Here is a 102,531-nt window from a genome sequence, read left to right as displayed (position 1 = left end):
CCATCACCTCCATCATCATCGCCTCCATCATCACCTTCATAGCAAAGTCTACAGACTCCACACCACCAACGTCTTTGTATCATCATCACCTCCACCACCATCACCTCCATCATCATCGCCTCCATCATCACCTTCATAGCAAAGTCCACAGACTCCACACCACCAACGTCTTTGTATCATCATCACCTCCACCACCATCACCTCCATCATCATCGCCTCCATCATCACCTTCATAGCAAAGTCTACAGACTCCACACCACCAACGTCTTTGTATCATCATCACCTCCACCACCATCACCTCCATCATCATCGCCTCCATCATCACCTTCATAGCAAAGTCCACAGACTCCACACCACCAACTTCCTTGTATCATCATCACCTCCACCACCATCACCTCCATCATCATCGCCTCCATCATCACCTTCATAGCAAAGTCCACAGACTCCACACCACCAACGTCCTTGTATCATCATCACCTCCACCATCATCACCTCCATCATCATCGCCTCCATCATCACCTTCATAGCAAAGTCCACAGACTCCACACCACCAACGTCCGTGTATCATCATCACCTCCACCATCATCACCTCCATCATCATCGCCTCCATCATAACCTTCTCACCCTTCATAGCAAAGTCTACAGACTCCACACCACCAACGTCCTTGTATCATCATCACCTCCACCATCATCACCTCCATCATCATCGCCTCCATCACCACCTTCATAGCAAAGTCTACAGACTCCACACCACCAACGTCCGTGTATCATCATCACCTCCACCACCATCGCCTCCATCATCACCTCCATCACCACCAACTTCCTTATATGGAGTGATCCGTACCATGGCCGTCACCTCCATCACCACCATCACCACCACCATCACCTCCGTCATCACCACCAACGTCCTTATATGGAGCAATCCGTACCATGGCCGTCACCTCCACCATCACCTCCATCATCATCACCACCTCCATCATCACCTCCACCATCATCGCCTCCATCATCACCTCCATCATCATCGCCTCCATCATCACCTCCATCACCACCTTCATAGCAAAGTCTACAGACTGCACACCACCAACGTCCTTGTATCATCATCACCTCCACCACCTCCATCATCATCGCCTCCATCATCACCTTCATAGCAATGTCTACACCACCAACTTCCTTATATGGAGTGATCCGTACCATGGCCGTCACCTCCGTCACCACCTCCACCATCACCACCAACGTCCTTATATCATCATCACCTCCACCACCATCACCTCCATCATCATCGCCTCCATCATCACCTCCATCACCACCTTCATAGCAAAGTCCACAGACTCCACACCACCAACGTCCTTGTATCATCATCACCTCCACCACCATCACCTCCATCATCATCGACATCGCCTCCATCATCACCTCCATCACCACCAACTTCCTTATATGGAGTGATCCGTACCATGGCCGTCACCTCCATCATCATCATCACCTCCACCATCATCTCCTCCATCATCACCTCCATCATCATCGCCTCCATCATCACCTCCATCACCACCTTCATAGCAAAGTCTACAGACTGCACACCACCAACGTCCTTGTATCATCATCACCTCCATCATCATCGCCTCCATCATCACCTTCATAGCAATGTCTACACCACCAACTTCCTTATATGGAGTGATCCGTGTCGTCGTCATCATCTCCACCATCACCTCCATCACCACCATCACCACCTCCACCATCACCTCCATCATCATCATCATCACCTCCATCATCATCATCATCATCACCATCACCACCTCCACCATCACCATCACCTCCCTCATCATCATCATCTCCACCATCACCATCACCACCTCCACCATCACCATCATCATCATCATCATCATCATCATCATCATCTCCACCATCACTACCAACTTCCTTATATGGAGTGATCCGTACCATGGCCGTCACCTCCACCACCATCACCTCCATCATCACCTCCATCACCACCTTCATAGCAATGTCTACACCACCAACTTCCTTATATGGAGTGATCCGTACCATGGCCGTCACCTCCACCACCATCACCTCCATCATCACCTCCATCACCACCTTCATAGCAATGTCTACACCACCAACTTCCTTATATGGAGTGATCCGTACCATGGCTATCACCTCCATCACCACCATCACCTCCATCATCATCATCTCCATCATCACCTCCATCATCATCATCACCTCCACCATCACCATCATCATCATCATCACCTCCACCATCAACTTCCTTATATGGAGTGATCCGTACCATGGCCGTCACCTCTATCATCACCACCACCATCATCACCTCCATCACCACCTCCATCATCAGAACCATCACCACCTCCATCACCATCACCTCCATCATCATCACCTCCATCATCATCACCTCCATCATCATCACCTCCATCACCATCATCATCACCATCATCATCACCTCCACCATCATCACCATCACCATCAACTTCCTTATATGGAGTGATCCGTACCATGGCCGTCACCTCTATCATCACCACCACCATCATCACCTCCATCACCACCACCATCATCACCTCCATCACCACCTCCATCATCATAACCATCACCACCTCCATCATCATCACCTCCATCACCATCATCATCACTGCTATCATCACCAACACCTCCATCATCATCACCATCACTACCAACACCTTTATCATCATCACCTCCATCACATCCAACACCTCCAAAGACCATCACCTCCATCATCACCAGGGCAGCCATACACAGCTTTCCCAATCCGGGCCGCCATAGATAGCAAAGGTCAGGAGGACACATCCCAATCCCAGCCATAAATCCCAGGAGGATGCATCCGGCCATAGATCTCAGGGGTCAGGAGGATGCATCCGGACATAGATCTCAGGGGTCAGGAGGATGCATCCGGCCATAGATCTCAGGGGTCGGGAGGATGAATCCGGACATAGATCTCAGGGGTCGGGAGGATGAATCCGGACATAGATCTCAGGGGTCGGGAGGATGAATCCGGACATAGATCTCAGGGGTCAGGAGGATGCATCCGGCCATAGATCTCAGGGGTCGGGAGGATGAATCCGGACATAGATCTCAGGGGTCGGGAGGATGAATCCGGACATAGATCTCAGGGGTCGGGAGGATGAATCCGGACATAGATCTCAGGGGTCGGGAGGATGCATCCGGCCATAGATCTCAGGGGTCAGGAGGATGCATCCGGCCATAGATCTCAGGGGTCAGGAGGATGAATCCGGACATAGATCTCAGGGGTCAGGAGGATGCATCCGGCCATAGATCTCAGGGGTCGGGAGGATGCATCCGGCCATAGATCTCAGGGGTCAGGAGGATGCATCCGGACATAGATCTCAGGGGTCAGGAGGATGCATCCGGCTATAGATCTCAGGGGTCGGGAGGATGCATCCGGCTATAGATCTCAGGGGTCAGGAGGATGCATCCGGCTATAGATCTCAGGGGTCGGGAGGATGCATCCGGCTATAGATCTCAGGGGTCAGGAGGATGCATCCGGCTATAGATCTCAGGGGTCGGGAGGATGCATCCGGCTATAGATCTCAGGGGTCAGGAGGATGCATCCGGCTATAGATCTCAGGGGTCAGGAGGATGCATCCGGCCATAGATCTCAGTGGTCAGGAGGATGCATCCGGCTATAGATCTCAGGGGTCAGGAGGATACATCCGGCCATAGATCTCAGGGGTCAGGAGGATACATCCGGCCATAGATCTCAGGGGCCAGGAGGATGAATCCGGCTATAGATCTCAGGGGTCAGGAGGATGCATCCGGCCATAGATCTCAGGGGTCAGGAGGATGCATCCGGCCATAGATCTCAGGGGTCAGGAGGATACATCCGGCCATAGATCTCAGGGGTCAGGAGGATGCATCCGGCCATAGATCTCAGGGGTCAGGAGGATGCATCCGGCCATAGATCTCAGGAGGATGCATCCGGCCATAGATCTCAGGGGTCAGGAGGATGCATCCGGCCATAGATCTCAGGGGTCAGGAGGATGCATCCGGCCATAGATCTCAGGAGGATGCATCCGGACATAGATCTCAGGGGTCAGGAGGATGCATCCGGCCATAGAACTCAGGGGGCAGGGGGATGCATCCGGCCATATATCTCAGGGGTCAGGAGGATGCATCCGGACATAGATCTCAGGGGTCAGGAGGATGCATCCGGCTATAGAACTCAGGGGTCAGGAGGATGCATCCGGCCATAGATCTCAGGGGTCAGGAGGATGCATCCGGCTATAGAACTCAGGGGTCAGGAGGATGCATCCGGCCATAGATCTCAGGGGTCAGGAGGATGCATCCGGCCATAGATCTCAGGGGTCAGGAGGATACATCCGGCCATAGATCTCAGGGGTCAGGAGGATGCATCCGGCCATAGATCTCAGGAGTCAGGAGGATGTATCCGGCCATAGATCTCAGGAGTCAGGAGGATGCATCCGGCCATAGATCTCAGGGGCCAGGAGGATGCATCCGGCCATAGATCTCAGGGGCCAGAAGGATGCATCCGGCCATAGATCCCAGGGGTCAGGAGGATGCATCCGGCCATAGATCCCAGGGGTCAGGAGGATGCATCCGGCCATAGATCTCAGGGGTCAGGAGGATGCATCCGGCCATAGATCTCAGGGGTCAGGAGGATGCATCCGGCCATAGATCTCAGGGGTCAGGAGGATACATCCGGCCATAGATCTCAGGGGGCAGGGGGATGCATCCGGCCATAGATCTCAGGGGTCAGGAGGATGCATCCGGCCATAGATCTCAGGGGTCAGGAGGATGTATCCGGCCATAGATCTCAGGGGTCAGGAGGATGCATCCGGCCATAGATCTCAGGGGTCAGGAGGATGCATCCGGCCATAGATCTCAGGGGTCAGGAGGATGTATCCGGCCATAGATCTCAGGGGTCAGGAGGATGCATCCGGCCATAGATCTCAGGGGTCGGGAGGATGCATCCGGCCATAGATCTCAGGGGTCAGGAGGATGCATCCGGCCATAGATCTCAGGGGTCGGGAGGATGCATCCGGCCATAGATCTCAGGGGTCAGGAGGATGCATCCGGCTATAGAACTCAGGGGGCAGGGGGATGCATCCGGCCATAGATCTCAGGGGTCAGGAGGATGCATCCGGCCATAGATCTCAGGGGTCGGGAGGATGCATCCGGCCATAGATCTCAGGGGTCAGGAGGATGCATCCGGCCATAGATCTCAGGGGTCAGGAGGATGAATCCGGACATAGATCTCAGGGGTCAGGAGGATGCATCCGGCTATAGATCTCAGGGGTCAGGAGGATGCATCCGGCCATAGATCTCAGGGGTCAGGAGGATGCATCCGGCCATAGATCTCAGGGGTCAGGAGGATGCATCCGGCCATAGATCTCAGGGGTCAGGAGGATGTATCCGGCCATAGATCTCAGGGGCCAGGAGGATGCATCCGGCCATAGATCTCAGGGGCCAGAAGGATGCATCCGGCCATAGATCCCAGGGGTCAGGAGGATGCATCCGGCCATAGATCCCAGGGGTCAGGAGGATGCATCCGGCCATAGATCTCAGGGGTCAGGAGGATGCATCCGGCCATAGATCTCAGGGGTCAGGAGGATGCATCCGGCCATAGATCTCAGGGGTCAGGAGGATGAATCCGGACATAGATCTCAGGGGTCGGGAGGATGCATCCGGCCATAGATCTCAGGGGTCAGGAGGATGAATCCGGCTATAGATCTCAGGGGTCAGGAGGATGCATCCGGCCATAGATCTCAGGGGTCAGGAGGATGCATCCGGCCATAGATCTCAGGGGTCAGGAGGATGCATCCGGCCATAGATCTCAGGGGTCAGGAGGATACATCCGGCCATAGATCTCAGGGGTCAGGAGGATGCATCCGGCCATAGATCTCAGGGGTCAGGAGGATGCATCCGGCCATAGATCTCAGGGGCCAGAAGGATGCATCCGGCCATAGATCTCAGTGGTCAGGAGGATGCATCCGGCCATAGATCTCAGGGGTCAGGAGGATGAATCCGGACATAGATCTCAGGGGTCGGGAGGATGCATCCGGCCATAGATCTCAGGGGTCGGGAGGATGTATCCGGCCATAGATCTCAGGGGTCAGGAGGATGCATCCGGCCATAGATCTCAGGGGCCAGAAGGATGCATCCGGCCATAGATCTCAGTGGTCAGGAGGATGCATCCGGCCATAGATCTCAGGGGTCAGGAGGATGAATCCGGACATAGATCTCAGGGGTCAGGAGGATGCATCCGGCTATAGATCTCAGGGGTCAGGAGGATGCATCCGGCCATAGATCTCAGGGGTCAGGAGGATACATCCGGCCATAGATTGCGATTGGCACACAATAAATATTAAAGGGCCACAGGCTGAACAGTTCTCGATTTTCAGCTAATCCTGAACACAGATCCCGGGTGATGGGAACTCTCAGTGTCCGGGGAATGCTGAGACTTGTAGTCTATAAAAAGTTTGCAGGGATGTGGATCAGTATTAGGCTGGCCATAGTAGTGGTCTGCCATTTATGGGGAGAAGGTGGGGGGAGGGGGGTTGGTGTAAGTGATAGCGGGGGTCCTGTGGGAAGGTAGCCAGGTAAGTGATAGCGGGGTCCCGTGGGAAGGTGCTCAGGTAAGTGATAGCGGGGGTCCCGTGGGAAGGTAGTCAGGTAAGTGATAGCGGGGTCCCGTGGGAAGGTGCTCAGATAAGTGATAGCGGGGTCCCGTGGGAAGGTAGTCAGGTAAGTGATAGCGGGGTCCCGTGGGATGGTAGTTCAGGTAAGTGATAGCGGGGTCCCGTGGGAAGGTAGTTCAGGTAAGTGATAGCGGGGTCCCGTGGGAAGGTAGTCAGGTAAGTGATAGCGGGGTCCCCTGGGAAGGTAGTCAGGTAAGTGATAGCGGGGTCCCATGGGAAGGTAGTCAGGTAAGTGATAGCGGGGTCCAGTGGGAAGGTAGTCAGGTAAGCGGTAGCGGGGTCCCGTGGGAAGGTAGTTCAGGTAAGCGATAGCGGAGTCCCGTGGGAAGGTAGTCAGGTAAGTGATAGCGGGGTCCCGTGGGAAGGTAGTCAGGTAAGGGATAGCGGAGTCCCGTGGGAAGGTAGTTCAGGTAGGTGATAGCGGGGTCCCGTGGGAAGGTAGTCAGGTAAGTGGTAGCGGGGGTCCCGTGGGAAGGTAGTCAGGTAAGTGATAGCGGGGTCCCGTGGGAAGGTAGTCAGGTAAGTGATAGCGGGGGTCCCGTGGGAAGGTAGTCAGGTAAGTGATAGTGGGGTCCCCTGGGAAGGTAGTCAGGTAAGTGATAGTGGGGTCCCGTGGGAAGGTAGTCAGGTAAGTGATAGCCAGGGTCCCGTGGGAAGGTAGTCAGGTAAGTGATAGCGGGGTCCCGTGGGAAGGTGCTCAGGTAAGTGATAGCGGGGTCCCGTGGGAAGGTAGTCAGGTAAGTGATAGCGGGGGTCCCGTGGGAAGGTAGTCAGGTAAGTGATAGCGGGGTCCCGTGGGAAGGTAGTCAGGTAAGTGATAGCCGGGTCCCGTGGGAAGGTAGTTCAGGTAGGTGATAGTGGGGTCCCGTGGGAAGGTAGTTCAGGTAAGGGATAGCGGAGTCCCGTGGGAAGGTAGTCAGGTAAGTGATAGCGGGGTCCCGTGGGAAGGTAGTCAGGTAAGTGATAGCGGGATCCCGTGGGAAGGTAGTCAGGTAAGTGATAGCGGGGTCCCGTGGGAAGGTAGTCAGGTAAGTAATAGCGGGGTCCCGTGGGAAGGTAGTCAGGTAAGTAATAGCGGGGTCCCGTGGGAAGGTAGTCAGGTAAGTAATAGCGGGGTCCCGTGGGAAGGTAGTCAGGTAAGTGATAGCGGGGGTCCCGTGGGAAGGTAGTCAGGTAAGTGATAGCGGGGTCCCGTGGGAAGGTAGTCAGGTAAGTGATAGCGGGGTCTCGTGGGAAGGTAGTCAGGTAAGTGATAGCGGGGTCTCGTGGGAAGGTAGTCAGGTAAGTGGTCGCAGCGTACTCACCAGCCGGTCAGATCCCGAAGAAAGTGCGGCGAAGGAATTTGGCAATGACTTTTCCCCGTCTTATCTCCTCTGGAATCTGCAGAGTAGTGAAAAGGCCGCAGAGTATTAACCAGACTCCCAACCGGGAACAAAGGGCGCTCTGGAGCCACTAATCCCTCGGGGTCAAAGTGTGCCCATGCCTGGGGGCCGCCTCTCAGCAATTAAAGTGAAACTCCGGGGCATAAACAAAAATGAGCACTATGTACACACCTGGGGGGGGGGGGGCGCTGCTATCTATGTACACACCTGGGGGGGGCGCTGCTATCTATGTACACACCTGGGGGGGGCGCTGCTATCTATGTACACACCTGGGGGGGGGCGCTGCTATCTATGTACACACCTGGGGGGGGCGCTGCTATCTATGTACACCTGGGAGACACTATACACACACCTGGGGGGGGGCTATGTACACACCTGATGGGGGGCGCTATGTACACACCTGGGGGAGGGGGGCGCTATGTACACACCTGGGGGGCGCTATGTACACACCTGGGAGGAGGTGCTATGTACACACCTGGGAGGAGGGGCGCTTTGTACACACCTGGGGGAGGGGGTGCTATGTACACACCTGATGGGGGGTGCTACGTACACACCTGATGGGGGGTGCTACGTACACACCTGATGGGGGGTGCTACGTACACACCTGATGGGGGGTGCTACGTACACACCTGATGGGGCGCTATGTACACACCTGGGGGGGCGCTATGTACACACCTGGGGGGGCGCTATGTACACACCTGGGGGGGGCGCTATGTACACACCTGGGGGGGGCGCTATGTACACACCTGGGGGAGGGGAGGTCACTATGTACACACCCGGGGAGGGGGGCGCTATGTACACACCTGGGGGGCGCCATGTACACACCTGGGGGGCGCCATGTACACACCTGGGGGGCGCCATGTACACACCTGGGGGGCGCCATGTACACACCTGGGGGGCGCCATGTACACACCTGGGGGGCGCCATGTACACACCTGGGGGGGGGGGCGCTATGTACACACCTGGGGGGGGCGCTATGTACACACCAGGGAGGGGGTGCTATGTACACACCTGATGGGGGGTGCTATGTACACACCTGGGGGAGGGGCGCTATGTACACACCTGGGGGAGGGGCGCTATGTACACACCTGGGGGAGGGCTATGTACACACCTGGGGGAGGGGGGCGCTATGTACACACCTGGTAGAGGGGCGCTATGTACACACCTGGTGGAGGGGCGCTTTGTACACACCTGGGGGAGGGGCGCTTTGTACACACCTGGGGGAGGGGCGCTTTGTACACACCTGGGGGAGGGGCGCTATGTACACACCTGGGGGGGCTATGTAACCACCTGGGGAGGGGGTCGCTATGTACACACCTGGGGGGCGGTATGTACACACCTGGGGAAGGGGGGCGCTATGTACACACCTGGGGGGCGCTATGTACACACCTGGGGAGGGGGGCGCTATGTACACACCTGGGGGCGCTATGTACAAACCTGGGGGGGCGCTATGTACACACCTGGGGGAGGGGGTGCTATGTACACACCTGATGGGGGGGGCTATGTACACACCTGGGGACGGGGCGCTTTGTACACACCTGGGGGAGGGGCGCTATGTACACACCTGATGGGGGGTGCTATGTACACAACTGGGGGGGCTATGTAACCACCTGGGGAAGGGGGGCGCTATGTACACACCTGGGGAAGGAGGGGGGCGCTATGTACACACCTGGGGGGGCTCTATGTACACACCTGGGGGGCGCTATGTACACACCTGGGGGGTGCGCTATGTACACACCTGGGGGGTGCGCTATGTACACACCTGGGGGGTGCGCTATGTACATGTCCTTGGGAAGGAGGGGGGCGCTATGTACACACCTGGGGGAGGGGGCGCTATGTACACATCTGGGGGAGGGGGGCGCTATGTACACACCTGAGGGAGGGGGGCGCTATGTACACACCTGAGGGAGGGGGGCGCTATGTACACACCTGAGGGAGGGGGGCGCTATGTACACACCTGAGGGAGGGGGGCGCTATGTACACACCTGAGGGAGGGGGGCGCTATGTACACACCTGGGGGAGGGGGCGCTATGTACACACCTGGGGGAGGGGCGCTATGTACACACCTGGGGGGCACTATGTACACACCTGGGGTAGGGGGGCGCTATGCACACACCTGGGGGAGGGGGCTCTATGTACACACCTGGGGGGCACTATGTGCACACCTGGGGGAGGGGCGCGCTATGTACACACCTGGGGGGCGCTATGTACACACCTGGGGTAGGGGGGCGCTATGCACACACCTGGGGTAGGGGGGCACTATGTACACACCTGGGGGAGGGGGGCGCTATGTACACACCTGGGGGGGTGCTATGTACACACCCGGGGGGGGGCGCTATGTACACACCTGGGGCGCGCTATGTACACACCTGGGGGGGGCGCCAAGTACAAACCTGGGGGCGCTATGTACACACCCAGGGAGGGGGGCGCTATGTACACACGTGGGGCGCTATGTACACACCTGGGGGGGGCGCTATGTACACACCTGGGGGGGCGCTATTTACACAACTAGGGGGGGCGCTATGTAACCACCTGGGGAGGGGGGCGCTATGTACACACCTGGGGAAGGGGGGCACTATGTACACACCTGGGGAAGGGGGGCACTATGTACACACCTGGGGAAGGGGGGCACTATGTACACACCTGGGGGGCGCTATGTACACACCTGGGGGGCGCTATGTACACACCTGGGGAAGGGGGGGCGCTATGAACATACCTGGGGGGGCACTATGTACACACCTGGGGGGGGCACTATATACACACCTGGGGGGGCGCTATGTACACACCTGGGGAAGGGGGGGCGCTATGTACACACCTGGGGGGCACTATGTACACACCTTGGGGGGACACTATGTACACACCCGGGGGGGGCTATGTACACACCTGGGGGGGGCGCTATGTACACACCTGGGGGGGGCGCTATGTACACACCTGGGGGAGGGGGGGGGGCGCTACGTACACACCTGGGGAAGGGGGGGTGCTATGTACACACCTGGGGAAGGGGGGGAGCTATGTACACACCTGGGGGGGCGCTATGTACACACCTGGGGGGGCGCTATGTACACACCTGGGGGGAGGGGGGCGCTATGTACACACCTGGGGGGGGCGCTATGTACACACCTGGGGGGAGGGGGGCGCTATGTACACACCTGGGGAAGGGGGGGGGCGCTATGTACACACCTGGGGAAGGGGGGGGGCGCTATGTACACACCTGGGGAGGGGGGCGCTATGTACACACCTGGGGAGGGGGGCGCTATGTACACACCTGGGGAAGGGGGCGCTATGTACACACCTGGGGAGGGGGGCGCTATGTACACACCTGGGGAAGGAGGGGGCGCTATGTACACACCTGGGGGAGGGGGGGCGCTATGTACACACCTGGGGAGGGGACCTATGTACACACCTGGGGAGGGGGGCGCTATGTACACACCTGGGGAGGGGGCGCTATGTACACACCTGGGGAAGGGGGGGCGCTATGTACACACCTGGGGAGGGGGCGCTATGTACACACCTGGGGAGGGGGCGCTATGTACACACCTGGGGAAGGGGGGGCGCTATGTACACACCTGGGGAGGGGGGCGCTATGTACACACATGGGGAGGGGGGCGCTATGTACACACCTGGGGAAGGGGGGGCGCTATGTACACACCTGGGGGGGGCGCTATGTACACACCTGGGGAAGGGGGGGGCTATGTACACACCTGGGGTAGGGGGGCGCTATGTACACACCTGGGGTAGGGGGGCGCTATGCACACACCTGGGGTAGGGGGGCGCTATGTACACACCTGGGGGAGGGGGGCGCTATGTACACACCTGGGGGGGGGGCTATGTACACACCTGGGGGGGGGGGCGCTATGTACACACCTGGGGCGCGCTATGTACACACCTGGGGGGGGGCGCCAAGTACAAACCTGGGGGCGCTATGTACACACCCAGGGAGGGGGGCGCTATGTACACACGTGGGGCGCTATGTACACACCTGGGGGGGGCGCTATGTACACAACTAGGGGGGGCGCTATGTAACCACCTGGGGAGGGGGGCGCTATGTACACACCTGGGGAGGGGGGCACTATGTACACACCTGGGGAAGGGGGGCACTATGTACACACCTGGGGGGCGCTATGTACACACCTGGGGAAGGGGGGGCGCTATGAACATACCTGGGGGGGCACTATGTACACACCTGGGGGGGGCACTATATACACACCTGGGGGGGCGCTATGTACACACCTGGGGAAGGGGGGGCGCTATGTACACACCTGGGGAAGGGGGGGCGCTATGTACACACCTGGGGGGGACACTATGTAAACACCCGGGGGGGGCGCTATGTACACACCTGGGGGGGGCGCTATGTACACACCTGGGGAAGGGGGGGCGCTATGTACACACCTGGGGAAGGGGGGGCGCTACGTACACACCTGGGGGAGGGGGGGGGGCGCTACGTACACACCTGGGGAAGGGGGGGTGCTATGTACACACCTGGGGAAGGGGGGGTGCTATGTACACACCTGGGGAAGGGGGGGTGCTATGTACACACCTGGGGAAGGGGGGGAGCTATGTACACACCTGGGAAGGCGCTATGTACACACCTGGGGGGGCGCTATGTACACACCTGGGGGGAGGGGGGCGCTATGTACACACCTGGGGGGGGCGCTATGTACACACCTGGGGGGAGGGGGGCGCTATGTACACACCTGGGGAGGGGGGCACTATGTACACACCTGGGGAAGGGGGGGGCTATGTACACACCTGGGGAGGGGGGCGCTATGTACACACCTGGGGAGGGGGGCGCTATGTACACACCTGGGGAGGGGGGCGCTATGTACACACCTGGGGAAGGAGGGGGCGCTATGTACACACCTGGGGGAGGGGGGCGCTATGTACACACCTGGGGAGGGGACCTATGTACACACCTGGGGGAGGGGACCTATGTACACACCTGGGGGAGGGGGGGCGCTATGTACACACCTAGGGAGGGGGGCGCTATGTACACACCTGGGGAGGGGGCGCTATGTACACACCTGGGGAAGGGGGGGCGCTATGTACACACCTGGGGAGGGGGCGCTATGTACACACCTGGGGAAGGGGGGGCGCTATGTACACACCTGGGAGGGGGGCGCTATGTACACACCTGGGGAAGGGGGGGCGCTATGTACACACCTGGGGAGGGGGGGGGGCGCTATGTACACACCTGGGGAGGGGGGCGCTATGTACACACCTGGGGAAGGGGGGGGCTATGTACACACCTGGGGAAGGGGGGGGGCTATGTACACACCTGAGGGGGCGCTATGTACACACCTGGGGAGGGGGGCGCTATGTACACACCTGGGGAGGGGGGCGCTATGTACACACCTGGGGAAGGGGGGGCGCTATGTACACACCTGGGGAGGGGGGCGCTATGTACACACCTGGGGAGGGGGGGGGCGCTATGTACACACCTGGGGAGGGGGGGGGGGCGCTATGTACACACCTGGGGAAGGGGGGGGCTATGTACACACCTGGGGAAGGGGGGGGCTATGTACACACCTGAGGGGGCGCTATGTACACACCTGGGGAGGGGGGCGCTATGTACACACCTGGGGAGGGGGGGGCGCTATGTACACACCTGGGGAGGAGGGGGGGCACTATGTACACACCTGGGGGGAGGGGGGCGCTATGTACACACCTGGGGAAGGGGGGGCGCTATGTACACACCTGGGGAAGGGGGGGCGCTATGTACACACCTGGGGAAGGGGGGGCGCTATGTACACACCTGGGGGAGGGGCGCTATGTACACACCTGGGGAAGGGGGGCGCTATGTACACACCTGGGGAAGGGGGGCGCTATGTACACACCTGGGGAAGGGGGGCGCTATGTACACACCTGGGGGGGGGCGCTATGTACACACCTGGGGGGGGCGCTATGTACACACCTGGGGGAGGGGGGGCGCTATGTACACACCTGGGGGAGGGGCGCTATGTACACACCTGGGGAAGGGGGGGCGCTATGTACACACCTGGGGAAGGGGGGCGATATGTACACACCTGGGGGGGGCGCTATGTACACACCTGGGGGGGGGCGCTATGTACACACCTGGGGGAGGGGGGGCGCTATGTACACACCTGGGGGAGGGGCGCTATGTACACACCTGGGGAAGGGGGGCGCTATGTACACACCTGGGGAAGGGGGGGCGCTATGTACACACCTGGGGAAGGGGGGCGCTATGTACACACCTGGGGGGGGCGCTATGTACACACCTGGGGGGGGCGCTATGTACACACCTGGGGGAGGGGGGGCGCTATGTACACACCTGGGGGAGGGGCGCTATGTACACACCTGGGGAAGGGGGGCGCTATGTACACACCTGGGTTGTACGGTGAGTGCTCAGCACACGATGTGACCACAGTCCGGATTCCACATCCAAACCTACAGCACAGGAGGAGCAATCAGGGTCAGGTGATCAGTCCTATCATCAGTCCTATCATCCCCACATAACACCTGTGTGAGAAACCTCGGCAGGAAGTCGCTGACATCCGGGGGGCAGATACACTAAATTGTCAAAAGTATTGGGACGCCGGCCTTTACACACACATGGGCCCGGATTCAGAAAGAAGTTACGACGACGTATCTCCAGATACGCCGTCGTAACTCCGAATACGGGCCGTCGCAACTCGGCGCCTGATTCATAGAATCAGATACGCCTCACAGTTGCCTAGATACGAGCGGCGTAAGTCTCTTACGCCGTCGTATCTTAGTTGCATATTTACGCTGGCCGCTAGGTAGCGCTTCCGTAGATTTACGCGTCGAATATGGTAATGAGCTAGATACGCCGATTCAGAAACGTACATGCGCCCGGCGCATTTTTTTTTACGCCGTTTACGTAAGGCTTTTTTCGGCGTATAGTTACCCCTGCTCTATGAGGCGTAGCCAATGTTAGGTATGGACGTCGGGCCAGCGTAGAATTTTGCGTCGTTTACGTCGTTTGCGTAAGTCGTACGCGAATAGGGCTGTGCGTAAGTTACGTTCACGTCTAAAGCAATGACTATTTGCGGCGCAATTTTGAGCATGCGCACTGGGATACTTTCACGGACGGCGCATGCGCCGTTCGTTAGTAACGTCAATTACGTGGGGGTCACGACAGTTTAGCATACAACACGCCCCCTACCAGCCTATTTTGAATTACGCGGGCTTACGCCGGCCCATATACGCTACGCCGTCGTAACTTCGGGCGCAAGTTCTTTCTGAATACGGGACTTGCCTCTCAAAGTTACGGCGGCGTAGCGTATCTGAGATACGCTACGCCCGCCTGAAGATAGGCATTTGTATCTGAATCCGGGCCATGAACTTTAATGGCCTCCCAGTCTTATTCCAAGGGGTTCAATATTGAGTTGGCCCCGCCCTTTGCAGCTATAAATTGTATGATATGAAAATAATGCCAGCCGGGGAACTCAGCACAGGGATGGTGGGAACCCCTCATAATGGGGCACAGCAGGTGTACAGACCCAGGAACTCAGCACAGGGATGGTGGGAACCCCTCATAATGGGCACAGCGGGTGTACAGACCCCGGAACTCAGCACAGGGATGGTGGGAACCCCTCATAATGGGCACAGCGGGTGTACAGACCCGGGAACTCAGCACAGGGATGGTGGGAACCCCTCATAATGGGGCACAGCAGGTGTACAGACCCAGGAACTCAGCACAGGGATGGTGGGAACCCCTCATAATGGGCACAGCGGGTGTACAGACCCGGGAACTCAGCACAGGGATGGTGGGAACCCCTCATAATGGGCACAGCGGGTGTACAGACCCGGGAACTCAGCACAGGAATGGGAACCCCTCATAATGGGCACAGCGGGTGTACAGACCCGGGAACTCAGCACAGGGATGGTGGGAACCCCTCATAATGGGGCACAGCGGGTGTACAGACCCGGGAACTCAGCACAGGGATGGTGGGAACCCCTCATAATGGGGCACAGCGGGTGTACAGACCCGGGAACTCAGCACAGGGATGGTGGGAACCCCTCATAATGGGGCACAGCGGGTGTACAGACCCGGGAACTCAGCACAGGGATGGTGGGAACCCCTCATAATGGGCACAGCGGGTGTACAGACCCGGGAACTCAGCACAGGGATGGTGGGAACCCCTCATAATGGGCACAGAGGGCGTACAGACCCGGGAACTCAGCACAGGGATGGTGGGAACCCCTCATAATGGGGCACAGCGGGTGTACAGACCCGGGAACTCAGCACAGGGATGGTGGGAACCCCTCATAATGGGCACAGCGGGTGTACAGACCCGGGAACTCAGCACAGGGATGGTGGGAACCCCTCATAATGGGCACAGCGGGTGTACAGACCCGGGAACTCAGCACAGGGATGGTGGGAACCCCTCATAATGGGCACAGCGGGTGTACAGACCCGGGAACTCAGCACAGGGATGGTGGCAACCCCTCATATTGGGCACAGCGGGTATACAGACCCGGGAACTCAGCACAGGGATGGTGGGAACCCCTCATAATGGGCACAGCGGGTGTACAGACCCGGGAACTCAGCACAGGGATGGTGGCAACCCCTCATATTGGGCACAGCGGGTATACAGACCCGGGAACTCAGCACAGGGATGGTGGGAACCCCTCATAATGGGCAAAGCGGGTGTACAGACCCGGGAACTCAGCACAGGGATGGTGGGAACCCCTCATAATGGGCACAGCGGGTGTACAGACCCGAGTATGGACAGTTTTAGGACTTTATGTCCTATGACAAGCATGCAGCCAGCAAAGTTCCCATCCCGCATATGTGACCATGAAGAGGGGGGTGGGGGTGACACCAATAAAGAGGCGGAGCTGTAGGAAAAGTCTTTATTGATCGGCGATCGGCACTCAGATCAGTTTGGTATAGGTGAGCTCTGCCATGCCGTCCCGGATGTAGCGGAAGTACTCCAGGCTGCTGCGGTGCATCTTGCATTGGTACTTCCCGGAGGCCTTCACATACTGCATGAAATGGGGGGCCCCCGGGAACAGCACGTTGTCCGCCAGGATGAGGGTCCCCTCCTGCAGGAGCCCCACTTCTTCCAGCAGCTGGAGGTCCCGCAGGTAGCAGCGCTTCCCGTGATCCATGAAGACGAAATCCAACTTCTGCACCCCGTGCTTGTCCTTCAGCTGGGGGATGACCTCATCGGAGGGGGCCACCAGGAGCTCCACCTGCAGGCCAGGCAGAAGATGACAGGAGAAATATGGAAAGTCAATCAGTGGAACCCTTCCAGGTATTCACCCCCCCCTCAGAGAAATCACAGGACCCCCACAGACCAGGGCGTTCATCTCCAGGAGGGCGGCTTCATCTTTGTTCAGGCATCAGGGTCACCATCTACTTCCTGGACCACTAATAAAGGGAGCGCCCTCTACCAATGACCACTAATATAAGGGAGCGCCCTCTACCAATGACCACTAATAAAGGGAGCGCCCTCTACCAATGACCACTAATATAAGGGAACTCCCTCTACCAATGACCACCAATATAAGGGAGCGCCCTCTACCAATGACCACTAATATAAGGGAGCGCCCTCTACCAATGACCACTAATATAAGGGAGCGCCCTCTACCAATGACCACTAATATAAGGGAGCGCCCTCTACCAATGACCACTAATATAAGGGAGCGCCCTCTACCAATGACCACCAATATAAGGGAGCGCCCTCTACCAATGACCACTAATATAAGGGAGCGCCCTCTACCAATGACCACTAATATAAGGGAGCGCCCTCTACCAATGACCACTAATATAAGGGAGTTCCCTCTACCAATGACCACTAATATAAGGGAGCGCCCTCTACCAATGACCACTAATATAAGGGAGCGCCCTCTACCAATGACCACTAATATAAGGGAGCGCCCTCTACCAATGACCACTAATATAAGGGAGCGCCCTCTACCAATGACCACCACTAATATAAGGGAGCGCCCTCTACCAATGACCACCAATATAAGGGAGCGCCCTCTACCAATGACCACCAATATAAGGGAGCGTCCTCCACCAATGACCACCAATATAAGGGAGCGCCCTCCACCAATGACCACCAATATAAGGGAGCTCCCTCCACCAATGACCACTAATATAAGGGAGCTCTCTCTACCAATGACCACTAATATAAGGGAGCGACCTCTACCAATGACCACTAATATAAGGGAGCGCCCTCTACCAATGACCACTAATATAAGGGAGCGCCCTCTACCAATGACCACTAATATAAGGGAGCTCGCTCTACCAATGACCACCAATATAAGGGAGCGCCCTCTACCAATGACCACTAATATAAGGGAGCATCCTCTACCAATGACCACCAATAAAAGGGAGCGCCCTCTACCAATGACCACTAATATAAGGGACCACCCTCTACCAATGACCACTAATATAAGAGAGCTCCCTCTACCAATGACCACCAATATAAGGTAGCACCCTCTACCAATGACTACTAATATAAGGGAGCGCCCTCTACCAATGACCACTAATATAAGGGAGCATCCTCTACCAATGGCCACTAATATAAGGCAGCATCCTCTACCAATGACCACCAATATAAGGGAGCTCCCTCTACCAATGACCACTAATATAAGGGAGCGCCCTCTACCAATGACCACTAATATAAGGGAGCGCCCTCTACCAATGACCACTAATATAAGGGAGCTCCCTCTACCAATGACCACTAATATAAGGGAGCTCCCTCTACCAATGACCACTAATATAAGGGAGCGCCCTCTACCAATGACCACTAATATAAGGGAGCTCCCTCTACCAATGACCACTAATATAAGGGAACTCCCTCTACCAATGACCACTAATATAAGGGAGCGCCCTCTACCAATGACCACTAATATAAGGGAGCTTCATCTACCAATGACCACCAATATAAGGGAGCTCCCTCTACCAATGACCACTAGTATAAGGGAGCTCCCTCTACCAATGACCACTAATATAAGGGAGCTCCCTCTACCAATGACCACTAATATAAGGGAGCTCCCTCTACCAATGACCACTAATATAAGGGAGCGCCCTCTACCAATGACCACTAATATAAGGGAGCTCCCTCTACCAATGACCACTAATATAAGGGAACTCCCTCTACCAATGACCACCAATATAAGGGAGCGCCCTCTACCAATGACCACTAATATAAGGGAGCTCCCTCTACCAATGACCACTAATATAAGGGAACTCCCTCTACCAATGACCACCAATATAAGGGAGCGCCCTCTACAATGACCACTAATATAAGGGAGCTCCCTCTACCAATGACCACTAATATAAGGGATCTCCCTCTACCAATGACTACTAATATAAGGGAGCTCCCTCTACCAATGACCACTAATATAAGGGAGCTCCCTCTACCAATGACCACCAATATAAGGGAGTTCCCTCTACCAATGACCACTAATAAAAGGGAGCGCCCTCTACAAATGACCACTAATATAAGGGAGCGCCCTCCACCAATGACCACCAATATAAGGGAGCGCCCCTAAACCAATGACCACCAATATAAGGGAGCGCCCTCTACCAATGACCACTAATATAAGGGAGCTTCCTCTACCAATGACCACTAATATAAGAGAGCTCCCTCTACCAATGACCACTAATATAAGAGAGCGCCCTCTACCAATGACCACTAATATAAGGGAGCGCCCTCTACCAATGACCACCAATATAAGGGAGCTCCCTCCACCAATGACCACCAATATAAGGGAGCGCCCTCTACCAATGACCACCAATATAAGGGAGCTCCCTCCACCAATGACCACCAATATAAGGGAGCGCCCTCTACCAATGACCACCAATATAAGGGAGCTCCCTCCACCAATGACCACCAATAAAGGGAGCGCCCTCTACCAATGACCACTAATATAAGGGAGCTCCCTCTACCAATGACCACCAGTATAAGGGAGCTCCCTCTACCAATGGCCACTAATATAAGGGAGCGCCCTCTACCAATGACCACTAATATAAGGGAGCGCCCTCTACCAATGACCACTAATATAAGGGAGCAACCTCTACCAATGACCACCAATATAAGGGAGCTCCCTCTACCAATGACCACCAATATAAGGGAGCACCCTCTACCAATGACCACTAATATAAGGGAGCTTCATCTACCAATGACCACTAATATAAGGGAGCGCCCTCTACCAATGACCACTAATATAAGGGAGCTCCCTCTACCAATGATCACTAATATAAGGGAGCGCCCTCTACCAATGACCACTAATATAAGGGAGCAACCTCTACCAATGACCACCAATATAAGGGAGCTCCCTCTACCAATGACCACCAATATAAGGGAGCACCCTCTACCAATGACCACCAATATAAGGGAGCTTCATCTACCAATGACCACTAATATAAGGGAGCTCCCTCTACCAATGACCACCAATATAAGGGAGCACCCTCTACCAATGACCACTAATATAAGGGAGCTTCATCTACCAATGACCACTAATATAAGGGAGCGCCCTCTACCAATGACCACTAATATAAGGGAGCTCCCTCTACCAATGATCACTAATATAAGGGAGCGCCCTCTACCAATGACCACTAATATAAGGGAGCAACCTCTACCAATGACCACCAATATAAGGGAGCTCCCTCTACCAATGACCACCAATATAAGGGAGCACCCTCTACCAATGACCACCAATATAAGGGAGCTTCATCTACCAATGACCACTAATATAAGGGAGCTTCATCTACCAATGACCACTAATATAAGGGAGCGCCCTCTACCAATGACCACTAATATAAGGGAGCGCCCTCTACCAATGACCACTAATATAAGGGAGCTCCCTCTACCAATGACCACTAATATAAGGGAGCTCCCTCTACCAATGACCACTAATATAAGGGAGCTCCCTCTACCAATGACCACCAATATAAGGGAGCATCCTCTACCAATGACCACTAATATAAGGGAGCGCCCTCTACCAATGACCACTAATATAAGGGAGCGCCCTCTACCAAAGACCACCAATATAAGGGCGCGACCACTACCAATGACCACCACTAATATAAGGGAGCACCCTCTACCAATGACCACCAATAAAAGGGAGCGCCCTCTACCAATGACCACTAATATAAGGGAGCTCCCTCTACCAATGACCACTAATATAAGGGAGCTCCCTCTACCAATGACCACTAATATAAGGGAGCGCCCTCTACCAATGACCACCACTAATATAAGGGAGCTCCCTCTACCAATGACCACTAATATAAGGGAGCGACCTCTACCAATGACCACCAATAAAAAGGGAGCGCCCTCTACCAATGACCACTAATATAAGGGAGCTCCCTCTACCAATGACCACTAATATAAGGGAGCTCCCTCTACCAATGACCACTAATATAAGGGAGCGCCCTCTACCAATGACCACCACTAATATAAGGGAGCTCCCTCTACCAATGACCACTAATATAAGGGAGCTCCCTCTACTACCGACCACTAATATAAGGGAGCGACCTCTACCAATGACCACTAATATAAGGGAGCGACCTCTACCAATGACCACCAATATAAGGGAGTGCCCTCTACCAATGACCACTAATATAAGGGAGCTCCCTCTACCAATGACCACCACTAATATAAGGGAGCTCCCTCTACCAATGACCACCACTAATATAAGGGAGCTCCCTCTACCAATGACCACTAATATAAGAGAGCTCCCTCTACCAATGACCACCAATATAAGAGAGCGTCCTCTACCAATGACCACTAATATAAGGGAGCTCCCTCTACCAATGACCACCAATATAAGGGAGCGCCCTCTACCAATGACCACTAATATAAGGGAGCTCCCTCTACCAATGACCACTAATATAAAGGAGCGCCCTCTACCAATGACCACTAATAAAGGGAGCTCCCTCTACCAATGACCACCAATATAAGGGAGCGCCCTCTACCAATGACCACTTATATAAGGGAGCTCCCTCTACCAATGACCACTAATATAAGGGAGCTCCCTCTACCAATGACCACTAATATAAGGGAGCGCCCTCTACCAATGACCACTAATATAAGGGAGCTCCCTCTACCAATGACCACTAATATAAGGGAGCTCCCTCTACCAATGACCACTGATATAAGGGAGCTCCCTCTACCAATGACCACTAATATAAGGGAGCGCCCTCTACCAATGACCACCAATATAAGGGAGCGCCCTCTACCAATGACCACTTATATAAGGGAGCTCCCTCTACCAATGACCACTAATATAAGGGAGCTCCCTCTACCAATGACCACTAATATAAGGGAGCGCCCTCTACCAATGACCACCAATATAAGGGAGCTCCCTCTACCAATGACCACTAATATAAGGGAGCTCCCTCTACCAATGACCACTGATATAAGAGAGCTCCCTCTACCAATGACCACTAATATAAGGGAGCGTCCTCTACCAATGACAACTAATATAAGGGAGCGCCCTCTACCAATGACCACGAACATATTTCACTCTGACCACTATAATAAGGGGGGCCTTATCTCACTGACCACTGATAAAGGAAATCCTTCTCCACTCTCTAATAAAAGGGCATTCTTCCTCCTATTGACCACTAAACTAAAGGAGTCCTTCTTCTACTGACCACTGATATAAAGGGGTCCTTCTTCTACTGACCACTGATATAAAGGAGTCTTTCTTCTACTGACCACTGATATAAAGGAGTCCTTCTTCTACTGACCACTGATATAAAAGAGTCCTTCTTCTATTGACCACTGATATAAAGGAGTCCTCCTTCCACTGACCATTGATATAAGAGAGTCCTTCTTCTACTGACCACTGATATAAAGGAGTCCTTCTTCTACTGACCACTGATATAAAGGAGTCCTTCTTCTACTGACCACTGATATAAGAGAGTCCTTCTTCTACTGACCACTGATATAAGAGAGTCCTTCTTCTACTGACCACTGATATAAGAGAGTACTTCTTCTACTGACCACTGATATAAAGGAGTCCTTCTACTGACCACTGATATAAAGGAGTCCTTCTTCTACTGACCACTGATATAAAGGAGTCCTTCTTCTACTGACCACTGATATAAAGGTGTCCTTCTTCTACTGACCACTGATATAAAGGAGTCCTTCTTCTACTGACCACTGATATAAGAGAGTCCTTCTTCTACTGACCACTGATATAAGAGAGTCCTTCTTCTACTGACCACTGATATAAAGGAGTCCTTCTTCTACTAACCACTGATATAAAGGAGTCCTTCTTCTACTGACCACTGATATAAGAGAGTCCTTCTTCTACTGACCACTGATATAAAGGAGTCCTTCTTCTGCTGACCACTGATATAAGAGAGTCCTTCTTCTACTGACCACTGATATAAAGGAGTCCTTCTTCTACTGACCACAGATATAAGAGAGTCCTTCTTCTACTGACCACTGATATAAAGGAGTCCTTCTTCTACTAACCACTGATATAAAGGAGTCCTTCTTCTACTGACCACTGATATAAGAGAGTCCTTCTTCTACTGACCACTGATATAAAGGAGTCCTTCTTCTGCTGACCACTGATATAAGAGAGTCCTTCTTCTACTGACCACTGATATAAAGGAGTCCTTCTTCTACTGACCACTGATATAAAGGAGTCCTTCTTCTACTGACCATTGATATAAGAGAGTCCTTCTTCTACTGACCACTGATATAAAGGAGTCCTTCTTCTACTGACCACTGATATAAAGGAGTCCTTCTTCTACTGATCACAGATATAAGAGAGTCCTTCTTCTACTGACCACTGATATAAAGGAGTCCTTCTTCTACTAACCACTGATATAAAGGAGTCCTTCTTCTACTGACCACTGATATAAGAGAGTCCTTCTTCTACTGACCACTGATATAAAGGAGTCCTTCTTCTGCTGACCACTGATATAAGAGAGTCCTTCTTCTACTGACCACTGATATAAAGGAGTCCTTCTTCTACTGACCACTGATATAAGAGAGTCCTTCTTCTACTGATCACAGATATAAGAGAGTCCTTCTTCTACTGACCACTGATATAAAGGAGTCCTTCTTCTACTAACCACTGATATAAAGGAGTCCTTCTTCTACTGACCACTGATATAAGAGAGTCCTTCTTCTACTGACCACTGATATAAAGGAGTCCTCCTTCTACTGACCACTGATATAAGAGAGTCCTTCTTCTACTGACCACTGATATAAAGGAGTCCTTCTTCTACTAACCACTGATATAAAGGAGTCCTTCTTCTACTGACCACTGATATAAGAGAGTCCTTCTTCTACTGACCACTGATATAAAGGAGTCCTTCTTCTGCTGACCACTGATATAAGAGAGTCCTTCTTCTACTGACCACTGATATAAAGGAGTCCTTCTTCTACTGACCACTGATATAAGAGAGTCCTTCTTCTACTGACCACTGATATAAAGTAGTCCTCCTTCAACTGACCACTGATATAAAGGGGTCCTTCTTCTACTGACCACTGATATAAAGGAGTCCTCCTTTAACTGACCACTGATATAAAGGAGTCCTTCTTCTACTGACCACTGATATAAGAGAGTCCTTCTTCTACTGACCACTGATATAAAGGGGTCCTTCTTCTACTGACCACTGATATAAAGGAGTCCTTCTTCTACTGACCACTGATATAAAGGAGTCCTTCTTCTACTGACCACTGATATAAATGAGTCCTTCTTCTACTGACCACAGATATAAAGGAGTCCTTCTTCTACTGACCACTGATATAAAGGAGTCCTTCTTCTACTGACCACTGATATAAAGGAGTCCTTCTTCTACTGTCCACAGATATAAAGGAGTCCTTCTTCTACTGACCACTGATATAAGAGAGTCCTTCTTCTGCTGACCACTGATATAAGAGAGTCCTTCTTCTACTGACCACTGATATAAAGGAGTCCTTCTTCTACTGACCACTGATATAAAGGAGTCCTCCTTCCACTGACCACTGATATAAATGAGTCCTTCTTCTACTGACCACAGATATAAAGGAGTCCTTCTTCTACTGACCACTGATATAAGAGAGTCCTTCTTCTACTGACCACTGATATAAAGGGGTCCTTTTTCTACTGACCACTGATATAAAGGGGTCCTTCTTCTACTGACCACTGATATAAAGGGGTCCTTCTTCTACTGACCACTGATATAAAGGGGTCCTTCTTCTACTGACCACTGATATAAAGGAGTCCTTCTACTGACCACTGATATAAAGGAGTCCATCTTCTACTCACCACTGATATAAAGGAGCCCTTCTTCTACTGACCACTGATATAAGAGAGTCCTTCTTCTACAGACCAGTGATATAGAGGAGTCCTTCTTCTACTGACCACTGATATAAGAGAGTCCTTCCTCTACTGACCACTGATATAAAGGAGTCCTTCTTCTACTGACCACTGATATAAAGGAGTCCTTCTACTGACCACTGATATAAAGGAGTCCTTCTTCTACTGACCACTGGTATAAAGCGGTCCTTCTTCTACAGACCAGTGATATAAAGGAGTCCTTCTTCTACTGACCACTGACATAAGAGAGTCCTTCTTCTACTGACCACTGATATAAAGGAGTCCTTCTTCCACTGACCACTGATATAAGAGAGTCCTTCTTCTACTGACCACTGATATAAAGGAGTCCTTCTTCTACTGACCACTGATATAAAGGAGTCCTTCTTCTACTGACCACTGATATAAAGGAGTCCTTCTTCTACTGACCACTGATATAAATGAGTCCTTCTTCTACTGACCACAGATATAAAGGAGTCCTTCTTCTACTGACCACTGATATAAAGGAGTCCTTCTTCTACTGACCACTGATATAAAGGAGTCCTTCTTCTACTGACCACAGATATAAAGGAGTCCTTCTTCTACTGACCACTGATATAAGAGAGTCCTTCTTCTGCTGACCACTGATATAAGAGAGTCCTTCTTCTACTGACCACTGATATAAAGGAGTCCTTCTTCTACTGACCACTGATATAAAGGAGTCCTCCTTCCACTGACCACTGATATAAATGAGTCCTTCTTCTACTGACCACAGATATAAAGGAGTCCTTCTTCTACTGACCACTGATATAAGAGAGTCCTTCTTCTACTGACCACTGATATAAAGGGGTCCTTCTTCTACTGACCACTGATATAAAGGGGTCCTTCTTCTACTGACCACTGATATAAAGGGGTCCTTCTTCTACTGACCACTGATATAAAGGGGTCCTTCTTCTACTGACCACTGATATAAAGGAGTCCTTCTACTGACCACTGATATAAAGGAGTCCATCTTCTACTCACCACTGATATAAAGGAGCCCTTCTTCTACTGACCACTGATATAAGAGAGTCCTTCTTCTACAGACCAGTGATATAGAGGAGTCCTTCTTCTACTGACCACTGATATAAGAGAGTCCTTCCTCTACTGACCACTGATATAAAGGAGTCCTTCTTCTACTGACCACTGATATAAAGGAGTCCTTCTACTGACCACTGATATAAAGGAGTCCTTCTTCTACTGACCACTGGTATAAAGGGGTCCTTCTTCTACAGACCAGTGATATAGAGGAGTCCTTCTTCTACTGACCACTGATATAAGAGAGTCCTTCTTCTACTGACCACTGATATAAGAGAGTCCTTCTTCTACTGACCACTGATATAAGAGAGTCCTTCTTCTACTGACCACTGATATAAGAGAGTCCTTCTTCTACTGACCACTGATATGAAGGGGTCCTTCTTCTACTGACCACTGATATAAGAGGGTCCTTCTTCTACTGACCACTGATATAAAGGAGTCATTCTTCTACTGACCACTGATATAAAGGAGCCCTCCTTCTACTGATCACTGATATAAAGGGGTCCTTCTTCTACTGACCACTGATATAAGAGAGTCCTTCTTCTACTGATCATGGATATAAGAGGGTCCTTCTACTGACCACTGATATAAAGGAGTCCTTCTTCTACTGACCACTGATATAAAGGGGTCCTCCTTCTACTGACCACTGATATAAAGGAGTCCTCCTTCTACTGACCACTGATATAAAGGAGTCCTTCTTCTACTGACCACTGATATAAAGGAGTCCTTCTTCTACTGACCACTGATATAAAGGAGTCCTTCTTCTACTGACGACTGATATAAAGGAGTCCCTTTTCTACTGACCACTGATATAAGGAGTCCTTCTTCTACTGACCACTGATATAAGGAGTCCTTCTTCTACTGACCACTGATATAAGAGAGTCCTTCTTCTACTGACCACTGATATAAAGGAGTCCTTCTTCTACTGACCACTGATGTAAGAGAGTCCTTCTTCTACTGACCACTGATATAAAGGAGTCCATCTTCTACTGACCACTGATATAAGAGAGTCCTTCTTCTACTGACCACTGATATAAGAGAGTCCTTCTACTGACCACTGATGTAAGAGAGTCCTTCTTCTACTGACCACTGATATAAAGGAGTCCTTCTTCTACTGACCACTGATATAAGAGAGTCCTTCTTCTGCTGACCACTGATATAAGAGAGTCCTTCTTCTACTGACCACTGATATAAGAGAGTCCTTCTTCTACTGACCACTGATATAAAGAAGTTCTTCTTCCACTGACCACTGATATAAAGGAGTCCTCCTTCCACTGACCACTGATGTAAAGGAGTCCTCCTTCTACTGACCACTGATATAAAGGAGTCCTTCTTCTACTGACCACTGATATAAAGGGGTCCTTCTTCTACTGACCACTGATATAAAGGGGTCCTTCTTCTACTGACCACTGATATAAAGGTGTCCTTCTTCTACTGACCACTGATATAAAGGGGTCCTTCTTCTACTGACCACTGATATAAAGGAGTCCTTCTACTGACCACTGATATAAAGGAGTCCATCTTCTACTGACCACTGATATAAAGGAGTCCTTCTTCTACTGACCACCGATATAAAGGGGTCCTTCTTCTACTGACCACTGATATAAGAGAGTCCTTCTTCTACAGACCAGTGATATAGAGGAGTCCTTCTTCTACTGACCACTGATATAAGAGAGTCCTTCCTCTACTGACCACTGATATAAAGGAGTCCTTCTTCTACTGACCACTGATATAAAGGGGTCCTTCTTCTACAGACCAGTGATATAGAGGAGTCCTTCTTCTACTGACCACTGATATAAGAGAGTCCTTCTTCTACTGACCACTGATATAAGAGAGTCCTTCTTCTACTGACCACTGATATGAAGGGGTCCTTCTTCTACTGACCACTGATATAAAGGAGTCCTTCTACTGATCATGGATATAAGAGGGTCCTTCTTCCACTGACCATTAATATAGGGGTGGCTTCTTCTACTGACCACAGATTGAAGTGTGTTTAGGATCAATTATTAACCGTGGTGCCAGTTAGTGCCACACCCCCATAGAGGTCACGTGGTCTGCTATACCACCAATCGTACCCTCTAGATGGATGTACTTATTGGTGAACAGAGACAGTACCCACCGTGTCATCATCAAAGCCGGCCAATCGGATCACCTTTTCAGCCACGGCGGCCCTCTTGGGGTTATAGTCCACTGTGTAGAGGCGGGCTCCCAGTGGCAAGGCCTGGGCGATGATAATGGTGGCATAGCCGCAGTATGTGCCCAGTTCCAGCACGTTGAGCGGGGCGTTTTCATAGACCAGGCGATCCAGGGTCTTCCCTGGGGGAGGAAAAAGAGATGGGGGGGGTTAATAGTTTTATGGGTGGAGGGGCCATGTAGGCTGCTGCCTAGGGGAGCAACATTTTAATAAGTAAAGAAATGCTCCTCCTTCACATTTCTTTCTTAAACTGGAAACTAGACTTCCAGCCACAAGTTAGTTCTTTACTTTTAGAGTTTGGGAAAGTTTTTTTAACGTTTTCCCCAATTGGTAGATTGCCACTGACTTCCTGTGTGGGCATCAGTAGAGGAAGTAAGGGCAAATCTCACCAGTAGGAAAAAAAAAACTGAGGGCTTGTTCACCTCATTGGGCCGTGACTTACCCCAATATTCAGGGGGTCCTTCTCCACCGACCACTAATAAAGGGGGTCCTTCTCCACCGACCACTAATACAGGGGGTCCTTCTCCACCGACCACTAATACAGGGGGTCCTTCTCCACCGACCACTAATACAGGGGGTCCTTCTCCACCGACCACCAATACAGGGAGTCCTTCTCCACCGACCAATAATACAGGGGGTCCTTCTCCACCGATCACTAATACAGGGGGTCCTTCTCCACCAACTACTAATACAGGGAGTCCTTCTCCACCAACCACTAATACAGGGAGTCCTTCTCCACCGATCACTAATACAGGGGATCCTTCTCCACCAATCACTAATACAGGGGGTCCTTCTCCACGACCACTAATACAGGGAGTCCTTCTCCACCGACCACTAATACAGGGAGTCCTTCTCCACCGATCACTAATACAGGGGGTCCTTCTCCACCAATCACTAATACAGGGGGTCCTTCTCCACCGACCACTAATACAGGGAGTCCTTCTCCACCGACCACTAATACAGGGGGTCCTTCTCCACCGACCACTAATACAGGGAGTCCTTCTCCACCGATCACTAATACAGGGAGTCCTTCTCCACCGACCACTAATACAGGGAGTCCTTCTCCACCGACCACTAATACAGGGAGTCCTTCTCCACCGACCACTAATACAGGGAGTCCTTCTCCACCGACCACTAATACAGGGAGTCCTTCTCCACCGACCACTAATACAGGGAGTCCTTCTCCACCAACCACTAATACAGGTGGTCCTTCTCCACCGACCACTAATACAGGGGGTCCTTCTCCATCGACCACTAATTTAGGGGTCCTTCTCCACCGACCACTAATACAGGGGGTCCTTCTCCACCGACCACTAATACAGCGAGTCCTTCTCCACCGACCACTAATACAGGGAGTCCTTCTCCACTGACCACTAATACAGGGAGTCCTTCTCCATGGACCACTAATACAGGGAGTCCTTCTCCACCGACCACCAATACAGGGAGTCCTTCTCCACCAACCACTAATACAGGGAGTCCTTCTCCACCGACCACTAATACAGGGAGTCCTTCTCCACCAACCACTAATACAGGTGGTCCTTCTCCACCGACCACTAATACAGGGAGTCCTTCTCCATCGACCACTAATTTAGGGGTCCTTCTCCACCGACCACTAATACAGGGGGTCCTTCTCCACCGACCACTAATACAGCGAGTCCTTCTCCACCGACCACTAATACAGGGAGTCCTTCTCCACCGACCACTAATGCAGGGAGTCCTTCTCCACAGACCACTAATGCAGGGAGTCCTTCTCCACCGACCACCAATACAGGGAGTCCTTCTCCACCGACCACCAATAGAGGGGCTCCTTCTCCACCGACCACCAATACAGGGAGTCCTTCTCCACCGACCACTAATAGAGGGGCTCCTTCTCCACCGACCACTAATAGAGGGGCTCCTTCTCCACCGACCACTAATAGAGGGGCTCCTTCTCCACCGACCACTAATAGAGGGGCTCCTTCTCCACCGACCACTAATACAGGGAGTCCTTCTCCACCGACCACTAATACAGGGAGTCCTTCTCCACCGACCACTAATACAGGGAGTCCTTCTCCACCAACCACTAATACAGAGGGTCCTTTTCCACCGACCACTAATACAGGGGGTCCTTCTCCACCGACCACTAATACAGGGAGTCCATCTCCACCGATCACTAATACAGGGGGTCCTTCTCCACTAACCACTAATATACGGGAGTCCTCCACTGACCACTAAGACATGGGGTCCTTCTCCACTAACCACTAATATACGGGAGTCCTCCACTGACCACTAAGACACAGGGTCCTTCTCCACCGACCATCAATACAGGTGGTCCTTTTTCACTGACCACTGATACAGGGGGTCCTTCTCTATGGACCACTAATACAGGGGGTCCTTCTCCACTGACCACCAATGAAAGGGGTCCTTCTCCAATTACCATTAATATAAGAGGATCCCTCTCCACTGACTACCAATATAAGGGTGTCCTTCACTGGCCACAGATTTAGGTGTCCTTCTCTATTGATCACAAATACAATGTATACGCAGGTTCTCACCCCACTGACCACTAAAATAAGGGGATCCTTCTCCACTGACTACTAATATAGGGAGGTTCTCAGCCAAGTGATCACTTCATAAGCCGGGCCTTACAGGGGCGGACTGACCATTGAGTCACTCGGGCACTGCCCGAGGGCCCCATGCCACTAGGGGGCCCCATCAGGGTTGCCAGCCTCAGTAAAACCAGGGGCAGTATGTAAAAATCTGTGTTTTTTTACATCTGTCCCTGATATGACCGAAACTGACATGCTTTTGATGTGAAAATCCAGAAATTTTAGCTGCCCCGCCTCTGCACTGCCTCTTGGCGTGGTGGCCATCTGTAAGCCCGGGGGCCCCATAATCTTCTATTGCCCAGGGGCCCCATGAGTTTTCAGTCCGCCCCTGGGGCCTTATCTCGCTGACCACTAATATAAGGGGTCCTTCTCCCCTGACCACCAATGTAAGCGGGTCCTTATCTCACTGACCACTATTACAAGGAGGTCCTTCTCGACTGACCACTAATATAAGAAGGTCCTCATCCCATTGACCACTAATATAAGGGGGCCTTATCTCACGGAGCACTATATAAGGTGGTCTTTCTTCACTGATCACTAACAAAGGGGGGTCCTGCCAGTGCGCCTGCGCGCCGTTGTCTACGCCGCATGCGCTGCAGACATCGGTGCCTGTCTTTTGCAAATATCTCCTAAACCGTGTAGGTTTAGGAGATATTTCTTGCACCTACAGGTAAGCCTTAATCCAGGCTTACCTGTAGGTCTAAGTGGTCTGTAATGCCGCGTACACACGACCGTTATTCATGTCATGCAAAAATAAACGTATTTTTTCTCGACGTGATTTGTCGTGATTCCTCTCAAGCCTGCCTCGCATACACACGTTCGTGATGCAGGAGCAAAGCGCGGTGACGTCCAACACGTACGACGGCACTATAAAGGGGAAGTTCCATTCGAATGGCGCCACCCATTGGGCTGCTTTTGCTAATTTCCCCCCGTCTCACAACTTGCTTCTGAGCATGCGCGTTTTTTTCCCCCTCGTTAAAGCCTACACACGACGTGAAAAACGACGAGAAAAAATAGAGCAGGTTCAAAATTTTTTCAGAAATATAGACAACCGTTTTTCATGACTGATTTAACCACTTAAGGACCGCCGCACGACGATACACGTCGACAGAATGGCAAGGCTGGGCATACATGTACACAGGGCCGCCATCAAGGGGGTACAGGCAGTACACCTGTAAGGGGCACGGATGTCCCCAGGGGCCCAGATGGCAACCCCCTTTCTTTTAGGGGTCCGGAGGCCCCCAGGGCCCCGGATGGCACCCCCCCTTTTTTTTATTTTTTATTTTTTTTTATATATTTTTAATTTATTTTTTATCAAACCCCCCTTTTTTTATAATATTTTTTTATTTACATTTATATATATATATATATATATATATATATATATATATTTTATTTTATTAAAGGGCCCAGAGGTCCCCATTGCCCTGGATGGCTACCACCCTTTTTTAATATATAGATTTTAAAATAAATATTTTTCTTTATTTTTTCTTTTTTTGGAAAGGCCCCCCCGCTTCTCAATTTCAGGCGACACCACCCCCCCCCCCCCCCCGGTTCTCTGTGCTCCAGGGGGCCCAGGCCTGAAGCTATGTAAGGGGCCCCATAATTCATGATGGCGGCCCTGCATGTACATCCCCTTTAAGAACCCAGCCGTGGGCCGCGAGAGCGCCGGCGCACTCGCGACCCGGTCCGAAGCTCCGTGACCGCGCCCGCGGGACCCGATCGCCACCGGTGTCCCGCGATCGGGTCACAGGAGCTGAAGAACGGGGAGAGGTGAGTGTAAACAAACCTTCCCCGTTCTTCTCTGTGGCAGTGTCACTGATCGTCTGTTCCCTGATATAGGAAATGGCGTTCAGTGACGTCCAAAGTCCAGCCCCGCTCCCCTACAGTAAGAAACACACAATAGGACACACTTAACCCCTTTAGCGCCCCCTAGTGGTTAACCCCATCACTGCCATTTGCATTTTCACAGTAATCAGTGCATTTTTATAGCACTTTTCACTGTGAAGATGACAATGGACCCAAAAATTTGTCAAAAGTGTCCGATGTGTCCGCCGTAATGTCGCAGTCACGAAAAAAATTGCTGATCGCTGCCATTACTAGTAAAAAAAAAAAATATTAATAAAAATGCCATAAAACTATCCCCTATTTTGTTAACTTTTGCGCAAACCAATCGATAAACGCTTATTGAGATTTTTTTTAACCAAAAATAGGTAGAAGAATACGTATCGGCCTAAACTGAGGAAAAAAAAAGTATTTTTCTATTTTTTGAGGGATAGTTATTATAGCAAAAAGTAAAAAATATTGTTGTTTTTTTTTAAATTGTCACTCTATTTTTGTTTTTTAGCGCAAAAAATAAAAACCGCAGAGGTGATCAAATACCACCGAAAGAAATCTCTATTTGTGGGAAAAAAAGGACGCCAATTTTTTTTTTATGAGCCACGTCGCACGACCGCGCATTTGTCAGTTAAAGCCACGCAGTGCCGAATCGCAAAAAGGGGCCAGGTCCTTTACCTGAATAATGGTCCGGGTCTTAAGCGGTTAAAAAATTTAATTTTTCTCGTCATGAAAAACGGTTGCGTGGATGCGGCATTAGGTTTTACAACCACTTTAACAGTGCCGTCGTACGTCTTGTACGTCACCGCGTTCTTGGCGTTCGGAATTTCCGACAACATTTGTGTGACCCCGTGTGTATGCAACACAAGTTTGAGCCAAGATTCCGTCGGGAAAAAAAATCCACGGTTTTGTTGTCGGAATGTCCGATCGTCTGTACGCGGCATTAGAGTTTTACACAAAGCAACAGCTATCCACACACAGGAAATCCCCGTCCTTGGAGGCAGAGGCGGCTCTAGGCTTTGTGAGGCCTTAGGCAAAACTTAGACATGAGGCCCCAATCACGCCCATAATGGAAAAATAATTCAAGTGATAAAAAAAAAAAATAACGCCATTTTTACAGAGACCTCCCTGCCCCCCGTCCCAGTCCACCCCTACCTCCTGGCGGGTTCAGCAGCGCTAAAATTCGTCTGCAGCAGGCAGCGCTGTATACGAAAGACAGTGGGGTAGATTCAGGTAGCAATTACGCCTGCGTATCCATAGATACGCAGCGTAATTGATAAGTAGCGCCGGCATATCTACTTTCTGTATTCAGAAAGCTCAATACGCCGACTGCAGCCTAAGATACAGCTGGCATAAGGCTCTTATGCCGTCGTATCTTAGGCTGCATTCTTACGTTGGCCACTAGGTGGCGTTCCCGTAGTGGTCAGCGTAGAGTATGCAAATTGCATACTCACGCCGATTCACAACCGTACGCGAGCCCGGCGTTCGCATTTTACGTCGTTTGCGTTCGTCGGTTTCTGCGTAAGGCTGCTCATGCTATTAGCAGGAGCAGCCAATGCTAAGTATACCCGTCGTTCCCGCGTCGCGATTTTTGAAAATTACGTCGTTTGCGTAAGTGAATCGTGAATGGCACTGGATGCCATTTACGTTCACGTCGAAGCAAATGACGTCCTTGCGACGTCATTTACCGCAATGCACGTCGGGAAAGTTTCCAGACGGAGCATGCGCACTACGTTCGGCGCGGGAACGCGCCTAATTTAAATGATCTACGCCCCCTACGGGATCATTTAAATTACGTGCGCTTACGCCGGCCAGTTTTACGGAGCGCACGTACAAATTACGGAGCTACTGCTTCGTGAATGAAGCGTATTGTTAAAACGGTACGCTGCGCCTCTGTAAGAGTGCGCAGCCCTACCTGAATCTACCCCAGTATTCTTTAACCAGCCCGACCCACTCAGTCTGCCAGCTTGGACCGGAGACATTCCCTCACATACATCAGGCAAATTAGGTGGCCGCGAGGCCCCTGAAAGCGCAAGGCCTTAGGCCGACCGTCTTCTTTGCCTAATTAGAGAGCCGCCTCTGCTTGGAGGTCTTTTATTGGTGCATAGCAAATGTCTAAGGAAAACGTTTTTTTTTCCTGGAGTTTTGTTTTAAAGCTCCTTTTTTCATCTGTAGATACGGCAAATATTACCGGTATTTAGACTCGTGGCTAGAGTTGAGCGGACACCTGGATGTTCGTGTTCGGGTCCGAATCCGAACTTTAAAAAAAAAAGTTTGGGTTCGGGAACCCGAACTCCGAACCCCATTGTAGTCAATGGGACACGGACTTTTAAAAAAAAAAAAATGCGCGGAGGTCCCCGCAAATTCAATAACCAGACCCTTTAGGTCTGGTATGGATATTAAGGGGAACCCCGCCGTCAATTTAAAAAATAATGACGTGCGGTTCCCCCTAAATATCCATAACCAGACCCGTTATCCGAGCACGTTGACCTGGCCGGCCGCAGAAAAGAGGGGGGGACAGAGTGCGCCCCCCCCCCCCCCTCCTCTCCTGAACTGCACCAGGCCACATGCCCTCAACATCGGGGGCCCGGAGAACGAATCGTCCGGCGCTGGCAGAAAGCATAGAGATGACTGGTGACCAGATGGTCACCAGTCATCTCTATGACCGTCGGAGGACCCGGGCGCGATGTGATGACGTCACGCCCGGGCCCCCGTAAGTAAACAAAGCCGCAATTGGGGCTGCTAAGCAACAATAATCATGAGATCAGTGAATTTTTTTTTTTTCACCGATCTCATGCTTTCCAGCCTGGAGGAGAGATGTGGGGGGAGGGGGAGGTCTTATTGACCCCCCCACATCTCTCCATAAAGAGGACCTGTCACACACTATGCCTATTACAAGGGATGTTTACATTCCTTGTAATAGGAATAAAAGTGATAATAAAAAAATAAAAATAAAAAAAAAAGTGTAAAAAAATAAATAAATATGTAAAAAAAAAAAAAAAATTTTTTTAACGCCCCTGTCCCCAGTAGCTCGCGCGCAGAAGCGAACGCACACGCAAGTCCCGCCGACATATGTAAACGCCGTTTAAACCACATATGTGAGGTATCGCCGCGTGCGTTAGAGTGCCAGCAACAATTCTAGCACTAGATCTCCTCTGTAAATCTAAACTGGTAACCTGTAAACATTTTCAAAGCGTTGCCTATGGAGATTTTTAAGTACCGAAGTTTGGCACCATTCCATGAGTGTGCGCAATTTCAAAGCGTGACATGTTAGGTATCTATTTACTCGGTGTAACATCATCTTTCATATTTTACAAAAAAATTGGGCTAACTTTACTGTTTTGTTATTTTTTTAATTCATGAAACAATTTTTTTCCAAAAAAAAGGCGTTTGAAAAATGATTGCGCAAATACCGCGCAAGATAAAACGTTTCAATGACCGTCGTTTTATTCCCTAGGGTGTCTGCTAAAAAAACATATATAATGTTTGGGGGCTCTACGCAAAAAAATTATGATTTGTACATGTAGGAGAGAAGTGCCAGAATAGGCCCGGTATTGAGGTGTGTATAAAAGCCCGGTATGGAAGTGGTTAATAATAAAAAAAAAAAAAAAACTCCAGCGGCGATAATCCACTCGTTCCCGGCTTCCTGCTCCAACGTTGTCCTGATCCAGCGATGGGAAGATCCATCCATCCGGAGCGCAGCATCGCCGACCACCTCTCACCGCTGGACACAGCCCGGCGAATGACGCGTTGGAGCTGTGACATTTCTTATATAGAGGAGGCAGGGCCACCCGTCACGTGACCCCGCCCCCTCTGACGTACCCTCTGCTACTTCACTGGGGAAGCCCAGGAAGAGGGAAGACGGGACTTACCCAGTGACGTAGCAGAGGGTACGTCAGAGGGTGCGGGGTCACGTGACGGGTGGACCTGCCTCCCCTATATAAGTAATGTCACAGCTTCAGTCGCGTCATTCGATGGGCTGTGTCCAGCGGTGAGAGGTGGTCGGCGATACTGCGCTCCGGATGGATGGATCTTCTCATCGCTGGAGATCACTCGTCGCTGGATCAGGACAATGTTGGAGCAGGAAGCCGGGAACGAGTGGATTATCGCCGCTGGAGTTTTTTTTTTATTAATAAAGGACTTTATTCTACGGTGTGTCTACGGTCTTCCAGATTCTGATAAGCCTCCCGCCCGCATACCCCAACAACCACCAGGCAAGGGTTGTGGGGATGAGACCCTTGTCCCCATCAACATGGGGACATCCTCCCCATGTTGAGGGCATGTGGCCTGGTGCGGTTCAGGAGAGGGGGGGCGCACTCTGTCCCCCCCCCCTCTTTTCTGCGGCCGGCCAGGTCAACTTGCTCGGATAATGGGTCTGGTTATGGATATTTAGGGGGAACCGCACGTCATTTTTTTTTTTTAAATTGACAGCGGGGTTCCCCTTAATATCCATACCAGACCTAAAGGGTCTAGTTATTGAATTTGTGGGGACCTCCGCGCATTTTTTTTTCCCGAACTCCGAACCCGGACCCAAACTTTTTCCAATTATTCGGGTTCGGGTCCAGGTTCGGGAAAAACACAAAGTCTGTACCGAACCCAAACTTTACAGTTCGGGTTCGCTCAACTCTACTTGTGGCATATGAAGGTGGAGGGTGTACATGTTTTGGAGATACTCAGATCAGTGGATAGAATAAAACTTTAGTGTCTCACCTTTCTGAGGTCCAATGTTGCTGAGGTGCTCACAGTGCAGGCAGTACTGGTCGAAGGTGTTGAGCACGTGCTGGGTGTCCCCGGGAATGGCATGAAGCATGACATACTGGAAGGCCCGCTCCTCGCGTGGCATGCCGGTCAGATAGTCTTGAATCCTGCGCACAATCACGGCTCGGTAGAAGAGCAGGAAATAATGGCGGTAGCGGATGATCAGGGTGATGATGAAGGGGATGAAGGCCAAGGCTATTGCTGGAGACACCATGTTCCAACCTTTGAAGGAAGATAGACAGGTGAAGATAGACAGGTGATGAAGGAAGATAGACAGGTGACGAAGGAAGATAGACAGGTGATGAAGGAAGATAGACAGGTGACGAAGGAAGATAGACAGGTGATGAAGGAAGATAGACAGGTGACGAAGGAAGATAGACAGGTGACGAAGGAAGATAGACAGTTGACGAAGGACGATAGACAGGTGACGAAGGAAGATAGACAGGTGACGAAGGAAGATAGACAGGTGACGAAGGACGATAGACAGGTGACGAAGGAAGATAGACAGTTGACGAAGGACGATAGACAGGTGACGAAGGAAGATAGACAGGTGACGAAGGACGATAGACAGGTGACAAAGGAAGATAGACAGGTGACAAAGGAAGATAGACAGGTGACGAAGGAAGATAGACAGGTGACGAAGGAAGATAGACAGGTGACGAAGGACGATAGACAGGTGAAGAAGGAAGATAGACAGGTGACGAAGGACGATAGACAGGTGAAGAAGATAGATAGACAGGTGAAGAAGGACGATAGACAGGTGACGAAGGACAATAGACAGGTGACGAAGGACGATAGACAGGTGACGAAGGACGATAGACAGGTGACGAAGGACGATAGACAGGTGACGAAGGAAGATAGACAGGTGACGAAGGACGATAGACAGGTGACGAAGGACGATAGACAGGTGACGAAGGACGATAGACAGGTGACGAAGGACGATAGACAGGTGACGAAGGACGATAGACAGGTGACGAAGGACGATAGACAGGTGACGAAGGAAGATAGACAGGTGACGAAGGACGATAGACAGGTGACGAAGGAAGATAGACAGGTGAAGAAGGAAGATAGACAGGTGACAAAGGAAAATAGACAGGTGAAGATAGACAGGTGACGAAGGAAGATAGACAGGTGACGAAGGAAGATAGACAGGTGACCAAGGAAGATAGAGAGGTGACGAAGGAAGATAGACAGGTGATGAAGGAAGATAGACAGGTGACGAAGGAAGATAGACAGGTGACGAAGGACGATAGACAGGTGACGAAGGAAGATAGACAGGTGACGAAGGAAGATAGACAGGCGACGAAGGACGATAGACAGGTGACGAAGGACAATAGACAGGTGACGAAGGAAGATAGACAGGTGACGAAGGAAGATAGACAGGTGACGAAGGACGATAGACAGGTGACGAAGGACGATAGACAGGTGAAGAAGGAAGATAGACAGGTGACGAAGGACGATAGACAGGTGACGAAGGACGATAGACAGGTGACGAAGGAGGATAGACAGGTGACGAAGGACAATAGACAGGTGACGAAGGAAGATAGACAGGTGACGAAGGACAATAGACAGGTGACGAAGGAAGATAGACAGGTGAAGAAGGAAGATAGACAGGTGACGAAGGAAGATAGACAGGTGAAGATAGACAGGTGACGAAGGAAGATAGACAGGTGACGAAGGACGATAGACAGGTGACGAAGGAAGATAGACAGGTGACGAAGGAAGATAGACAGGTGACGAAGGAAGATAGACAGGTGACGAAGGACGATAGACAGGTGAAGAAGGAAGATAGACAGGTGACGAAGGACGATAGACAGGTGAAGAAGGAAGATAGACAGGTGACGAAGGAAGATAGACAGGTGACGAAGGACGATAGACAGGTGACGAAGGACGATAGACAGGTGACGAAGGACAATAGACAGGTGACGAAGGAAGATAGACAGGTGACGAAGGACAATAGACAGGTGACGAAGGAAGATAGACAGGTGACGAAGGACGATAGACAGGTGACGAAGGAAGATAGACAGGTGAAGAAGGAAGATAGATAGGTGACGAAGGACGATAGACAGGTGACAAAGGAAGATAGACAGGTGACGAAGGAAGATAGACAGGTGACGAAGGAAGATAGACAGGTGACGAAGGAAGATAGACAGGTGACGAAGGAAGATAGACAGGTGACGAAGGACGATAGACAGGTGAAGAAGGAAGATAGACAGGTGACGAAGGAAGATAGACAGGTGACGAAGGACGATAGACAGGTGACGAAGGACGATAGACAGGTGACGAAGGACAATAGACAGGTGACGAAGGAAGATAGACAGGTGACGAAGGACGATAGACAGGTGACGAAGGACAATAGACAGGTGACGAAGGAAGATAGACAGGTGACGAAGGACGATAGACAGGTGACGAAGGAAGATAGACAGGTGAAGAAGAAAGATAGACAGGTGACAAAGGAAAATAGACAGGTGAAGATAGACAGGTGACGAAGGAAGATAGACAGGTGATGAAGGAAGATAGACAGGTGACCAAGGAAGATAGAGAGGTGAAGAAGGGAGGTAGACAGGTGATGAAGGAAGATAGACAGGTGACGAAGGAAGATAGACACTTGACAAAGGAAGATAGACAGGTGACGAAGGAAGATAGACAGGTGACGAAGGAAGATAGACAGGTGACGAAGGAAGATAGACAGATGACGAAGGACGATAGACAGGTGACGAAGGACAATAGACAGGTGACGAAGGAAGATAGACAGGTGACGAAGGAAGATAGACAGGTGACGAAGGAAGATAGACAGGTGACGAAGGACGATAGACAGGTGACGAAGGACGATAGACAGGTGAAGAAGGAAGATAGACAGGTGACGAAGGACGATAGACAGGTGACGAAGGACGATAGACAGGTGAAGAAGGAAGATAGACAGGTGACGAAGGACGATAGACAGGTGATGAAGGAAGATAGACAGGTGACGAAGGACAATAGACAAGTGACGAAGGAAGATAGACAGGTGAAGAAGGAAGATAGACAGGTGACAAAGGAAAATAGACAGGTGAAGATAGACAGGTGACGAAGGAAGATAGACAGGTGACGAAGGAAGATAGACAGGTGACGAAGGACAATAGAAAGGTGACGAAGGAAGATAGACAGGTGAAGAAGGAAGATAGACAGGTGACAAAGGAAAATAGACAGGTGAAGATAGACAGGTGACGAAGGAAGATAGACAGGTGACGAAGGAAGATAGACAGGTGACCAAGGAAGATAGAGAGGTGAAGAAGGAAGATAGACAGGTGATGAAGGAAGATAGACAGGTGACGAAGGAAGATAGACACTTGACAAAGGAAGATAGACAGTTGACGAAGGAAGATAGACAGGTGACGAAGGACGATAGACAGGTGACGAAGGAAGATAGACAGGTGACGAAGGAAGATAGACAGGTGACGAAGGAAGATAGACAGGTGACGAAGGACGATAGACAGGTGACGAAGGACGATAGACAGGTGAAGAAGGAAGATAGACAGGTGACGAAGGAAGATAGACAGGTGACGAAGGACGATAGACAGGTGACGAAGGACGATAGACAGGTGACGAAGGACAATAGACAGGTGACGAAGGAAGATAGACAGGTGAAGAAGGAAGATAGACAGGTGAAGATAGACAGGTGATGAAGGAAGATAGACAGGTGACGAAGGAAGATAGACAGGTGACCAAGGAAGATAGAGAGGTGAAGAAGGAAGATAGACAGGTGACGAAGGAAGATAGACACTTGACAAAGGAAGATAGACAGGTGACGAAGGAATATAGACAGGTGACGAAGGAAGATAGACAGGTGACGAAGGAATATAGACAGGTGACGAAGGAAGATAGACAGGTGACGAAGGAATATAGACAGGTGACGAAGGAAGATAGACAGGTGACGAAGGAAGATAGACAGGTGACAAAGGAGGATAGACAGGTGACGAAGGAAGATAGACAGGTGACGAAGGAAGACAGACAGGTGACAAAGGAAGATAGACAGGTGACAAAGGAAGATAGACAGGTGATGAAGGAAGATAGACAGGTGACAAAGGAAGATAGACAGGTGACGAAGGAAGATAGACAGGTGACGAAGGAAGTGTCCCATCATTGGTATCAGTGGGAGGAATAGTGCCCCATCGTTGGTGTCAGTGGAAGGAATAGTGTCCCATCATTGGTGTCAGTGGGAGGAATAGTGCCCCATCATTGGTGTCAGTGGGAGGAATAGTGTCCCATCATTGGTGTCAGTGGGAGGAATAGTGTCCCATCATTGGTGTCAGTGGGAGGAATAGTGTCCCATCATTGGTATCAGTGGGAGGAATAGTGTCCCATCATTGGTATCAGTGGGAGTAATAGTGTCCCATCATTGGTGTCAGTGGGAGGAACAATGTCCTATCATTGGTGTCAGTGGGAGGAATAGTGTCCCATCCTTGGTGTCAGTGGGAGGAATAGTGTCCCATCCTTGGTGTCAGTGGGAGGAATAGTGCCCCATCATTGGTATCAGTGGGAGGAATAGTGTCCCATCATTGGTGTCAGTGGGAGGAATAGTGTCCCATCATTGGTGTCAGTGGGAGGAATAGTGTCCCATCATTGGTGTCAGTGGGAGGAATAGTGCCCCATCATTGGTATCAGTGGGAGGAATAGTGTCCCATCATTGGTATCAGTGGGAGGAATAGTGTCCCATCATTGGTGTTAGTGGGAGGAATAGTGTCCCACCATTGGTGTCAGTGGGAGGAATAGTGTCCCATCATTGGTGTCAGTGGGAGGAATAGTGTCCCATCATTGGTGTCAGTGGGAGGAATAGTGTCCCATCATTGGTGTCAGTGGGAGGAATAGTGTCCCATCATTGGTGTCAGTGGGAGGAATAGTGTCCCATCCTTGGTGTCAGTGGGAGGAATAGTGTCCCATCCTTGGTGTCAGTGGGAGGAATAGTGTCCCATCCTTGGTGTCAGTGGGAGGAATAGTGTCCCATCATTGGTATCAGTAGAAGTGGATTCCCCAAGTCAAGGAAAGGGCCACATCCAACCCATAGGCTGTGGTTCGGAGATCATGGCTCTAATACATACAGATATAAGAAGTAATTGATGGTCGGTCATAAGGAGAGAGTTATAGGCGAGTGTTTCGGGGGTTACCTGGTCAGACGCGGCTCCTTCCGTCTCCTGCCCGCCGAATGCCACACTGACTGTCCTGAAACGCGATGTCCTCCTCGCTGTCCTCTTCGTTGTCCTCCTTGCTGTCCTCCTCGCTGTCCTCCTCACTGTCCTCCTCGCTGTCCTCCTCGTTGTCCTCCTCGATGTTCTCCTTGTCCATTATTGATGAGGCCGGCGGGGACCAGTCAGAGGATGTCACCTGAGAAGCGGAGCTCAGGTTACTCCAGATCACAGGTGTTCCCGGGACGCCAGGAGGAGATGGGGGGGCCACACCGGCTGGGGGCCGTTTGAGCAAAAAACACAGAGCAGTCCAACGGCGTCTTCATTCAAAGCCAACTTCATTTCATTTGCACCTCTAACTGCTTATTCCATTGATTGTTTATAAGAGATACAGAATGTAAATAGGGAAAAATTTGAGAAGATTTTAAGTGGACCAATCAGAAACTTTTCTGCACACACCTGTGATGTCACAATATACTTTTTTCAAAAACGTTCCACCTTTTATCATTGAGAAGACATCCTCAATCTCTGGCCAGGGACTTTGCCTCGGCAGGGGTGATGTTAGGTCTGCTTCAGGCAGGAGGAGGCTTTTCCTCAGTCTCCCCTCCCCCAGTGATCAGACTTTACATTGGGGTAGATTCAGGTACTGCTGCGCACTTCTTACGGAGGCGCAGCGTTACGTTTTTACGCTACGCCTCCGTAAATTACTTGCGCTATGCTTGATTCAGGAAGCAGTAGCTCCGTAATTTGCGGAGGCGCTGCGTAAAAATGGCCGGCGTAAGCGCACGTAATTTAAATGATCCCGTAGGGGGCGTGGATCATTTAAATTAGGCGTGTTCCCGCGCCGAACGTAGTGCGCATGCTCCGTCGGGAAACTTTCCCGACGTGCATTGCGGCAAATGACGTCGCAAGGACGTCATTTGCTTTAACGTGAACGTAAATGGCGACGCGGGAACGACAGGTATACTTAGCATTGGCGACCACCTAGCGGCCATCGTAAGAATGCAGCCTACGATACGACGGCATAAGAGCCTTATGCCAGTCATATCCTAGGCTGCAGTCAGCGTAACGAGCTTTCTGAATACAGAAAAGTCGTTACGCCGGCGCAACTAAGCAATTGCGCTGTGTAACTATGGATACGCAGACGCAATTGCTTACTGAATCCACCCCATTGTAATGTTGTAGAAGGCAGGGGGAAGCATTTTGTGTGCCCTTAGGGTGGATCCTCAGCGTGGAGAGGGTTGGGATTTTTCATGACGTAGAGCACAGAGAAAGATGTGATCCAGGACAATTCATAGGGGATAAACTCAGGGACGGGCAGGATACCCCAAAATGTTGACACATTGTAACCCCCATCAATGGCTGCCCACTTGCTGAAGAGGAGGAATGTTGAACCCAGAGGAAGCAGTGAAGAATGAGATGGAGCAGGAGACCCTTTACCTTCTGCCTCCAAGTTTCTATAGCTCGATCCTGGATTGGGGGCTCAGGAGCGAGGGACCCCGGGATGCAAGTCTTCAACTGGGAACACATTGGGATGGGGCATGAGACCTTCTACCCTCTACTTCCAAGTTTCTATAGCTCGATCCTGGATTGGGGGCTCAGGAGTGAGGGACCCCAGGATGTAAGTCTTCAACTGGGAACACCCTGGGATGGGGAATGAGACCCTCTACCCTCTACTTCCAAGCTTCTATAGCTCAATCCTGGATTGGGGGCTCAGGAGTGAGGGACCCCAGGATGTAAGTCTTCAACTGGGAACACCATGGGATGGGGCATGAGACCCTCTACCCTCTACTTCCAAGTTTCTATAGCTCGATCCTGGATTGGGGGCTCAGGAGTGAGGGACCCCGGGATGTAAGCCTTCAACTGGGAACACATTGGGATGGGGCATGAGACCCCCCTACCCTCTACTTCCAAGTTTCTATAGCTCGATCCTGGATTGGGGGCTCAGGAGTGAGGGACCCCGGGATGTAAGTCTTCAACTGAGAACACCTTGGGATGGGGCATGGGACCCTCTATCCTCTACTTCCAAGTTTCTATTGCCTGATCCTGGATTGGCTCAGGAATGAGGGACCCCTGGATATAAGTCTTCAACTGGGAACACCTTGGGATGGGGCATGAGACCCTCTACTCTCTACTTCCAAGTTTCTATTGCCTGATCCTGAATTGGGGGCTCAGGAGTGAGGGACCCCTGAATGTAAGTCTTCAACTGGGAACACCATGGGATGGGGCATGAGAGCCCCTACCCTCTACTTCCAAGTTTCTATTGCCTTATCCTGGATTGGGGGCTCAGGAGTGAGAGACCCCTGGATGTAAGCCTTCAACTGGGAACACCTTGGGATGCGGCATGAGACCCTCTACCTCCAAGTTTCTAATGCCTGATCCTTGATTGGTGGCTCAGGAGTGAGGGACCCCTGGATGCAAGTCTTCAACTGGGAACACATTCGGATGCGGCATGAGACCCTCTACCCTCTACTTTTCAAGTTTCTATTGACTAATCCTGAATTGGGGGCTCCGGATTGAAAGACCCCTGGATCTAAGATATTAACTGAAAACACATTGGGATGTGGAATGAGACCCTCTACCTCCAAGTTTCTACTGCCTTATCCTGAATTGGGGGCTCAAGAGTGAGGGACCCCGGGATGCAAGTCTTCAACTGGGAACACCTTGGGATGGGGCATGAGACCCTCTACCTCCAAGTTTCTACTGCCTTATCCTGAATTGGGGGCTCAAGAGTGAGGGACCCCGGGATGCAAGTCTTCAACTGGGAACACCTTGGGATGGGGCATGAGACCCTCTACCTCCAAGTTTCTACTGCCTTATCCTGAATTGGGGGCTCAGAAGTGAGGGACCCTTGGATGTAAGTCTTCAACTGAGAACACCTTTGCGGCAGCATCCCCCCGTACTCAATTTGCGGCAGCACCCCCCCCGGCCCTCAATTTGCGGCAGCACCCCCCCCGTTCTCAATTCGCGGCAACACTCCCCAGGTTCTCAATTTGCGGCAGCACACCCCCCCCCCCCGGTTATCAATTCAGGGCAACACTCCCCAGTCTCTCAGTTTGCAGCAGCACCCCCCGGGTTCTCAATTTACGGCAGCAACCCCCCCGTTCTTAATGTGCGGCAACACTCCCCCGGTTCTCAATTTATGGCAGCACCCCCCCCCCCCGTTCTCAATTTACGACAGCACCCCCCCATTCTCAATTTGCGGCAGCACCCCCCGGTTCTCGATTTGCGGCAGCACCCCCCCCCCCCCCCGGTTCTCGATTCGCAGCAGCAGGGGTTCTCTGCTCCAGAAGGACCCATGCCTGAAACTGTATGAGGGGCCCCAAAATTGCAAAATTGCGGCCTTGATAATGTGCAAATATGCTGTACAAGGGCTCCCCCACACCCAGGGGTAAAGTCCCACTAGAAGGCAAATGACTCTACAGGTCCCAGCGATGAGGTTAGCGCTGGACGGAAGCGAAGCCTTGCTAATTGTGTCCTGACTGGTTCCCTCAAAGTCACAACACCCCCTCCACAGGCAAGTTCTGGGTCCTATATAGAAGGACAGGGCCATAAGGGTGCCCACACACAGGAGTGAATATCCCAGATCTTCGTGGTTGCCCTACAGTAGCCTGTGGAGCTCTGCAATGATATTGGGGTGGGTGGGGGGGACGCAATAAGTCAGCTGACCAATTTAAATCCCCGGTCTGCTAATCTGCCGCCCTGAGAGGAGATCTGCAGGTAAGTTTCCAGCTACAGAAGGTGCTCCATCTGGAAATTATTTATCTTATCATTTATTGCATTTCATATAAAAACGGCAACAGCTGAGGATTTTTATAGACGGAGCAAAGTTCATGTCATCGCAATAAATGTCTAAGGGACAACCTCACAGAAAGCCGGGAAGGCCATGGGATGGGGCACGTGGACCCGCCACCTTCCTAGTTCCATTACCTTATCCTGGATTGGTGGGTCAGGAGTGAGGGACACCACAGGACCTTCTATACCCAACCTTCTATTGCCATAACCTGATTAGTGGTAGAGGAGTGAGGGACCTCTAGATGAAGATCTGTAATTGGGGGGACACCATGGGATGGTGTACAGGGACCCTCCACCCCCTACCTCTGAATTTGTATTGCCTTTTTCTGCATTTGGCAGGTGTACAGTCCCGGGAACTCAGCACTGGGATGGTGGGAACCCCTCATAATGGGCACAGCGGGTGTACAGACCCAGGAACTCAGCACTGGGTTGGTGGGAACCCCTCATAATGGGGCACAGCGGGTGTACAGACCCGGGAACTCAGCACAAGGATGGTGGGATCCCCTCATAATGGGCACAGCGGGTGTACAGACCCGGGAACTCAGCACAGGGATGGTGGGAACCCCTCATAATGGGCACAGCGGGTGTACAGACCCGGGAACTCAGCACTGGGATGGTGGGAACCCCTCATAATGGGCACAGCGGGTGTACAGACCCGGGAACTCAGCACAGGGATGGTGGGAACCCCTCATAATGGGCACAGCGGGTGTACAGACCCAGGAACTCAGCACAGGGATGGTGGGAACTCCTCATAATGGGCACAGCGGGTGTACAGACCCGGGAACTCAGCACAGGGATGGTGGGAACCCCTCATAATGGGCACAGTGGGTGTACAGTCCCGGGAACTCAGCACTGGGATGGTGGGATCCCTAATATTGAGCATAGCTGTTCAAACCTGGGAACTCTGTGCAAGGATGAGGAGAACCCCTCATAATGGGCACAGCAGAGGTGCGGATCCAGAAACTCCGCACAGGAGTCTCACCAACAGAGTCCCAGAGAGATGGATAAACACACAGCAGCAGCTAAAATGTAATTGCAGGCTTGCGTCTTATTCATTTTTTTACCGTTAACAAATCCGTGTTGTGCGTTTTGGGTCTCCCTTGTACCATCCCCGCGATTCCACCAATCACATAAGATGTCGAGATCAGCCTAATTTATTGCAGCACGGGGCAGAGATTCTCCAACCTACAGGGACCTCTTGCTGTCAGTTTTATAATCATGCAAAAAGGTGACAGGTCCTCTTTATGGCCAACCATGATCAGCAGGTGTTTGAGACACATTGGGAATCTGTTGCAATTGATTATTGGTGAAGGGGTGCCTATGTGGGACTTGGGGTTTAGTAGGAGTGCTCCAAAATGTAGGTGTCTCGTGGATGTTGCTTGTGTATGATAAAGAGAATACCAGGGACTGCAAATGTCTAAAAACTTTATTGAACTGGACAAATGACATCTCCTGCCATGATGCATTTTACAGGCAAGACTAATTACGTATGTAGCGGCCTGCTACTTTCTAGCTGGCGCTGCTTTAAATTTAGAGGGTAGTCAGAGTTAGTTGACTCTATATGACTCTGTATGATTTTTCACAAAATTTGGGCCTCTGTTCCAGCCATGGCTGTACTGTGAGTGACCACTATTGTTGTCTGGGGTGTTGTTCTCACTCCAGGCCGAGGGTGGCAGCAGTCAGGTCAAGGTGTTTTGGGTGTTCCCCTTCTGCAGCCAATCAGTGGGGGTTGGTCGCCTCGCTGTGCATGCTGGGGAGGAGTACTTAAGGGACAGACGTCATTGGTTTGCGGTCGTCGCCGTTCCTGGTCTGTCGTCCCACCACCCCCCGTGTGTGGCCCTCCTGGTACGTTTTCAAGTGTTCCTGGCTCCGGGGACCACGTTGGTCCGGGGTTGTGATCTACTAAGTAGGCCTGGTAGTCAGACTGGGTCTACGTTTACAGAGTGGTCCTGTGCTGTCCGTCCTGAGGGAGGAAGCCACCCGATGAAGAACCTTAGAGAGCTTTGAGCACGAGGCTGGTATCTCAGGAGAGGCCTTGAACTTCATTGAAGGACGCACCATTACTGAGAGGCTGAGTGATGGTCGCCTGTCAGTTCTGAGGTGGTACCCGGTGCTCTAATCCCATCTGGACCCCCGGGTAGAGACAGAGTCTGAAGTTTCAATACGAGTTTGGCGCTCGTGGATGTTTTACTCTACTTCACTACCTAAATGTGAGTTTTTTATTTGTTTTTATTAAATGTATCCATTATATGGAGTCACGCTATGGTCTCTCTTTTTCGCTCTTCTTAATGCTCCCGTGATACATTGAGCCTTGCCATTTGGATGTATGACGATTAGATCACACTCTCACCTGTATAGCTGACACTCTGAGGGGGATACGAGTTCGGCACTTGTGGTCTTATGTCCTTTCATTCATGCGAGTGCATTTTCTCATATCTCTACCCGTTTGAGGTACCCTCGCAGTGTCACGCTATATGCATTGCATATATCTTCTCTTTTCTATGACACGTATTGGTCGCTGAGAGCTGTCTTAGGAGTCAGGAGGAGGTGTTCACCAGTCTCTTCATCCAGCTGCGATCAGTATCTCTGTTAGCTGTTTGGACAAACAGCCGTGAGGTGAGCTGCTAGCACACTCAGAGGTGTCATCACTGAAGATTTCTTTTTTGCACGTTGCATTTTGGGTGGAGGTGTTTCATCCAGACACTGTTCCGTGGAGGAATTACTGGATTTCTAGATCTGACCTTTATTTATGGACAGGACTTTATCACATGTGTGATTTTTGACAGTTTTCCACTTTTTTCCACTTATTTTATACGAGTTTCGGTGTTTGTATATGTAGTAGCAATTTTACTATGTATTTTCACTGTTAAACTTTTACAGGATTATAGGTGTTTGTTCCCTTTTATCTGTATTGTTCATTTTAGTATCATCAGATAACCCTTTTTCTTTCACTGTTTAGTTCACCCACGATCTCTTTACTTCCTATTCCCGTTCACTTCCCCTTCTAATTCCCTCCCCCACAACGCAGCTACCATACTTTACATTATTATCACTTTTTCTGTTAGGATCAGATCCACAGGTGCTGCTGCAGTTCTCTCCCCGCCCCCCCCCCAGTCCATCATACAGTGCCGAAGTTCTCTTTTTTTATAGTGCTACACGTAATTGAAATGAGCCAGAGGACGAGGGCTCCTTGTCTGTTTGTCAGAATCAATAAAGTTGTCAGTACCGGCAGGGCCGGATTTGCTCTCCCTGCCGCCCCAAGGCCAGGTTCCACAATGCACCCCCTCCCCGCTAACCAACCCCCCCCACCCCCAAATCAATAGAGAATGTGCGGCACGGTTAGTTCAAATATGTTTTGTTTGTTTTTTTACTTTTTTATTTATTTGTAGCTTGTCGCTTACTTTTTTAAATTTTTGTATAATTTTCTTATTATTTTTCTTATTCTTTACTTTTTTTATTTTATTAATTTAATTATTATTTCTTATTATTTATTTATTTTTTATTAAAAAAAAATTCACTTAACTTTTTTGCTATATCACAGGAGAAAACAATTTCCTGTGTGATAGCAATTGGACGCCACATGTTCTCTTTATTGACCCTGTCACCTCCAAAACAGGAGTCCTAGCACTGTGCTAGAACTCCTGTCACAGCTGAGATGGGAAGAGCACAGCTCTCCCCCCTCACTGTGTACATCGGCAGCAGGGACAGGAGACAGACTCTGTGGCCGGGGGGAGGACGGAGTCCCGAAGACAGAGCCAGCAGAGAGAGGTATGTGGGGTGGGGGGGGGGAGGACGGACGGGAGCACATATTTTACAAGTGATTTCGGCGACATCGCCGCAATCACTTGTTAACGAGCGAGCGGATTCCCCCATAACTTACCGCCCTTAACTGTATGTTCCGGGCGTCGGGGGACTCCATGCCACTGCCGCCCCTTGGAGCTCTGCCGCCCCAAGGCCTGGCCTCAGTGGCCTTGTGGGAAATCCGGGCCTGAGCACCGGCTTTCTTTACCCTGTACTTGTTTGGCTTGCTTTGCATAGAGTGACCCCTGTCTGACTCCTGGCACCCCGTCATCTCTATGGTGACCCATTTTCTGGGCTTGGGAGACGTGCACTCTACTTTCCGGTCTGTCCTTTGTACATGGTCGCTCCGCCTAGGCGGGCAAATCACTGATTGGAGCAGAAGAGCCAAGTTTGGTCACAATACGATGGGGTGATGTAATGGTGGCCAGACATGCGACCGCACAACTGCTCACTATAACAATTGTTACATTGTATGTTTTATAAATCAAATGCACTCATCATCAATAATCATAAGATTGATTCCGGTGGTAGAACTCGTTGAAAGAACCTCAGAACCCCCAAACATTATGTAGTGCCTGGTTACTTCTAAGTAACATGCCACCCAAAACAAACCAGCAGCTCCTTCGGGAGGAGTGCTACAATTATATATATATATATATATATATATATATATATATATATATATATATATATATATATATATATATATCGCCTGGTTACTTCGAAGTACCGGTGCTAGTTAAATTTAGAGAGGAATCAGAGTGTTAACTGACTCTGATCCAATTGTTGTGTTCAAGTTTGGGTCTCTGTCTCAGCTTGGCTGTGCTGTGGGCTCATTCTGTTGCTTCTGGGGTGCTGTTCCCACCCCAGGACGATAGGTGGCAGCAGTGGAGTTGAGGAACATCCCCTGCCCAGCATTGACACACACCGCTTGTTCACCATTAGACCATCCCCAGCTCAGCATAGACACCCACCCCCTTCTCACCATAGGAACATCCCCTGCACAGCATTGACACCCACCCCCTGCTCACCATTAGACCATCCCCAGCTCAGCATAGACACCCACCCCCTTCTCACCATAGGAACATTCCCAGCTCAGCATAGACACCCACCCCCTTCTCACCATAGGAACATTCCCAGCTCAGCATAGACACCCACCCCCTTCTCACCATAGGAACATTCCCAGCTCAGCATAGACACCCGCCCCCTTCTCACCATAGGAACATCCCCTGCACAGCATTGACACACACCCCCTTCTCACCATTAGACCATCCCCAGCTCAGCATAGACACCCACCCCCTTCTCACCATAGGAACATTCCCAGCTCAGCATAGACACCCGCCCCCTTCTCACCATAGGAACATCCCCTGCACAGCATTGACACACACCCCCTTCTCACCATTAGACCATCCCCAGCTCAGCATAGACACCCACCCCCTTCTCACTAGTGTTGCTCACGAATATTCGTATTGCGAATATTCGGCTCGAATATGGCATATTCGAGTATTCGCGAATATCTCGAATTTCGCGGCCAATATTCGCTATTCCGAATATAAAAAAAAAATTGCGAAATTTCGCTAATGCGAATTTATTGCGAACATTTTGCGAATTTTTTTTTTTTCTCTGATTGGCTCTGATGCAAAAGAAGGGCGGAGAAAGTATTCTCGAATATTCGCAAATACTTTCTCCACCCTTCTTTTGCATCAGAGCCAATCAGAGTTCTCCTACCACAGTTGTCAAAATATTTCACAACATTTTTTTTTTTGATAAAATATTCCGAATATTCGATTTCCGAATATTCGAGAATACTTTCTCTGCCCTTCTTTTGCATCAGAGCCAATCAGAAAAAAAAAAAAAAAATTCGCAAAATGTTCGCAATAAATTCGCATTAGCGAAATTTCACAATTTTTTTTTTTTTTAAAATATCACGAATATTCGATTTTAGCGAATATTTCACGAATATTCGGCTATATATTCGTGATATATCGCGAAATCGAATATGGCGTATTCCGCTCAACACTACTTCTCACCATAGGAACATTGATTCCCAGCTCAGCATAGACACCCACCCCCTTCTCACCATAGGAACATTCCCAGCTCAGCATAGACACCCACCCCCTGCTCACCATAGGACCATCCCCAGCTCAGCATAGACACCCACCCCCTTCTCACCATAGGAACATCCCCTGCACAGCATTGACACACACCCCTTGCTCACCATTAGACCATCTGCAGCTCAGCATAGACACCCACCCCCTTCTCACCATAGGAACATTCCCAGCTCAGCATAGACACCCACCCCCTTCTCACCATAGGAACATTCCCAGCTCAGCATAGACACCCACCCCCTTCTCACCATAGAAACATTCCCAGCTCAACATAGACACCCACCCCCTTCTCACCATAGGAACATTCCCAGCTCAGCATAGACACCCACCCCCTTCTCACCATAGGAACATTCCCAGCTCAGCATAGACACCCACCCCCTTCTCACCATAGGAACATCCCCAGCTCAGCATAGACACCCACCCCTTGTTCACCATTAGACCATCCCCAGCTCAGCATAGACACCCACCCCCTGCTCAACATAGGACCATCCCCAGCTCAGCATAGACACCCGCCCCCTTCTCACCATAGGAACATCCCCTGCACAGCATTGACACACACCCCTTGCTCACCATTAGACCATCTGCAGCTCAGCATAGACACCCACCCCCTTCTCACCATAGGAACATTCCCAGCTCAGCATAGACACCCACCCCCTTCTCACCATAGGAACATTCCCAGCTCAGCATAGACACCCACCCCCTTCTCACCATAGGAACATTCCCAGCTCAACATAGACACCCACCCCCTTCTCACCATAGGAACATTCCCAGCTCAGCATAGACACCCACCCCCTTCTCACCATAGGAACATTCCCAGCTCAGCATAGACACCCACCCCTTGTTCACCATTAGACCATCCCCAGCTCAGCATAGACACCCACCCCCTGCTCAACATAGGACCATCCCCAGCTCAGCATAGACACCCGCCCCCTTCTCACCATAGGAACATCCCCTGCACAGCATTGACACACACCCCTTGCTCACCATTAGACCATCTGCAGCTCAGCATAGACACCCACCCCCTTCTCACCATAGGAACATTCCCAGCTCAGCATAGACACCCACCCCCTTCTCACCATAGGAACATTCCCAGCTCAGCATAGACACCCACCCCCTTCTCACCATAGGAACATTCCCAGCTCAGCATAGACACCCACCCCCTTCTCACCATAGGAACATCCCCAGCTCAGCATAGACACCCACCCCTTGTTCACCATAGGAACATTCCCAGCTCAGCATAGACACCCACCCGCTTCTCACCATAGGAACATCCCCAGCTCAGCATAGACACCCACCCCCTGCTCACCATTAGACCATCCACTGCTCAGCATAGACACCCACCCCCTGCTCACCATTAGACCATCCACTGCTCAGCATAGACACCCACCCCCTTCTCACCATAGGAACATCCCCTGCCCAGCATTGACACCCACCCCTTGTTCACCATTAGACCATCCATTGCTCAGCATAGACACCCACCCGCTTCTCACCATAGGAACATCCCCAGCTCAGCATAGACACCCACCCCCTGCTCACCATTAGACCATCCACTGCTCAGCATAGACACCCACCCCCTGCTCACCATTAGACCATCCACTGCTCAGCATAGACACCCACCCCCTTCTCACCATAGGAACATCCCCTGCCCAGCATTGACACCCACCCCTTGTTCACCATTAGACCATCCATTGCTCAGCATAGACACCCACCCCCTGCTCAACATAGACACACACACCCCTCGCTCACTAGACCTGTGCATGAAAAAAAAATAGTTTTGTTTTGATTTGTTACATTACATTTCGGTTGATTCGTTCAGTTAGTTTTTGGAATGTACCAATTTTTTTCGATTCAAAATGATAAAACGATACATTTTCCAATTGGTCGAAATGAAAATGTTATATTGTTTTTGATTCGAAAGCAGCAAAGTGAACAAAAGGAAAATCTTCATCAAACGATTATAAAGACTCTTTAAGACCCCTTTCACACTGAGCCGCCCATAGCGTCGGCAGTAAAACGCCGCCATTTTTACCGCTGACACTATGGGCGGATTTGCGGCGCATTTCGGCCGCTAGCGGGGTGCCTTTAAGCCCCGCTAGCGGCAGAGAAAGGGTTAAAACCTGCAGTATAGCCGCGCTGTCCCATTGATTTCAATGGGCAGCAGCGGTGGAGGAGCGGTAAACACACCACTCCTTCACAAGTCCAAAGATGTGGCTAGCAGGACTTTTTTTTACCGTTCTGCTAGCGCAATGCTCCGGTGTGAAAGTCCTCGGGCTTTCACACTGGAGACAATGGAGCAGCTGTTTGAGGGTGGATTGCAGGCGCTGTTTGTATTGTAATTTGGGTATTCGGATTTATCCAAATCTCCGAACAACGAAAAATTGGTCAGAATCTTAATTCGGAACTAAACGAACAGCATATGTCTACTGCTCACCATAGGAACTGCCCCTGCTCAGCATAAACATACACCCCCTGCTCACCATAGGAACTGCCCCTGCTCAGCATAAACATACACCCCCTGCTCACCATAGGAACTTCCCCAACTCAGCATAAACATACACCCCCTGCTCACCATAGGAACATTCCTGCTCAGCATTTACACACGCCCCAGTTCACCATAGGAACATCCCCTGCTCAGCATTGACACACACCCCTTCTTAACCATAGTACCACCCCCTGCTCAGCATTGACACACCCCCTGCTCAGCAATGACACACAACCCTATTTAACCATAGGACCACCCCCTGCTCAGCATTGACACATGCACCCTTCTCACCATAGGACCACCCCCTGCTCAGCATTGACACACACCCCTTCTTAACCATAGGACCACCCCCTGTTAAGCATTGACTCCCCCCCTGCTCAACATAGGACCATCCCCCTGCTCAGCATTAACACACACCCTGCTCACCATAGGAACATACCCTGCTCAGCATTGACACACACCCCCTGCTCACCATAGGACCATCCCCTGCTCAGCATTGACACAAACCCCCTGCTCACCATAGGACCACCCCCTGCTCAGCATTAACACACACACCCTGCTCACTATAGGACCATCCCCCTGCTCAGCATAGACACACACCCCTTGCTCACCACAGGAACATTCCCTGCTTAGCATAGACACCCACCCCCTTCTCACCATAGGACCATCCCCTGCTCAGCATAGACACATACCCCCTGCTCACCACGGGAACATTCCCTGCTTAGTATAGACACTCACTCCTTATTTAGCATAGACGACACACCCCCTGATCAGCAAAGACAAACACCCCTGCTAAGCATAGACACACCATTAATGCGTATATAACCACGTTTTCCCCGACCATGCAAGAGGCAGCGTCGTGCCAACGCATCGCCGAAAGTCTCAGCGTCTCTGTAACGTTCTCTATTTCGAGGCGCATTAACACAAACTGCGCTGACATGCGTTACTTAAGGCATTGCCATGCATTTTGATAGGGCACCCCATTCATTGGAATGGTCTCCTGAATGCACCAAAAATAATGAAGAAATTCTGGTCGCCTGTAATAGTTCAATGCTTTCCGAGCTGCAATGCAGTGTAATACAAAGGAATAAAATAATGTAATAATAATTAAAACGTGACGGAATGAAGTACAATATAATAATGTGATGTAATGAAATACAATGTAATCATGACCCAATGTATTATTACAAGCAAGTAGGCATTGCCAGGTAGTTTGCCACAACCAACGTATCAATAACACCTTTATTTGGCAATTGTACAGAGGTCACATGCCGGCTATCGGAGGGGTCCTAAGATAACTGGCGGGCGGTACCACGACACATCTCATACATGTGCAGCTGTTGTCGGCTCATATTACTAAGCACAGAACTCTGCTGAACGCCCTGCTATAGAGCAACAGCAAGGCTCTTTATAAGGGCAAAAAGAACAATAAACCTGCACTTACTACAAATAACGAGCAGCTTGTACAATATACCGGCAGCAAAAGGTTATATATAAAAACGCAAAAGGTGCAGGAGCTTTAGAGGAGCTGCTGCCAATCATTATAGAAGATATTGGCCCGGATTCAGAAAGAATTGCGCTCTATTTGCAGAGGCGCAGGGCAACGATTTTGCCCTGCGCCCCCGCAAATATTTTGCGCTGCCCTCGATTCACGGAGCAGTAGCTCCGTAAATTGCGAGGGCGCGCCGGCAAAATTGCCCGGGGGCGGGAATCATTTAAATTAGGCGCGCTCCCGCGCCGAGCGTAGAGCGCATGCTCCGTCGGGAAACTTTCCCGACGTGCATTGCGGCAAATGACGTCGCAAGGACGTCATTTGCTTCAAAGTGAACGTGAATGGCGTCCAGCGCCATTCACGATTCACTTACGCAAGCGACGTAAAATTCGAACGTCGCGACGCGGGAACGCCGGGTATAGTTTAGCATTGGCTGCCCCTGCTATTAGAAGGGGCAGCCTTACGCTAAACACGCCGTACGGAAACAACGTAACTTGCGTACGCAGGGCCCGCGCAACATTGTGAATCGGCGTAAGTATGCAATTTGCATACTATACGCTGACCACAATGGGAACGCCCCCTAGCGGTCATCGCAAGAATGCAGCCTAAAATCTGCGTGGCATAAGAGCCTTATGCCACGCAGATTTTAGGCTGCAGTCGGCGTAACGAGTTCTCTGAATCAGGAGAACTCGTTACGCCGGCGCAAGTCAGCAATTGCGCTGCGTAACTATGGTTACGCAGGCGCAATTGCTTACTGAATCTGGGCCATTGTGTAGCTGTTGTCTGCTCACCAGGGGTGGACTGACCATTCGGGCACTGCCCGAGGGCCCCATGCCACTAGGGGGCCCCATCAGGGTTGTAAAAAATCTGTATTTTTTTTAAAAAAAATCCCAAGATTATAGCTGCCCCGCCTCTCCAGTACCTTTTTAGTGTGTGTGTATACTGTGTGTGTTTATTGTGTGTCTGTGAGTGTATACTGTGTGGCCCCATAATCTATTGCCTGGGGGCCCCATAATCTCCTATTGCCCGGGAGCCCCCTTATGAGTTGTCAGTCCGCCCCTGCTGCTCACAGTGTGCTGCTGGAAATGCCCTGCTATAGAACAACAGCAAGGCCCTTTATAAGAGCTGCTGTCAATCATTAGAGAAGAACCACCCCCAAGGTCCCGAGTACTAGGAGGGGGGGAAGCCACGACTTTGGCAGCTACAAAGTCTGAAAGGTAACTTTTTTTTTCACCTTAACCACTTCAGCCCCGGACCATTTTGCTGGTCAATGACCGGGCCACTTTTTGCGATTCGGCACTGCGTCGCTTTAACTGACAATTGCGCCGCCGTGCGACGTGGCTCCCAAACAAAATTGGCGTCCTTTTCTTCCCCACAAATAGCGCTTTCTTTCGCTGGTATTTGATCACCTCTGCAGTTTTTATTTTTTGCACTATAAACAAAAATACAGCGAAATAAAAAATAAAAATAAATGAATATGTTTTACTTTTTTCTGTAATAAATATCCCCCAAAAAATATATAAAAAAACTATTTTTTTTCCCTCAGTTTAGGCTGATACGTATTTTTCTACCTATTTTTCGTTAAAAAAAAATCGCAATAAGCGTTTATTGATTGGTTTGCGCACAATTTATAGGCCCAGATTCACAAAGCACTTACGCCGACGTATAACAAGTTACGCTGACGCAAGTGCAAATGTGCGCCGTCGTATCTGTGCGGCAGACCCACAAACAGACACGCCAAACAGACACGCCAGCTCACGCCAGCGTAGGGTGGGCGCACATTTAGCCTGGGCGCACGGTGCCGCTCCCATTGATTAGCCATTCAAATATGCAAATGAGGGAAATACGGCGATTCACGAACGTGCGGGTGCCCGGCGCAGGCTACGCGAGATGTGCGCAAGTTTTGCGTCCGGCGTAAAGTTATTCCCCATAAAGGAGGTGCAACCCGGCAACAGACATGCTCAGGTCTGCACCAGGGAACACAAGCCGACGTATTGTGCGTTGGACGTGCGTCTGGCTGGGCGTACATTATGTTCACGGCGTACGCAGTGATCCGGCATTAGCGTAGGCAGTTTTGCCGGCGTGGTTGTGAGCAGGCGCATGGGGTTTGCGTCCACGTCAAGGCGCATACGCAGTTCGTGATACGTACCTGTCTGGCGCTCGGCCCATCATTTGCATGGGGTCACGCCTCATTTGCATGGGTCACGCCCACTTCAACCTACGTCGGCGTGCGACTTCGAAACCCACGCCACGCTGACGCAGCATTGGGAGCACTGGCTTGCTGAATGCAATGCTTGCCTCTCTGCGCTGCGTTGGCGTAGCGTACAGTGTTTGCCCTACGGCGGCGTAATGTGCGCCTTGCTCTCTGTGAATCTGAGCCATAGCGTCTACAAAATAGGGGACAGTTTTATGGCATTTTTATTAATAATTTATTTTTACTAGTAATGGCGGCGATCAGCGATTTTTATCGTGACTGCGACATTACGGCGGACACATCGGACACTTTTGAAACATTTTTGTGACCGTTGTCATTTTTATGGCGATCAGCGCTATAAAAATGCATTGATTACTGTAAAAATGCCACTGGCAGGGAAGGGGTTAACACTAGGGGGCGAGCAAGTGGTTAATCATGTTCCCTGGGTGTGTTCTAACTGAAGTGGGGGTGGGACTGACTAGGGGAAATGGCAGATCGCTGTTCATACATTGCCCAGTAACTGAGCAGGACCGTGGATCTCTGTGTGTAATGATGGGGTGTAAACACAGAGATCCACGTCCTGTCAGGGAGAGGAGACCGATACTGTGTCCCTTGTACATAGGGAGGGACACAGATCGGTCACCTCCCCCAGTCAGTCCCCTCCCCCCACAGTTAGGATCACTAGCAGGGAACACATTTAACCCCCTTCCTCGCCCCCCTAGTGTCAACCCCTTCCCTGCCAGTCACATTTATACAATAATCAGTGCATTTTTATAGCACTGATCACTGTATAAATGTGAATGGTCCCAAAAATGTGTCGAAAGTGTCCGATGTAATGTCGCAGTCCAAATAAAAATCACAGATCGCCGCCATTACTAATAAAATGAATAAAAAATAATAATTATGTCCCCCATTTTGTTTTGCGCAAACCAGTCACTATACGCTTATTGCGATTATTTTGATTTTTTTTACCAAAATGGGCCCGGATTCACAAAGCACTTACGCCGATGTATCTCGAGATACGCTGCGTAAGTGTAAGTATGCGCCGTCGTATCTGTGCGCCGTGCTCACAGAACTAAGATACGCCTGAAAATAGGCTTCATCCGACCGACGTAACTTCCCTATGCCGGCGTATCGTGGGCGCATATTTACGCTGTCCGCAAGTGGCGCTCCCATTGATTTCCTATTCAAATATGGAAATGAGGGAGATACGTCGATTCACGGACGTACTTGCGCCCGGCGCATAATATACGCGGTTTGCGTAAGTCGAACGTCCGGGCGTAAAGTTATTCCCCATACAGGAGGTGCAACCCATGCAAAGGTATGGACCAGGGAACACAAGCCGTCGTATTTTACGTTGTACGTGAATAGGGCTGGGCGTAGGTTACGTTCACGTCGTAGGCAGTGATTCGACGTATCTTAGGCAGTTGATCCGACGTGATTCTGAGCATGCGCACTGGGATGCGTCCACGGGATGGCGCATGTGCCGTTCGTTTTAAGTACTTCTATGGCGCTTGGCCCATCATTTGCATGGGGTCACGCCTCATTAGCATGGCTCACGCCCACTTCCACCTACGCCGGCTTACGCAGAGGAAACCCAGCGTAGATTTAAGAGAGAGTGGGAGCAAGTGCTTTGTGAATCCAGTGCTTGCCTCTCTGCGCTACGTCGGCGTAGCGTATATTCGATACGCTACGCCGGCATAAATATGCGCCAATGTATGTGAATCCGGGCCATAGAATACGTATCGGCCTAAACAGAGAAAAAAAAATAGCTATTTAAAAAAAAAAAAAAAATTGGATATTTATTATAGCGAAAAGTAAAAAATATTGTGTTTTTTTCAAAATTGTCGCTCTATTTTTGTTTATAGTGAGTAGAATTTAGGGGTCTGATAATGTTGAGATAGATATAGATATATAAATATAGACGTTTACTTTAAGGATTGATAATGCACCCTTGTTTGCTTTTTCACAGCTTCTTAATTTTGGGCTAGATTCAGCAAGCAGATACGGCGCCGTATCTCCGCCGCCGTAATTTCAAATCTGCGCCGTCGTATCTTTACGCCGATTCTCAAAGGCAGATACGTTCAAAAAATAGGCTTCCTCTGCCGACGTAACTTGAATACGGCCGCGTATAATTGTGTGCAATTTTACGCTGGCCGCTAGGGGTGCTTCCGTTGGTTTTGGCGTAGAATATGCAAATAACCTAGATACGCCGATTCACAAACGTACGTACGCCTGGCACAATTTAGTTACGTCGTTTACGTTAGGCTTTTTCGGCGCAAGGTTACTGCTGCTATTAGGAGGCGCAGCCAATGTTAAGTATGGACGTCGTTCCCGCTTTGAATTTTTTTACGTCGTTTGCGTATAGGGCTGGATTTAATTTACTTGGGAGCAATGCACACTGGGATATGTACACGGACGGTGCATGCGCCGTTCGTAAAAAACGTCAGTCACGTCAGGTCATCATACATTAACATAAAACACTCCCCCTCATCCACATTTGAATTACGCACGCTTACGCCGGCCCCATTTATGATACGCCGCCGTAACTTTGTGAATACAGCACTTGCCTCTCTAACTTACGGCGGCGTATCGTAAATATGATACGCTGCGCCGCCATAACTATGCGCGACCCTACCTGAATCTAGCCCCTAGTCCTTGAGTACCAGACACAGGCTGCTGATAAGGCATGTTCGGAATACACTTTCTACTTAACCAGTTTGAACTGGCCAGAGACTCTTGAAAAAGTTTTTTTTTGCCAGTCACGTGATGTAACCACCCATTTAACTGTTCCCTTGCTATAAAGAAGAAATGGACTTTGATTGGACTAAAACTATACGATCACACCTTTATCACGCCTAGAATACACTTGACACATACCCATATCTTATGAATATTCATACGTATAAATTGTATACCCCGTAGTTGTAAGCTCAGAAACACGTTCACTTTTACTCGCTTATATGCCGAGATCTGTGTTGTATTTCTCCATTGCAATGTTTGTATAATAAAAGCACCTACTTATCTGGATCTACCATCTCATCTGATCGTCTTGATTAAGACCCCCAAATCGGATTTAACAATAGCACAAAAGATAAAAAACGCAGGAGGTGATCAAATAGGAAAGGAAACTCTATTTGTGGGGGAAAAAAGGACGTAAGTTTGGGAGCCACGGGGCACGAATTGCAAAAAGGGGCCAGGTCCTTTACTTGCATAATGGTCCGGGTCTTAACCGGTTAATAGCTCCCCAATCGTTCCAGAAATCATTGCAAACACTGGCCTTATATCCTCCTTTTTCTTCCTGGTTTTCACGGAGAGGTGCATGCTGGGCGATTTTTAGACACAGTAATGCCCAAAGACTCCTGGGAAATGAGTGTCATCATTTCCCAGGAGACAATGGGGTCTTAGGACAGGAAGTTGAACCACCTAGGCAGGGATGTATTTAGGTTTTGTGCTGCCCTAGGACTAAACTTGTGCACCCCCTAATTTAAATATGACCCACCCCTTCCTGTCAAGGCCACACCCCTTGCGGTTTAAGACCCACCCTGATATTTTCAAGTGCAGACACTAATTCTGATGGCCTGGGGGGGCAATGGATTTCCTTAATTTGCAGAGATTTCCTCTCACTTCCTGTTTGGCTATGGGACAGGAAGTGAAGGGAAATCTCTGCAATGGGACTGGGATGGTAAATAATTTGAAGCGACGCCCCCCCCCCCCCCCACAGTTGCAGAATGCCAACCGCCCACATACTGGAAGCAGCGCGGCCGATTTATGGGGGTGCTGAACTAATTTGCCTAACAGTGTAGCGCAAGCCGGCGGAGACACTGTCCGTGCTGCCCCCCTGCAAAGTGCTGCCCTAGGCCTGGGCCTTGTTGGCCTAGGCCAGGATACAGCATTGCACCTAGGACCAGGAACTAGGCAGATTACGAAATCTGCCTAGTAACAGCCAGATAAAAGTGAGTAAAAACATTGTTTTTTATTTATTTTTTTATTTTTATTTTTTTTACATTAAAGGCAAGCTGTTAATAGAAAGTTAATTTTTAGGGTGGAACTCCGCTTTAAAGGCCATGGTGGCAATGTTCATAGCATATTACAGTCATCGATTACATACTTTGGCTGTTGATTTTTATAAAAAAATAAAACAAAGATACGGTGCTCTTGGAATCTGATTAAAGAACGAGATATTATTAAAACCTTTTAAAATAGCTAAATACAAAAAAGAGTTGAGACATTTCATCTCCCTTCCTGATGGCTGCCCCACACCTTCACAATCTGCAGGTCTCCGCTCATCTCCTGCAGGAGCAGGGCAGGGAAAGCTCAATTTGCTCGGCTGGCGAGGAGCTGCTATACAAAAGAGCAAATGTTCACATGTACCTGGCAGTTATGGGCACAACCAAAAAAAAAAAAAAGTATTTTCACAGAAAGCATTGTAGTAGTGCTAAAAATGTAACCTTATAAATGGAACGCGGTGAGCTTACGTACAAAAAGTTCTTCGTGTTTTTTTTTTTTTGTTTTTGTTGCCTACACGATGGTGGCAGAATTGGGGCAAAGAGCAGAAATTACGAGGACGTGCGTTCTTTGGTTCTCAGCGCAAGTTTACGTTCCACGCTCAGCGTTTGGCGGATTTATCTTCCGTCTAGCACTGGAGCTTGCGGACAGTCCTAGAAAACCTCTTTGTCTCCTTCTCCGCCTTCTGCCACTTCCGCACCCAGGAGATGACCAGCCTGTCGTCCACTCGGTGGCCCATGACCAGCACGGTGGTTCCGGGTTCCTGGAGGTCTCGGCAGATGCAGCTGTCCCCGTCCGTCAGCCACAGGTGGGTCTTCTTCTTCAGCTCCTCCTCGGTCCACCCTTTGGCCTTGTATACGGTCCTGCTCTTCACTTCCGGGACTACCATGAGGTCTCCGTCCAGAGTGGACGTCGAGTGGATGTTGATCTTTAGGGCTGAGGATGACAAAAAGATAAAAGCAGTGGCGGTCAACTTACAAGGTATACAAGACCTCAACTGTTGCCCCCTGAAAGCTATAAAGGGCCACACACAGGGCTTTTTTTTTGAGGGGGGGGGGGGAACGCAGTTCCGGTGATCTGCCGATATGGTTCCGGCTATCGAGATGGTTCCTGTAAGGACTGCGCAGGCGCAATCCTTGCCGACGAAAATCTCCGAACCTCGGCCGGCATCCAGGGCGACGTGGAATTTGAGGAAAGTGGCCAGTCAGCCTCACGTCCTCGCTCCGCTCGCTCGGCCTCCTGGCTCTTTTTTTTAACATCCTCCGATCCACAGGGGATGTTAAAGAATGAGCCTGGATGCCGGCCGAGGTTCGGAGATTTCCGTCGGCAAGGATTGCGCCTGCGCAGTCCTTACAGGAACCATCTTGATAGGGGAACCTTAACGACAAGTCACCGGCACCCCCTGCACTGAATGTATGTAATAGCAAGGGGTGGTGGAGGGTCTTTGATGCTGACTGCTGGGGGATCTATTGCAACTGGTAAGGATCTATTTTTGCATGGGGGGGGCGTCTTATGTTGCCGAGAGATCAATTGTTGCTGGGAGGGATCTACTGTTGAGGGAGAGGTCTATTGTTGCTGGCTGCTGGGAGATCTGTTGTTGCTGTGGGGGATGTATTATTGGTGGGGTGGGGTGATTTTTTGCTAGGGGGATATATTGTTATCGGGGGGTCTACCGTTGCTGGGGGATCTATGGTTGCTGGGGTGGAGTCTATTGTCGCTGGGGGATCTATTGTTGCTGGGGTGGAGTGTATTGTCACTGGGGGAGATCTATTATTGCTGGGTGGATCTGTTATCGCTGGGGGGGGGGGGGCTAGTGTGCCTGGAATGGGAGTCTATTGTTGCTGGGGGAGCCAATATTGCTAGCTTTAGGGGGTCTATTTTACTGCTATTTTGTTATCATTAACAAATTGCATACAAATTACCACAAAATAATACTTGGTTCGGTATCCTCAATAAGGGGTGGTACTGGGAGGTAGGTAGGGGGCGGAACCAAGGCAAGGAACTTGGAGGTGGGTAGGGGGTGGCGACAAGGGTGGTTTAAAAATGGGGAGGTGGTTCCTGCACCTATTCTTACCTGTAAATCCTTTTCTTGCGGTACACCACGGGACACAGAGCCATATTCATTACATAATGGGTTAAGGGTCACCAGCGGTGATTGGATACTGGCACAGCCAATTAAAGACAGTTCCCTCCATATAACCCCTCCCATCAGGGAAGTACAAAAGACTCTGACCAGGACTTTTAGCGAAGTAGCGAAAGTGCTGAACCTCAGAGCCCAGTCCTCCAAAGAAAGACATTACAGGCGACGCCTCGTGCATGAGGCCCAGATCCCATCCAGTTTTGACCTACTTTAGGCATCTTGGATGGGTCTGAAATCATAGCCCTTTTACCCCCGGAGGGTGTCTTTGGCAGAGCTATCCTTTTATCATCCTATCGTGTCCAACACCTTGAGACACTGGTGAAAAAAACTGAGGTGCTTCCCTGATGGGAGGGGTTATATGTAGGGGAACTGTTTTCAATTGGTTGTGCCAGTGTCCAATCACCGATGGTGACCCTTAACCCATTATGTAATGAATGGCTCTGTGCCCCGTGGTGCACGATAAAGAAAAGCCCAGGCCACGCGTATTTAAAGTGGATCTTCCACTTTAGAAGCAATGTGCACTTATTCAAGGATTTTCCATTCCCTCTTGGGGTATGAAAACTTCACAGTGTATGCCAATGTGTAGCACTCTGGCAACCAAAGGTCTCTTGTGCTAGCCAACACCTCCTCCTCGGCTGCTGTCCGAAGCTTCAATGTAAGAATGTCCCTTACATTGGTGATCAGTGAGAAGAATGTTCCTTACATTGGTGATCAGTGAGAAGAATGTTCCTTACATTGGTGATTAGTGAGAAGAATGTTCCTTACATTGGTGATCAGTGGGAAGAATGTTCCTTACATTGGTGATCAGTGAGAAGAATGTCCCTTACATTGGTGATCAGTGAGAAGAATGTCCCTTACATTGGTGATCAGTGAGAAGAATGTCCCTTACATTGGTGATCAGTGGGAAGAATGTCTCTTACATTGGTGATCAGTGGGAAGAATGTCCCTTACATTGGTGATCAGTGAGAAGAATGTCCCTTACATTGGTGATCAGTGGGAAGAATGTTCCTTACATTGGTGATCAGTGGGAAGAATGTTCCTTACATTGGTGATCAGTGAGAAGAATGTCCCTTACATTGGTGATCAGTGAGAAGAATGTCCCTTACATTGGTGATCAGTGAGAAGAATGTCCCTTACATTGGTGATCAGTGGGAAGAATGTCCCTTACATTGGTGATCAGTGGGAAGAATGTCCCTTACATTGGTGATCAGTGGGAAGAATGTCCCTTACATTGGTGATCAGTGGGAAGAATGTCCCTTACATTGGTGATCAGTGGGAAGAATGTTCCTTACATTGGTGATCAGTGGGAAGAATGTTCCTTACATTGGTGATCAGTGAGAAGAATGTCCCTTACATTGGTGATCAGTGGGAAGAATGTCCCTTACATTGGTGATCAGTGGGAAGAATGTCCCTTACATTGGTGATCAGTGGGAAGAATGTCCCTTACATTGGTGATCAGTGGGAAGAATGTCCCTTACATTGGTGATCAGTGAGAAGAATGTTCCTTACATTGGTGATCAGTGAGAAGAATGTTCCTTACATTGGTGATCAGTGAGAAGAATGTTCCTTACATTGGTGATCAGTGGGAAGAATGTTCCTTACATTGGTGGTCAGTGAGAAGAATGTTCCTTACATTGGTGATCAGTGAGAAGAATGTTCCTTACATTGGTGATCAGTGAGATGAATGTTCCTTACATTGGTGGTCAGTGGGAAGAATGCCCCTTACATTGGTGATCAGTGGGAAGAATGTCCCTTACATTGGTGGTCAGTGGGAAGAAGGAGGAGGACACACCCAAGGAGCTCTCTGAGAGAACCAACCTTTTTCAAGCCTGGGCCTTGCCTGCTAGCTTGGCCCAGGAATAATGCCTGATCCTGGGGGAGGCCCCGGGACGGATCCCCCTGATGATACGGGGCCTAGTGAGGAGGAGGTGGAGGATCTGTCTGTAGGTCCAGGCCCTGCTGTGGATGCGAATGTCTTCAGTCAGAAGAACATTGATCGTTTTAGGGCGATTGGAAGAGCTGAAGAAAAACTTAAAATTTTGAAGGCTGAACACAAATCCTTCAAAATCAAGTACTTCCAGGCCTGGAGTAAAAATCGTTTGGCCATGAAGCCTGAGTTGCAGGAATTGGAGGAAAAGGTAAAGGAACAATCTTTATTATTGGAAAAGCTGAAAGATAAAAGTGGAGAAAAGTTTGATAATGAGAGGAGATTTGCCAGCCAGACAGCAAGTTCCAGGGACCAGCCTCAGATAATGGATGACCCGGGTCCATCTGCCTCTGCACCTCTCCCTCCATGTCAGGGCTTGGAATCGCCGACGGCAACCATCCAGGGGGTTGATAGTGAGCATGGCACCCTAAAATGTATCCAGGAGATGGAGTCACCCCTGAGAGCAAACAAGCCTGCTAATACAGAAGTCCCTGAAGCCAAGCCAGTACAGGTGGAGAAATGTCAGCACACCTCACTGTCTTCCAACATGTCTGCCCAACCTGCTGTGGTGGACGGTGTCCTGACTGAGGAGCAAAAAGGGAAGACCTTGTGCAAAGCGCTGCCTGGAGTTTCTGCTGGGACCTGTAGTTCCTCTGTACAATGTATGCCTGTTACTAGCAATGAGATTGCCTCACCTGAGCCTCCCTGTGGTGGGGGAGGGGATCAGCATATTGCACCATGTGCAGTGGAAGAAGCAATGGAGGTTTCACCTGCTGCAGTGTCAGACCAGCCTGCACTATCCCCTGATGACAACCCTGTCCTGACAGAAGAGAACCGGCCAGCTGAAGCTTCTACAAGCACAGCAGTGGGAACTGACACTGCTGGGAAGACTGCAGGAACTGTGAATATTCCAGCAAGTACTAAGAATGACAGTAATGATAAAACAATGGATGTGGTGGGTGGTGAAGGGGTTAATACTGCTGGGAAAAATAAAAATGACATTCCTCCCCCTGCTCAGCAGAGGAAAGACTCACCGATTGTTCAGACCAAATCTGTGCAATCGATATCTGCTGCAAATGTGTCAGATGGTTCAAAACAAACCAATGGTTTATCTGCTGGGACCTACGTGTCGGTTTTGGGGAATCGCACCAAGGAGGGTGGGGGGAATGGTGCAAATGTTGGTGGTCACAATTTAGGGGGGTTTAGTGGTGGGATGGTTGGTGGGTACAAGAGAAGAAACGTGGTCCAGTTGAAGTGGGAGGGGGAGGGGACCCCACCAGTAAGGGGGAGGGTGGCAGAGTTGATCCTGGAAATGGGGTTCAAAGTCGCAGACATTTTTGCTTTGATTTGTCCCGTCGGGAGTTGGGAATTTGATTTATCCTTTGTAAAACCTGAGGGTCTGGATTTGTTTTGGGAACGTTTTAGGGGGCGCAGGGACCTTCCGCAGTGGAATGGTTGGATGCCAAAGGTGGTTTCCAGGCAGCCTCTAATAAAATCAGTGACGATCCTTGTGCGTAACGAATCCATCCCAGAGGCTGATTTGGTAGTATGGTTACGCCGATATGGTGAAGTTCTCGCTCCACTGCGGAAGGTCCGTGATCAGCATGGGATATGGACAGGGGCCTGGACAGTGTCACTAAAATTGGGGGTGCAGGGAAATGTTGTTCAACATCTGCCCTGTTCAGCCTTTCTGGGGAGGGATAGGCTGACCATTTTTTACCAGGGTCAGCCTAAGGTGTGCAATAAATGTGGTGACAAGGGCCATTTTGCTTCCACCTGTACCCGCAAGAAATGTTCTTTGTGCCAGGAGCTTGGCCATTTGGCTAAAGACTGTACCGATATTCGGTGCAATTTGTGCCAAAAGCTTGGTCACCCCTACAGTCAATGCCCGGAGGCATTACATAACCTGCCAGGGTTGGAGGCTGAGCTGCAGAGGCTGGATAAGGAGGATGAGGCCACTGAAACTCTTGTTGTCCCTCCTGTGTCTGTGACACCTGTTTCTGTTCCCCCTAGTGATGTGGTCCCTGAGATTGTCCCTTCTGTGTCTGTGACACCTGTTTCTGTTCCCCCTAGTGATGTGGTCCCTGAGTCTGTCCCTCCTGTGTCTGTGACACCTGTTTCTGTTCCCCCTAGTGATGTGGTCCCTGAGTCTGTCCCTCCTGTGTCTGTGCCATCTGTTTCTGTTCCCCCTAGTGATGTGGTCCCTGAGTCTGTCCCTTCTGTGTCTGTGGCATCTGTTTCTGTTCCCCCTAGAGATGTGGTCCCTAAATCTGTCCCTCTTGTCCCTAATCCATCTATTCGTAGATCCTCCAGACTGGCGGAGGCTGCTGGGGGGGCAGGTTTAGCGGATCTTCCCACTCAGCCTCCAGTCCCTGTCCCTCGGCAGCGCAAGCGTGGTCAGGGGAATGTGGGGGTGCTGGATGGGGGTGGGGCTGATGGAAGGGTGTCCATAACCCATGTCTCATATTCCGTTGATGGGGATTCGGATGAGATGGGGTGGGAGGCGATCAGGAGGAAGAGAAAAAAAGAAGAGAAAGACTAGAAAACCGGTCGTCTCTTCCTCAGAGTCGGATCCAAGAGGGGTTCCCCTTGGTAACACCTTTTCTGTGTTGTCGGGTGATGAGATGTCTTTGTCTTCTCCCTTATCATCTATGGATGAGGGGGAGTCACGTAGTTTGAAGAGAGCGGTTTCTGGTGATGAGAGTATGGTGAAGGTCAAGAAACGACTACCCCAATCATCCTGATGGCAGTTCCCCCTCCGATAAAGGTGGCGACCATTAATGTCGCCAGCATTAAATCTGCAAGAGCTCGTGATATGGCCTTATTTTTGCTCAGTGAGTTTGATGCTGAGATTTTATTTTTGCAAGAGACCTGGCTCCATACTTTGGCCGATGTCCACCTGGCAAAAAGGGAGTGGAGATGCCGTCCCTCCTTTTGGTCTCTTGCGGCTGAGCCCTGCAGCGGAGTTGCGGTACTTTTTGAAACCGATATGGTAACGCGCTGGCGGGTAATTGAGGTAGAAATAGGTGAATGCATGGTGTTGGACGTTTCTTAGAAGGGCTGCATGCATAATGGGTGCGGGTTTGTTTCTTGACCTTGCAGGTTTGTCTGGTGTAGTGGTGTGAGTTTGTATTAAGATTTATTTTTCCAGTGATTACATGATTTTTGCTTTGCTGTAAAGTCTTTTGTTTGAGAGCAGATTTGCTATATTTATTTTCATTTATGTAAATATGTGTATATTTATGTATATCTTATAGCTTTTTGTTTGCAAGACTTTTAATAAACAAAATTGGGAAGAATGTTCCTTACATTGGTGATCAGTGGGAAGAATGTTCCTTACATTGGTGATCAGTGGGAAGAATGTTCCTTACATTGGTGATCAGTGGGAAGAATGTCCCTTACATTGGTGATCAGTGGGAAGAATGTTCCTTACATTGGTGATCAGTGGGAAGAATGTCTCTTACATTGGTGATCAGTGGGAAGAATGTCCCTTACATTGGTGATCAGTGAGAAGAATGTCCCTTACATTGGTGATGAGTGGGAAGAATGTCCCTTACATTGGTGATCAGTGGGAAGAATGTCTCTTACATTGGTGATCAGTGGGAAGAATGTCCCTTACATTGGTGATCAGTGAGAAGAATGTTCCTTACATTGGTGATCAGTGGGAAGAATGTCCCTTACATTGGTGATCAGTGAGAAGAATGTTCCTTACATTGGTGATCAATGAGAAGAATGTTCCTTACATTGGTGATCAGTGAGAAGAATGTTCCTTACATTGGTGATCAATGAGAAGAATGTTCCTTACATTGGTGATCAATGAGAAGAATGTTCCTTACATTGGTGATCAGTGAGAAGAATGTTCCTTACATTGGTGATCAGTGGGAAGAATGTCCCTTACATTGGTGATCAGTGGGAAGAATGTCCCTTACATTGGTGATCAGTGAGAAGAATGTTCCTTACATTGGTGATCAGTGAGAAGAATGTTCCTTACATTGGTGATCAGTGAGAAGAATGTCCCTTACATTGGTGATCAGTGAGAAGAATGTCCCTTACATTGGTGATCAGTGAGAAGAATGTTCCTTACATTGGTGATCAGTGAGAAGAATGTTCCTTACATTGGTGATCAGTGGGAAGAATGTCCCTTACATTGGTGATCAGTGGGAAGAATGTCCCTTACATTGGTGATCAGTGAGAAGAATGTTCCTTACATTGGTGATCAGTGAGAAGAATGTTCCTTACATTGGTGATCAGTGAGAAGAATGTCCCTTACATTGGTGATCAGTGGGAAGAATGTTCCTTACATTGGTGATCAGTGAGAAGAATGTTCCTTACATTGGTGATCAGTGAGAAGAATGTCCCTTACATTGGTGATCAGTGAGAAGAATGTTCCTTACATTGGTGATCAGTGAGAAGAATGCTCCTTACATTGGTGATCAGTGAGAAGAATGTTCCTTACATTGGTGATCAGTGAGAAGAATGTCCCTTACATTAGTGATCAGTGGGAAGAATGTCCCTTACATTGGTGATCAGTGGGAAGAATGTCCCTTACATTGGTGATCAGTGAGAAGAATGCTCCTTACATTGGTGATCAGTGAGAAGAATGTTCCTTACATTGGTGATCAGTGAGAAGAATGCTCCTTACATTGGTGATCAGTGAGAAGAATGTTCCTTACATTGGTGATCAGTGAGAAGAATGTTCCTTACATTGGTGATCAGTGGGAAGAATGTCCCTTACATTGGTGATCGGTAGGAAGAATGTTCCTTACATTGGTGATCAGTGAGAAGAATGTTCCTTACATTGGTGATCGGTGGGAAGAATGTCCCTTACATTGGTGATCAGTGAGAAGAATGTCCCTTACATTGGTGATCAGTGAGAAGAATGTCCCTTACATTGGTGATCAGTGAGAAGAATGTTCCTTACATTGGTGATCAGTGAGAAGAATGTCCCTTACATTGGTGATCAGTGAGAAGAATGTCCCTTACATTGGTGATCAGTGAGAAGAATGTTCCTTACATTGGTGATCAGTGAGAAGAATGTCCCTTACATTGGTGATCAGTGAGAAGAATGTCCCTTACATTGGTGATCAGTGAGAAGAATGTTCCTTACATTGGTGATCAGTGGGAAGAATGTTCCTTACATTGGTGATCAGTGGGAAGAATGTTCCTTACATTGGTGATCAGTGGGAAGAATGTTCCTTACATTGGTGATCAGTGGGAAGAATGTCCCTTACATTGGTGATCAGTGGGAAGAATGTTCCTTACATTGGTGATCAGTGGGAAGAATGTCTCTTACATTGGTGATCAGTGGGAAGAATGTCCCTTACATTGGTGATCAGTGAGAAGAATGTCCCTTACATTGGTGATGAGTGGGAAGAATGTCCCTTACATTGGTGATCAGTGGGAAGAATGTCTCTTACATTGGTGATCAGTGGGAAGAATGTCCCTTACATTGGTGATCAGTGAGAAGAATGTTCCTTACATTGGTGATCAGTGGGAAGAATGTCCCTTACATTGGTGATCAGTGAGAAGAATGTTCCTTACATTGGTGATCAATGAGAAGAATGTTCCTTACATTGGTGATCAGTGAGAAGAATGTTCCTTACATTGGTGATCAATGAGAAGAATGTTCCTTACATTGGTGATCAATGAGAAGAATGTTCCTTACATTGGTGATCAGTGAGAAGAATGTTCCTTACATTGGTGATCAGTGGGAAGAATGTCCCTTACATTGGTGATCAGTGGGAAGAATGTCCCTTACATTGGTGATCAGTGAGAAGAATGTTCCTTACATTGGTGATCAGTGAGAAGAATGTTCCTTACATTGGTGATCAGTGAGAAGAATGTCCCTTACATTGGTGATCAGTGAGAAGAATGTCCCTTACATTGGTGATCAGTGAGAAGAATGTTCCTTACATTGGTGATCAGTGAGAAGAATGTCCCTTACATTGGTGATCAGTGGGAAGAATGTCCCTTACATTGGTGATCAGTGAGAAGAATGTCCCTTACATTGGTGATCAGTGAGAAGAATGTTCCTTACATTGGTGATCAGTGAGAAGAATGCTCCTTACATTGGTGATCAGTGGGAAGAATGTCCCTTACATTGGTGATCAGTGGGAAGAATGTCCCTTACATTGGTGATCAGTGAGAAGAATGTCCCTTACATTGGTGATCAGTGGGAAGAATGTTCCTTACATTGGTGATCAGTGAGAAGAATGTTCCTTACATTGGTGATCGGTGGGAAGAATGTCCCTTACATTGGTGATCAGTGAGAAGAATGTCCCTTACATTGGTGATCAGTGAGAAGAATGTCCCTTACATTGGTGATCAGTGGGAAGAATGTTCCTTACATTGGTGATCAGTGAGAAGAATGTTCCTTACATTGGTGATCAGTGAGAAGAATGTCCCTTACATTGGTGATCAGTGAGAAGAATGTTCCTTACATTGGTGATCAGTGAGAAGAATGCTCCTTACATTGGTGATCAGTGAGAAGAATGTTCCTTACATTGGTGATCAGTGAGAAGAATGTCCCTTACATTAGTGATCAGTGGGAAGAATGTCCCTTACATTGGTGATCAGTGGGAAGAATGTCCCTTACATTGGTGATCAGTGAGAAGAATGCTCCTTACATTGGTGATCAGTGAGAAGAATGTTCCTTACATTGGTGATCAGTGAGAAGAATGTCCCTTACATTGGTGGTCAGTGGGAAGAATGTCTCTTACATTGGTGATCAGTGGGAAGAATGTTCCTTACATTGGTGATCAGTGGGAAGAATGTCCCTTACATTGGTGATCAGTGGGAAGAATGTCTCTTACATTGGTGATCAGTGGGAAGAATGTTCCTTACATTGGTGATCAGTGGGAAGAATGTTCCTTACATTGGTGATCAGTGAGAAGAATGTCCCTTACATTGGTGATCAGAGGGAAGAATGTTTCTTACATTGGTGATCAGTGAGAAGAATGTTCCTTACATTGGTGATCAGTGGGAAGAATGTCCCTTACATTGGTGATCAGTGAGAAGAATGTCCCTTACATTGGTGATCAGTGGGAAGAATGTTCCTTACATTGGTGATCAGTGGGAAGAATGTTCCTTACATTGGTGATCAGTGGGAAGAATGTTCCTTACATTGGTGATCAGTGGGAAGAATGTTCCTTACATTGGTGATCAGTGGGAAGAATGTTCCTTACATTGGTGATCAGTGGGAAGAATGTCCCTTACATTGGTGATCAGTGAGAAGAATGTCCCTTACATTGGTGATCAGAGGGAAGAATGTCCCTTACATTGGTGATCAGTGGGAAGAATGTCCCTTACATTGGTGATCAGTGAGAAGAATGTCCCTTACATTGGTGATCAGTGTGAAGAATGTCCCTTACATTGGTGATCAGTGGGAAGAATGTTCCTTACATTGGTGATCAGTGAGAAGAATGTTCCTTACATTGGTGATCAGTGGGAAGAATGTCCCTTACATTGGTGATCAGTGGGAAGAATGTCCCTTACATTGGTGGTCAGTGAGAAGAATGTCCCTTACATTGGTGATCAGTGAGAAGAATGTCCCTTACATTGGTGATCAGTGAGAAGAATGTCCCTTACATTGGTGATCAGTGGGAAGAATGTCCCTTATATTGGTGATCAGTGAGAAGAATGTCCCTTACATTGGTGATCAGTGAGAAGAATGTCCCTTACATTGGTGATCAGTGGGAAGAATGTCCCTTACATTGGTGATCAGTGAGAAGAATGTTCCTTACATTGGTGATCAGTGAGAAGAATGTCCCTTACATTGGTGATCAGTGAGAAGAATGTCCCTTACATTGGTGATCAGTGGGAAGAATGTTCCTTACATTGGTGATCAGTGGGAAGAATGTCCCTTACATTGGTGATCAGTGAGAAGAATGTCCCTCACATTGGTGATCAGTGTATAAATGAAACTCTGGTCATCATGCAAGAACAACTTTAAGGTACTTACCAAAATCCCAAGAGCAATAACCCTGCAGGAATTCTTTGTCGGCGTCTCCTCCGCTCTGGCAGGCGGCACACGGGAGTTCTGCGGACAGAAGACACGATTACACAGAGAGGTCAGAGACTCCTCTTTCGGGGATTACAATGATTTCTCAACTCGGCTTATTTGAAAGAAGATGAAGCATACCTGAAACTCTAGGCCTGTGATGGAGAACCTTGGCACCTCAGATGATTTGGAACTACATTTCCCATGATGCTCAACTACACTGCCGAGTGCAGGAGCATCATGGGAAATGTAGTTCCAAAACATCTGAGGTGCCAAGGTTCCCCATCACTGCTCTAGGTTGTCAATAGACATGTACAGAGGGGAGAAAAAGGTGGTCCAAAACCTTTATAATGCAACATTTTTCATTTCACTTTGAATAGAGCAAGAAAGAGCTCTGTCTGGCTTTTATTGCCGCCTGAGTCCACGTTGGAGACATTTACCTTCACTTCCTGTTAAGACCAAAGTGATGGGAAACCTCACCAGTGGGGACACAGACAAAAACACATTTTCAATCGCATTTACTACGTAGGTGCTACTCTGAAGTTAATAGTCTTGGCAAAGAAGCGATCCAGCGACTCAAAAGTGGAACTTCCACTTTAAGCACTCCTGTCATTTTTTTTGGGGGGGGGGGGGGGGGGCTTCGGTAGGAGTGGGACTTCATGTCCCACTTCCTACTTCCACCCAGGGACCGCCTAGGTGACTCCTCCTCTCACCTTAGGTGGCCCCTCCCTTTAGGCGATCTCGTGGGGGACACGCGTCAGGTCCCAGGCCATCGCCTGTCCACTCCTAGAGCGCAGCGTGACTCGCGAGTGCCCCGGCCGTGAAGCCGAAAGCTGTCACAGCCGGGTGCCCACACTGTGAATGGAGGCGCCACGCGCGGGGGTGTTGGGGTGGCACGGAGGAGCAGAGCTCCGGGTGCCCGTGTCGCTGGACCGTGGAGCAAGTCAGTGTTTGTTTATTATAAGTCAACAGCTACAATTTTTTAAAAGGCTGGAACTCCCCTTTAACCACTTAAGGACCCCTTCACGTCGATATACGTCGGCAGAGCGGCACGGCTGGGCACAGGCTTGTCCAGGTACGTCGCCTTTAAGAGCCCAGCCGTAGGTCACGCGCGCACGCGACCCAGTCCGAAGCTCTGTGACCGCGCCCGCGGACCCGATTGCTGCCAGTGTCCCACGATCGGTCTCAGGAGCTGAAGAACGGGGAGAGGTGAGTGTAAACAAACCTTCCCCGTTCTTCTGTGTGGCAGTGTCAGTGATCGTCTGTTCCCAGATGTAGGGAAAGACGATCAGTGACTTCACAGTCCAGCCACGCCCCCTACAGTTAGAAACACACATGAGATCACACTTAACCCCTACAGCACCCCCTAGTGGTTAACCCCTTCACTGCCATTTTCACAGTAATCAGTGCATTTTTATAGCACTTTTCGCAGTGAAAATGACAATGGTCCCAAAAATGCGTCAAAATTGTCCGATGTGTCCGCCATAATGTCGCAGTCATGAAAAAAATAGAAAAAAAATTGCTGATCGCCGCCATTAGTAGTTAAAAAAAAAAATTATTAATAAAAATGCCATAAAACTATCCCCTATTTTGTAAACGCTATAACTTTTGCTCAAACCAATCGATAAACGCTTATTGCGATTTTTTTTTACCAAAAATAGGTAGAAGAATACGTATCGGCCTAAACTGAGGGAAAAAAAAAAGTTTTTTTATATATTTTTGGGGGATATTTATTATAGCAAAAAGTAAAAATATTGTGTTTTTTTCAGAATTGTCGCTCTATTTTTGTTTATAGCGCAAAAAATAAAAACCGCAGAGGTGATCAAATACCACCAAAAGAAAGCTCTATTTGTGGGGAAAAAAAGGACGCCAGCTTTGTTTGGGAGCCACGTCGCACGACCGCACAATTGTCAGTTAAAGCGACGCAGTGCCGAATCGCAAAAAGGGGCAAGGCCCTTTACCTGCATAATGGTCCGGGGCTGAAGTGGTTAAAGGCAAACTAGTCATAAAAAGTTCGCTTTTTAGGGTGGAACTCCGCTATAACTATGAACTCCCTCTAGTGGCTAATCTACAAATCTCTATATTTATTACAACAACAACAAAACAAAAAAAGTACGGAAAACCAAGTTCATAAGAATGTAGAAGTTACATGAAAATTTCTCCCTTGGCATCCATAGAAGATGCTCATCAAGGAAAAGGTATGTAGTTTTAGGGGGAACCCTATGCTTTTTTTGTGTGCATGGAGGTTCCCCGTAAAAAAAAAATATATAACAGACTCTTTGCATTTTTAATATTGACCTTAACATTTTTTTTTCAAATTTTCGAATCTTCAAAATTTCCAAATTTCTGAAATTCGGTAATTCGAAAATTCGACATTTCGGAAATTCAGAAATTCGACATTTCGGAAATTCAGAAATTCGACATTTCGGAAATTCAGAAATTCGACATTTCGGAAATTCAGAAATTCGGAAATTTCGGAATTAACAAAATTTGTTAAAATTCGTTAAAAAAACAAAATTCGAAACTAAACGAATTGCACATGTCTACTGGAAGATCACAGTCTCACATAAGAAGCCATGCCATTAGGGACACCACCTTTACCATGACCATCGAGCACTCTGGCACCACGGCACACTTTGCATGGCCAACAGACTCCCTCCAGAGGTGGTTCTGGCCAGCCCAGTAGATTGCTTTAAGAAAGGTCTGGATACTTTCCTAAATGTACAGAAGACAGGGTTTGCCAAAATTTGCTTGGAATCTAGGAGCCGGAAAACGCGCCCCGTCCCGCCGAGCTCGCGCGCAGAAGCGAACGCATTCGTGAGTAGCGCCCGCATATGTAAATGGTGTTCAAACCACACACGTGAGGTATCACCGCGATCGTTAGAGCGAGAGCAATAATTCTAGCCCTCCTCTGTAACTCTAAACATGTAACCTGTAGAATGTTTTTAAATGTCGCCTATGGAGATTCTAAAGGGTAAAAGTTTGTCACCATTCCGTGAGCGGGCGCAATTTTGAAGGGTGACATGTTGGGTATCAATTTACTCGGCATAACATTATCTTTCACAATATAAAAGAAATTGGGCTGACTTTACTGTTGTCTTATTTTTTAATTAAAAAAAGTGTATTTCTTCCCCCAAAAAAGTGCGCTTGTAAGACCGCTGCGCAAATCCGGTGTGACAGAAAGTATTGCAACGACCGCCATTTTATTCTCTAGGGTGTTATATATATATATTTTTTTTTTATTCTATATATAAATAAATGTTTGGGGGGTTCTAATTAGAGGGAAGGAGATGGCAGTCAAAACACAGTGAAAGACACATTAGAATTGCTGGATTGCCATTTTACTTGTAATGCCAAGAACCACCACAAGATGGCGCCAGATCACAGAAGGAAGCTTAGGCCTGCAGAAGGCCGCGGCCTCAATTACTGGCCGGCGCGGCGCGATCGCGACAGGCCCGTGCCGGCCAGTAACTGAGGCCGTGGCTTTGCGGCCTTCTGCAGGCCTAAGCTTCCCCGGGGGCCAGGTCACTTTTTCTTGTCGCAATAGCGACCGGGCGCCCGGGTTTTGTCGAGCCCTGACATAATATAACTGCGTACTGACATTTATAGGTAAAGTTGATCCGGAGTAAATCCGATTGCCTCTCGGGGGGGGATCAGGAAGGAATTTTTTTCCCTGCTGTAGCAAATTAGATCTCATGCTCTGCTGGGGTTTTTCGCCTTCCTCTGGATCAACTGTGGGTATAGGATTGTGTATATGGTAATGTATGAGATTTTTTATTTTATTTATTTTTATGGTTGAACTGGATGGACTTGTGTCTTTTTTCAACCTGACTAACTAACTATATAACCATGTGCTCCTCAGGCCGAAGGTTCTCAGTCCTTCCCCCGGTTAAGTCAAATTATAGGTCAGTGTACTGGGACCTGCAGACCCAAGTCCTGACCATTGATGATCGGGGGTCCCCTACAGTGGCGGTTCGTCCATAGAGGGCGCTGGAGCGCCGCCCCCTCTGGCTCTCACACAGCCACTGAAATACATAGATTCGTGCATTGCATGAATCTATGTATTTTCGCGGCTGGCGCCAACTATTCAGATGGCCGGATGCTGAGCGCCAGCCAGCTGAATAACGGCAGCTGGTTGGCTGTGTGGAAGTGCCTATCAGAGCCAGCAGCCAGCAGCTCTGATAGGCTTTCCGAGTACAGCCCTCAGGCTGTAGTCGGCTTCCTGAATGCTTATCCTCGGGACGTACCGGCGGTGCATTCCTTGGATAAGACTGACAGGCGTCTCAGCCAATCAGGTTCACCGGTTCTGGTTATCGGTAACCTGATTGGCTGAAGCGTCATCGAGGCCGGGAGAAGATATTGAGGGACGGTAGAAGCACGGCCGACCCCAGAAAGGTAAGTGCCAGGCGGGGGGGGGGGGGGCATTTAACTGGGCACAGTGGAGACAATTGCGGGGCACAGTGGCTACAATTGCTGGGCACAGTGGTAACAATTGACGGGCACAGTGGTAACAATTGATGGCACATACATGTCACAGTGGCCGCATTTTACTGGGCACAGTGGCGACAATTGCAGGGCACAGTGGCGACAATTGCTGGGCACAGTGGTAACAATTGATGGCACATACAGGTCACAGTGGCAGCATTTTACTGGGCACAGTGGCGACAATTGCGGGGCACAGTGGCGACATTTGATTGGCACAGTGGTAACAATTGATGGGCACAGTGGCAACAATTGATGGGCACAGTGGCAACAATTGATGGGCACAGTGGCAACAATTGATGGGCACAGTGGCAACAATTGATGGGCACAGTGGCAACAATTGATGGGCACAGTGGCAACAATTGATGGCATGGCATAGTGGTGACAATTGATGCCACAGTGGCTGCGTTTGATGGCATGGCACAGTGACTGCATTTGATGGCATGGCATAGTGGTGACAATTGATGGCACAGTGGTTGTGTTTGATGGCATGGCACAGTGGCTGTGTTTGATGGCATGGCACAGTGGTGACAACTGATAGCACAGTGGCTGCATTTGATGGGCACAGTGAGGCTGCAATTGTTTTTTTGTTGTTTGCGCCTCCACAAATATTTTGAGCACCAGCCGCCACTAGTCACCTACCTTCTTTCACCACGAGTGTCTTCTCATCCAGGCCAGCAGGGGGCACACACAGCTCGTTGCCCTCGGGGAACTGGGTGCAGTTAAACATTTCGGGCCACGGGAAGCCAAAGGCAGCCATGACGGGCGTGCAACCGTCGCGGACCTCCTCGCAGAGGGACCTGCAGGGGTGGATGGCCTCCTCCAGGTCGCTCAGGCAGACGGGGGCGAAGAGCGAGCAAAGGAACTTCTTGGTGTCAGCGTGGCACTGCTTGGTGAGAAGAGGCACCCAGGATCCGGCCTGCTGCAGAACCTCTTTCATGGTGTCGTGGCCGAGCAGGTTGGGCAGGCGCATCTCTCCGTAGCCCACCGCGTGGCACAGCGTCATGCTGCTGGGGATTTGCTTGCAGCTGCTCTTGCGGGTGCTCAGCTGGGTGAGAAGGAAGGGGAAGGCACCCGCTGGGTGAAGATGGACCCCAATGCCCAAGAGGACCCCGATGCACTGGAGTAGCCACATGGTCATCTCTGGAGGGTTATGGAGGACACGATTCTAGACTAAAAAGAGAGAAAACAAAAGTCAGAAATTGGTTGACCTTCATATATATTACCTAAAGAGAGGAAAAAGTGTCCATCGGGTCTCAGGGGGTCGCCTAGTGGGGGTTGGGCAAGAGCGTTTATTCACCCCGGAAGAAGATGGACACACTACGGGGGCCCCCCAATCACATTGAGCAGAACTCCACCCCAATGTACAGCACTGCGGTATATGTCAGAGCTATATAAATGTATACTAATAATAATAGTGTGTGACTGTGGGGGGGAGGGGACATTAGAGTGTAAGCTCCTCTGTACAGAGACTGATGTGACTGTGGGGGGGAGGGGACATTAGAGTGTACGCTCCTCGGGTACAGAGACTGATATGACTGTGGGGGAGGGGACATTAGAGTGTAAGCTCCTCTGTACAGAGACTGATGTGTCTGTGGGGGGGAGGGGACATTAGAGTGTAAGCTCCTCTGTACAGAGACTGATGTGACTGGGGGGGGGGGCATTAGAGTGTAAGCTCCTCTGTACAGAGACTGATGTGACTGTGGGGAGGGAGGGGACATTAGAGTGTAAGCTCCTCGGGTACAGAGACTGATGTGACTGTGGGGAGGGAGGGGACATTAGAGTGTAAGCTCCTCGGGTACAGAGACTGATGTGACTGTGGGGAGGGAGGGGACATTAGAGTGTAAGCTCCTCGGGTACAGAGACTGATGTGACTGTGGGGGGGGAGGGAACATTAGAGTGTAAGCTCCTCTGTACAGAGACTGATGTGACTGTGGGGGGGAGGGAACATTAGAGTGTAAGCTCCTCTGTACAGAGACTGATGTGACTGTGGGGGGGGAGGGGACATTAGAGTGTAAGCTCCTCTGTACAGAGACTGATGTGACTGTGGGGGGGAGGGGACATTAGAGTGTACGCTCCTCGGGTACAGAGACTGATATGACTGTGGGGGAGGGGACATTAGAGTGTAAGCTCCTCTGTACAGAGACTGATGTGACTGTGGGGGGGGGCATTAGAGTGTAAGCTCTTCTGTACAGAGACTGATGGGACTGGTTCAGTGATCTCTGTACAGCACTATAGAATATATCAGAATTATATAAATATATAACTGGTGACTACAGTAAAACCTCGGATTACGAGTATAATTGGTTCCAGAAACATGCTTGTAATCCAAAGCACTTGTATATCAAAGCATTTTTTTTTTTTACAGGGTATAAAAGAGAAGAGAGGCGCCTCCTCTAAGTGTAGCAATAAGTCGCTAAATGTTGAACCTTCATTAAATGTAACCAGATTGCTACACTTAGAGGCTCCTCTCTTCTCTTTTATACTCAGTTGTGACATGACGCTGCTCTCATATCAAGACATCGCTTGTATATCAAGGCAAAATTTATTAAAACGTTTTGCTTGTCTTGCAAAACGCTCTCATACCAAGTTACTCTCAAACCAAGGTTTTACCGTGTATAGACAGACGATGAACGCGGTTGCCTCCCTCGTTGCTCCATGACGATGCTAATTAAATTTGGAGTGCTTATAAAAGTTTTGTCTTGCAATTAAAATGTAGCAAAAAGCAGATGAAAAAAAAATTGGAACCAAAACATCGAATTGGAAAACAGACAAAATTAACAAAACAATCAAAAGTGGTTTTATAAGCAAGAAGAAAAAAAAATGTTTCCAAGAAATTTGTCCAAAGCAGGAATCGGCCCCCCCTTCCCAAAACAGCCCCCGCTGGTTAAATAGCGGCGAGCCGTATAGCCAAATATGGCTTTGTCTGTCACTCGTCTATAAAGCGCCAACCTACTAAGTAATAAAAGGATACAGATTACAAGCTAAAGTGGTGGAAAAAGATGGGGAAATAAAGACCTTAATGTAAGGCAGGAGGAAGGAGGTCCTGATCCTTCTATATAGATCTGTATATCACTAGAGGGGTCACCAGCAGGAGGAAGGAGGTCCCGATCCCTCTATATAGATCTGTATATCACTAGAGGGGTCACCAGCAGGAGGAAGGAGGTCCTGATTCCTCTATATGGATCTTTATATCACTAGAGGGGTCACCAGCAGGAGGAAGGAGGTCCTGATTCCTCTATATAGATCTTTATATCACTAGAGGGATCACCAGCAGGAGGAAGGAGGTCCTGATTCCTCTATATAGATCTTTATATCACTAGAGGGATCACCAGCAGGAGGAAGGAGGTCCTGATTCCTCTATATAGATCTTTCTATCACTAGAGGGGTCACCAGCAGGAGGAAGGAGGTCCTGATCCCTCTATATAGATCTTTATATCACTAGAGGGGTCACCAGCAGGAGGAAGGGGGTCCTGATTCCTCTATATAGATCTTTATATCACTAGAGGGATCACCAGCAGGAGGAAGGAGGTCCTGATCCCTCTATATAGATCTTTATATCACTAGAGGGGTCACCAGCAGGGGGAAGGAGGTCCTGATTCCTCTATATAGATCTTTATATCACTAGAGGGGTCACCAGCAGGAGGAAGGAGGTCCTGATCCCTCTATATAGATCTTTATATCACTAGAGGGGATCACCAGCAGGAGGAAGGGGGTCCTGATTCCTCTATATAGATCTTTATATCACTAGAGGGGTCACCAGCAGGAGGAAGGGGGTCCTGATTCCTCTATATAGATCTTTATATCACTAGAGGGGTCACCAGCAGGAGGAAGGAGGTCCTGATTCCTCTATATAGATCTTTATATCACTAGAGGGGTCACCAGCAGGGGGAAGGAGGTCCTGATTCTTCTATATAGATCTTTATATCACTAGAGGGGTCACCAGCAGGAGGAAGGAGGTCCTGATTTCTCTATATAGATCTGTATATCACTAGAGTGATCACCAGCAGGAGGAAGGAGGTCCCGATCCCTCTATATAGATCTTTATATCACTAGAGGGGTCACCAGCAGGAGGAAGGGGGTCCTGATTCCTCTATATAGATCTTTATATCACTAGAGGGGTCACCAGCAGGAGGAAGGAGGTCCTGATTCCTCTATATAGATCTTTATATCACTAGAGGGATCACCAGCAGGAGGAAGGAGGTCCTGATTCCTCTATATAGATCTTTCTATCACTAGAGGGGTCACCAGCAGGAGGAAGGAGGTCCTGATCCCTCTATATAGATCTTTATATCACTAGAGGGGTCACCAGCAGGAGGAAGGGGGTCCTGATTCCTCTATATAGATCTTTATATCACTAGAGGGATCACCAGCAGGAGGAAGGAGGTCCTGATCCCTCTATATAGATCTTTATATCACTAGAGGGGTCACCAGCAGGGGGAAGGAGGTCCTGATTCCTCTATATAGATCTTTATATCACTAGAGGGGTCACCAGCAGGAGGAAGGAGGTCCTGATCCCTCTATATAGATCTTTATATCACTAGAGGGGATCACCAGCAGGAGGAAGGGGGTCCTGATTCCTCTATATAGATCTTTATATCACTAGAGGGGTCACCAGCAGGAGGAAGGGGGTCCTGATTCCTCTATATAGATCTTTATATCACTAGAGGGGTCACCAGCAGGAGGAAGGAGGTCCTGATTCCTCTATATAGATCTTTATATCACTAGAGGGGTCACCAGCAGGGGGAAGGAGGTCCTGATTCTTCTATATAGATCTTTATATCACTAGAGGGGTCACCAGCAGGAGGAAGGAGGTCCTGATTTCTCTATATAGATCTGTATATCACTAGAGTGATCACCAGCAGGAGGAAGGAGGTCCCGATCCCTCTATATAGATCTTTATATCACTAGAGGGGTCACCAGCAGGAGGAAGGGGGTCCTGATTCCTCTATATAGATCTTTATATCACTAGAGGGATCCCCAGCAGGAGGAAGGAGGTCCTGATTCTTCTATATAGATCTTTATATCACTAGAGGGGTCACCAGCAGGAGGAAGGGGGTCCTGATCCCTCTATATAGATCTTTATATCACTAGAGGGGTCACCAGCAGGAGGAAGGGGGTCCTGATCCCTCTATATAGATCTTTATATCACTAGAGGGATCACCAGCAGGAGGAAGGGGGTTCTGATTCCTCTATATAGATCTTTATATCACTAGAGGGATCACCAGCAGGAGGAAGGAGGTCCCGATCCCTCTATATAGATCTTTATATCACTAGAGGGATCCCCAGCAGGAGGAAGGAGGTCCTGATTCCTCTATATAGATCTTTATATCACTAGAGGGATCACCAGCAGGAGGAAGGAGGTCCTGATCCCTCTATATAGATCTTTATATCACTAGAGGGGTCACCAGCAGGGGGAAGGAGGTCCTGATTCCTCTATATAGATCTTTATATCACTAGAGGGGTCACCAGCAGGAGGAAGGAGGTCCTGATCCCTCTATATAGATCTTTATATCACTAGAGGGGATCACCAGCAGGAGGAAGGGGGTCCTGATTCCTCTATATAGATCTTTATATCACTAGAGGGGTCACCAGCAGGAGGAAGGAGGTCCTGATTTCTCTATATAGATCTGTATATCACTAGAGTGATCACCAGCAGGAGGAAGGAGGTCCCGATCCCTCTATATAGATCTTTATATCACTAGAGGGGTCACCAGCAGGAGGAAGGGGGTCCTGATTCCTCTATATAGATCTTTATATCACTAGAGGGGTCACCAGCAGGAGGAAGGAGGTCCTGATTCCTCTATATAGATCTTTATATCACTAGAGGGATCCCCAGCAGGAGGAAGGAGGTCCTGATTCTTCTATATAGATCTTTATATCACTAGAGGGGTCACCAGCAGGAGGAAGGGGGTCCTGATCCCTCTATATAGATCTTTATATCACTAGAGGGGTCACCAGCAGGAGGAAGGGGGTCCTGATCCCTCTATATAGATCTTTATATCACTAGAGGGATCACCAGCAGGAGGAAGGGGGTTCTGATTCTTCTATATAGATCTTTATATCACTAGAGGGGTCACCAGCAGGAGGAAGGAGGTCCTGATTCCTCTATATAGATCTTTATATCACTAGAGGGGTCACCAGCAGGAGGAAGGAGGTCCTGATTCCTCTATATAGATCTTTATATCACTAGAGGGATCCCCAGCAGGAGGAAGGAGGTCCTGATTCTTCTATATAGTGTATGAGTTATGCCCCATACACACGATTGGAATTTCCGATGGAAAAAGTCAGACGGCCTTGTCCCCAGAAATATCGCCGCCTTGTCCCCAGAAATATCGCCGCCTTGTCCTCAGAAATATCGCCGCCGTGTCCCTCAGAAATATCGCCGCCTTGTCCCCAGAAATATCGCCGCCTTGTCCTCAGAAATATCGCCGCCTTGTCCCTCAGAAATATCGCCGCCTTGTCCCTCAGAAATATCGCCGCCTTGTCCCTCAGAAATATCGCCGCCTTGTCCCTCAGAAATATCGCCGCCTTGTCCCTCAGAAATATCGCCGCCTTGTCCCTCAGAAATATCGCCGCCTTGTCCCTCAGAAATATCGCCGCCTTGTCCCTCAGAAATATCGCCGCCTTGTCCCCAGAAATATCGCCGCCTTGTCCCCAGAAATATCGCCGCCTGTCCCCAGAAATCTCGCCGCCTGATCCCAGATATCTCGCCGCCTGATCCCAGAAATCTCGCCGCCTGATCCCAGAAATCTCGCCGCCTGATCCCAGACATCTCGGCGCCTGATCCCAGAAATCTCGCCGCCTGATCCCAGAAATCTCGCCGCCTGATCCCAGAAATCTCGCCGCCTGATCCCAGAAATCTCGCCTACTGATCCCAGAAATCTCGCCGCCTTGTCCCCAGACATCTCGCCGCCTTGTCCCCAGACATCTCGCCGCCTTGTCCCCAGACATCTCGCCTCCTGTCCCCAGAAATCTCGCCTCCTGATCCCAGAAATCTCGTCGCCTGTCCCTAGACATCTCACCGCCTGTCCCCAGACATCTGGATGAAATAAAGACCATAGGGCCAGATTCTCGTACATCCGCGCAACTTTGTGCGGGCGTAACGTATCTGATTTACGTTACGCCTCCGCAACTTAGACGGGCAAGTGCTGTATTCTCAAAGCACTTGCTCCGTAAGTTGCGGCGGCGTAGCGTAAATCGGCTGGCGTAAGCCCGCCTAATTCAAATTTGGATCAGGGGGGCGTGTTTTATGTAAATCTTCTGTGACCCGACGTGATTGACGTTTTTCCCCGAACGGCGCATGCGCCGTCCGTGGAATTTCCCAGTGTGCATTGCTCCAAAGTACGCCGCAAGGACGGCATTGGTTTCGACGTGAACGTAAACGACGTCCAGCCCCATTCACGGACGACTTACGCAAACGACGTAACTTTTTCAAATTTCGGCGCGGGAACGACGGCCATACTTAACATTGTTACGCCGCACTTACGCCACCATATAGCAGGGGCAACTGTACGCCGGGAAAAGCCTAACGTAAACGGCGTAACTTTACCGGGCGTACGTTCGGGAATTCGCGTATCTAGCTAATTTGCATACTCGACGCGGAATTCGACGGAAGCGCCACCTAGCGGCCAGCGTAAATATGCATTTATGATACGATGGTGTAACACAGTCACGCCTGTCGGATCTTAGGGAAATCTATGCGTAACTGATTCTAAGAATCAGGCGCATAGATACGACCGCGCAACGCAGAGATATGACGGCGTATCTGGAGATACGCCGTCGTATCTCCTTTGAGAATCTGGGCCTTGATCTAAAAATATAAAGAACTGTTTGGTGGTCACCGTGCCCCAGGTGACCCTCCACCTCCACTCACTCCAAACCACCATGCAATGGGACTTACCTTGCGTAGGTTTGCGAGCAGACGGGAGAACTCCCAAGGAGGAGAACAGGCTGCGGCAGGAAAGTCTGGATAGGTATGTGTCGTGTCTCTGAATGTTCAGCTGCTGGAATGGAGGGGGGGATGTAAAAAAAAGAAAAAAAAAAAAGAAACCTCCAGCCAATAATTAGAGCGGGTCTCTCGCTCGGCTCTCCGGCTGGGGCTGTGTTTTGCCCGCAGGCGTAGAACACAAACTCCCCTCGGATTAGTATCATAAATTTCCAGGCGTGGCGCTAATTCAATAAAAAGCACCACCAGCAGACGGAGTCCTGAAAAGGTCTCTTGTGCAAAAACACACACACACACACTAAAAAAACAAAAAATACAAAAAAAAACGTGCTGACTTGGTGTTTCTGCGACGGAGCGAGTCCTTCAGTCTGAAGAGTTAAGTCCTCGCGGATTTGTTTTGTGTTCGCAGAACAAGACTCGGCACGCAGGGACACCGAGATCTTGGATTCGAAATCGGAATTCACCGACGCGACGATGGTGGAGAATACGGGGTCCCACCGCCGGCGTCAGGACGAAGGTCCTTTCCTTTACCACCCAGGGAGAATGGGCCCGAAATGTGCCCCCCCCTCTCCTCCCCCTATGAGCACTGAACTCATTTAGCAGCATAGGTTGCAGGTTCTGCCCCTTTTTTGTCTGCCAACACCCCGGCCCTGGATCCTATAAAAGCCACTATAGTGGGCCGGTGCTACCACTAGGCAAACTAGGCAGCCGCCTAGGGCACACTGCTGCCACTTGTGTTCCTACTCTCTTCTCTCTGCAACAGGCAACTAAGTCTCAGAGTCAGCAGGCAGCTGCCGCTCCGTTCACACATAGTGTCAGAGGTGCCATGGGCAGCGGCGGAGGACTGTGTCCCAAAGCCTGAATGAATGAGAGCAAGCAAACATTCATTGATGGGCGCTGGTGAGGCTGCATTTGATGGGCGCTGGTGAGGCTGCATTTGATGGGCGCTGGTGAGGCTGCATTTGATGGGCGCGGGTGAGGCTGCATTTGATGGGCGCTGGTCAGGCTGCATTTGATGGGCGCTGGTCAGGCTGCATTTGATGGGCGCGGGTCAGGCTGCATTTGATGGGCGCGGGTCAGGCTGCATTTGATGGGCGCGGGTGAGGCTGCATTTGATGGGCGCGGGTGAGGCTGCATTTGATGGGCGCGGGTGAGGCTGCATTTGATGGGCGCGGGTGAGGCTGCATTTGATGGGCGCAGGTAAAGGCTGCATTTGATGGGCGCGGGTGAGGCTGCATTTGATGGGCGCTGGTGAGGCTGCATTTGATGGGCGCGGGTGAGGCCGCATTTGATGGGCGCTGGTGAGGCTGCATTTGATGGGCGCTGGTGAGGCTGCATTTGATGGGCGCTGGTGAGGCTGAATTTGATGGGCGCTGGTGAGGCTGCATTTGATGGGCGCGGGTCAGGCTGCATTTGATGGGCGCTTCATTAAAAAGGCGGGGTATACATGGGCAGGGAAAAGGGGTGGAGTCAGGGGTGGAGCCAGGGGAGGTGCGGCAAAATTAGGTTTCGCCTAGGGTGTCTTATGTATATCGCAGGGACTCCATTGGTGAGATCTCTCCCCAGGAATGACAGTGATGGCAAAAGTCCCCAGACATCTCACGATCTCGCCGCCTGATCCCAGAAATCTCGCCGCCTCAGAAATCTTGCCAGCCTGTCCCCAGAAATCTCACCGCCTGTCCCCACTCGCCGCCTGTCCCCTGAAATCTCGCCGCCTGATCCCAGAAATCTCGCCGCCTGTCCCCACAAATCACGCCGCCTGTCCCCAGAAATCTCACCACCTGATCCCAGAAATCTCGCCGCCTGTCCCCACTCGCCGCCTGTCCCCTGAAATCTCGCCGCCTGATCCCAGAAATCTCGCCGCCTGTCCCCACAAATCACGCCGCCTGTCCCCAGAAATCTCACCACCTGATCCCAGAAATCTCACCGCCTGTCCCCACTCGCCGCCTGTCCCCTGAAATCACGCCGCCTGTCCCCAGAAATCTCGCCGCCTGTCCCCAGAAATCTCGCCGCCTGTCCCCAGAAATCTCGCCGCCTGTCCCCAGAAATCTCGCCGCCTGTCCCCAGAAATCTCGCCGCCTGTCCCCAGAAATCTCGCCGCCTGTCCCCAGAAATCTCGCCGCCTGATCCCAGAAATCTCGCCGCCTGATCCCAGAAATCTCGCCACCTGATCCAAGAAATCTCGCCACCTGATCCAAGAAATCTCTCCACCTGTCCCCACAAATCTCGCCGCCTGATCCCACAAATCTCGCCGTCTGACCCCAGAAATCTCACCGCCTGTCCCCACAAATCTCGCCGCCTGATCCCACAAATCTCGCCGCCTGATCCCACAAATCTCGCCGCCTGATCCCACAAATCTCGCCGCCTGATCCCACAAATCTCGCCGCCTGATCCCACAAATCTCGCCGCCTGATCCCACAAATCTCGCCGCCTGATCCCACAAATCTCGCCGCCTGATCCCACAAATCTTGCCGCCTGATCCCACAAATCTCGCCGCCTGATCCCACAAATCTCGCCGACTGATCCCACAAATCTCGCCGACTGATCCAAGAAATCTCGCCGCCTGTCCCCAGAACTCTCTGCGTCTGATCCCAGAAATCTCACCGCCTGATCCCAGAAATCTCACCGCCTGACCCCAGAAATCTCGCCGCCTGTCCCCAGAAATCTCTGCGTCTGATCCCAGAAATCTCACCGCCTGATCCCAGAAATCTCACCGCCTGACCCCAGAAATCTCGCCGCCTGACCCCAGAAATCTCGCCGCCTGATCCCAGAGATCTCGCCGCCTGTCCCCAGAGATCTCGCCGCCTGTCCCCACAAATCTCGTCGCCTGTCCCCACAAATCTCGTCGCCTGTCCCCACAAATCTCGTCGCCTGTCCCCACAAATCTCGCCGCCTGTCCCCACAAATCTCACCATCTGTGTGGAATATTGCTGTCAGTGATTCAATATTCATGAAATCCTCTCAGAATCCCCCTCTATAGCCAGCAATGATGTCAGAGAACAGAGCTCCCCTCCCCCTAGGATCACCGGGGTGTCCAACACCAACAATATTCACCACACCCGCTAACCCTTCACCTGATGACACTAATCCACTGACAACCAGCAGGAGAGGCCCGGATGTGTCTGTGCAACCACTATAACATTCCCCTCGGTGTGCTGAGTACAGCATTTATCGTCACAAACTGGCCATACACTGTACAATCTGGTTGTACAATCTCCTTTGGATTTACCAAAACTGTGCAATAGGAGGACACACCGGAACAAACCAATCAATGTCTATCCAATCAGACAGGCCCTGGCGCTATATAGAAGATGGAAGATCTAAATAAGATTGTATAATGTATGATCGGCTTTCAACTATATCTAACAACAAAAGTAAATTCCTCCAAAGTAGTAGAAAAGAGGGAAGACTTACCCTCGCTTCCTATCCTAGTGTGCCTATTCAAAGACTTCCTGTCCTGGTGTCCTCATTAAAAAGACTTCCCCTCACTTCCTGTCCTGGTATCCCCATTGAAAGACTTACGCTCACTTCCTGTCCTGGTATCCCCATTGAAAGACTTACGCTCACTTCCTGTCCTGGTATCCCCATTGAAAGACTTACGCTCACTTCCTGTCCTGGTATCCCCATTGAAAGACTTACGCTCACTTCCTGTCCTAGTGTGCCTAATGAAAGACTTACCCTCACTTCCTGTCCGGGTGTGCCCATTGGAAGACTTACCCTCACTTCCTGTCCTGATATCCCCATTGGAAAACTTACCCTCACTTCCTGTCCTGGTATCCCCATTGGAAGACTTACCCTCACTTCCTGTCCTGATATCCCCATTGGAAGACTTACCCTCACTTCCTGTCTTGGTGTCTCCTTTGCAAAGTTTCCTCCTACATCGAATCCTGCTGTTCTCATTTAAAAAAAAAAAAAAATCTCACTTCCTGTTTTGGTGTCCCCTTTAGAAGATTTTTTTCTCATTCCCTTTCCTGCTGTGCCTATTGGAAGCATTCCCTTCACTTGTGGTCATGGTGTCTCCGTTGGAAGATTTCCCCTTGCATGCAGTCCTAGGGTCCCCACTGGAAATTTCTCCTCTCTTCCTGTTTTGATTTCCCTAATTGAAAATTTCCTCTAGCTTCCTATCCTGTTGTCCCCATTAGAATATTTCCTGTCCCGGTGTCCCCATTGGACGATGTCCCCTAACTTCTTGTCCTGGTGTCCCCATTGGAAGATATTTCTTCACTTCCTGTTCTGTTCTGGTGTTCCCATTGGAAGATTTACCCTTATTTCCTGTTCTGGTGTTCCCATAGAAAGACTTACCCTCACTCCTGTCCTGGTGTCCCAATTGAAAGACACTTCCTGTCCTAATTTTCCCATTAGAAGACTTACACTCACTTCCTGTCCTAGTGTGCTTATTGAAAGACCTACCCTCACTTCCTGTCCTGATATCCCCATTGGAAGACTTACACTGCCATGGTGTCCCCATTGGAAGACATACCCTCACTTCCAAGCTTGGTGTCCCCACTGGAAATGTTTCCCTCACTTCCTGTCCTGGTATCCCAATTGGAAGACTTACCCTCATTTTCTGATGTGCTAGCCCTATTGGAAGACTTACCCTTACTTCCTGTCCTGATATCCCCATTGGAAGACTTACCCTCATTTTCTGATGTGCTAGCCCTATTGGAAGACTTACCCTTACTTCCTGTCCTGATATCCCCATTGGAAGACTTACCCTTACTTCCTGTCCTGATATCCCCATTGGAAGACTTACCCTCACTTCCTGTCCTGATATCCCCATTGGAAGACTTACCCTCACTTCCTGTCCTGATATCCCCATTGGAAGACTTACCCTCATTTTCTGATGTGCTAGCCCCATTGGAAGACTTACCCTCATTTTCTGATGTGCTAGCCCTATTGGAAGACTTACCCTTACTTCCTGTCCTGATATCCCCATTGGAAGACTTACCCTCATTTTCTGATGTGCTAGCCCCATTAGAAGACTTACCCTTACTTCCTGTATTGGTGTCTCCATTGCAAATTTTCCTCTTACATCGAATCCTGCTCTTCCCATATGAAAATTTCCCCTCACTTCCGTTTTTTGGTGTCCCCTTTGAATATTTCCTCTAGCTTCCTATCCTGTTGTCCCCATTAGAGTATTTCCTGTCTCCCGGTGTCTCTATTGGAAGATGTCCCCTTCTTGTCCTGGTGTCCCCATTGGAAGATATTTCCTCACTTCCTCTCCTGGTATCCCCATTGGAAGATTTCCCCTTCCTGTCCTGGTGTCCCCATTGGAAGATTTCCCCTTATTTCCTGTCCTGGTGTCCCCATTGGAAGATTCCCCCTTATTTCCTGTCCTGGTGTCCCCATTGGAAGATTTCCCCTTATTTCCTGTCCTGGTGTCCCCACTGGAAGATTGTCCCTCAATTTCTTTCCTGTGCCTCCTTTCCTGGGCTGAAACGGCTTCCTCCGATTTCACTGCACACTGTGAGCTTCTCACTATGTGCATTAGAAGCTGCAGCAAGTCAGATAGAGCTCCGCCTCAATTCCTGGCTGGAGGACGTCCAACATCACCTGGGTGCTCAACCTGCGGCCCTCCAGCTGTTGCGCAAATCCCATCATGCCTCTGCTTTTTAGGAGTCAGGCTATTAACTGTCAGCCTTGCAATGCCTCATGGGACTTGTAGTTCTGCAACAGCACGTTCCTCGGCAGCTTCTATGGACAATGCTGTACATTGTGATGTCATCACCTGTATCCAGGGAGATGGGCGGAGACAATGACAGGTCCACTTTATGATGAGCTGTAAACCCAAATAAAGGGACAGGGCGGCGGGGATAACGATCTCCTCGGCACTCCGGTGACTTCAAAGGAGGACCTGCAGGTAGATGAGGACAGGAAGTCATTGAGTGGATTGTTTTATGGCTCCACCCAGAAATGGGCGACAAATGATTGTGGAGGTTTCTGGAATTCACATCATTTCCCGGGACAGTGCCTGGAAGGGATCGGGACATCTCTGTCGGGGTGTATGGAAGGGATCGGGGTGTATGGAAGGGATCGGGGTGTCTCTGTCGGGGTGTATGGAAGGGATCGGGACATCTCTGTCGGGGTGTATGGAAGGGATCGGGGTGTCTCTGTCGGGGTGTATGGAAGGGATCGGGGTGTCTCTGTCGGGGTGTATGGAAGGGATCGGGGTGTCTCTGTCGGGGTGTATGGAAGGGATCGGGGTGTGTGGAAGGGATCGGGGTGTATGGAAGGGATCGGGGTGTCTCTGTCGGGGTGTATGGAAGGGATCGGGGCGTCTCTGTCGGGGTGTATGGAGGGGATCGGGGTGTCTCTGTCGGGGTGTATGGAAGGGATCGGGGTGTATGGAAGGGATCGGGGTGTCTCTGTCGGGGTGTATGGAAGGGATCGGGGTGTCTCTGTCGGGGTGTATGGAAGGGATCGGGGTGTCTCTGTCGGGGTGTATGGAAGGGATCGGGTCGTCTCTGTCGGGGTGTATGGAAGGGATCGGGACGTCTCTGTCGGGGTGTATGGAAGGGATCGGGGTGTATGGAAGGGATCGGGGTGTCTCTGTCGGGGAGTATGGAAGGGATCGGGGTGTATGGAAGGGATCGGGGTGTCTCTGTCCGGGTGTATGGAAGGGATCGGGGTGTCTCTGTCGGGATGTATGGGAGGGATCGGGGTGTCTCTGTCGGGGTGTATGGAAGGGATCGGGTCGTCCCTGTCGGGGTGTATGGAAGGGATCGGGGTGTCTCTGTCGGGGTGTATGGAAGGGATCGGGGTGTCTCTGTCGGGGTGTATGGAAGGGATCGGGTCGTCCCTGTCGGGGTGTATGGAAGGGATCGGGGCGTCTCTGTTGGGGTGTATGGAAAGGATCGGGGCGTCTCTGTCGGGGTGTATGGAAGGGATCGGGATGTCTCTGTCGGGGTGTATGGAAGGGATCGGGATGTCTCTGTGGGGGTGTATGGAAGGGATCGGGGTGTCTCTGTCGGGGTGTATGGAAGGGATCGGGGTGTCTCTGTCGGGGTGTATGGAAGGGATCGGGGTGTCTCTGTCGGGGTGTATGGAAGGGATCGGGTCGTCTCTGTCGGGGTGTATGGAAGGGATCGGGGTGTCTCTGTCGGGGTGTATGGAAGGGATCGGGGTGTCTCTGTCAGGGTGTATGGAAGGGATCGGGGTGTCTCTGTCGGGGTGTCTCTGTCGGGGTGTATGGAAGGGATCGGGGTGTCTCTGTCGGGGTGTATGGAAGGGATCGGGGTGTCTCTGTCGGGGTGTATGGAAGGGATCGGGGTGTATGGAAGGGATCGGGGTGTCTCTGTCGGGGTGTATGGAAGGGATCGGGGCGTCTCTGTCGGGGTGTCTCTGTCGGGGTGTATGGAAGGGATCGGGGTGTCTCTGTGGGGGTGTATGGAAGGGATCGGGGTGTCTCTGTCGGGGTGTATGGAAGGGATCGGGATGTCTCTGTCGGGTGTATGGAAGGGATCGGGGTGTCTCTGTCGGGGTGTATGGAAGGGATCGGGGTGTCTCTGTCGGGGTGTATGGAAGGGATCGGGGTGTCTCTGTCGGGGTGTATGGAAGGGATCGGGATGTCTCTGTCGGGGTGTATGGAAGGAATCGGGGTGTCTCTGTCGGGGTGTATGGAAGGGATCGGGGTGTCTCTGTCGGGGTGTATGGAAGGGATCGGGGTGTATGGAAGGGATCGGGGTGTATGGAAGGGATCGGGGTGTCTCTGTCGGGGTGTATGGAAGGGATCGGGGTGTGTGGAAGGGATCGGGGTGTATGGAAGGGATCGGGGTGTCTCTGTCGGGGTGTATGGAAGGGATCGGGGTGTATGGAAGGGATCGGGGTGTCTCTGTTGGGGTGTATGGAAGGGATCGGGGTGTCTCTGTCGGGGTGTATGGAAGGGATCGGGATGTCTCTGTCGGGGTGTATGGAAGGGATCGGGGTGTCTCTGTCGGGGTGTATGGAAGGGATCGGGGTGTCTCTGTCGGGGTGTATGGAAGGGATCGGGGTGTCTCTGTCGGGGTGTATGGAAGGGATCGGGGTGTCTCTGTCGGGGGTGTATGGAAGGGATCGGGATGTCTCTGTTGGGGTGTATGGAAGGGATCGGGGTGTCTCTGTCAGGGTGTGTGGAAGGGATCGGGGCGTCTCTGTCGGGGTGTATGGAGGGGATCGGGGTGTCTCTGTTGGGGTGTATGGAAGGGATCGGGATGTCTCTGTCGGGGTGTATGGAAGGGATCGGGGTGTCTCTGTTGGGGTGTATGGAGGGGATCGGGGTGTCTCTGTCGGGGTGTATGGAAGGGATCGGGATGTCTCTGTCGGGGTGTATGGAAGGGATCGGGGTGTCTCTGTCGGGGTGTATGGAAGGGATCGGGGTGTCTCTGTCGGGGTGTATGGAAGGGATCGGGGTGTCTCTGTCGGGGTGTATGGAAGGGATCGGGATGTCTCTGTCGGGGTGTATGGAAGGGATCGGGGTGTCTCTGTCGGGGTGTATGGAAGGGATCGGGATGTCTCTGTCGGGGTGTATGGAAGGGATCGGGTGTCTCTGTCGGGGTGTATGGAAGGGATCGGGGTGTATGGAAGGGATCGGGGTGTCTCTGTCGGGGTGTATGGAAGGGATCGGGATGTATGGAAGGGATCGGGGTGTCTCTGTCGGGGTGTATGGAAGGGATCGGGGTGTATGGAAGGGATCGGGGTGTAAAGAAGGGATCGGGGTGTATGGAAGGGATCGGGGCTTCTCTGTCGGGGTGTATGGAAGGGATCGGGGTGTCTGTGTCGGGGTGGATGGAAGGGATCGGGGTGTCTCTGTCGGGGTGTATGGAAGGGATCGGGATGTCTCTGTCGGGGTGTATGGAAGGGATCGGGGTGTCTGTCGGGGTGTATGGAAGGGATCGGGGTGTCTCTGTCGGGGTGTATGGAAGGGATCGGGGTGTCTCTGTCGGGGTGTATGGAAGGGATCGGGTCGTCTCTGTCGGGGTGTATGGAAGGGATCGGGGTGTCTGTCGGGGTGTATGGAAGGGATCGGGGTGTCTCTGTCGGGGTGTATGGAAGGGATCGGGATGTCTCTGTCGGGGTGTATGGAAGGGATCGGGGTGTCTGTCGGGGTGTATGGAAGGGATCGGGATGTCTCTGTCGGGGTGTATGGAAGGGATCGGGGTGTCTCTGTCGGGGTGTATGGAAGGGATCGGGTGTATGGAAGGGATCGGGGTGTCTCTGTCGGGGTGTATGGAAGGGATCGGGATGTATGGAAGGGATCGGGGTGTCTCTGTCGGGGTGTATGGAAGGGATCGGGGTGTCTCTGTCGGGGTGTATGGAAGGGATCTGGTCGTCTCTGTCGGGGTGTATGGAAGGGATCGGGACGTCTCTGTCGGGGTGTATGGAAGGGATCGGGATGTATGGAAGGGATCGGGATGTCTCTGTCGGGGTGTATGGAAGGGATCGGGGTGTCTCTGTCGGGGTGTATGGAAGGGATCGGGTCGTCTCTGTCGGGGTGTCTCTGTCGGGGTGTATGGAAGGGATCGGGATGTCTCTGTCAGGGTGTATGGAAGGGATCGGGATGTCTCTGTCGGGGTGTATGGAAGGGATCGGGTGTCTCTGTTGGGGTGTATGGAAGGGATCGGGATGTCTCTGTCGGGGTGTATGGAAGGGATCGGGGTGTCTCTGTCGGGGTGTATGGAAGGGATCGGGTCGTCTCTGTCGGGGTGTATGGAAGGGATCGGGGTGTCTGTCGGGGTGTATGGAAGGGATCGGGGTGTCTCTGTCGGGGTGTATGGAAGGGATCGGGGTGTCTCTGTCGGGGTGTATGGAAGGGATCGGGTCGTCTCTGTCGGGGTGTCTCTGTCGGGGTGTATGGAAGGGATCGGGATGTCTCTGTCGGGGTGTATGGAAGGGATCGGGATGTCTCTGTCAGGGTGTATGAAAGGGATCGGGGTGTCTCTGTCGGGGTGTATGGAAGGGATCGGGATGTCTCTGTCGGGGTGTATGGAAGGGATCGGGATGTCTCTGTCGGGGTGTATGGAAGGGATCGGGGTGTCTCTGTCGGGGTGTATGGAAGGGATCGGGACGTCTCTGTCGGGGTGTATGGAAGGGATCGGGATGTCTCTGTCGGGGTGTATGGAAGGGATCGGGATGTCTCTGTCGGGGTGTATGGAAGGGATCAGGATGTCTCTGTTGGGGTGTATGGAAGGGATCGGGATGTCTCTGTCGGGGTGTATGGAAGGGATCGGGATGTCTCTGTCGGGGTGTATGGAAGGGATCGGGGTGTCTCTGTCGGGGTGTATGGAAGGGATCGGGGTGTCTCTGTCGGGGTGTATGGAAGGGATCGGGGTGTCTCTGTCGGGGTGTATGGAAGGGATCGGGGTGTCTCTGTCGGGGTGTATGGAAGGGATCGGGGTGTCTCTGTCGGGGTGTATGGAAGGGATCGGGACGTCTCTGTCGGGGTGTATGGAAGGGATCGGGGTGTCTCTGTCGGGGAGTATGGAAGGGATCGGGGTGTATGGAAGGGATCGGGGTGTCTCTGTCCGGGTGTATGGAAGGGATCGGAGTGTCTCTGTCGGGGTGTATGGGAGGGATCGGGGTGTCTCTGTCGGGGTGTATGGAAGGGATCGGGGTGTATGGAAGGGATCTGGGTGTCTCTGTTGGGGTGTATGGAAGGGATCTGGGTGTCTCTGTCGGGGTGTATGGAAGGGATCGGGGTGTCTCTGTCGGGGTGTATGGAAGGGATCGGGGTGTCTCTGTCGGGGTGTAAGGAAGGGATCGGGATGTCTCTGTCGGGGTGTATGGAAGGGATCGGGGTGTCTCTGTTGGGGTGTATGGAAGGGATCGGGGTGTCTCTGTCGGCGTGTATGGAAGGGATCGGGATGTCTCTGTTGGGGTGTGTGGAAGGGATCGGGGTGTCTCTGTCGGGGTGTATGGAGGGGATCGGGGCGTCTCTGTCGGGGTGTATGGAAGGGATCGGGGTGTCTCTGTCGGGGTGTATGGAGGGGATCGGGGCGTCTCTGTCGGGGTGTATGGAGGGGATCGGGGTGTCTCTGTCGGGGTGTATGGAAGGGATCGGGGTGTCTCTGTCGGGGTGTATGGAAAGGATCGGGGCGTCTCTGTCGGGGTGTATGGAAGGGATCGGGATGTCTCTGTCGGGGTGTATGGAAGGGATCGGGATGTCTCTGTGGGGGTGTATGGAAGGGATCGGGGTGTCTCTGTCGGGGTGTATGGAAGGGATCGGGGTGTCTCTGTCGGGGTGTATGGAAGGGATCGGGGTGTCTCTGTCGGGGTGTATGGAAGGGATCGGGTCGTCTCTGTCGGGGTGTATGGAAGGGATCGGGGTGTCTCTGTCGGGGTGTATGGAAGGGATCGGGGTGTCTCTGTCGGGGTGTATGGAAGGGATCGGGGTGTCTCTGTCGGGGTGTATGGAAGGGATCGGGGTGTCTCTGTCAGGGTGTATGGAAGGGATCGGGGTGTCTCTGTCGGGGTGTATGGAAGGGATCGGGGCGTCTCTGTCGGGGTGTATGGAAGGGATCGGGGCGTCTCTGTCGGGGTGTCTCTGTCGGGGTGTATGGAAGGGATCGGGGTGTCTCTGTCGGGGTGTATGGAAGGGATCGGGATGTCTCTGTCGGGGTGTATGGAAGGGATCGGGGTGTCTCTGTCGAGGTGTATGGAAGGGATCGGGGTGTCTCTGTCGGGGTGTATGGAAGGGATCGGGTCGTCTCTGTCGGGGTGTATGGAAGGGATCGGGGTGTCTCTGTCGGGGTGTATGGAAGGGATCGGGGTGTCTCTGTCGGGGTGTATGGAAGGGATCGGGGTGTCTCTGTCGGGGTGTATGGAAGGGATCGGGATGTCTCTGTCGGGGTGTATGGAAGGGATCGGGGTGTCTCTGTCGGGGTGTATGGAAGGGATCGGGATGTCTCTGTCGGGGTGTATGGAAGGGATCGGGGTGTCTCTGTCGGGGTGTATGGAAGGGATCGGGGTGTCTCTGTCGGGGTGTATGGAAGGGATCGGGGTGTATGGAAGGGATCGGGGTGTCTCTGTCGGGGTGTATGGAAGGGATCGGGGTGTCTCTGTCGGGGTGTATGGAAGGGATCGGGGTGTCTCTGTCGGGGTGTATGGAAGGGATCGGGGTGTCTCTGTCGGGGTGTATGGAAGGGATCGGGATCGGGGTGTATGGAAGGGATCGGGGTGTCTCTGTCGGGGTGTATGGAAGGGATCGGGATGTCTCTGTCGGGGTGTATGGAAGGGATCGGGGTGTCTCTGTCGGGGTGTATGGAAGGGATCGGGGTGTCTCTGTCGGGGTGTATGGAAGGGATCGGGGCGTCTCTGTCGGGGTGTATGGAAGGGATCGGGGCGTCTCTGTCGGGGTGTATGGAGGGGATCGGGGTGTCTCTGTCGGGGTGTATGGAAGGGATCGGGATGTCTCTGTCGGGGTGTATGGAAGGGATCGGGACGTCTCTGTCGGGGGTGTATGGAAGGGATCGGGGTGTCTCTGTCGGGGTGTATGGAAGGGATCGGGGTGTAAAGAAGGGATCGGGGTGTATGGAAGGGATCGGGGCGTCTCTGTCGGGGTGTATGGAAGGGATCGGGGTGTCTCTGTCGGGGTGTATGGAAGGGATCGGGGTGTGTGGAAGGGATCGGGGTGTAAAGAAGGGATCGGGGTGTATGGAAGGGATCGGGGCGTCTCTGTCGGGGTGTATGGAAGGGATCGGGTGTCTCTGTCGGGGTGTATGGAAGGGATCGGGGTGTCTCTGTCGGGGTGTATGGAAGGGATCGGGGTGTAAAGAAGGCATCGGGGTGTATGGAAGGGATCGGGGTGTCTCTGTCGGGGTGTATGGAAGGAATCGGGGTGTCTCTGTCGGGGTGTATGGAAGGGATCGGGGTGTCTCTGTCGGGGTGTATGGAAGGGATCGGGGTGTCTCTGTCGGGGTGTATGGAAGGGATCGGGGTGTATGGAAGGGATCGGGGCGTCTCTGTCGGGGTGTATGGAAGGGATCAGGGTGTCTCTGTCGGGGTGTATGGAAGGGATCGGGGTGTATGGAAGGGATCGGGGTGTATGGAAGGGATCGGGGCGTCTCTGTCGGGGTGTATGGAAGGGATCGGGGTGTCTCTGTCGGGGTGTATGGAAGGGATCGGGGTGTATGGAAGGGATCGGGGTGTCTCTGTCGGGGTGTATGGAAGGGATCGGGGTGTCTCTGTCGGGGTGTATGGAAGGGATCGGGATGTCTCTGTCGGGGTGTATGGAAGGGATCGGGATGTCTCTGTCGGGGTGTATGGAAGGGATCGGGATGTCTTTGTCGGGGTGTATGGAAGGGATCGGGGTGTCTCTGTCGGGGTGTATGGAAGGGATCGGGGTGTCTCTGTCGGGGTGTATGGAAGGGATCGGGGTGTCTCTGTCGGGGTGTATGGAAGGGATCGGGGCGTCTCTGTCGGGGTGTATGGAAGGGATCGGGGTGTCTCTGTCGGGGTGTATGGAAGGGATCGGGGTGTCTCTGTCGGGGTGTATGGAAGGGATCGGGTGTCTCTGTCGGGGTGTATGGAAGGGATCGGGGTGTATGGAAGGGATCGGGGTGTCTCTGTCGGGGTGTATGGAAGGGATCGGGGTGTCTCTGTCGGGGTGTATGGAAGGGATCGGGGTGTCTCTGTCGGGGTGTATGGAAGGGATCGGGGTGTCTCTGTCGGGGTGTATGGAAGGGATCGGGGCGTCTCTGTCGGGGTGTATGGAAGGGATCGGGGTGTATGGAAGGGATCGGGGTGTATGGAAGGGATCGGGGCGTCTCTGTCGGGGTGTATGGAAGGGATCGGGGTGTCTCTGTCGGGGTGTATGGAAGGGATCGGGGTGTCTCTGTCGGGGTGTATGGAAGGGATCGGGGCGTCTCTGTCGGGGTGTATGGAAGGGATCGGGGTGTATGGAAGGGATCGGGGTGTATGGAAGGGATCGGGGCGTCTCTGTCGGGGTGTATGGAAGGGATCGGGGTGTCTCTGTCGGGGTGTATGGAAGGGATCGGGATGTCTCTGTCGGGGTGTATGGAAGGGATCGGGGTGTCTCTGTCGGGGTGTATGGAAGGGATCGGGGTGTCTCTGTCGGGGTGTATGGAAGGGATCGGGGTGTCTCTGTCGGGGTGTATGGAAGGGATCGGGGTGTATGGAAGGGATCGGGGTGTCTCTGTCGGGGTGTATGGAAGGGATCGGGGTGTCTCTGTCGGGGTGTATGGAAGGGATCGGGGTGTCTCTGTCGGGGTGTATGGAAGGGATCGGGGCGTCTCTGTCGGGGTGTATGGAAGGGATCGGGGTGTATGGAAGGGATCGGGGTGTATGGAAGGGATCGGGGTGTATGGAAGGGATCGGGGCGTCTCTGTCGGGGTGTATGGAAGGGATCGGGGTGTCTCTGTCGGGGTGTATGGAAGGGATCGGGGTGTCTCTGTCGGGGTGTATGGAAGGGATCGGGGTGTCTCTGTCGGGGTGTATGGAAGGGATCGGGGCGTCTCTGTCGGGGTGTATGGAAGGGATCGGGGTGTATGGAAGGGATCGGGGTGTATGGAAGGGATCGGGGCGTCTCTGTCGGGGTGTATGGAAGGGATCGGGATGTCTCTGTCGGGGTGTATGGAAGGGATCGGGATGTCTCTGTCGGGGTGTATGGAAGGGATCGGGGTGTCTCTGTCGGGGTGTATGGAAGGGATCGGGGTGTCTCTGTCGGGGTGTATGGAAGGGATCGGGGTGTCTCTGTCGGGGTGTATGGAAGGGATCGGGGTGTCTCTGTCGGGGTGTATGGAGGGGATCGGGGTGTCTCTGTCGGGGTGTATGGAAGGGATCGGGGTGTCTCTGTCGGGGTGTATGGAAGGGATCGGGGTGTATGGAAGGGATCGGGGCGTCTCTGTCGGGGTGTATGGAAGGGATCGGGGTGTCTCTGTCGGGGTGTATGGAAGGGATCGGGATGTCTCTGTCGGGGTGTATGGAAGGGATCGGGGTGTCTCTGTCGGGGTGTATGGAAGGGATCGGGGTGTCTCTGTCGGGGTGTATGGAAGGGATCGGGGTGTATGGAAGGGATCGGGGTGTCTCTGTCGGGGTGTATGGAAGGGATCGGGGTGTCTCTGTCGGGGTGTATGGAAGGGATCGGGATGTCTCTGTCGGGGTGTATGGAAGGGATCGGGGTGTCTCTGTCGGGGTGTATGGAAGGGATCGGGATGTCTCTGTCGGGGTGTATGGAAGGGATCGGGATGTCTCTGTCGGGGTGTATGGAAGGGATCGGGG

General features: G+C 50.7%; 2 protein-coding genes across 3 annotated transcripts; both read right to left on the bottom strand.

Moving 5' to 3' along the window:
* Positions 1–16,907: 16,907 nt before the first annotated feature.
* Positions 16,908–43,030, bottom strand: LOC120922165 (transmembrane O-methyltransferase homolog). The gene is made up of 4 exons (XM_040334631.1): positions 42,925–43,030; positions 37,733–38,002; positions 28,524–28,720; positions 16,908–17,263 (listed from the first exon to the last, which is right to left on the bottom strand). Exons 2-4 carry the CDS (start codon positions 37,992–37,994, stop codon positions 16,943–16,945), a joined length of 780 nt encoding a protein of 259 aa, XP_040190565.1. The 5' UTR covers positions 37,995–38,002; positions 42,925–43,030; the 3' UTR covers positions 16,908–16,942.
* A 19,948-nt stretch (positions 43,031–62,978) lies between these two features.
* On the bottom strand, positions 62,979–90,827 carry LOC120922164 (secreted frizzled-related protein 2-like). 2 transcript variants are annotated; one of them, XM_040334630.1, is made up of 4 exons: positions 90,733–90,827; positions 80,013–80,543; positions 74,850–74,927; positions 62,979–63,758 (listed from the first exon to the last, which is right to left on the bottom strand). In XM_040334630.1, exons 2-4 carry the CDS (start codon positions 80,509–80,511, stop codon positions 63,451–63,453), a joined length of 885 nt encoding a protein of 294 aa, XP_040190564.1. In that variant the 5' UTR covers positions 80,512–80,543; positions 90,733–90,827; the 3' UTR covers positions 62,979–63,450. The 2 variants fall into 2 exon arrangements, with proteins under 2 accessions (XP_040190564.1, XP_040190563.1); XM_040334629.1 differs by lacking the exon at positions 90,733–90,827 and adding an exon at positions 87,274–87,389.
* Between the last annotated feature and the right edge of the window lie 11,704 nt (positions 90,828–102,531).

Source organism: Rana temporaria, unplaced genomic scaffold (assembly GCF_905171775.1).
Source record: "Rana temporaria unplaced genomic scaffold, aRanTem1.1, whole genome shotgun sequence".
NCBI lineage: Eukaryota > Metazoa > Chordata > Amphibia > Anura > Ranidae > Rana > Rana temporaria.
This window is presented reverse-complemented; position numbering and strand designations above follow the sequence as displayed.

What these genes read in the sequence shown, in the direction of transcription:
- LOC120922164 (XM_040334630.1), bottom strand. Translation starts at nt 80,511, where the DNA reads ATGACCATGTGGCTACTCCAGTGCATCGGGGTCCTCTTGGGCATTGGG. An exon ending in GACACTCGTGGTGAAAGAAG is followed by an intron (nt 74,928 to 80,012) that starts GTAGGTGACTAG and finishes TTCTGTCCGCAG; the next exon opens with AACTCCCGTGTGCCGCCTGC. An exon ending in TTATTGCTCTTGGGATTTTG is followed by an intron (nt 63,759 to 74,849) that starts GTAAGTACCTTA and finishes TGTCATCCTCAG; the next exon opens with CCCTAAAGATCAACATCCAC.
- LOC120922165 (XM_040334631.1), bottom strand. Translation starts at nt 37,994, where the DNA reads ATGGTGTCTCCAGCAATAGCCTTGGCCTTCATCCCCTTCATCATCACC. An exon ending in CAACATTGGACCTCAGAAAG is followed by an intron (nt 28,721 to 37,732) that starts GTGAGACACTAA and finishes TTCCTCCCCCAG; the next exon opens with GGAAGACCCTGGATCGCCTG. An exon ending in CCGGCTTTGATGATGACACG is followed by an intron (nt 17,264 to 28,523) that starts GTGGGTACTGTC and finishes CCTGGCCTGCAG; the next exon opens with GTGGAGCTCCTGGTGGCCCC.